The sequence below is a fragment of the Bufo bufo genome, chromosome 3 (assembly GCF_905171765.1).
Source record: "Bufo bufo chromosome 3, aBufBuf1.1, whole genome shotgun sequence".
In the NCBI taxonomy this organism is placed as follows: domain Eukaryota; kingdom Metazoa; phylum Chordata; class Amphibia; order Anura; family Bufonidae; genus Bufo; species Bufo bufo.
This window is the reverse complement of record NC_053391.1, coordinates 639,222,324-639,366,502: the sequence shown is the minus strand read 5'-3', so window position 1 is coordinate 639,366,502 and position 144,179 is coordinate 639,222,324. Positions and strand designations below refer to the sequence as shown.

At 44.6% G+C, this 144,179-nt stretch overlaps 2 protein-coding genes across 6 annotated transcripts in view; both read left to right on the top strand.

The window, feature by feature from the left end:
- The first annotated feature begins 48,273 nt into the window (after positions 1-48,273).
- On the top strand, positions 48,274-130,142 carry SPATA13 (spermatogenesis associated 13). 5 transcript variants are annotated; one of them, XM_040426194.1, is made up of 13 exons: positions 48,274-48,623; positions 50,929-52,682; positions 77,292-77,657; positions 82,617-82,761; positions 105,711-105,847; positions 108,089-108,268; positions 108,366-108,551; positions 109,017-109,196; positions 111,084-111,313; positions 116,509-116,638; positions 117,928-118,300; positions 126,674-126,748; positions 129,498-130,142. In XM_040426194.1, the coding sequence occupies exons 2-13, from the start codon at positions 51,090-51,092 to the stop codon at positions 129,677-129,679; spliced, it is 3,777 nt and encodes a 1,258-aa protein (XP_040282128.1). In that variant the 5' UTR covers positions 48,274-48,623; positions 50,929-51,089; the 3' UTR covers positions 129,680-130,142. The 5 variants fall into 5 exon arrangements, with proteins under 5 accessions (XP_040282128.1, XP_040282127.1, XP_040282129.1 ...); XM_040426193.1 differs by having other exon boundaries at positions 48,276-48,623; positions 111,081-111,313; XM_040426195.1 differs by lacking the exon at positions 77,292-77,657 and having other exon boundaries at positions 48,276-48,623; positions 111,081-111,313.
- Positions 130,143-142,875: 12,733 nt separating this feature from the next.
- The window catches only part of LOC120993989 (keratin, type II cytoskeletal cochleal-like), a 1,482-nt gene continuing 178 nt past the window's right edge, over positions 142,876-144,179 (top strand). Inside the window, exon 1 of the mRNA XM_040422450.1 lies at positions 142,876-144,179. This exon is cut by the window's right edge and continues 178 nt beyond it. Within this exon, the coding sequence (XP_040278384.1) occupies positions 142,876-144,179 (1,304 nt within the window).

Sequence of the window (144,179 nt, the reverse complement as noted above, 5' to 3'; positions counted from 1 at the left end):
TTCAGACCACTAACAAATATCGGTCCTTCCGTATTTGGTACTGCTGGGGTAGTATATTCTGGTGTACTGTGGTACTCGGTATTGCTGGGGCAGTATTTTGTACTGAATTGTGCTATTGGGTTCTGCTGGGTGCTGAGCTTTGGTAACTTTGTTATGCTACAAAATCAAATACCAAACAATATACTGCCTTTCGGCGGTATTGCTGGCCTAATCTATGTGTCAGCCCCACCTACTTGAGTTGACCCTGCCTTCTCGTGTTGGCCTACAACATGAGGCCATTTTACATTTTACGCTGATGTGCACACCCCTCTCTTCAGTGTTGCCCCAGACATCCATCTACCTCTTCCCTTATCCTGGCCCTGATAGGAAGTATTCAGACTTGGTGCAGTACCAGCTATAAATACAGCCCTGTTGTGTTACACAATACCAATAATTTGCTGGGGATTTTTCATTTCTATTTTTTTAAATACTAGTCCCACCTATTCACACTAGCATTAAAACCATCCAGCAGACTGTTCTGGCAGAGGAACAGCCTGTAGACTTCATTGGGGAATTTGGCCTGACTAAAAACGGTGCTTGCTGCATTTTTTTATTTGGCCAAATCCTGGCACTAGTATAGTCAGTGGGGCCTGGTGGGGCCCTTTCTGGCTATGCTGGATGCCATGAACTCTAGCAGGCTGTTCCTCTGCTGGATAGTTTTACTGCTAGTGTGAAACTAGCCTTAGGGCTTGTTCACACGAACGCAAGGGCCCCGTGCCCGTGCTGGGGTCCGCGATCCGACCGTTCCGCAAAAAGATAGAACAAGTTCTATCATTTTGCAAAACAGAAGCATGGAACGGAACACCACAAAAGCACTCCGTAGTGAATGGGTCCGCATCCGTGATGCAGAATGCACACGGCTGGTGACCTGTGTATTGCGGAACCGCCGTATGCGGCCTGCAGCACGGGCACGGAGCCCTTACTTTCGTGTGAACAAGCCCTTACATTTTCCTGGGCTACATATCATTGTGATGATGTCACTACTGTGTGTCTATTCATACTTTTATAAGTTGTGTTCCATTGTGATGATGTCATAGTAGCTTCTGTCTGTATTTTTAGGGTACGGCTACACTACAAGATTTGTTGCGCAACTCTTTGTCGCAGCAATTCCGCGCAACATTTAATATAATGATTGATAGTCAATAGTGTCCCACCGCGACCTGTGATATGCTTTGACTGCGATGTGACAAAGTATGATACCATTGACTATCATTACAAAAAATGGTCATGCAACATAGCTACACGTCACAGTGTAGTTGTGCTCTTTTTGTCGTGCTACTTATTGTCGCATGACAAATGTCATTGTGTAGCCCTGGCCTTAGACAGAGCTCTTTTGTGATGTCACAGTGACCTCTGTATTTATTTTATGTTGAGATGTCACAATATTGTTTGTATTTATTCCTTATCCTTGTTCCTTTGTGATGATGTCACAATAGTCTCTGTATTCATATCTTACTTGTGTTCTATTGTGAAGATGTCACAGTAGTGTTGTATTTATTTTGTGGGTATGTTTTATTGTGATGTCACACATTGTTGATATGTCTTTTCTATATGTGTGTTACTGTACTGATTTCACAATAGTGTTCTTCCTAGGCTGTGTTCCATTGAAGTGATGTCACAGTCATGTCTGTATTTATAGGCTGTGTTTTATTGTGATTTCACAACAGTTTTTTTTTCTCCTTGTATTCTAATGATGTCACAATGGTATTTGTATTTATTGAATGACGGTTCAAACATGATGATATACATGTATCCGATGTACAGCCGATTGTCGGGAAGGAAGTGTTCCTTTCCAACCGTTGGCTCCTCGCTCAGTGAAGGAGACTTCTGCATTTACATGCAGCGATCTCCTTCACTGTATGAGGACAAGGAATCGCTATTGAGATCCCTCGTCCCCATACAGCTGCATTGTTTCTGGGCAGCAGATCGCTGTTTAGACAGCATCATCTACTGCCCAGGAACGATAACTGATGTGCCTGCACTAACGACAGGATCCATCAGATGATCGGCGGCACATTTAGATGGGCAGATTCTTGGGAACAAGCATCCGCAGATCGTTCGTTCCCGATAATCTGCCGATTATCAGGCAGTGTAAATCCACCTTAAGTTGTAGTCACAGATCATAGCTCTGCCTTAATAGGCCTGAGGTCTATGCGTTAGTGAAATCCAGAAGCAGACGGGCGGGACGCAGCACAGTGATGTGCGCACGCCTGCCATCACGCGCCTGGACATAGGTGAGTATTTAGCTTCTTTTTTTTTTTTTTTTATGTACCAACTTTGGGGACATTACGGGGGGGGGGGGGCACAGGAGGACATATTATTATATGGCGGCTGACTGTGTGGGGGCAAATAACTATATGGCGGCTGTGTGGGGGAAAATTTCTATATTTGGGCTGGCTATGTGGGGACATATTACTATTTGGGGCTGGCTGTATGAGGACAAATTACTATATGGTGGTTGTGTGGGGGCAAATTACCATGTGGGGGAAATTACAATATGGGGGCAGTGTGGGGAAAAATAATATATGGGGGCAGTGTGGGGGAAAATACTATATGGGGGCAGTGTGGGGGAAAATACTATATGGGGGCAGTGTGGGGGAAAATACTATATGGGGGCAGGGGGGGGGAAAATACTATATGGGGGCAGTGTGGGGGAAATTATCTGGGAGTATGGGGAATTGGGCAGTGTGGGGGATGTTGCTACTGGGGATGTACTGTAGGGGCATTTCTATTACAGGGACATATTAGTGACATTATTTTTGGGGACACTATACAGGGATTATTACCTGGAGCACAATATAGAGTGTTTGTCACGACGGACGTGCACTCAGACTAACAGATAAACCACCAACCAGGCTCTAGGCGAGAGGCAGGGGAAGGGTCACCTCCTAGCTAATCCCTGACCTCTCTCCCTGCACTGCTCAGCCCACATGCAGACCTTGGTGGTAGGTATGATGTGTCCCCGTGCCTGGGCTGAAACACCCTAAATTCCCTGAGATGGTGAAGAGGGGAAATAGGAGCAGCCTGCTCGCACAGAACCTGGATGGGAGAGATGACACAAAACAATCAAACTTGAAACCACACTTATCTTTCTGAGCTGGAACAGACAACCTTCCTTCCTAGCTTCCAAGACCAAAGTGATTCCTATAATCCGCTCAGAGCACTGGGCTGGAGTGCTATTTAAACTAATGACCCCACCCAGTGCATCTGATGGGAGGCGGATCCAGCACGGCTCCAAAACAAAACACTAAACTCGTGCTGCTATTCTAGCCGACCTCCGCACATAGTCAGGGCGGGGCATGACAGTACCCCCCCCCCCCCTTCTACGGGTGACCTCCGGACACCCCGGACCAACCTTATCCGAATGAGACCTATGAAAAGCCCTCACCAGTCGGCTGGCGTTGACATCTAGAGCCGGAACCCACGTCCTCTCCTCAGGGCCGTATCCCCTCCAGTGCACCAGGTACTGAAGGGAACTCCGAAGAATTCTAGAGTCGAGAATCCTGGAGATCTCGAACTCCAAGTTTCCCTCGACTAGAAGAGGAGGAGGCAATGGCGATGGTTCCACCGGTTTCACATATTTTTTTAATAACGACCTGTGGAACACATCGTGGATCCTCCAAGTCTGCGGAAGATCCAGCCGAAACGCTACAGGATTGATCACCGCAGAAATTTTATACGGACCAATAAATCTTGGACCCAGTTTCCAAGATGGCACTCTTAATTTGATATTTTTAGTGGACAACCACACCAGATCACCCACACACAGGTCCGGACCAGTCACAACGTCTCCTGTCAGCCATTCGTTTATACCTCTCACCCATCCTCTCCAAATTCCCTTGAATCCTCCGCCAGATGGAGGATAAGGCAGAAGAGAATCTCTCCTCCTCTGCATCCCGGAGGAACCAGTCCCAGAAAAGGTACCAAACTGAGGATGGAAACCGTATGCGCCAAAAAATGGCGACTTACCCGTGGACTCCTGCCTACGGTTATTCAACGCAAATTCTGCTAAGGACAAGAATGAGGACCAGTCCTCCTGATTCTCAGCCACAAAGTACCTCAAGTAGGTCTCCAGGTTTTGATGAGTACGCTCCGTCTGACCATTTGACTGCGGATGAAAAGCCAAAGAGAATGAAAGTTGAATGCCAAGCCGAGAGCAGAACGCCCTCCAAAACCTGGAGACAAACTGCGTGCCCCTATCAGAGACCACATCCGAAGGAATACCATGCAATTTCACAATATTATCCACAAAAATCTGCGCAAGAGTCTTAGCGTTAGGCAGACTAGTTAGCGATATAAAGTGAGCCATTTCACTGAAACGGTCAACTACCACCAAAATCACTGTTCTCCCGGAGGAACTCGGCAGATTCGTAATAAAGTCCATAGGCAAATGCGTCCAAGGACGAGACGGAATAGACAATGGAAGAAGTGAACCAGCCGGTCGAGTATGAGCAACCTTTGACCGAGCGCAGGTTTCACAGGCGGTCACTTAATTCTCAATGCTCTTACGTAACCCTGGCCACCAGAACCTCCGGGACACCAGATCACAGGTGGACTTACCACCAGGATGTCCAGCAAGGACAGTATGGTGATGTTCCTTGAACACCTTGTATTGCAGGCCCTCAGGAACAAACAACCTCCTGAGGGACAAGAACCAGGAGCCTCCTCCTGGGCTCCCACACCTCCATCTCCAATTCAGGGTATAGAGCGGAGACCACCACCCCATCCGCTAAAATCCGCGCAGGATCCTCTGAATCACCTCCCCCAGGAAAGCTGCGAGACAAGGCATCTGCCTTGACGTTCTTGACCCCTGGGCGAAAGGTAACCACAAAATTGAACCTGGTAAAAAACAGTGACCATCTGGCCTGCCTAGGGTTCAGACGCTTGCAGATTGCAGGTAAGCCAAATTCTTATGGTCTGTATATACCGTAACGGGGTGAGACGCCCCCTCCAACCAGCGACGCCATTCCTCAAAGGCCAACTTGATAGCCAACAACTCTCTATCTCCAACATCATAATTCTTCTCGGCGACTGAGAGCTTCTTGGAGAAAAAGGCACACGGGACCCACTTGCCAGGGGATGAACCCTGTGACAACACCGCACCAACCCCCACCTTTGATGCATCAACCTCCACTACAAATGGCTGACACACATCCGGCTGCACCAGAATGGGAGCAGACGCAAAACGCTCCTTAATAGCCGAAAAGGCCTGCAATGCCTCATCCGACCAGACAGAGACGTCGGCGCCCTTCTTGGTCATATCAGTGAAAGGTTTTACTATGGTAGAGTAGTTCAAAATAAATTTGCTATAATAATTCGTAAACCCCAAGAACCGCATCAAGGCTTTCTGATTCTCTGGTCGGTCCCATTCCAGAACCGCCCGGACCTTCTCGGGGTCCATACGAAAACCAGAATCAGAAAGCAAGTATCCCAAGAACGGAAGCTCTTGCACCGCAAACAAACATTTCTCCAATTTAGCATATAATTTATTCTCCCGAAGGATCGTCAAAACCTGTCTCACATGATCCTGATGGGTCTTCAGTTAAGGAGAATAAATTAAAATATCATCCAGGTAAACTACTACGAACCTCCCCACCAAATGATGAAAAATGTCATTGACGAATCGCTGAAATACTGCTGGCGCGTTCGTCAACCCAAAAGGCATAACCAGGTTCTCAAAATGACCCTCGTGCGTGTTGAAGGCCATTTTCCACTCATCCCCCTCCTTGATTCTGATCAGATTGTAGGCCCCTCTCAAATCCAACTTGGAGAACACCTTGGCTCCCACAATCTGATCAAAAAGATCAGAGATCAAAGGCAGGGGATATGGATCCCGGACTGTAATACGGTTCAACTCCCGGAAATCCAAACACGGTTTCAGTGATCCATCCTTTTTCTTCACAAAGAACAAACCCACTGCCACTGGAGACTTAGATGGTCTAATATGACCTTTTGCCAAACTCTCGGCGATATACTTTTGCATGACCTCTCTTTCGGGTTGAGAAAGGTTGTAAAGCCGAGACTTTGGCAACTTAGCCCCTGGGATGAGATTAACTGGACAATCATAGTCACGATGAGGGGGCAATTCCTGAGCCCCACCCTCTGAAAAGACATCCGCAAAATCTGAGAGATATTGAGGTAAAGCCGTAATGGACACACCAGAGATAGATGTGCCAAAACAATTATCCAAACAAAACTCACTCCAACCGATGATTTGTCTCGCTTGCCAGTCTATAATTGGGTTATGTTTAGTCAACCATGGCAACCCCAAAACTATAGGAGCTGGCAAATCCTTCAAGACAAAACAAGAAATAATTTCAACATGTGAATCACCCACCCTTAAGTGAATACCATGAACAATGTGAGTAAGGCTCCTCTGAGAAAGAGGGGAAGAATCAATTGCAAAAACACGAATCTCGTTCTCTAAAGTGCAAGTACTTAGTCCTAGATTTTGAAGGAAAAGAAAGTCAATTAGGTTTACCCCAGCACCACAATCAAGGAACACCTCAACAAAAACATCTCTTGACTCCAGCGCCACCATAGCTGGAAGGAGAAAACGGGAACTGCAGGGAGCTTGCATACCTGCCTGCTCCACCACACCATTCATGCTACCAAGTGTCAGGGAAGTTTTTTTTTTCTTTTTCTCTACCACCTGCGGTTTAACATAAGGACAAGCAAAAACAAAATGACCACTCTTTCCACAATAGTAACATAGTTTGTGCAATTTCCTAAAGTCTCTACTATCAGAATGGCAAGAAATCTGACCCAATTGCATTGGTTCATCCGCTACCCCCACGTTACCTGTAACATCACGCGGGGAGGCAGTAGAGATGAAACCACTCACAGAAGGAATACCTTGTGCAGGGGGAGCCCTATACCTCTCTCTGATACGTCTGTCTAGCCGTACTGCTAAAGACATGGTGTTCTCCAAAGAGTCTGGGTATTCATGAAAAGCAAGGGCATCCTTCAATCTTTCAGATAACCCCTGACAAAACTGGCTATGTAACGCGGGATCATTCCACTCTGATTCAGTAGCCCATCTCCTAAATTCAACACAGTAAGCCTCTGCAGTATGTTCCCCCTGAAACAAATTACGTAATCGCGACTCTGCCATCAAGACCCGATCTGGGTCATCGTAGATTAATCCCAGAGCCTTAAAAAATTCCTCCACCGACCGGAGCGCCCGAGAACCAGGTGGCAGAGAAAAGGCCCAGGATTGCGCGTCCCCTTTAAGCAGAGAAATAATTATACATATCCTCTGACTCTCATCACCTGACGACGATGGATGCAGCCTAAAGTACAATTTGCAGGACTCTCTAAAACGGACAGTCATCCGTACCCCCTGAAAATCGATCAGGAAGAGCCACTTTAGGCTCCGCACAAACTTGACCTCCTCCTGATGCCAGAGCACTCTGACACCGTGCGACCGAACCACACAGCTCTGCAACCTCTAGGGATAGCCCCTGCATGCGGTCAACTAATGCTTCAATTGCCGTCATCACAAAACCGCTGAGTAATGACAGTCAAAGTTTTGGCGGATCAGACTTACAGATAAACCACCAACCAGGCTCTAGGCGAGAGGCAGGGGAAGGGTTACCTCCTAGCTAATCCCTGACCTCTCTCCCTGCACTGCTCAGCCCACATGCAGACCTTGGTGGTAGGTATGATGTGTCCCCGTGCCTGGGCTGAAACACCCTAAATTCCCTGAGATGGTGAAGAGGGGAAATAGGAGCAGCCTGCTCGCACAGAACCTGGATGGGAGAGATGACACAAAACAATCAAACTTGAAACCACACTTATCTTTCTGAGCTGGAACAGACAACCTTCCTTCCTAGCTTTCAAGACCAAAGTGATTCCTCTAATCCGCTCAGAGCACTGGGCTGGAGTGCTATTTAAACTAATGACCCCACCCAGTGCACCTGATGGGAGGCGGATCCAGCACGGCTCCAAAACAAAACACTAAACTCGTGCTGCTATTCTGGCCGACCTCCACACATAGTCAGGGCGGGGCATGACAGTGTTATTATTACTGGGGGCACTCTAGGGGGCATTATAATTGCTGTGGACACTATAGGGAAATTTGGGGCCATTTATCAAACGGGTGTAAAGTAGTACTGGCGTAGTTGCCCATAGCAACCAATCAGATTCCACCTTTCATTTTTGACACTCCTTTGGAAATCCAGTTCTACTTTACACCAGTTTGATAAATAACTGTCATGACGGGGAGTGGGGGAAACCCCCACCATGCGGTGTCAGAGGGTAAAGGGGATCAGCCTGGCCAAAAGGAGTAATAAGGGAGCAGGTCACCTCCTACCGCGTCCCTAATCCTCTCCCTGACTCCTCACTGTATGAGCGGACCCCGATGGTAGGATGACTCATACTCATGATTCCTAGAAACCCTAAGTCGCCCTGGTAATCCCTCACTAAGGAGCAGGGGAGAGACAACCTGTTCATCCCAGTAATGGAGGAACAGGAGTCTCTATCTGAGGCCAGGCTGCAAGGAGAGGGGAACACATACAGCATATGAAGATGGCAGGTAAGCGAGACCAGTAACACACTTACCTGCCACAGACACACTGACTGGAACCCGTGCACTAGTGCTGGTGTCCACACCAACATAAAAGGACACAGCACACACCACAAACCACACAGGAACCCAGGACACAATACCTGCAATAACGTGAGACACCACAAGAACATCTAACATCTATGACCACAAGGGTGGCCCTCACTGGACAGATGGAATATGAAGACCAGGAGGATAGCTCCAGCATACACCATGGCTGGAGTACCCACCAGCTTTAGGCATCTAGCAGAGGCTAAATAGCCCAAGCAGCCACACCCACACACACATAAACCCAGTGTTAACAAAACACTAGGAAGGGAGTTAACCCTTCCAACACCAGACAAGGGAAGGAAGCCACTTAAAGGGCAAGTGCACACACAAGCATACCAATGCACATGTTACCCCCGGCAACAGCATGCGTGGCAACCATGTCCCGGCAATCACGCAGAAGGCCGAGACACTGCCATCGCATGCTCTAACAGCAACACGTTGCCGCGGGCAACTGCAAGTGTAGCAACAGTGTCACAGCGCACACCATAGGCCGTGACAATAACCCCAATTATGTCTATTAGGGTCACTATTTTTTCAGCAGGATAGTACCTGGGGCATTGGGGAGCACAACGGGCACAGTATTAGGAGTGGCAGCAGGATGACATTGTCGGGACACCAAGATGGGGAGGTTGATGGAAAAATTTAGAAATCTAACGTGTCTGTATTACAAACTCTGAAAAGACGAGATGCGGCTGAAAGAATTTGTCATGGCGGTCTGGGTCAAACGGAGGAGAAGAGGAAAGAGAAGGTCTACATGACAGGAGATGTCCCTGGTATGTGGTGCTGTATTCTCCTCCAAGTCTTTTTTTATTATAATTATATGTATTTTAAATTTGGTTCCCAAAAATTAAATTTGGCTCTTAAATTTTTCAGTTTAGGAGCAAATTTGGGGTAATTTGGGGTATTTTTTATTTTTTTAGTCTAGAGCACTATGTGCTGCTGTATCCTAGATTAATGTGATGTCATATGGCCTAGGAAGAGACTGTGGTGCTCACGAAACACTGCAGACTCTTCATACAAAAAAAAAACAACTAAACTAAAATGGAGGGAGGGGCCCAAGTTGGGTAGACAGTCCCAGGCCTATCATGCACTTAATCTGCCCCTGTTCAGAAGGGAACCTGTGGGCGCTGGTCAGGTGCATAAGTGCTTGATGCTCCTACATGAATTAATGCTGAGAACATCAGATCTTTATGTATCTGGCTGGCCGCCAAGAGAAGGCCTTGGGTGGCCCCTGGCATCAGCCCACCAGTAGGATCTATGGCCAGTTCACTCCTGTTCATCCAGTTTAAAGGGGATTGGCCCATTGCTAGGATATACCATCAATGTCAATTAGGGGCAGGGCCTACCTCTGAGACTTGCTCCTATCTCCAGAACAGGGCCCCCAAAGGGAAGGAGAGCACACTGCGCATGTGCGATGTACTTTCCATTCACTGCTGTAGGGGTTCCGAAAATAGCCAAATAAGCACACTCGGCTATTTTCAGAAGTCCCCTATCGGTAGCAGCCACCTCAACGTTTATTGCTATGGGTCTGCTGGAAATAGCCAAACCAGATAAGCTATTTTCAGAACTCCCATAGCAGCGAATGGAGGGCTGCGGTGCATGTGCGGCCGCTCTCTGTTCACTTCAGAAGCCCTCTTCTGGAGATAGGAGCGGGTCCCAGATGTAGGACTTGCACCTAACACTGATGCCATATCCTAGCTAGATGCCATCAATATCCCAGAGGGGCCGACCCCTTTAACTTTGGGGAGGTGGACTGTCTTTATCAGTCACTTGTATGATTTTAACTTGCCAGACTGTATATTGTACTGTAAGCCCCAGATTACATGACTAATGTTAGTTTCTATCTAGGGAGGGGCGTGATGGAGGGGGTAAATGTTAATGGCTTTGTTGTGTTCTCTATTATAGGGACTCCTTTGACTTTTTTTTATGTCACAGAGATATACAGTGCTGTGGATTTGCTAGACCTATTCCACAGTAGCTGCCACAACATCTCACAATTTTACAGTTCTATATACGGTTATCTCCGATGTTGGCCACAGCAGGCGGGCGTCAGATATATAACACAGCCAGCGTCCACTGCGTATGTAGGACATACCTCTCTCCCCGGTTTTAATCATCATAATGCTGAAAAGCTTTGAATCCCAAATACTGGAAGTGCACTGGGGGCATGCTCACAGGCTACAATGATCCAGGCTCAATGTATGAGCTGCTCAGGGGCGTAGCTATAGGGGAAGCAGGGGAAGCGTTTGCTTTGGGGCCCACCCAGGAGGATGACTAAAAGATTTTTATTGTCAGGGCCCCCTCAACAGTATTATACCATGACATAATATACAGTGACAGTACAGTATATACAATGATACCATGACATAATATACAGTGACAGTATATACAGTGACATACAGTATATACGTGTAGGAGACGGACAGAGTGGCTGCCGGGCCTCATCTGAGAGAGCGATCTTCACTAGCCACAGGAGAGAGGGTTGCACAAGAAGTTGCTGGGGGGGGGGGCTTTTTAAAAATTTGCTGTGGGGCCTAGTCATTTCTAGTTATGCCACTGGAGCTGCTCCACGACTCCTCCCCTCTGCGGATGTCATTATACTCATGTGATAGAGGCCTTAGGCCTCATGCACACAGCCGTCGCCCAGCCGTGCCCGCAAACAGTGGGTCCGCAATATACAGGCCCGATGCACAGAACGGCCGGGCAACAGCCGTGTGCATGACGCCTGAAACACCCTAGCCCGCAGGTCCTCCGGCAGTGCGCTTCCAGTACACTGGCTGAAGCGGGTCCTGCGGTATTCAAAGTTCATTTTACAGCACTCCATTGTATTACCTCCTATCCTCTCCCACTGCCTAGAAAATTGCTGACAGCCTCCCTATTAACAAGGTGCTTTCCTAGCAGGTAGAAAGGTCTTTACTTATCAAGGTGCGTTCTGTTGATCTTTCGGTTGCGTTTTAGAGGGTATTTTCCTGAGTTAGGGCAGGGAGGGACATTATTATGTGTAGAAGTGGATTTGTACATGGTACCTTTCACCTTTTTGTTTTTATGAAGTATTTCTAAAGATGATGAGAGATGTTCTGCACTGGGAAAACCATAGCTAACTATACATTTACCTTATTTACCCCTGAGGATACAAGGGGTCCATCTAGTGCATCTAATTAGTTATAGATGGTGAGCAGCCTCATTTTTCATGATACAGAACAAGGCACACACTCTTGTTTTTACAGATTCCATATTTTTCAAGGGAAAAACCTCTGTGCGTCTCTGTATGCAATCTGAGGCCTACAGTACAGAAGTATAGTGTGCGGCCATAGAAGGTTATAGGTGCTCTGTTGTGGATCCAATAAGTCAGGTTTCTTGGTGCGGTTTTGAAAGCGAAAACCAGGAATGGATCATAAAAGGAGAGAAAGTATAAAGGACAGATATGATTTCTGCTCTTTTCTGAATTCACTCCTGTTTTTGGCTTCCAAAACTGCATCAGAAAACCTGACTATGAAGAACTTTTCAAACAATACATACAACAGACACTCTCTTAGGCCTCGTTCACATTTTCGTGTCAGTGTCAGGTCAGTAAAAAAAAACGTACGAGTTTCATCCATGAAGATGTCCGTGAAGGATCCGTTGTTGGTCCGTGTGTCCATTTTTACCATCCGTGTGTCATCCGTAATTCATGGAAGTTGCTCCGCTGAAAATTAATTTCAAAGGAATCTCCTATTAGTCTTCAGTGAAAAACGGACGAAACACAGGCACAACGCGAACGCCAACACAACCCCGTGAACAAACACATTTAAATCAATGGGTACGTGTGCTGTCATTGGAAAATGCGAACAGCACATGTCAGTGAAAAATGGAAATGTGAACGAGGCCTTAGGGTGGCTGGCTGCACATGTTGAGTTTTATGTGCGTTTTTCCTGCGCAGATTTTCATCCAGAAAACCTGCAGCATAATACAGCACCAGCAGAGTGAATGAGATTAGACATATCTCATGTACACTTTGCTAATTTTGTACGTGTGGAAATTGACCAGCATGTCAATTGTTTTTGCGATTCCGCACCTTTTGTAGAGGGTTTTCCCCATAGACTTTAATGGGGTTGTTAAACAGGAAATCCACAAAAAAAAACACCAACGCTGAGATAAATACTGCGGGTATATGTGTGTTTTTTATGCAGTTTTGGTGGGGTTTTCATGTGGATTTTCTGCACTGTGTGCAGGGAGCCTTATAAGTGCACTGTGAGTCAATAGAAATAGCAGGATTAGTTTATAGCGGTGTACCGCACTGCCGCCCCAGGGTAAATGCTTGTTGAATACGCTGGTAAACTTGAATATATAAAATATCGCTCCACAGCAGTAACTCACAGGCTTTCTTGATATGACTCCAAGTTCGCAGAGTCTCTGGTGTAACTGCGCATGCGGCTTTTAGTAACTCACCAGATCACTGACGAGCGCCGTATTGGGACCCTAGTAGGCGGCGGTGGTGGCTGTCCGCTGATAGCACTGGGCCATAGTTCCACAACACTGCTAGAAGCTTGAGCTTTCAATAGTTAGAGCAGTACCCTAACCATACCTCCCGACTTTATGGACGGTCAAAAGGGGACAATTATGGTTCATTGTGTGAAAGATCCATTTTTTGTCACGGACGTTCCCGCGACAGGTGGCAGGAGATCGGTGAGACTAGCAACACGAGTTTTGATCTGACATGTTTTCCATTTGGATCAAATGACGTCTGTGTTGTTGCTGGTGCTTGCCTCACCTTCTTTCCCCAGGTGTGGCCATTATGGTCATTTAACCTTCTCTATTTATAGTTGCTTCTCCCACAATGCTGTGCGGTTTGTAGCTTCTGTTTAGACCTTTGGATAGATTGTGGTTGGATCTCGGCTGAGTGCCTGTTGCTTCCATTGCTCCTTTGAAGTTAAGTCTTTCCTTTCCCTTTTGTTTGGGTTCTGTGTGTTGCATTTCCCTATTGTTTGTATTAGGCCTGAAAGAGACTCCTGTTCGTCCTTCCTTTTGGAGGAACAGGTCATCTCATCCCTCCCATTAGTACCAGAGTCCTATAGGGCTGGATAGGACTCTAGGTATTCCTGCGTATGAACTCACCTACCTTTGGGGTCTGTTCATACTGGTAGTCAGTCAGGATTTTGGTTAGGGTTTTCACTAGGAGGTGTCCATTTTCCTTCCCTAGTTCTCAGGCCTGATTTCCTGTTACCCCCTTCCCTCCTATGTCCGGTGTGGTGTTTACCTCCCACACCGAAGCGTGACATTTTTCCTGCATATTTATACACTTCAGGTTTATACACGTTCGGTCAAAACATTCAGGGCTTGAGCCCCGGATGTTTTGTCCAGTGTCCCCAATGTTAAGCTGGCCTGGTAGCTTTTTTTTTCATTTAGCTATTTCAGGGCCCTTTAATATTGATTGGACCTGGCCAACCCACCACAGATCATGCCCCCACCTCCCTTGTACTGGTTCCGCTGATCTGCTACTTGCGGACTGCGTGGGCATAAGTTCAGTCACTTCGGTGCGCAATCCCGTCCAGCGGCGCATGATCCCGCGAGACCCGTAATCTCTCACGGTGGATTTCGCGCACAGGACGGGTTTGCGCACCAAAGTGACTGAACTCATGCTCGCGCAGCCCGCAAGTAGCGCATCAGCGGAACAAGTACAAGCGGGGTGAGTGGATGATCTGTGGGGTTGCCCACGGTCCACTCCCTTCAATATTAAAGGGCCCAAGCAAAGATTTCTTGTGGTGAGAAAATAAAACAGATATTGAAAAGTTACCGAATGTTGTATTATATAATGACTGCAGTCTGCAGTACTGCACTTCATTTGCGTAAACCAGAACACCCCTTTAAGCATGCCTTTAATGTGCAATTTTAACACAGTGGGCTTGTGCCCCGGATGTTTTAAGACCCTAGCAACGCCCCTGATATAATGTAGCCCCCAGTTATGGACATGATGAGAATATCCTGTAAAATGAAAACAATTAATGGAAATGAGATGCTGAATCATAATTTATAATACTTTTCCGCACATGGCCATAAGGCATATAATGAGGCTTACATAAGAACTTCATGTTGTGCAGCTTTAAAGGAGAATCATCACATTAAGGGTCCATTCAAACATCCACACAACGTGGACCACAGACCCATTAAAGTAAATTTGTCCACAAAAAAATGGATGCAACACAGACGTCACATGGATGTCATCCATATTTTGCCGGTCCGCAAAATACATACGGCCGTGTGCATGAGGCCTAATATTTAGGGAGCGTCTGTGCAGGTCTGTGTGCCAGAACTGAAATCTACACCAGTAAAGGAGGTGGTGTGGATATCAGGTATAATCTATACCAGTTTACTGGCATAGAATATGATAACTTTGTGCCCAGTCTGGCTCTGCCCACTCCCAGGCCAGCCACTTTAAGCATAAGTGTTGCAAAACTTCGGAAAAAATTTCAAGACTTTAGGAGAGATTGATCATCTCCCTGCGCCACTTTTTTTGGTGTACAAAAGTCACAAACTATCCGTTTGCAATTCTTATTGTCACTTGCGACAAATTTTGACACTTTCCAAAAAGGCGGCATGGTGATGGCAGGGCCCATGGGTCCAGCACATTTATCTTCATTTGAGCCACTTTTCTGGTATAAACGAAGACAGATATTTTGGCGCACGGGCACCCTCTGCCATTGGCATTGACACAGCGTCCGTGTCATCACGGGACAGCAAGAGGGCGGTGGGCAAAAACTTCAGACCTAACACATATCAAGCACATCTAAAAAGGTACCATAGGACCCAGAGGTCAGAATAGCAATATACCCACCTATAAATGAGGCCTACAGCATATATATGCTACATATTCTTTGATACCTTATGTGTCTTCGTCGTGCCGTTCCTGAGATATATCACTTTTTACGTCTTCGGTGTACAGAAGAGCTTCCCAAGCCTTTCAGAGCCCCCTGGTGGCAGTTGAAGAATAGAGCTGAGCATGTGCGTCCACCTCAGTGAGCTGGACAGAGAATTTAGAAAAAGGGCAAACAGCAAGTGACGCTATACAGAAAGATTTCAGTGAACAATGAATAACTCACTGGCTATACCAAATTTTTTATTAAAGAGGTTGTCCCACAAAAAAAAAATCTACAGTTTTCAAACCAGCACCTGCATCTGAATACTTTTGTAATTGCATGTAATAAAAAAATGTATATAGCCACTGAGTTATTCAGTAAAATGTATCTGTATAGCGCCACCTGCTGTCTGTTTTTTTTCTTATTTCTCTGACCTGCTCACTGAGAAGGTCGCACATGCTCAGTTCTATCCCTCAACTGCTTCCTGAGTTGTGATAGGGAGAGCTGAGACACGCCCCCTGAGCTGCAGAAGAAGATCCATGCCTCCTGAGCTGTCAGCTTGATATAAATCCAAAGGGGATATCTCTGGATCCATGTGAGGTACAGGACTGGTTCTAGCTTTGTTAGAAGGAGACTATCATGCACTGATGTCTGATTTTCGTTTTTTACATTAGTCATGGGATATCTCATTTAAATGCCATTACAAAAGTGTTCAGATCCAGGTGCTGGTTTAAAAAATGTAGAATATTTTTCATGGGACAACCCCTTAAAGGATTTGAAACCTCTGTCTAGTATGTAAATGGTCTTCGTCTTTGTGTCGCTGCTTTTTCAGGCCAAAGTTCTTCCTTCACAAATTGGTCTCTTATGGTTTTCCCTCATCAGTAAGCCATAACAGCATCTCATCCATATGCCCTAGACAGCAAATGGAAATCTTTTCACACAATGACATTAACCTTTAAGATTTTTGACTGTAGAGATAAGTGGAGTACGACTCACTCTCTTGTCGGCAGCATCCTCCTTTTGAACTACTAGACTTCATCTATCTGTTGACGACATCCTCCCTTTTAATTATTTACTGTGGCTCCTAGGCATGAATTATTAATTATGGACTTAAAAGGGAATATGTCACCGGTTTTATGCTGTCCTATCTGAGTTACCTACTTGAATTAACCAAGCCGTCTCGCTAAAACCTGTATTGAACAGCTCCAACACATGCCAGAGAGTCCTTATAGTCATGAGCTCCCAGCTCACCATGTGTCCCTGACATCAGGGGCAGAGCGGGTGGGAACTCATCAATACGAGGACTCTCTTCGGTGAGCACTGTGTATTGAACTGAAAGGGGTTCTCTGACATGGGGACCCCCTGTTTATAGGGCTGGACATAAACAAAAAAAAGAAATGTCACCTAAATTTCGGATACAGCACCGAGCTTCATGCTCCAAAGCTTCCTATCCTTGCTAGACTGGAATAGTGATGTATTACCTGCATTCATGTTACCACCAGCAGCCAATCTATGGCCTCAGTGGTGGCCTGGGGCGAGCTGGCCATAGACCTTACAGGGAAACTTCCCAGTGGGCAGCCCAAACCTTCCTTTCTGCTGCTGCCCGGGTACATAATAAGCTCTCAGTGGTAATTAATGATGTATCAGGTACTCATGAACTCGGCCAGCGATTACCCATGTCCTCCTGAATTAATCTGCTGTGGCCCACATCTCACATCCCGAGCCCCCCGCTCCATATCCTAATCAGAGACAACTGGAGAGGACAGAAAATGGGAGTTATTGATGACCACCAAAGAGGGACAGCTTTTGGGGCAATATATTGTGCCACACTGTGGTATTCTGCTGGGATGGTATTTTGCACTATTGTACTGCTAACCTGTCGCCTTCTTGTGTTGGACGCGCCCACAACGTGGGACCACTTTTTGTTCCCAGTCCACCCCTGGTGGTGGCAGTGGTCACATGCTGAGGACAGCCGCGTCGACAAGGTCATGTAGCCTGCACATCATACTTCTGGTTCTGTGGGGAGGAGATGCAGTTAAGAAAGGAGTTCAGAGCTGGACCCAGAGTATTGGTGGAAGACCAGACTTTTTTTTATTTAGCTTTTGCTAACAGGGGCTTATATGGCTTAGCTATATGTATGTAATTTAATGATATGCATTTTCATTTGTACACACATGACATGAGCAAGGAGTGGAGGAACAGTCAGCAAGTGTTCAATTTACCTGCAGCGCCCCCACAGGGGAAGTGATACATTACAGCATGCTCTTTGAAATTAAACAGACATGCTAGGTCCTCCAGAACAAGAGACGCTCTGGGCAGCTGATCACTGTTTTGGCTTATAAATGAGGTTCCTATTCAGGGAAATCAAAATTCCTTAATTTGGCTTTGCTAAGCCAGATAACCCCTTTAACATTTTGGGTGTCTTCACAAGCAGCAGATAACTTCATGTGACTGAAAATCAGTTCTTTTCATCTGAATGTGGCTTGCAGAAAACTATGTGTTAGCCCCCAAAACAACCCCATTAAAGAGGTTGCCCAAGTTATATAACAACTCAGGCAACCCCTGTAAATGGCCTAAAATAGCAAATAAATAGATGTCACCTGTTTTCTCCGCTTTTTCTTCTAGCGCTGTGCTGTGGCTCTCCCGCTGCTGACGTCATCTTCTTGCTTGGCTACAGCGGTGACTGTCCATGCACAAGTCACCACTGCAGCCAATTGCTGGGACATCTCTGCTGAGGCCAGTGATTGGCTGCAGTGGTGACCTGTGTGCACAGAACGTCACCACTACAGCCAGAAAAACAAATAGCGGAGAATAGAGGAGAAAACAGGTTGGCTAGCTATTCATTTGTTATTTTTGGCAGTTTACAGGGGTTGCCCGAGTTTTTAAATAACTCAGACAACCCCTTTAAGATGAAAATTATGCAACACAATCATGAAATTCCTGCAACAAAATCTGCCGCGTGTGAAGGAACCCTTGAAGTGACAGGTGACAGTTTCATGCACTGCATGAGCAAAGCAATCTAATGATTTTTCTGCAAAAGAGCACAAAATGCATTAATGTGTCGATGTAATACTGTCCACACTGCACATACAATGTCCATAGGATGCTCAATGTGCAGTGATGCCCGGAGGGTTATTGACCATAGCAGGAATCAATGTTCTTTACACATCACGCTCTTCAGTTCATATTGACTTAACATGTTAGGAGAAGCCGAGAGGTCCGGCCGGATCTGTCTGATGCTCTGTTTTACTTTATTCTTCTGTCGCTTTCAATATAACTCCAGTCTAGAGACCCCCAGGTTACTGATACATGGAGATTCACCATTGAGTTTGGCTCTTAATGAACATTCAGGAAGCTGACATATATGCAAGGAATGGTAGGCTACTCACCGGTACCGGTACCAGTTTTCTATTCCTAACTAGTGAAATTCTGGTTCTACAGGACTTATAGGGATTTTCCAAGATTTTTTAACTGATGACCTATCCTCTAGATAGGTCATCAGTATGTGATCAGTGAGGGTCTGACACCGAGGATCCACGCCAATGAGTTGTTGGAGAAGACGCCGGCACTCGCAGTAGCGCTAAGGCCTTCTCTCAGCTCACCAAGCACGACTTCTGAGAGCCAACCGTACATTGTATTCACATTCACTGAGCTGCGCCTAGGCCATGTGACTGATGAGCGTGATGTCACTTGGTCTAGGCAAAGGTGCAAGAAGACCACGGAGCAACTGTGAGCACCGGTGCCTTCTTAAACAGCTGATCGGCAGAGGTCCCAGGTGTCAGACCCCTACTGATCAGATACTGATGACCTAAAAAATTTTTTTTAAAGAATTTCGGAAAAACCCTATAATAAAATCATTGACACCTTAAAGGGTTTGTCCAGATTTTTCTTTATTTGCCCCCCCCCCCCCCTCCCTGTAGGGAATGACCTGTAGGGAAACCCATACTCAGCTGCTTCCCGCCGCTCTGCTCCCGCTCCCTGGCTCTCTTCACTGCTCTTCTGCTCTTCATCTCTCAACTTCCGCACAGAAAGGGTCACAAGCCCTGAGGCAGCCAATAACTGGTTTCAGTGATGCTGTGCCCCCAAGCGGTAACTCCTGCTGGGTAACGTGCTGCTTAGGCCTCATGCACACGACCGTTTTTTTTTAAAGTCCACAAAAACGGGGTCCGAGGTCCGTTTTTTCGTCCGTGGGTCTTCTTTGATTTTTGGAGGATCCACGGACATGAAAAAAAAGTCGTTTTGGTGTCCGCCTGGCCGTGCGGACCCAAACGGATCCGTCCTGACTTACAATGCAAGTCAATGTGGACGGATCCGTTTGACGTTGACACAATATGGTGCAATTGCAAACGGATCCGTCCCCCATTGACTTTCAATGTAAAGTCAGGAGTCCCTATTATACCATCGGATCAGAGTTTTCTCCAATCCGATGTTATATTTTAACTTGAAGCGTCCCCATCACCATGGGAATGCCTCTATGTTAGAATATACTGTCGGATATGAGTTAGATCGTGAAACTCAGATCCGACAGTATATTCTAACACAGAGGCGTTCCCATGGTGATGGGGATGCTTCAAGTTAGAATATACTAAGAACTGTGTACATGACTGCCCCCTGCTGCCTGGCAGCACCCGATCTCTTACAGGGGGCTGTGATCCGCACAATTAACCCCTCAGGTGCCGCACCTGAAGGGGTTAATTGTGCGTATCATAGCCCCCTGTAAGAGATCAGGGGCTGCCAGGCAGCAGGGGGCAGACCCCCCTCGGCCCCCCCTCCCTCTATTGTATTATTTTCATTGGTGGCCAGTGTGCGGCCCCCCCTCCCTCCCTCTATTGTATTAATTTCATTGGTGGCCAGTGTGCGGCCCCCCCTCCCTCCCTCTATTGTATTATTTTCATTGGTGGCCAGTGTGCGGCCCCCCCCGGCCCCCCCTCTGTCCCTCTATTGTATTATTTTCATTGGTGGCACAGTGTGCGGCCCCCCCCCCCCGACCCCCGCTCCCTCCCTCTATTGTATTATTTTCATTGGTGGCACAGTGTGCGGCCTCCCCTCTACCCCCCCCCCCCCCCCCCATCATTGGTGGCAGCGGAAAGTTCTGATCGGAGTCCCAGTTTAATCGCTGGGGCTCCGATCGGTAACCATGGCAACCAGGACGCTACTGCAGTCCTGGTTGCCATGGTACATAGCAATATTAGAAGCATCATACTTACCTGCTGCGCTGTCTGTGACCGGCCGGGAGCTCCTCCTACTGGTAAGTGACAGGTCTGTACGGCGCATTGCTTAATGATCGGTCACTTACCAGTAGGAGGAGCTCCCGGCCAGTCACAGACAGCGCAGCAGGTAAGTATGATGCTTCTAATATTGCTAAGTAAGGGGAGGCCGCACACTGGCCACCAATGAAAATAATACAATAGAGGGAGGGAGGGGGGGCCGGGGGGGCCGCACACTGTGCCACCAATGAAAATAATACAATAGAGGGAGGGAGGGGGGGCCGCACACTGTGCCACCAATGAAAATAATACAATAGTGGGAGGGAGGGGGGCCGGGGGGGGGGGGGGGCCGCACTGGCCACCAATGAAATTAAAACTGGGGAGGGAGGTGGGTCTTCCTCCTGCTGCCTGGCAGCCCCTGATCTCTTATAGGGGGCTATGATATGCACAATTAACCCCTCAGGTGCAGCACCTGAGGGGTTAATTGTGCGGATCACAGCCCCCTGTAAGAGATCGGGTGCTGCCAGGCAGCAGGGGGCAGTCATGTACACAGTTCGTAGTATATTCTAACTAGAAGCGTCCCCATCACTATGGGAACGCCTCTGTGTTAGAATATACTGTCGGATATGAGTTTTCACGAAGTGAAAACTCAGCTCTGAAAAAGCTTTTATGCAGACGGATCTTCGGATCCGTCTGTATGAAAGTAGCCTACGGCCACGGATCACGGACGCAGATGCCAATCTTGTATGCATCCGTGTTCTTTCACGGACCCATTGACTTGAATGGGTCCGTGAACCGTTGTCCGTCAAAAAAATAGGACAGGTCCTATTTTTTGGACGGACAGGAAACACGGATCACAGATGCGGCTGCAAAACTGTGCATTTTCAGATTTTTCCACTGACCCATTGAAAGAAAAAAAACGGAAAACGGCACAACGGCCACGGATGCACACAACGGTCGTGTGCATGAGGCCTTAGAGACATATCAACACCGAGACCAGTCAATGGCTGCAACGACACACAGCGAAACCGTCCATCCAGAGGTTTGCAGACCCGTTGGAAGATCCGTGAAGAGAACAAAGGAGCAGGAAAGGAGCGGTGGGGAACAGGTAAGTATGGATTTTTCCAGAGATACTGCAGAAGGGGGGAGGGTCAATGAAAAATATAAGAAAAAAATAGCTGGACAACCCCTTTAAGGTGCTGATACACATAAGTGTACAGTTTGCCAAAATTACTGATTTTAACAGGACTAACTGACTATCTTATGTGTATGGGTGGGCAAGAACAAGAATCGGGCATGTTGAATTTCAGTGCCTGGTCCGCCACCAGAGCAGCAACTCACTCTCCTCTCCCCATTGAGAACACATGCATGCTTGGCCAAGCTGAGCAGGCAAGTGTATGGGCGGAGTCAGGAGGAATAGCTGTCAGTGAACTGAGCCTTCGGGTGACAGCTATTGAAGGTGTATGGCCAGCTTTAGGCTTAGGCTCCTTTTTTTATATCTCTATCTTCCTTTTTGGATCTGATCCCAGTTGGAAAGGCAAAAAAGCTGAAAGCAAACTGCTGCACCACGCCACGGCCGCGCCGTGTTTCCTTAGTGTTAACCCTTCACAAGCACTGGCTAGCCAAGAAAAGAAAATCATCCGTCGCCACCAGGTCTTCACTATGAAGATCCTAGCAAACAGCTCCCCAGAGCTCAGCTTCCTGCACACCTGTCACATGGGGTAGAAGAAGAAATCTGGGGTCTGCAGTGATACCTGAATTCTGGCACAATATCTGTAAGCTGGAATCAATGTAGTCCCTGTGCTATTAGTTCTTTGTTCTCTGCCTCTCCAATCTACACCACGTTTCCTCATTATCTGAGAAAAGGGTCACAAATTAAAAGATATTGGTCATGATATGATCATATTTTGGGACATATGGTTTATGTTCATTGCCCCTATTCATTTTCTTAAATGATAGTGAACTAAGTGCAGCTATTTTTAATTATTTTTTATTTTTATTTAAATTAAAGGGGGATTCCAGTTTTTATTTTGTTAGCTTTTTGGTTTATATAACAGGAAATCATACAATTTTCTAATATACATGTATTTAAAATGATGCACATATACCTTTCCTATATCAGGCAGCTGACCCCTATATGCAGTAGAATGGTATAGCCCATGTATCAGTCCTGTGTAACATATCCGTGTCCTAACTGAAACATGGTATCAGTCATGTAACACCCTACATATAATGTAAATTCTGACATTTACGTGACGTCAGGGGTTTAACTGCAATTGACTGGGCCCCTCAGCAGATTCTTCGCAACCCCTGCCCGAACTCATTTGCAACCCCCACTCCTGTGGCAGCTGCTCCGTCCATTTCCTTCAGTGTCAACATATATAATGTCATTGTATAACACTGCTGACAGGGCCCTGACGATAAAATCTTTTAGTCTTCAACCTGAGGGGGCCCCTTGTGGGTCTGGGCCCCAAAGCAGCCATTTCCCCTGCTTCCCCTATAACTACGCCCCTACGTGATGTACAGTACAGACCAAAAGTTTGGACACACCTTCTCATTCAAAGAGTTTTCTTTATTTTCATGACTATGAAGGCATCAAAACTATGAATTAACACATGTGGAATTATATACACAACAAACAAGTGTGAAACAACTGAAAATATGTCATATTCTAGGTTCTTCAAAGTAGCCACCTTTTGCTTTGATTACTGCTTTGCACACTCTTGGCATTCTCTTGATGAGCTTCAAGAGGTAGTCCCCTGTAATGATCTTCCAACAGTCTTGAAGGAGTTCCCAGAGATGCTTAGCACTTGTTGGCCCTTTTGCCTTCACTCTGCGGTCCAGCTCACCCCAAACCATCTCGATTGGGTTCAGGTCCGGTGACTGTGGAGGCCAGGTCATCTGGCGCAGTACCCCATCACTCTCCTTCATGGTCAAATAGCCCTTACTTTCAAAGTTTTCCCAATTTTTCGGCTGACTGACTGACCTTCATTTCTTAAAGTAATTAAAAAGTTTTTCTTTACTTAGCTGCTTTTTTCTTGCCATAATGCAAATTCTAACAGTCTATTCAGTAGGACTATCAGCTGTGTATCCACCTGATTGTCCCAACCCCATTTATAAGGCAAGAAATCCCACTTATTAAACCTGACAAGGCACACCTGTGAAGTGAAAACCATTTCAGGGGACTACCTCTTGAAGCTCATCAAGAGAATGCCAAGAGTGTGCAAAGCAGTAATCAAAGCAAAAGGTGGCTACTTTGAAGAACCTAGAATATGACATATTTTCAGTTGTTTCACACTTGTTTGTTATATATATAATTCCACATGTGTTAATTCATAGTTTTGATGCCTTCAGTGTGAATCTACAATTTTCATAGTCATGAAAATAAAGAAAACTCTTTAAGGTGTGTCCAAACTTTTGGTCTGTACTGTACATGTGCTGGGTCAGCACACAGGACACATCCATGTGATAAGTAAATAGGTTTAGTGTTGGAATAATTTTTATTGGGGTTATTACAGTAACTATATCACTGTGTGTATTTACATGGCTACCCGTCTCTAGGTGGTGGTTTAAGAAGGTTGCCTGTCTCTAGGTAATTTCTTACCTTTTGTCCTGTTGATGATATAAGTCAATTGGTGCTCGTTTAAAGGGTCTGTTACATGCCCCGATGCAAAATGAATGGGAGATAAATGATCATTAGGCCTCATGCACACTGCCGTTGTTTTGGTCCCCATCCGAGCCGCCATTTTGGCGGCTCGGATGTGGACCCATTCACTCACCGGCGATGCACAGGTAAGCCCTTACCTGTGCCTGTGTCGGGAGCCGGTCTGAAATCAAATGCGGTCACCGGGAGCAGGCAGTTCCGAGAACAGCCCGATGAAGGCCCCCGGCGGCTGTTCTCGGAACTGCCTGCTCCCGGTGACCGCATTTGATTTCAGACCGGCTCCCGGCACAGGTAAGGGCTTACCTGTGCATCGCCGGACGGGTGAGTCAAGATGGCAGCCCGCATGTGTTCGTTGGCGAACACTGCGAACTGACCATCACTGGCGGACAGCACTCCATGTGCTGTCCGCATCCGTTGCTTCGTTCCGTGGCCCCGCTTTGCGGACAAGAATAGGCATTTATATTAAAGGCTGTCCGTGTTTTGCGGATCCGCGATTTGCGGACCGCAAAACACACCACGGTCATGTGCATGAGGCCTTACTATGATCATTGCTCACCAATCCATTTTCAGTATTGTCAGCAACACATTCCTCTTTACAGGTAGCGATGCGCGGCCACCAATGATTTTAGGCAGCACATATGCTCTTTTGGTTGGGTGATCGGAGGCACCTTTACATGGGACAGTTATCGGAAACAAGCATTTGTACAAACATTCATTCCCAATAATTAGCCAAACCTTAGCGTCCATAAATCAGGCCAGCGCCCTTACCAATCAGACCAGTTTTGATATCTTTAAGACCTGTTGCCATTTACTGGAAGAGGAAACACATTGATTTAGATTAGTATTGATCTGATGGGCTAAAATTTGGACAGAAGTCTGTACATGTGAAGGCACCCTACAGCTAGTAAGAAAAGTTGGACAAACCATCCAAAACCAACGGGATTGGCCAACTATTTTATGTATGAGAGTCTGCTAACTGTCCCCCAATCAATACACATAAAATTTAAGGCGGCATTAAGCTTCAGCATCTCCCCTTCGGAATCAACATGCACATTCAGCCTAGCTGAGCATGAATGTTTTTCGACTATGACCAGGTAAAGAAAGTTAAGCCAGTACTCTCTGCTCTGCACTGATGAGGGGCAATCACCCTGAAACAGCTGTCTGCAGATGAGGTGCTGGCTTATTTAATATCCAAGTCATGTCTCAAGGCTTATTTTAAGAGCTGAACATTGACTTACAGGATAGCTGCTTTACATCTGGTGGCATTAGAGGCAGAGCTCGTTAAGAGCTCACTTGCATCCCTTCCCTCCCAGAATTCCAGAGGAGCATGTATGGCCTATAGGTCTCCTCACACTGACGAAGGTGCTCTCTCCCTAAGGAGAGTTAGTTCCCCCCTGACCAGGTAAAGTAAGGACATGAAATCTCACTTGTTTGTGACTACAAGCAGGAAATACGACTTGAAGGGTTGACACTGTTATTCTTCACCTGGACATCTGATGTGGTTTACTATACGATGTGAACCATCCAGTTCCAATGTTTATTCAATGCACCACATAAAAACCACCCAATTCCAAAGCGTTATTCTCCCACCCCCAACGACATCACAAGGTATGAACCTATAAACTACCGCCATCATTATAAATAAAGAGTCTTGCACAATGGACTCCACATGCTCTTCCATGTGCATGGTGTATTGACAAACAAATTGTCATTTTGAATACTTACAAAAATGAAATAAAAAGTTATTGAAAAAAAAAAATGCTGGCTATTCATAACACAGCGAATTCTAACATCCAGCATCCAAATATTCGGATAATCCGACACTGCTTTACTAGACAGAAGCTGCTGTTGATCTTAAATTTTGGAAAATTAAAAGCTCATGGGGACCAGTGGTTCTCATTGAAGAGATCCAGTTGGTGTATGGAGACTTATTGTTCAACCAATGCTCCATGGGAAAGAAGTATACAAATTAGCTCAGCCAAACCAGAGACTACTCCAAAAGGAAGGGCGACCGATCTGTGGACAGCTGTTTCGGGGTTCTTGCTCCTCATCAGTACATAGCAGGGTATGGGTTGGCTTCATGCCTTAGATCAGGGATCAGCAACTTTCAGCACTCCAGTTGCTCTGAAACTACAACTCCCAGCACGCACACAAATGTATTTTTCTTCCGTTTCCGTTCCGTTTTTTTTTTACAGGTCCGTATATGGAATCATCCCTTTCAATAGGGCTTGAAAAATGAAATGACTCCCAGTGCATTCCTTTCCGTATGTCTGCATGTCCGTTCCGCAAAAAAAAATAGAACATGTGCTATTCTTGTTCGTTTTGCGGACAAGGACAGGCATTGTTACAATGGATCTGCAAAAAAAACGGATGCAGTACCTACGTCACGCGGATGTCATGTTTTTTTTTTTTTTTTTTTTCTGATCAGTGTTTTGCGGACCGCAAAATACATACGGTCGTGTGCATGAGCCCTTACTCGGCTGTTCTTGTGACTCCCATAGAAATGACTCTGAATGAGGATTCTGGGAGTTGTAGTTTCAGGATAGCTGGAGCGCTGGAGGTTGCTGATCCCTGTCTTAGATACTGCTTGGTACTGGTACTTGATTGAAGAGACTGAGTGGGTGTAAGGAGACTTCTTTTTCGGGCAATGCTCCATGGGAGAGATGTAAAAGGGAGAAGCCACTAGGAGACTTCAAAATTAAAATTAAATAGGTTGTCTAGGATCAGAAAAAACATGTCTGCTTTCTTCCAAAAACAGCACCACACCTGTCTATGGACTGTGTCTGGTGACTGCTTGGCTAATTTGAAGTGAATGAGGCTGAACTGCAATACCGCACACAACCTGTTGACAGGTGTGGTGCTGTTTTTGGAAGTAGGCAGCCATTTTTTCTGATCCTGGAAAATCCCTTTAAATAAAAAAATAAATAAACAGAGTTACTTATCTTAGGAAAGTTCTGCCATTCCAGCGCCTAGAAAGTGATGATGTGCTGTTCCCATTCAGGTGACCGCTGCAGCCATTGACTGGCCTCAGTGGTGTCTGGTGTGCAAGAACAGCGTCGGGCTCTACTGTGATCTACTCAGGTGGTGGAAATCAGTGACAGAAACGTTTCATTCCCTGCGGCTACCCCACTTATCATCAGAATTGCTCCCGTTTGTCAAGGGGGTGATCCCCACGGATAGGATGGGGGGTAGGGCGTTAATGGGGGGGTTAATGACTGGAAGATATAGGGCAGGGGTCATCGGCATTCCAGCTGTTATGGAACTATAGCTCTCAGCATGCTCTATTCACTTCTGTGTTCGTTTTGTGGTGAGCTTAGTAAGTGTGCATGCTGGGAGTTGTAGTTCCACTACAGCGAGAATGCTGGAGGTTGTTGATCTGTGATGTAGGGGATGCTAATATGAGAGACAGAGCAGGAGGGGGTCACAAATGATTGCAGTATGCAGTGGTCAGACAACTGCTCACAGTGCAATTCCTCTAATGCCGGCCAAGGCGTTTCTCCTACAGACTGTGATGGCTCCTTGACACGCACCTGTCATCTGAGACATAATGTATTTACCATCTGATTAGCGTCTGCTCCTTATCTGGAACCTGCAGTTTCCTTCTTCTCACGCCAACGTGGGCACAGCATTCACACGCCGTATGCGAAGGGAGCAAAACCCTGAGCTGGGACATTGCACCCAAACAGCAGTCCCTGTGAAGGGGGTGACAGGCGCCTCCTACATCGCACCCTGACACGAAAAAAAGAGTGACAGCAAATGAAACACCTAGCACAGGTTACCATGGAAACACGGAGCAGAATCCCAGCATTTCACAGTACATAGCAAGAAGTTCCTCCTGCGAGAACAATACTGACAAATCCACACAATGCGCCATTAGCAACGTCTAAAGGGGACGGCTGCCAAACTGGAAACGGGGCATAGAAGACACTGGTATCAGAAATCATAGAACGTTATGACGGGGCGTGTAATAATACGCAATAAACGGATGATGCGGTGACTTAGGGGAGGCTAACATGGACTTTTTTGGAGATGGTTTTGGGGCAGATTGCCCTATAGGTTTTTCAGCCAAAGGCAGAAGTGGATCCAGCAGGAAGAAGAAGTTATGAGAGCTCATGTACACGACTGTTGATTTAGTCTGCATCCGATCCACATTTTTTGCGGGTTGGATGTGGACCCTTTCACTATAATGGGGCAGCAAAAGATGCGGACAGGACACGTGTGCTATCCGCATCTATGTGTCAGCTCCGCGGCACCTGAAAAAAAAATAGAACATGTCCTATTATAGTCCGCATTACGGACAAGGATAAGACTGTTCTATTATAGGCCAGACTTCCGTTCCGCAAAACCGTGTTTGTGAATTCGCTATATGAGGACCACAAAAACTGCTACGGCCATGTGCATGAGCCCGTGATTCCTTTTGTATCCACTTCTGGCTTTGGCTGAAAAAACCTGAAGGGGAAAACTCTGTGTGAACCTATCCTTACCTGGTTACATCTTACTTTCACACTTGCGTTTGGTGCGGATCCGTCATGGATAATACAACCGTCTGCATCCGTTCAGAACGGATCCGTTTGTATTATCTGTAACATAGCCAAGACGGATCCGTCTTGAACACCATTGAAAGTCAATGGAGGACGGATCCGTTTTCTATTGTGCCAGATTGTATCATAGAAAACGGATCCGTCCCCATTGACTTACATTGTGTGTCAGAACGGATCCGTTTGGCTCAGCAGCGTTTTGGTGTTCGCCTCCAGAGCGGAATGGAGACTGATCGGAGGCAAACTGATGCATTCTGAGCGTATCCTTTTCCATTCAGAATGCATTAGGGCAAAACTGATCCGTTTTGGACCGCTTGTAAGAGCCCTGAACGGATCTCACAAACGGAAAGCCAAAACGCCAGTGTGAAAGTAGCCTTAGGGAAATGTGTACCGGGTAGTGCAAATCATAGGCGGGAAAGTGCAAACTGCAGATTGTTTCTAGTCTTATAGCTATGGCTGTAGAAGACCACAATGTCAGCACTGTGTCAGGCAGCGGCCGCTCAGGGAGGATGAAGTCATCGAAAGCTGGCTTATTCTGAACACTCATTTGCATCCAACTTGCAGGGTTTGTCTTTAACTTAAAGGGGTTGTCTGGTTTCAGCAAGAATTCAGACAATGATGGCGGTTAGCTTGAAATAAAGAATTGATGTGTACTAAACTAAAAGAACCGCTCCAGTTCTTCTGGTTGGACTCTGTTGACCCGGCTGCAGCGGTGAAGTGACGTCACTTCGACAACATGTGACCACTGCAGCAAGGCCTCAACAGTGCACAGTGAGGCCAGTGATCGGCTGCAGTGGTCACATGGGATCTGCTAGATAAGTACTGCTTATTTCAGGCTAATCCTAAATTTTGTTCACTTTCTTGATGAAACTGGACAAGCCCTTTAATCCAGGCAGAGATGGAAGAGGTACGCTATACTTATTCTGTAAAGAAAACCAAAAGCACCAGAGGTTATATATATATATAAAATATACACAAAAATGGCAGCACAGCAAAACAGAAAAAAATAAGAAAGTCTTCAGGGAGCCAGCGGTTATTGGGGCGATCCACCCCAACTACTTACATAAAATGACAGAATTCCACGGCACATCCCAAAAAAGTGTAAGTTTATTTCACCAGAAAAAACAGCAACATTTCAATCCTCTCAGTGGGATCTTTCTCAAGCAGGTATGCTCGTCCTAAGGCGTTAAGTACCGGCCAGTTAGGACGAGCATTCTCGTCCTAGGTCGGCAACCTGTTAAGGCCGACCAATGATTGGGAAAATTATCAGGGAGGAGCATTTGTATTGACACTCATTCCTGATAATTGCCCTGTATAAAGGTGCCACGATCACCTAATGAAGAAACAAACACTTATTCACCGGGTGAAAGCATCGTTGATCTGGACACGTAAATCATTGTTTCTGGGGAAGCAGGTCATTCTTTGTAAACATCGACCTGCCACCCAGAAGCAATGATTCTGTATGGGGACAAGCGATCACTATAGTGATCGCTTGTACCCAAACAGCAGAAGTGATTGCTGTATGTAATACAGCTCTCACCTCCTCTATGCACCACCTTCTATGGTACGTTCCCGATAATTGCCTGATCAGTCATTCTGTGTAAATGAGCCTTAGGCTATTTTCACACTTGCGGCAGTGTGATCCGGCAAGCATTTTCGTCGTCGGAACTGCCCGCCGGATCCGCCAATCTGGATGTGACTGAAAGCATGTATGAGACGCATCCGGATGTGGATCCATCTCATAAATGCATTGCGAGAACGGATCCGTCTCTCCGCTTGTCATGCAGACAGACGGATCCGTCTTGTATCTTTTTTCACATTTTTATCCAGCATTCCAGTATTTTGAATGCCGCATCCGGCACTATGCCGCATCCTATGGAGAAAAATGCTGGATCCGGCATTCAGGCAAGTCGTCAGTTTTTTTCACCAGAGATAAAACCGTAGCATGCTACGGTTTTCTCTTTTGCCTGATCAGTCAAAATGACTGAACTGAAGACATCCTGATGCATCCTGAACGGATTACTCTCCATTCAGAATGCATGGGTATAAAACTGATCAGTTATTTTCCGGTATAGAGCCCCTGTGACGGAACTCTATGCCAGAAAAGAAAAACGCTAGTGTGAAAATTACCCTTAAAGAGGTTTTCCGCTTTGCATCAACATCCTTTAGAATAATCCTTTATAAAGGCAGCTGTAATTTCGTAATATCTTTTTTTAACCTTTATTGCTCCTATCTCCCGTTCTGGGCTGGGGTCACATCTCAACGCTGCTCTTTTGTATTTACTGCATACATCCCAACCATCCAGGATGTGGCAGGACAGTACCAGATTTCGGTGGCTGTCCTCAGGTTCCGGAATAGCTAAGGCATGTCCCGCTCTTAGCTGATTGTAATGGTGAACCACAGAGCCATCCGCTCCCCGCTTCGCTATTCAACTCAGCTGCTGGTGCTCCCCACTGCTAGTCTGTGTAGGAGGAGCGGTGCAGGCTGGGAGTCAGCCTCTGCTCCTCCTGCCTGCTGCTGGGGAGCACAGATCATCGGAAGAACTAGGTGAGTATTTACGGTTTTTCCTTTTTTTTGCCGCCCTGTGCTACTGTCACCGCCAGATCTCTGAGAAGTTCTGATAGATGTTCTTCAGTACCTCCTGCATGATGTTCTTTTGTTTTGCTTTCGCTTTGACATCTCTTCTCCCTCTCCCAGCTGTCATCTATTAGCAGTGATTGCCCCCCTTTATATTCCCTCCCATACTGCTTCACTTTGCGGTTTATACTACTTCCTGGATTGGGTTCACTGCTTGAAGTTGCTACTGCTGGTTCCTCAAGATAAGTCTATTTCTGTATTTGTGTTTTCCTGTTGGCTTGATTCTAGGTGACCCTGACTCCCTCCGTATTGAGTGCAGGGAGCCGGTGGTCGTGTCCCCTCACTATTATAGGGTTTGCAGGTGTCACTCAGTCTAAGGTACGTTGACATGCAACTTTCTATCATTGAGATCTTTGCATGGGCTGAGCAGTGAGGGAGAGCTCTAGGGCATTAATAGGGCTCACCCTTTTGTTCCTTAGTTTGGGATCAAGTCAGTCGCATCTTTAAGTTGTTACTTATTGTTTCCTGCAACACCATCCGTGACAGCTACACACACACCGCACATATTGTCCCTCTTTGTGCTTTTCAAAAGTTGGGAGGTATGTTCCATGTGATTTTATGTCCACCGCGGGGCAGTGACAGGGGAATTTCTATGTAACTAACTGGGTGGGAGGAGCTATAAACTAGCTGGGTGTTGTTAGGGTGCTGGAGCTGTGGCAGAGAAAGAAGTGCATCATGGGTTTGGTTGGATACAGGAACAGGAAGTGCTACATACAGGAGGGAAACAAACCAGAGGGATTGGTTTACGTGGTGAAAACAGGTCAGGAGAGTCCAAACTGAAAAAAAAAAAAACATGACACAGTGTATGTATTAAGGCTGAATTTCTGCACAGGCCAGGTCTGCTGTACTCATGCTTTCCAGGTCGTTTTAACATAAGTTTGCCTGAAGCAGTGCTGGATCTCCCACAGTTTAGGATGTCAGCGGAGCAGCAGGTTTAGTTACAGGCGTCATTGTTTGACAGAGGTTAATCTATTATCCTGAGCAGAACAGAAGGGTGTAACATGCGAAACACAGTGCCCATAAACCCTGACTGGTATGATCCCCGGCAACTGCCAGGAGCTAACAATGCAGCCTCCACAGAGAAAGCCTTTTACAAGAAGTGGATGTATTATTCATGGTGGAGAAGAGATAAGGGCTGCAGACTGTCCATAGTCAAGTGTTACAATATTCCACTTGGGGGCTGGGTGCCTTTCTGCCTTGGCTAGGGTGGGCTAAGGCAGTAAACTGTCTCTTTGCCCCTGGTGAAGGAAAACACTAGATATTCCATATCCCATCAGATGTCAATCATACTGATAGCACTTCATGTATTCTAATTTGGAGGCTGGTATTGGGGTAGGCAGTGTAGAGGGCTGCCTAAGGCGCCATTGAGATGGGGGGGGGGCACAATTTATGGATTTATATGTATATGTGATGTATGAATATTATACAGACACATGTAAGCCACTTGTATGAAAGGGAAGGGGGTGATACCAGAGGTCTTGCCTTGGGCACCAAGAGAGAATGTCCTACCTCTGGATGGTAGCCATGAAAGAACCAGGGGATACTACAAGTCCCACCATTCTTTATCCTCTTTCTTCTAGCTTGCAGGAATCTGTCCATAAATGTAAGGGCGAGTTTAACCTACAGGACCGAGCCATTTTTCACCTTAGAGCCGAATTTTGGAAATCTGACATGTCATTTTATGTGGTAATAACTTTGGAAAAGTTTTACTTATCCAACCAATTCTTGTGACATGTCGTATTTCATGTTACTGGTAAATTTTAGTCGATAAGTTTTAGTACCAAAAATTATAAAAAATTTGAAATTCTCTGCTTTTAAGACTGATGATGATACCTTATAACATAGTTATTACTTAACATTCCCCATACGTCTACTCTATGTTGGCATCATTCTGTAAATGTAATTTTTTTTTAAGACGTTAGAAGGCTTAGAGGTTTAGAAGCAAATTTAAAAAAAAATTAAGAAAATTTCCAAAACGCATTTTTTAAAAGACCAATTTAGTTTTGAAGTCACTCTGTGTGACCCCATTTTAGAAAATGCACCCCTCACATGTTTCTAAATGGATTTTAGATACTGTTAACACTTTAGATGTCCCATATGAAATTAAGGAAAATAGGAGGCATTTCAAAATGTCATTTTTTTTGCAAATTTTCCATTTTAAACCAATTTTTCAGCAACCAAACAAACCTCAATATTTATTACCCAGATTCTGCAGTATACAGAAACACCCCATATTTGGTCTTAAACTGCTGTGTGGCCACATCGCAGGGCTCAGAAGGAAAGGAGTGCCATTTGGCTTTTGGAGGGCATTTTTTGCTGGAATAATTTTCTGGACCCGTGCCAGTGGAAACACCCAAAACATGACCCCACTTGAAAACTAAACCCCTGAAAGAATATTTCAAAAGGGACAGTGAGCACTTAATTTTCACAAGGGGTAACAGGAAAAAATGCACCCTACTATTTGTTATCCATTTTCTCCTGAATATGGCAGCTCCCCATATGTGGTCATAAACTGCCGTATGGGCATACCGCAGGGCTCAGAAGAGAAGGAGAACCATATAGGTTTTGAAGGGCAGATTTTTGTGGAATTTTTTTTAATGCCTTGTCCCATTTGAAGAGACTCTGAGGTACCCCTAGACAGGAAACCACCAAAAAGTGGCGTTCACTCTGTGGCATAAGTAATGTGATCCTTTTATAGATCAGGTCGTTACGGACGAGGTCATTCGGACATGCAATCATCTGTAGTGTATATATTTTTTCATTTTTAACCAATTATAAATGTGCGGAAATATAGGAAAAATATATATATATTTTTTATTTATTTTTTAAGTTTTTTTTAAAACCCTTTCTGTACCCAGATCGACGGCTCCGAACCGCCCTCTTTGGTCCCAGTCGGTTTGCTGAGAGCGCTGGCTGCGTGTAACAGCCGCAATCTCAGCACTGTCACTGTGGAAGGCGCAGCACTATGAAGTGCCTTTTGCGCTGTGACATTAGAAGAATTTTGATATCTCTGACTTTTTAGTCTAACCAGACTGTCTATTACTCTGTAATTCCTCTAGCGCCGTTCTATGGAAACAGTAGGCTTAAAGAGCACACCAAATGCTTGAAATAACTTCTTTATTAACTTCAACTTTTCTTCATATATAAACACTGCCGCCTCTGCAGCAGATAGTCCATGTACAAAACACGTGTTGAAAAGATATCACAAAATGGCGGTATGCATAAGATGGTGGTTCAACTGTTCAATCTTATCATTCAACATAAAATGGTGGATATATTTCTCTCTTCAGTATCTGTACTCTCACTTTAAGTTATTTAAGCACTTTATGATCTCTCTGAGAGGTATATCGGAGGTCTAACTAAGGCCTAGTTCACACGAACGTATAGCCTTTATAGTTTTTTGCGGTCCGTTTTTCACGCATCCGTTGTTACGTTTTTGAGTTCCGTTGTGTTTCCGGGCATAAAATTTTCAATAGATGGTTCCGCAAGAACGGATACGGAAGACATACGGATGCATTTCCATATGTTTTCCGTTTTTTTTTGCGAACCCATTGACTTGAATGAAGCCACGGAACGTGATTTGCGGGCAATAATAGGACATGTTCTATCTTTTAACGGAACAGAAAAACGGAAATACGGAAACGGAATGCGTACGGAGTACATTCCGGTTTTTTTGCGGAACCATTGAAATGAATGGTTCCGTATACGTACCGTATACGGAACACAAAAAAACGGCCCGTACACATGTGAACTAGGCCTAATAGTTCTTCTTGCTGAATTTGGTCGCAATTTGCAGTATGCAGTTAGCAGTAACTATTTGCAGATTGGTTGAGTATGATCTGGTATGGTTGTATGCAATTTGGATTGCCATATGGAATTTGAATGGTTGCAATTGGTTGAACTGTAAGTAAACACACATATAACTGGTTCAGTATACAGTTCTAATCACTATATTAACAGTAGGAACATTATATAACTGTTCTAAATACCTATTTTGGCCTCTCTGCGTCCATAAAACACAGCTCTTAGTGGAGTGAATGTCTGTTCGGCTTCTCTCCTCTGGTGTAATGATTCTATCAGCTCCTGCTAGGGGAATTTCCCACACAGGCTGTGTGTGAGCCTGGCTGTGATAGGTCAAAACTCCTGCTGTTTGTGAGGCTGGCTGTGATTGGTCTAGACTCCTGCCCAGCAACAACAGTTTAACTCTATGCTTTCTGTTGTTTCTGCTGTGTCATTGAGCTTACCTCACATCCATATAATGAATCTTCTGTGAACACAATGTATATAACAGTTATATGACATCCAAACATGAAGTCACTGTAGATAACTCTGCTTTTGTCTTTAACACACAAACATAGGAAGTGTATTAAGGTTATTGGCAGGTCTAGCTGTATAAACATATAAGCTATATTAGCAACCATGGAAAGGTCTTAGCTGGCCAGCTACAGTGACCATGTACTTAGACATGGTGATAGTTTAGTGCCATGACGAGTAATTTCGTCATGCCACACTAAGTAGCAGTGCACCATAACAAATATACTCGTCATGTAGCGCCAAGGGGTTAAATCACCGCTTTCCATTCTTCTAATCAAGCAGAACAAAAAAATTGACTTGTTATTTTGATGATCAGTTGTGCTCAGTTTTGCATCAGTTTTTGTCAGTTCTGTCACACATGTCAGACGGAATTTTCCTGCTTTTCCTAAGGCTGGGGCTACACTGCGATTGTGACTGCAACACCCATCTTACGACCAAAGGTTACTTTGTAGCAGTGTGACTATTGAACACTTTGCAAGTTACCGAGACCACGACCCCATAATCACAAAAAGATTCATTATCGATGGATTTTTTTGTGATTCTGGGGTCGTGGCTACTTGCTAGTCATGCTGCAACCCCATTCAGTTCAATGGCTGCACTGCTAAACCGCGACCTTTGGTCGTGGGACAGGTTTTGCAATCACAGTTGTTGTGTAGCCCCAGCGTTAATCACAGAATAGTAACCAAATTACTGCAGGCAACAGAGCAGATCACTTAAAATACCATAGTGAACACGTAAAGTAGATGTTTTTACGCTTCCCATTTTCTACATTCTTATGGCTTTAAAAACTGCATTTACCAACGCGGCCTACATCGTTCAATCCACCTGCTATGCACATAGGTTGAGTAATAGCGATTTTGCTTTGTGACGGTCTACTTGGGGACCCATCACCTCTAAGACTGTGGTAGCGCATGTCTCCTTGTCCAAAAGTTAAACTGCAGGGACCAGATGAAACGCGCTGCGATAGAGCAGTGAGAAGCAAGTGAGCGTACTTTTTTGTTTACAGGGGGTTATCTCATCATTAATGTAAAAAATTAAAGTCAGACATCATACAGTACATGATTAAATTATTGGTCAATTGTTCGGGTCCTCTTGAACCAGTCTCGCCCCCTTTTACCCTAATAAAACTCAGAAACCAGAGTTGGATTAAATCAGACCCAGCAGCCGTTTTATTTAAAATACATAACATAAATAACAATAAGTTAACCCAGACCAGGGAGGTCCTAGAAGCCCCAAAATGTATTAACCACCAAATAACCTGGCAAATCCACCTTGCCTCCAGCCGTAGAACACCAGCTCGGAGACACCAACTGATGGACGCCTCTCTTAACCAACCAAGTGCCCAATCATGAGAGTCCAGCCCCCCCATTGAGGCCCTCCCAGTGGCGTTGCTAGGGCTGGTGTCACCCGGTGCAGTAGAAAATGGTGTCACCCCCGCCCCCCGAAGCAATAATTTTTTTGCCATATATGGGGGCTATGGGGGTGCTACTGCCGCAGGGGAGCATCCGTTAGCTCAGCAGACCTCCCCCTAAAGCTTAGAGCCCAAGCAACCCCTTTTCCCGCTGCTGGTGCCGCTGACGTCCCTTCACTGAGCCTGCTGGGGGGGGGGGGGGGGGTTGGGTAGTAAACAGACCGCTGACGTGGGGGGGGGGCGACTAAGCAGACTGACTGTTTGGGGCTGGGAGTGCTAGCAGACAGATCGCCGATGGGGGCGGGGGGTATGGTGCTAGCAGTCAGATCGCTTACCGGGCAGTGGCAGATCCAGAGCCTGGTCTCGGGAGGGGCACTTCCAGATTATTTTCTGTGCACCGCCACAAAACACTGGTGTTTATAGAACAGACTACACAATGTAGAGGTATACTGTACATTGTGTGGCACAGTGTAGAGGTATACTGTATATTGTGTGGCACAGTGTAGAGGTATACTGTATATTGTGTGGCACAATGTAGAGGTATACTGTATATTGTGTGGCACAGTTTAGCGGTATATTGTGTGGCACAGTGTAGGCTATATGTGTATAACAAACATATTTCACATGAAAACTTACAATTACTTGGCTTGGCCCTTGGGGATCTCGGACACCACTTCAACACTTTGGCTGGGGGGCTCGGCGGAGCTGATGTGTTTTATCCTAATGAGAAAGATTTCATAATAAGGATTTGGAGAAGGGGCAGAGGGATAGCAGAGCAGGGAGAGGCTGAAGGTGCTACTAGGGGGTCATACCATGGGGGAGTAATAAAGCCCACCACCAGTAGAAATAATTATCCTTATAATGTGACAGTGCAAAAAATACCCCCTTGTAATGCCCCCAGTTGAGCTAATGTCCCCATAATGTGCCAGTATAAAATACCCCTATATAGTGCACCCAGTAAATGCCCCCATAGTGCTCCTCTTCCTCCTAGTGCCCCCATAATGTACCAGTATAAAATGCCCCAAATATAGTGCCCCAGTAGATGCCCTCAGTGTCCCCCATAATTTGCAAGTATAAAATACCCCTTCTTAATGCCCCCCATAGATGACCCCATAGTACTCCTCTCCCCCCTTCCCCATAGTACCCACCATTATATGTCCCAGTATAAAATGCTACTGTACAGTGCCCCCCATATAAAATACCCTTCTTTGTGGCCTCAGTAGATGCCCCTATAGTGCCCACCAATAATGTGCCAGTAATAAGTGCCCCCAATGTGCCAGTAATAAGTGCCCCCAATAAGTGCCCCCATAGATGCTCCCCAATAATGTGCCAGTAAAATGTGCCCCCAATCATGTGCCAGTAACAAGAGCACCCCCCCCCATAATGTTCCAGTAATAAGAGCACCCCCCCATCATGTGCTAGTAAAAGTATTGTACATATAAAAAAAAACAAAAAAAAAACATTAATACTTACCTCCATGTCAGCGATGCGATGCAGGCCTCTTCCGGCGTTTGTCCCGCGCTGTAAGGCTCAGGCGGCGCAATGACGTCATCGTGCCGCCTGCAACGGCCTCTGATAGGCTGCCGGCACTAGGCCAGCAGCCTATCAGAGGAACAGGGAAGGGACACGCCTCTCCCTCCCCTGCCCCGCAGCCGCAGCATCCATCTGTATTGCTGTCCTGAAGACTGCGATACAGATGACTATGGAGATGAGCACTTCCACAATGGAAGCGCTCATCTCCCTGTGCCCTGCCGCCATCAGACTGGTGTCACCCCATCACTTGGGTCACCCGATGCGGCCCGCACCTGCCGCGCCCCCCTCGCAACGCCACTGGGCCCTCCCTTTTTCAAGTACCAACCCATACCACCAGCTTTGAGGACCTCCCCCCGCCTCGACTTCCACGACATAAAATACGCCCAAACCACTAACCCTAAAGACCAGCCACCCGGTCGTAACACCCTAATTGCCGACCTCGCCTAAAACAATCCCCCATAACCAGGGAGAGAGGGTGGGTGCTTGTCTCAAATGTACATTCCTAAAAATGGCGCCCGTCCCACCAACTGCCCTCCCTTATAAAGCCATAACCCCTCCCCTGATAACACACCCCTCTCACCACTATAATTAACCCCTTGGTTCCCCGTCTCCTCGCCAAAATTTTATCTTGTGGGCCTCCCCTAAAGCTAAAGCCCCAGTACGGCCCATTCTTGACAATCTCTTTCTTAGGCTACTGTCACATTAGCGTTTTCAATTCCGCTATTGAGATCCGTCATAGAATCTCAAAACCGGAGGAAAACGCTTCTGTTTTTTCCCCTTTTATTGTCAATGGGGACAAAACTGAACTGAATGAAACTGAATGCACCAGAATGTATTCTGTTCTGTTTGGTTGCGTCCCCATCGCGGACAGAATAACGCTGCAAGTGTACGTTTTTCTGTTCGTGATGTGGTGCGGAGCAAGACAGATCAATGTAAGTCGATGGGGACGGATCCGTTTTCTCGTACACAATAGAAAACTGATCCGTCCCCCATTGACTTTCAATTGTGTTCATGACGGATCCGTCTTCGCTATTTTAAAGATAATACAACCGGATCCGCTCATAACGGATGCAGATGATTGTATTATCATGATTGAAGGGTTTTTGCTGATCTATGATGGATCCAGCAAAAACTCTGGTGTGAAAGTAGCCTAACAAAGCTAGAACCAGCCCTGTACCTCACATGGATCCAGAGATCTCCCCATTCATGGCTCTGCTAGATTTATATCAAGCTGACATCTCAGGGAAAGTGTCCTTACTGCTGCAGCTCATTGGGCATTTCCTTTCTGCTGCAGTTCTCTCCCTATCATAGCACAGGAGACAGTTGAAGGATGAAACAGATATATTTTTGGCTATAGTTAATTTTTAATTACTTTTTTTGAAAGTACAGGAACACAAAAAGTTTATTTGATCGTTTTTTTGTTCAGGAGAGCAGAGGCAATTGTTACAGACGAAGCCCTCAGAGAGCTTGTTTGATGAGTTTCCGACTGAACAGCCTGCAATGTATAATAATTCATGCAGGCAGCAGAAGTCAGATGGATAACATTTTTTTAAAAAAAAGCATTTGCAGAAATGATTTTTAGCAAAAAATAACATTTCAGTTACGTCTCATGCACACGACAGTGTTTTTTCACTGTCAGTGATTTGGCTTCAGTGGACCGTGTTCGATTTTGCTTCAGTTGTTTCCTTGTGTCTTCCTTTTTTTTTGTCTGACAGGGGAAAAAAAACGAAGGTTAATGAAAAGTGTAATTTTATTGCACCAAGGTCTTGTAGAAAAAAAACGGACACGGACGCGGATGACATACCAGTTGTGCATCAGTTTTTTTTGACGGACCCATTGACTTGAATGGGTCCGTCCTCCATTTTCCACTGACAAGAATAGGACAGGTTATATTTTCTTGACGGACTGGAATCACGGATCACGGACGCGGAGAAAAAACTATCAGTTTTTTTTCACAGCTCCATAGAAATGAATGGGACCTCCGCTAAACTGTGAAAAATGACGGAACGGACGCAGATGCACACAACGGTCGTGTGCATGAGGCCTAAACAAAAAACACCCAAAGGTGTCTGTAAACTTCAATCTTCTATTTCTATGGCCAAACCCCCTACAAGCAATCATATCTCCCCATATTGTCACTAAGAAGAGATCAATAGTGGTGGACCACCAGTGGAGGCTCAGCATATAAAACAGTTTTAAAAACTGCAGCTGTTCCCAGCCTGTCACTCAAGCTTTGCTGCCATTCACAGAGTAGTACCTCACATCAATGTGACCTACAACAGGTTGCAGGGCAGCTGAGCCATGCATTTCAAGAGCCTCTGTCGGCATGATCAACCCCAATAAACCAGGCATACTGCCTGGTAGAGTTGATCATACTGAGTAAAACTATATCTTTCTTTTCTATAAAGGGTTAATAATGACTGAAGTATATGAATTTTTATATTTATGTAAATTTCCTAGTTGGAGCACCGTTGGGCTGGCCATAGAGCTAGGAGCACTGATATCGCAATGCCCCCTGTGTTCTCTGTATCCCCCCCTCCCAAAATTCTTCAATGGAAGGAGTTTGAAACAACCAGGGCTCTTCCTAGAACTGGCCACCTCACCAAGCTCAGTAATTGGAGGAAAAGCCTTGGTAAGAGAGGTGACAAAGAAGGTCAGGGTCACTCTGGCTCCAAAGATCATGTGTGCAGATGGGAGAACCTTTCAGAAGGTCAACCATCACTATAGCATTTCAACAATCTGGGCTCTATGGCAGAGTGGCCAGAAAGAAGCTTCTCCTCAGTAAAATACACATGAGAGTTTGCAACAACAACAATACAATAAAACACCCAAGGCACTCTGAGACTATGAGAAACAAGATCTTCTGGTCTGATGAAACCAAGATTAAACTTTCTGGCCTCAATTCTAAGTGTCATGTTTGTGGGAAACCAGGCTCTGCTCATCACCTGTCCAATACCATCCCTACAGTGAAGGGTGGTGGTGGCAGCATCATGCTGTGGGCTGTTTTTCAGTGACTAGGACAGGGAGACTGGTCAGGGTTGAGGGAAAGCTGGATGGAACAAAGTACTGAGATATTCATGAAAACCTGATCCAGAGTGCTCTGGACCTCAGACTGGGTGGAAGGTTCACTTGACAACAAGACGAATGACCCTAAGCACACAACCAAGACAACACAGGAGTGGATTTGAGACAACTCCGTGAATGTCCTTGAGTGGTCCAGCCAGAGCCCTGACTTTAATCCAATCGAACATCTCCGGAGAGACCAGAAAATGGCTGGCCACCGATAGTCCCCATCCAACCTGACTGAGTTTGAGATTATCTGCAGAGAAGATCCCCAAATCCAGGTGTGACATCATCCCCAAGAAGATTGGAGGCTGTAATCACTGCCAAAGGGGCTGAAGTAAAGGGTCTGAATACTTATGTCAATGCAAGATTTTACCTTTTCCTTTTCAATAAATTAGCAAAGATGTCTAACATTCCGCTTCTTCATTATGGGGCATTAAGGCTAGGTCTACACGACGACATTTGTTGCGCGACAGATAGGGCGCAACATTTTGTTGCACCAATGTCGCGCGACAATTTTTATAATGGCAGTCTATGGTGTCGCACTGCAACATGCGACATGATGCGACTGCGACGCAACAGTCGCAGAAAAATCCATCGAGATGGACAAATGTTGCACCCTATTTGTCGTGTAGACCTAGCCTTAGTGCAGATTGATGAGGAAAAAACATTTGATTTTTTTTTTTTAGCACAAGGCCATAACATAGCAAAATGTGAACAAAGTGAAAGGGTCTGAGGACTTTCCGAATGCATTGTAAATCGTGAAATATAAATGAATGCTTTCTCTATAAGTGGTATTTGCATTATGAATCGTCTGTTTAGTCTTTTTATATCCCCATTTTTCCATCAAGGCCGCGAAAAGCAAATTACAGACTGAGTCACTAGCAGCTTTTGCCTACAGCCACTTATCTGAAGTCAGGCTACTTATTTTTAGCGTCTGCTATGTCACCGGCTGTGCCTCGCTCATACTTAAACTTTCCAAAACTTCCTTAGTCAGTTTAGGCTACTTTCACACTAGCGATAATATGTTCCGGTAGTGAGATCCGTCATAGGGTCTCAATACCAGGAAAAAAGCGCTTCCATTTAGTCCCCATTTATTGTCAATAGGGAAAAAAACGTAACTGAACAGAACAGAGTGCTCCAAAATGCATTCAGTTCCGTTCTCATACCGGAGAGCAAACCGCAGCATGCAGCAGTTTCCTTTCCATCCTGGGATGCGGAGCAAAACCGATGAGTCATGAACTCCATTGAAAGTCAATGGAGGACGGATCCGTTTTCTGTTGTGTCAGAGAAAATGGATCCGTCCCCATTGACTTGCATTGTGGGTTTTGCCCTGCATCCAAGGACGGAAAGCAAACCGATGCATGCTGCGGTTTGCTCTCCGGTATGAGAACAGAACAGAATGCATTATGTTAAAGATAATACTCCCGGATCTGTTCATAACGGACGCAGACGGTTGTATTATCAGTAACGGAAGAGTTTTTGCTGAAGCCTGCCGGATCCCACAAAAACACTGGTGTGGAAGTAACCTTAGCCAGATTATTTATCTTTATTTAATTTTTTTTAAACCACTGGAAAGCGTACAAGGGTATTGTATTCTGCAGAATGTCGCCATTCAAGTCTTCACTGTAACTGTTTAGGGAAAAACCGTATATAAGCAGACAATGGTCCTTTATTCCACAGGTAAAATGGATGAGTGTTATTCAATAAATAATAGACTGTGCTGAAATTCAGCTATACAGTTGTCCACCGGCATTTATAAGGTTAATTTCATGACTACTCATTTTATTGAATCTCACAGCTCAGACCTATCGATCTGCACATTATATACAGCTCGTTTCCATGGTTACGACCACCCTACAATCCATCAGTGGTGGTCGTGCTTGCACACTATAGGAAAACGCACCGGCCTACGCGTGCTCCCACGGTTCGGGCACGACCACTACTGCTGGATTGCAGGGTGATCATAAGCCCTGGAAACGAGCAGTGTATTAGGGGATGAAAAATGAATCCAGACAGCAAAGGAGGCAATATGGACAATCACAATGCATTAGTAGGTGCCTTGTATTCACTTTCTCTACATGATGAAGGCCATTTGCCCTTTAAAAGCTTCTTGATACATTAGTTAATCTAGGCCACGGGGTGCAATAAATACTGGGAAAAAACTGCCAAAAAGACAGAAAAAAATGCAGGTGGCAAATGAAGCATATGATTATTCTGATCAAAATAAAGAATTGCCAACGCAAATTCATTCGTAACACCTCATTCACACGTCAGTGTTCGGTCAGTGATTTCCATCAGTGATTTTGAGCCAAAACCAGGTGCGGCTCTGAACACAGAGCAGGTGCAGATCTTTCCCTTATATCTGATGTCTGTGGAGGCTCCAGTCCTGGTTTTGGGTCACATTCACTGATGGAAATCACTGACGTGTGAATGAAGCTAAGGCCTCATGCACACGACCTGTATTATGTCTTCTATAGCCATGGCGGATCCGTCATGAACTCCATTGAAAGTCAATGGGAGACGGATCCATTTTCTATTGTGCCAGATTGTGTCAGAGAAAACGGATCCGTCCCCATTGACTTACATTGTGTGTCAGGACGGATCCGTCTTGCAGCGATTTTCTGTCCACGATGGGGACGCAACCATTATGGGGCATTCTGTTTCGTTCAGTTCAGTTTTGCCCCCATTGACAATGACGGATCTCAATAGCGGAATTGAAAACGCTAGTGTGAAAGTAGCCTTAAGGGCCTTTAGGCTTCCATCATGCACAGCTCTTTCTTGTGGGGGGTTTTTCCACTGCATTTGGCATTTTTTAATTTTTAGATTTGCTCTTCTGTGTTTTGGCCCCACTCCTCGTTTTGGCCCCACTCCTGGTTTTGGCTAATGCAAAATACTGACCGCTTGAGATTGGCCTATTCTTCAGAGATTATACCAGCGGACTGCACAAACAGTAACTTCCTTCATATAATATTATTGTTATTATAATTGGAAGCACTCACTTGACAAGTGGGAGAACTGGAAGAGCTGGGGAGGAGGGTTACATTCTCCGGAGGACTTGTCAGCATTATAAACTAAAGGCGTTATCCCACTAATTTATAACAGTTTTTCACTCACGTATTGTTTGCCTTCCCAGGATGCATTGTAATTAGCTCTTGTTAACGCCTTACTCCCCTGCATAGAAAATAACCTCTTACACAGTGGCGTACATAGAGAAGGGCCCCATAGCAAGGATCAAACCAGGCCCCCCTCACAGGACAGAAGGGTTTCCCCTTTCAGCGACCCTTGGGCCATTTTTTCCACTGGCTCATTTGCTAAAAGTTGTTTCTTTAGTTTAGGCCTCATGCACACGACCGTTGTTTTGGTCCGCATCTGAGCTGCAGTTTTTGCGGCTCGGGTGCGGACCCATTAACTTCAATAGGGCCGCAAAAGATGCAGACAGCACTCAGTGTGCTGTCCGCATCCGTTGCTCTGTTCCATAGGCCGGCAAAAAAAATATAACCTGTCTTATTCTTGTCCGTTTTGTGGACAAGAATAGACATTTCTACAATGGGCAAATTGCAGAAGGCACATGGGCGGCTTCCGTTTATTGCGGATGCGCGGTTTGCGGGCCACAAAAAACGGAACGGTCGTGTGCATGAGGCCTTAGAGGATAGAGTCCTGACCACGTTTTCACCCCCAGTAGAAGAGGAGATGATCTCTACTAAGACTGGGCCCCCTCTTGCCCTGGGTCCAATAGCAGTCGCATGGTCTGCCGCTATGGTAGTTACGCCCCCTGCTCTTACATATAGGCCAGAGATACGTACAGTGTGTAATGCCCCCACTATTTCCTACTCCACATTCTATAGAGAGATATATAGCTATATACGTATGTCCATGAATTTTGAAGTAGTGATGAATGAATAAGGGCTCATGTACTCGACCATATGTATTTTGTGGTCCGCAAAAAACGGATTCGCAAAAAATACATACTTATGACGGCCGTGTGCATTCCGTATTTTGTGGAACAGAACAGCTGGCCCCTGATAGTACAGTGCTATCCTTATCCGTAATACGGACAATAACAGGACATGTTCTATTTTTTTGCATAACGGAAATACGGAAACGGAATGCACACGGAGTAACTTTGTTTTTTTTTTGCATTAAAATGAATGGTTCCGCATATGGTCCACAAAAAAAACTTAACGGACACAGAAAGAAAATACATTTGTGCGCATGAGCCCTAAATGAAAGGTGTCTGGACCTCTTCTCTAGGAGATCACTGCACCAGCACTAAGAGGAGGAAGGGAGTAGCTACTGAGCATGTCAGTCCACCTCTGAACGCAGGAGAAGGTGGACCAGAAGGTCCGCAACCTCTGGCACGACAGCTGTGGGGAAACTACAATTCCCAGCATGCATACTTGCATAGCTGTTCTTAAAGGGGTTGTCTCATGACAATGGGGGCATATCGCTAGGATATGCCCCCATTGTCTTATAGGTGCGAGTCCCACTGCTGGGATCCACACCTATATCGAGAACAAAACCCTGAAAGTGAAGGAGGGCGCACTGCGCAGCCGCCCTTCATTCATTTTCTAGAAGTGAATGGGAGCGGCGGCCAGTCACACGCAGTGCGCTCCCATTCACTTCTATGGGGAGCCGGCTTGGTGGTGGCCGGACCGGAGTCCTCCAGCCACCACCTTACGGGGCTCTGTTCTCGATATACAGTACAGACCAAAAGTTTGGACACACCTTCTCATTCAAAGAGTCTTCTTTATTTTCATGACTATAAAGGCATCAAAACTATGAATTAACACATGTGGAATTATATATATAACAAACAAGTGTGAAACAACTGAAAATATGTCATATTCTAGGTTCTTCAAAGTAGCCACCTTTTGCTTTGATTACTGCTTTGCACACTCTTGGCATTCTCTTGATGAGCTTCAAGAGGTAGTCCCCTGAAATGGTCTTCCAACAGTCTTGAAGGAGTTCCCAGAGATGCTTAGCACTTGTTGGCCCTTTTGCCTTCACTCTGCGGTCCAGCTCATCCCAAACCATCTCGATTGGGTTCAGGTCCGGTGACTGTGGAAGCCAGGTCATCTGGCGCAGCACCCCATCTCTCTCCTTCATGGTCAAATAGCCCTTACTTTCAAAGTTTTCCCAATTTTTCGGCTGACTGACTGACCTTAATTTCTTAAAGTAATGATGGCCACTCGTTTTTCTTTACTTAGCTGCTTTTTTCTTGCCATAATACAAATTCTAACAGTCTATTCAGTAGGACTATCAGCTGTGTATCCACCTGACTTCTCCTCAATGCAACTGATGGTCCCAACCTCATTTATAAGGCAAGAAATCCCACTTATTAAACCTGACAGGGCACACCTGTGAAGTAAAAACCATTTCAGGGGACTACCTCTTGAAGCTCATCAAGACAATGCCAAGAGTGTGCAAAGCAGTAATCAAAGCAAAAGGTGGCTACTTTGAAGAACCTAGAATATGACATATTTTCAGTTGTTTCACACTTGTTTGTTATGTATATAATTCCACATGTGTTAATTCATAGTTTTGATGCCTTCAGTGTGAATCTACATTTTTCATAGTCATGAAAATAAAGAAAACTCTTTGAATGAGAAGGTGTGTCCAAACTTTTGGTCTGTACTGTAGGTGCGGGTCCCACACCTATAAGACAATGGGGGCATATCCTAGCAATATGCCCCCATGTCTATGATGAGACAACCATAGAAGTGAACTGAGCATGCTAGGAGCTGTAGTTCCGGAGGTCGCTGACCCTTGTACTACAGGGAAGTAACTAGTAGCCGCAGAGGTAACAGTTGCCCTACGCCATGGTGCCTGAGGGTACGGCCACACGTTCAGGTTTTCTGATGAAGCTTTGGAAACCAAAACCAGGAGTGAATTCTAAAAAAGGAGAAGCCATACCTGTCCTTTAGCTCCGTTCCACTCTGCATCACATTATATATATATATATATATATATATATATATATATATATATTAGATACACTTCTAATAGGCAGGAAAGCCCAGACATGATACATGCTGCATCTTGATGAACACACAGTAGCAGGAGCAGCCAAGCGCTCCCAATGGCTGTGGGGCATTTAACTGTCTCCTATGTAATCTGCTCTAATAACCTATAAAAGTGTATGACACCACACACAGCCATATTAATAATAATCCCTGTGACATGAAAGACATGCCTGGCAGCACACACAGTAAATCACAGCACTGTCATTTCTAACACATGGGAGTAATGGAGGCAAGGCTCTAATCCTATCTCCCCTCCTTCCTGCCATTCAATGCAAGCCATCAGAATGCTGCTGATTAAATGTGCTAATAAGTCAAAGCTGCTCCCCCAGCAGGACACCTCAGCCAGAGCCTGCACCAGGGACCAGGCTGGTGTGGGAAGAGTTGGGAACAAGCCTCCCCCATCTCCTAACAGCTTCTCCTCCCTCTGCCTCCAAGTCTACACCCTCCTCCTCCTCCTCCCCAAATGCACTCCCTGCTGCCAGCTGCACAATTCCACTGTTTTAGCCTGGCTCTCAGCTGAAGCCTGCACATCACACTGGCTCCCTTGGACTTTTCTTGGACTCCTTCAAGCAGCTATGGGCTCCTTGACTTCTGCAAATCCATAAGGAATGCATATAGACCACCCTTTTCTACAAATGACATGTACTGGAGAGAAAGGCAAGACAGAGGAGCTGCCTCCTTCAGCAGTGGGGACCACCAGACAGACTGCCTCTAGGTCTAGGCACCTTGCATCAGTCACAGGTAGGTTTCCTCCTTCCAGCACCTACTCCCCTTCCCCTGCTGATCAGCTTCTCCTGTGCTTTTATCAGGAATCTGGAATTTTACATCTGGTGGATTAATAATTTACTTTGTGACTATATGTAGGTAATGTTGGGTGCAGCCACGATGCAAAGGGTTATTTATTTATTTATTTATTTATTTGCATTTTCTTATAAATGCATATAATCTGGATTCATTCGGGTGAATTGGTGGAATAAAAGAGATCACGGAGAGGCTGAGGAAGTGATCTGAGTGCTGCGACCTCCCATGGGGAGGTGTAAGATGTGAGCTGGCAGTGCACCTGTTACCTGGAGGGGTAGACCCAGCCTGCTCTGCACTGACTTACTGCAGCCTTCACCAAGGTATAGCTGTCTGATCCCTGGGGTACTACAAATGCCAGCATGTAGACTAAAGATGACCATACACATTAGATAGGAGATGGTTGAATAATCTTGATCTTGTTTGCCATACACCTTTTACTCCATATTGGGTGTTACAGTAGATCGCACTGCCAAGGAAACCAGACGATGGATGAAAGATCTTTCTGGGAACGTTCATCCCAAGAGACCTCTATCTGAAGAAAATATTAAACATACACAGCCGACTTCTTTTTTTAGCGATGATAGTCTGCTAAAATGATCATTAAAATTCACGCAATGAACCATCTTTTTGGTTGAAATCGTCCATCTTGACCAACTTTAGACTAATACGTATGGCCGCCTGTAGATGCATCGCCATAGGTTGGCTAGTAACAGGTAGTTATAATAGCGTGGTTTTTACGGTTACATTAGAGATGAGCGAATTTTCATATTTTGAAAATTCATTCACGCTTCGTTTACTGGTAAAAAGTGAATTGCGTTATGGATTCCGTTACCATCTGCATAACGGAAACAGGACGGATCCGTTTTGCAGCCCATAGACTTCATGACGGAATGAATAAAGGAATAGAATTGTGTTATGGTCCGTGGTAACGGAATCCATAACGCAATTCACCTTTTTACCAGTGAACGAATTTCATAACCTGAAATTCGCTCGTCTCTAGTTACGTTGTATCCCAGTAATCCTAATATTGAAAGCTGTGGTGGAAGGCTCTACATTGTCTACAAATTTTGGATAGTCTTCCGAGGAGATGATGGTGGATCACTCTGAGACATCAAGTCTAGCCTGGGAAAGCTTATTATCTAGACCAGTCAAGTGTGTGTGGCCAGTAGCCCCCCTGCTGGTTCTTCACAGCTTTTTTTTGTGTGTGTTGTCGTTGCTAAGGGGGGCTTCATTTCCTGTTTGTCTTGTCCAAGCCTTGAAAGTTCACATGGATTTCCCTACCTGACCATTATTAAACTGTAAATGATGTATACTTCGAAGGGGTGGGCAGCATTTCTTCTTGTACCACCAAAGTGCCCTGCCACCTTGTGCTTCTTAGTGTAGCCTTGGCCTTTGTATATTTCATGAAGAGTGGATTTATGGCTTATAATGTCCTACTGTATGCAGAAGTAGCAGGCTGACCGCACTAGCAGCTGATTCTGGATTAGGTGTATCGCCCAGCAACCAGTCATTAATGAGTAACCGGTTTGTACATAAATCAAGTGGTGTGCCTTTCCACCCCTGCCCCCCTCCAGTGTCATCATCTGTCACGCTAGTTTGCTCTGGCATGATTTTGGTATTTTTGAATAACCAAGCAAATATCCATTTGAGGTCTGCAAGTTTACTTTACCTTTTTATTAAGGACGGTATCAAAATTCACTGTAAAATATTGGCCAGCGTAGACAGCTTCAGTAGGTTTGCAAACAAAGGGCTTGTTCATGTGGTGGAGATGATGGAAGTCTTGTATTTTGAGTACTCACACAGTTTTTCCAGTTGCAGTGTATGTCTCAGAGTCCACCCTATCTAAAATTATCATGACAGCCTTAATATTTCCTTATGTATGGTATGATGGCATTTCCTCCAAGACTGCAAATAGCCTTCTGCAGGCCCAGCTCTACAGTCCTGTTATGTCTTGGTAAGATTGACAGCTTTGTTTCTCCATCAGAATTGCCCCACAGTTTTCACATGGTTCCACACTTGCCACTTCACAATGGGATGAAAGCCCATGTTCTGAGTTCTCATTCATTAGGAGGTTACTGCTCCGCTGTCTTTCTGCTCTGCTGCAGCTTTCCCTTTCCAAGATCTCATGTGATGGGGGGTCTTAATAAAGCAGGACGCAGTCCCCTGCCCCCCATGCCACTTCCACTTGGGTAGAATTGTGTAAAGTGAAGATTTTCCTTAATGCTGGCTTTGTTTTGTTTTTAAGGGCGAGCAGAGGGCTGCCGTTGGGAACCTCCATGCAAACAATAGAAGCGGGAAAGCAAGACACAAAAGACCTTGAGCAGATGACACTTTTGCATTTTGAGACAAGCTTATATTATAACGTCGTGCCTGAGCACCGTAGATTGAATTCATCCTGATGCTCACATGGTTGAGAGTATGACGTCACCCTCCAAGGGCTGTGGGAACAGTTCTGTAGTAACCTCTCAAGGTATAGACAAAAGTGTCTCAAGAACTCTCTCAGATGGCAGCTGTCACAATGGGACATGCAGCAATAAAGGGGACTCCCAGGATGATCAGGACTCCTTCAAGCCCTCAAACTTCTTCACTAGCTCAAAACAACGGCTGAGTCCTAATAATGAAAGGCCCCGTTCCATGATAGGTGTGGGAAACTCCTCAACCTGGAATGCATTGTCCTCTCTGAGGAAGATGGGTTCTTTCAAAAAACTCAAGTCATCGGTTTTGCAAGGAATTCAAGCAAAAGAAAACTCTAACATCATAAGCGAATGCAGAGGTGACATCCAGAAGTGCTTGTCTTCTGAGTGTTTGAGTTCTCAGACCACTTGTAGGTTGCCTAGCTCAAAATCATCGCCTGATCATTGTAATTTGGTGGATGGTCGCCAGTCTGATGGATCCGACATGGAGGAGCCTGATAACTCCTTCTTGCGAAGCACTCATAGATCCCGCAGCATTAGACGTGCCTACGGAGCTGGCCGAATCAACTTATTAGATGGTGACAAAACGCGTGTAGCCCATAGTCCTCTAAGTTTGTCTCCTGTTGGAAAGGAACACCATGTGTGTGAGATCATAGTGAAGGACCTGGAAAGCAACAAAGTCATCTACAGACGAAGTAAAAGCACAGACAACCTCAACTTTCTCAAAAAGAGCTCATTCAAAAGGAAATCTACTTCAAATCTAGCGGATGTAAAATCCAGTAGTGAAAAGGAGATCCTACAAAAAAGTAGTCTAAACACCTCTGAGGATGCTGATAATCTTGGTGGGACTCCTGAAAGAAGATCAAAGCGATGGAGAAGTCCAATCAGGGCAAAAGACTTTGATAGAGTATTAAAGATAATGAGCAATGTTACAGATGGACATTGGAAAAGAGACGGTAGCAAGTGCAGCTCTCCAACTCCTGAAGAACCCCCCAGGAGTAGGCCAAACAGTCGGCTGCATGATGACTATTCCAGGAGAGTTTCTACCAGTGCTGACATCGAAAAGAAGAGGTGTATATATAATCCATATTCCCCATCTTCTGAGACGAGGATGCCACAGAACACCAGTAGAACCCACATGAACGATCTTGAAACACACGTGCTGCCTACCAATTTAACTTTGTACTCTTCAGGAGGCCTTTCCGAAACATGTAGTCCATCTCCTACTAGCAGTAGCTTAAGCCAGTTGGCCAGTGATGTATTTTATTCAGACACTGAGGAACTTAAATCGATCCCTCATTCTGCTTCAGATTTAGGAATTCCTGGAACACCCATGAGACCGACCGCTCCCAAGCCACAGAGCCCCAGTACTTCCATCGTGGGTACTAACCGCAACAGCAATTTATCATTGAGCTCTATGGAAAGTGATGAAAGGGCTGAATTATGTGCCATAAAAGTGGACAGAAGTCCTCAGTCCTTTAAGGACACCATTAAGATTACTTATTATGATGATGGTACCGAGGATAGTGGAGTCAGCAGCCACTCTCAGCTGAGCCTCAACGTGGTTAATGAAGAAAAGCATGAGGTAAGAACCTTATATCGTAGTGATGGCCATTTCAGGCATTGCGAGTGACAAGGTGAATCCTCGTTTATAAAAACTTAAATAGACTTAAAGTGGATGTATGGCTGATGGCAACCACTGGGTCGTGTTCTAAGGGCTCATGCACAAGGCCGTTGCCCGCATACGGCGGGTCCGCAATACACGGGGCACCAGCCGTGTGCACCCCGAATCACGGATGCAGACCCATTCACTTGAATAGGTCAGCAAATCCGGAGATGCGGTGCGGAAGCACGGATCAGAACCCCACGGAAGCACTACAGAGTGCTTCCGTGGTGTTTCTGGCCGTGCCTTCGCACCGCAAAAAAGTAGGATGCGGATTGTGGACCCAAGTCAAATGAATGGGTCCGCGATCTGCATGCGGCTGCCCCACAGCGGTGCCCATGCATTGTGGTCCGCAATTTGCGGTCCGCAGCACGGGCCCGGACGGCACACGGCCGTGGGCATCAGCCCTAACTTGTAGTCTGATCGCTATTGGCAACAACTCCACAATTTTTTATATCTGAAACCCATTGAATCCCTTCTTTATTTTAGCATGAATAAGGTGGTGGGCAGGGGTGTACACAGATCTCACAGGGCCCCATAACAAAACTTACTATGGGCCCCTGGTCCTACCCAGTTTTTCAATATTCGTGAATGCGTCAATCATTCCTAGGCAGTGCAGAATGCAAGCTGCAATGTCCCAGATTTCTGATGAATTTACATTTGTAAGAAATTTTAATTAAAAAAAGCAATAAGAAACGTTGCCCTCCATCTCGCCCACGTAATCCGAATTCCACGGTGGAAAAAGAGGAACAGGTGCTTCACAACTATGGGGTTCCTTATACTTACAACATACAAGTGAGATACATTGATAATCCTGCCTTTCTTCTATTACAAAGCTGTTTGCCTTCAGCCACCACTAGGGGGAGCTCAGTGCATAGGAATTTATATACTTTACCATTGATCTCTTTGCACTGAGCTCCATCTAGTGGTCACATGATGCAAAAAACTTTGGGGGAGATTTATCAAACTGGTGTAAAGTAGAACTGGCTTAGTTGCCCATAGCAACCAGATTCCACTTTTTCATTTTCCAAAGGAGCTATAATAAATAAAAGTGGAATCTGATTGGTTGCTATGGGCAACTAAGCAAGTTCTATGTTACACCAGTTTGAAAAATCTCCCCCATTGTTTTCTTGCCCGGAGAAAAGGAAGAAGTTCAGCTTCAGGCACCATTTTTGCCTGATCCTTTTGTTCTCCTGGGAGATAAGCCGTCATCAGACGTCTCTGGCAGTGACTTCCTTCTCTCTTCCCATTGAATACACCTGCACGTGGGAGACGGGAGACATAGGCCTGTCTCACACTGCCGGCAGTAGTTTCCGGATCCGGCATTGCTGGATGTTATCAGAATGTTCACCGACCCTATTGGATCTGGCGGAGATCCGGCCGCTACCCCGGCATTATTCGGCCAGACAAATACTGCTGCGTGCCAACAGCTATTAAGTGTATGGCCGCCCTTGCTTGCTGACTGATCTCAGCCCCACCTTCCCTGATGAGTAAGGCTAGGGCTACACGATGACATGGGTTGCGCGACACATAGGGCACAACTACACTGCAACATGTTGCGCGACATTGGTGTCGCACGACTATTTTTATAATGATGGTATCTTGGATGGATTTTTTTTGCTCCTGTCGTGTCGCAGCATGTTGCATATTGCAGTGCAACACCATAGACTATCATTATAAAAAATTGTCGCGTGACATTGGTGTGACAAAATGTTGCGTGACACATGTCGTCATGTAGCCCTAAGACCAGGATCCTTCCAGGGAAATCTATAGGCTGATTACGGAAGTTTTAGTCTTTCATTTTGTGCTGACTTCCTCTAAGCTTGACGTGATTTGAGTTCTTCGCTCTACAAAGAAGCGTGTCCAGATCCTTATCTAATCCCTTGTAATAGGCTTGACTCTAAACATATACGATTGTGTAGTCAAAGCTCAGATTGTTTCCTGCGCGTTCTGTTTGATTTACGGCTTTGTTTATAATCACGTAGGGATGACAAGTCCACGAAACGCAGACGCGCCTTATTTCTGCAGTTTTTACCCGGGCAGCTGCTGCATATGTTTACTTTTGGTTGCGTCATTTAGAATACATTACGTGAGACAAAGCCGGTGCAGCACATGGTTTTATATCATCCTGTAGCTGCGGCACCACCTAGTGGACAAAGAATACTACTACATGAAACGATTGTACATAGAGCTCACTTTTTTAACTTTAAAAGGGAGATATAACTATTTAATGATGGAATGTCTTTTAATAATTTTCAGTAGTTAGCATCCAGGTATGGGAGGGAAAGCATGAGCGAGAAGGAAAAAAAATAATTATAATCATTGAAGCCCACTTTCGCATAGCCGTATAAGGCCCAAGCCACTTTGGTAAAACCAGGCCCTCTCCTCCATTAGGTTATATGATTATCTATGCTGGGTATAGTAAGAACCGTGAAAAGGGGGTTCTAGGCTCTGAGACCGGACTAATGTATAGGGCAAACCTACTAAAAAGCTGTCCCCTTTCCTGACATGTCTGTTTTAGTAACTACATGCGTTCCCCGTGTAATAACCATTCTGGAGCCTCTATTCTTATTAGTTAATGTTGTGCCATTCTCTATTATTCCTGCTAGAAGTAATGAATCGTTTACTAACCGTTTGTAGTGAAGGGCCAGGTGGCTGTTACCAGTTAGGGGGGTGTCCCTGCACAGACTACCAGTATACAATCAGTACTGCCAACCGCCTGCCACCCCCGGTAACACCCGTCTGAAGCTTTATTACAAACTGATAGTAAGGGTGCATACACACGACCGCGTGTATTTTGCGGTCCGCAAATAAAACAGATGACATTTGCGTGATGTCCGTGTTGCATCCGTTTTTTTTTTTTTCTCTTTTTGCGTACCCATCGTAACAATGCAATGCAAAATGGACAAGAATAGGACATGTTCTAATTTTTTTGCAGAACGGACATACGAACGTGGACAGCACAGGGACCAAAATTAAGGTTGTGTGCATGGGGCCTAATTCAGTCATAACTTCTAGAAGGAATAATAAAGGAATAGCGCCACATAGAGTGATAACAACAGATGCTCCAGAATTATTACATGGGGAAGGCAAGAAGTTACTAAAACACACAGGAGAGGTGACAGGTCCTCTTTAATCCACTTCTGGAGCCAACTGGATTTGGCCGTGTAACCTTCATAGACGTTGGTTAAAAAAAGGAACACTTTGCTTGGCTTTCCTTAAGACTTCAGTAGAGGTGGCCGTGAACAGACCCCATCACCCCTTTAAAGTATGTGAAGAATGTGGCGGCTAGCAATAGGCAAAGCTCCCTTAGGGCTCATACACACGACCGTTGGGAGTTTTGAGGTCCGCAAAACACGGATACCGGCCATGTGCATTTTGCGGAACGGAACAGCTGGCCCCTAATAGAACAGTCCTATCATTGTCCGTAATGAGGACCATAATAGGACATGTTTTTCTTTTTTTGCAGAACAGCTATACAGACATGGAAAACACATGGAGTAATTTCCGTTTTTTTTTTTGTTTTGTTTTTTTGCAGCCCCATTGAATTGAATTGTTCCGCATATGGGCCACAAAAAAAGGAACGGACACTGGGGGGAAGTTTGTGTGCATGAGCCCTTAGGATTGGATGGAGAGAGTTGTGCCTGAGCTGCCACTTCTCCAGTTACATCACCCCCGAGACAGGGACCAGCCTTAACCCCTTTAGTGGCCACCAATACAGCGGTCATTAACAGGCCGGGCCACCGCCTTTTCACAGGGGCCCAGTGTAAGCGCTGCACAGGTCTCCTGGCAGAGAGCCGTGCTCCTGCTCTAACAGCCCAGACTGGCAGGAGTGCCGATCTGGGCTGTTTAACCTCTGTCTCATCTGCAATCTCATGCAAATGCAGGGTGCCGGTGTGTGTATAGGTAGGCAGGGACCTGGTGTAGGCCCCAAGCCTGCCTTGACTGTTCTCCAGCAGGCTGCACCTCTCTGGTGTAGCCTGCTGGTCAATGTCAGTATAGCACTGACATTAAAATGCAATGCGCTATAGAAAGAGCACATTGTATTTTAGAAGCAATCAAAAGATTGTCTATTATAGTCCCCTTGTGGGACGAAGTAGTTTAAAAAAAAAACTTTTTTTCCCTGTCAAATGTTTTTCAATGAAGAAAAAAAAAAATAATAATAATTTTTTCCCCACATGTTTGGCATTGCCGCATCTGTAACAGCCCACACTACACAAATTATCCCCTATGGTGAAAACCGTAATAAAAAAAATAAAAATAAAAATTTTATTAAAGATGAGCCAATTTCAGGTTATGAAATTCGTTCACGCTTCGTTTGCTGATAAAAGGTGAATTGCGCTATGGATTCCGTTACCACGGACCATAACGCAATTCTATGATGGAATGCCATTAGAGGCATTCCGTTATTCAATCCATCATAATAGAAGTCTATAAGCTGCAAAACGGATCCGTCCCGTTTCCATTATGCAGGGCAGTCCTCTGTGAGCCCGCAGCGTCCTCTTCCTAGGCCAGTGACGTCACCATACATCGGTCACGTGGCCTAGGTGCAGCTCAGCCCCATTGAAGTGAATGGGGCTGAGCAGCAATACCATGCACAGCCACTATACTTTGTACGGCGCTGTGCTTGATGAGCTGCCGGGAGTCCCCAGAGCAGCTGATAGTGGAGGTGCTGGGACCCCTGCCGATCTCATAAGGGGGGAGGTCATCATGATCAGTACCCAGATAACCCCTTTAAGCCAGGTCCACACAGGACAAGACACTCATATGAGCGGATTTTCGTTGAAATTTTGATGTTCAGTGTATATCTATTCAGGTGAATAGTCGCTGTGTGCACGTGCTTCTAGCTGGGGCCACCACAGAAGTCCGACTGTGTGAGATGTGTACTAAAGAAGTAGAGAATGAAGCTGATCATTAGTGGTGAGGACCATCTCGGAACCTGGTAGACTTCTGCTTCTGTGTAAATGGGAAGTACATCTTCATTTCCACTACTTGTCAGGTTATTTTAAGCTGGGTTCACATCAACTTTTGCCCTACAGTTAACGTAAACCTTGGAGGGGGGGAGGGGGGAATGCAAAAGTGAAGTACACTAATGCTTTTCTATCTTGCAGAGTCCATAAATAAGGGGAATAATTGAAGGATAAAAGAATAACGTGAGTCCAGACCTTGAGATGAAGTTTAATGGCAGCTTCACTTTGCATAAACATTTCTCCAGAACAGTTTACAGGCTTGGCCTTGGTTCCAGCAGGCTTTAGCATGAAACTGGCAGGCAAACTCCACTCTGCTATATCTGTTTCTCTATGACTCTGCTGCACTGACAGGCTGGCTGTATAATTCAGCTTCTTCTGTATGCTGCACTTCACTTTGTAGTCTGACTCTAGGTTATGCCAGGAAACTTTCCTCCTGGCTCCTGAGGCTTCAAACCTTGGCCTCCATGGCCATCAGAGCTTAGGGTGCTCTGACTGGTGTGGGCACGTCTAGCAGATACGTGCCCCTGCACACCTTTCCCCCTAGCAGGGGCTAAGCTAGACTAACTAACTGGTCCCCACCCTTCCTGCAGGAAGTAGGACTCTCCCACCTCTCTCCAGAGGGGGTGTTAGAATGGAATGGAAGTTTCCATTCTATCCAAGTATAGCTGTGCCATGTTTGCTGCCACCTGCTGGTGAACCAGGCACATTACATGAACAGTTACATAACATTAGAAATGCACAGTGTGGAGGACCTAGAATAAATGCTTAAGATGACATGAGGTTAGACCAATAAAGACAGTAGCAAGGTGCAGAAGTGGTAACGCCACTTTGGGATGTTACACATGTATGTACAGTGGAGGAAATAATTATTTGACCCCTCACTGATTTTGTAAGTTTGTCCAATGACAAAGAAATGAAAAGTCTCAGAACAGTATCATTTCAATGGTAGGTTTATTGTAACAGTGGCAGATAGCACATCAAAAGGAAAATCTAAAAAATAACTTTAAATAAAAGATAGCAACTGATTTGCATTTCATTGAGTGAAATAAGTATTTGAACCCTCTAACAAAAAAAGACTTAATACTTGGTGGAAAAACCCTTGTTTGCAAGCACAGAGGTCAAACGTTTCTTGTAATTGATGACCAAGTTTGCGCACATTTTAGGAGGAATGTTGGTCCACTCCTCTTTGCAGATCATCTCTAAATCCCTAAGGTTTCGAGGCTGTCTCTGTGCAACTCTGAGCTTGAGCTCCCTCCATAGGTTTTCGATTGGATTAAGGTCCGGAGACTGACTAGGCCACTCCATGACCTTAATGTGCTTCTTTTTGAGCCACTCCTTTGTTGCCTTTGCTGTATTTTTTGGGTCATTGTTGTGCTGGAACACCCATCCACGACCCATTTTCAGTTTCCTGGCAGAGGGAAGGAGGTTGTCGCTCAGGATTTCACGATACATGGCTCCGTCCATTTTCCCGTTTATGCGAATAAGTTGTCCTGTGCCCTTAGCAGAAAAACACCCCCAAAGCAAAATGTTTCCACCCCCATGCTTGACGGTGGGGACGGTGTTTTGGGGGTCATAGGCAGCATTTTTCTTCCTCCAAACACAGCGAGTTGAGTTAATGCCAAAGAGCTCTATTTTGGTCTCATCAGACCACAGCACCTTCTCCCAGTCACTCTCTGAATCATTCAGGTGTTCATTGGCAAACTTCAGACGGGCCTGCACATGTGCCTTCCTGAGCAGGGGGACCTTGCGAGCCCTGCAGGATTTTAATCCATTGCGGTGTAATGTGTTTCCAATGGTTTTCTTGGTGACTGTGGTCCCTGCTAATTTGAGGTCATTAACTAACTCCTCCCGTGTAGTTCTAGGATGCTTTTTCACCTTTCTCAGAACCATTGACACCCCACGAGGTGAGATCTTGCGTGGAGCCCCAGAGCGAGGTCGATTGATGGTCATTTTGTGCTCCTTCCATTTTCGAACAATCGCACCAACAGTTGTCACCTTCTCTCCCAGCTTCTTGCTAATGGTTTTGTAGCCCATTCCAGCCTTGTGCAGGTCTACAATTTTGTCTCTGACATCCTTGGACAGCTCTTTGGTCTTTCCCATGTTGGAGAGTTTGGAGTCTGCTTGATTGATTGATTCTGTGGACAGGTGTCTTTTATACAGGTGACTAGTTAAGACAGGTGTCCTTAATGAGGGTGACTAATTGAGTAGAAGTGTCTAACCACTCTGTGGGAGCCAGAACTCTTAATGGTTGGTAGGGGTTCAAATACTTATTTCACTCAATGAAATGCAAATCAGTTGCTATCTTTTATTTAAAGTTATTTTTTCGATTTTCCTTTTGATGTGCTATCTGCCACTGTTACAATAAACCTACCTATCTTTGTCATTGGACAAACTTACAAAATCAGTGAGGGGTCAAATAATTATTTCCTCCACTGTATGTATGTGCATATATTTTTTATTTTATATATATATATATATATATATATATATATATATATATATATATATATCTAAATTATTTTATTTTTTTAATACAATGCAAGTCTAAGGAACGGTGGTGCCAGGCAGTAGAACCCCCACTAAAAGTGGTGGCATCCTAGTGATATGTGTAACACCCCAGAGTGGTGTTGCCACTTTTGCACCTTGCTACTATCTTTTATGATCTAACCTCTGTTACCTATATAATTATTTCCAGGTCCCTCAACACTGTGCCTTTATAATAATGTTATGTAACTGTTCATGTAATGTGCCATGTCACCAGCAGGTGGCAGCAAACACGGCAGAGCTATAGTTAGATAGAATGGAACTTGCCATTCCACACCCCCCCCCCCCCCCCCCCCCTTTGGTCAGAAGTGGGCCAGTCCTGCTTGCTACCAGAAGGAGGTGGGGCAGTTCTAGTTTGGGCTGGTTGAGACTCCATGTTTGAGCTGCCAGGATTCTAACCTATTCCTTGGCTGAAGATAAGTCAAACTACAAAGTAAAGTGCAGCATAAAGAAGAAGCCAAGTTATCAAGTCAGCTTGTCAGTACAGCATAATGAGAGAAGGATAGAGCAGAGGTGAGTTTGTAGGAGCACCGTGACACATGAAGAGACATTTTAGGCCGCAATATACCACACAGAATTTCCTACACCTGGGACGCGACATAGAGGGCACTGGGGCGCAGCCGCCCATTGCATATGCCATGACTTACTGTGATGGAAATGCCCCTTTAAACTAAACAGATAATGTTTATTATGTATGTAAATTCTACATGTATTAGAATGCTTTCACCCCAAAAAATTATCATCCGTTCACACAGTGTTTTTTCACGCTGATTCTGGAGCATTTCTGCCCCAAAATCTGCTCCACAAATGCGTCAAAACAGCCTCCAATTCATTTCAGTGGTAAGCAGCACTTATGTGGGGAAAAAAAAAAGCAGCATGCTATTGGGGCTTTTTTTTTATATATATATATATATATATATATATATATATATAATATATATATTTTTTTTTTTTTTTTTGTAATGCATCCGTGTGAAAAGCCACAAGCTGAAAAAAATTTTGTTGAAGTAAACACCCATTAGTTTAAAAAAAAAAAAATACATGCAAGGATTCTGTGCTGAATTATTATTTTTTTTTAGCAGATTTTAAAATTCCATTTTGTGAACGTACCCTTACAGATCTCATACTGACCTTCAGTTACAGCTTGTATTATACACGTAATTCAGAGCTGTGTTCAAAATTCTGCAGGCTTCAGAGCTGAAATTTCCCAACAACCCTTGCTATACAGCAGTGTTGCAATAACCAGCTTTGTCCTCTACATAATGGACGACCCTGTGTAGTTTCAGCAATGGAGCTACTTGTGGAAAGCAGATTGCCGAGGGGAGGGGGGGGGGGGAAGATGGTGACCTATCCTGAGGGTAGGATACCTCTTTAAGGGTCAACCTACACTTCAACTTATCTGATTGACATTTTGATGCTTAAGTTCCTGTTCTGCATGTGGAAGTCGTCCATACGTTGCTGAGCTTTCAGCGCATTGTTAGAGAAGATCTAGTGAAGCACGTCTGTCTGAGCTGGAAGGAAGGAAGTCTTCTTGCACACTAAAGACTAGTTGCAAAACTGAGAACGATGAGAACATTCACTTCACACATTTGTTCTTTGGGCGGAATTTCATAAGTTGTGTCACGTCCTTCATGATCTGCGCTGCATTTCTACTATACCTCTGCATAGGGGCCATCTACCAGACTCCTGTAATCCAGGTGATGACGGACCAACATCTGGCACCTGGGAGAAGGAAGGTCCCACCACATTTGGTGAGTTGAGGTTAGAATAATCAACAGAATCTGAGTTGTCTAGAGATGATGGTGGGGAGAGCTCGCCACCAGATCTTCTGATTGATACATGGGGCCACTGAGGTTTCCAGTGGTAGGGCAAGCTTACAGAGATTTTGCAACACCCATAAACTGCGTTGAGTAGGGAGTGAACCATTGATATTTTGGTATAAAAAAGGCGCAATGACTTGTACCACGTTTTCTTAGGGCACAGATGAGAGTATATGAATGCAAAAACTGTCTTCTAAAAAAATTATTATTGAAAGCCACATGGAAAAGCAAATTTAATACACTCACGTCTATATTCCTGCTGCCATGGCAAAATGTGGGTAGCAAAAGAACCAGCTGCAAGTAGGGTTGAACGTGCCCCCTTCCATACATGGTGGTAAGCCTTACATGATCTGTGTCGTGGGTACGTTCTATATATTTCTCTATGGATTTCTTTTCTGGGCTGCGCTCTCAGTACGGTATGCACTTGGGTAGATTTTACATATAAACAGAAGTGGGGGGGGCTTACAAAAGTTTCTGATTTGCTAGAATCAGAATTTTTAGGGGAAAATTTGTAATGAATTTGTTTAGACTCCCCTCTAATAAAGAGGTATATTGTGCTTGGTTATTATAGGGGTATTCTGATTTTATGTGACTCGGTCTTAATCACTGTGCCATATACAACGATGATGTAATGAGTAGAGATGAGTGAATTTCTTTTTTTTTAATTCGTTCACGCTTCGTTTGGTGGTAAAAGCAGAATTGCGTTATGGAGATTTTAACTCTGTTCCTGATCCTGAGTTGGATCGTTTTTCTACCTCTTCTGGGCAAGGTCGGACTGGATCTCCTTTGAGTTCTGTTTGCCAGGAGCTGGCGCTGGTTGATATCTGGCACCACCTCTATGGAAATGAGATAATTTTCTCTTGTTTTAGCCAGTCTTATGGGTGAATGTCCCGTATTGATCTGGCTTTTGCAAGTCGTGATTTGAGTCATCAAATTGTGAAAATGAAGTACGAACCTCATGGAATCTCAGATCACTCTCCAGTCCTGATTTCGTTCAGAGAGGTGGACTCTCCAGTCCCAGGCAGAACCTTTAAATTGAATTCGCACTGGTTTGATGTGATAGGGGAGCAAGGTCGGATAGACCAGGATATACAGGAATTCTGGGGCTTCAATGTAGGCTCGAAACATATCCATTATGTGTGGGATGCATTGAAGGCCCATATAAGGGGCATATATTTTACTAAAATTAACCGGTATAGACTTGAACTTCGTCAAAGGGAACAACAGTTGACAGAGACAATTAGGAGATTACAGGGTGTATTGGTTGCCCACCATAATGAGCAAAACATAACCCAGTTAAAAGAGGCCAATGCACAGTTCAAGATACTCTTATATAGCAAAGCTCAACATAAGCTTCTCTTCCAGGGTCAAAATCGCTTCTGTGAATCGGGCAAAACAGGTAAGTTCTTGGCACGGTTGTTTGCTAATCGGAGAGAGGCTACTAGTATAAGTGAGATTAGGAATTCAAAAGGTAATAGGATGAGGTCCCCAGAGATGATTAGGGAGGAATTTGTGAAATACTACTCTTCGCTTTATCAGTCTAACATTACGCTTAGTCGGGATGATATGGAGCAATACTTACAACAACTAGTGCTTCCCCAGTTAGATCTACAGGATAGGGAAATGTTGGATCGGCCTATTTGTTTGGAGGAGTTGCGATCGATACTTCCATTACTGAAATATAATTCATCCCCTGGTCCTGATGGTTTGCCATTTGAACTGTATAGGTACCATGCTAAATCGCTCCTTCAATTTTTTTTTGCGGGTCTTGAATTAATCCTGTGTATCTGGCTCTTTGCCTCCATCATTCAGAGAGGTAGTGATTACCTTCGTGTTGAAAAAGGATAAAGATAGATGCGATAAGGGATCATATAGAACCATATCGCTCTTAAATACAGATTACAAGATCTTTGCAAAAATATTGGCTAATCGGTTGATGAAGGGTCATAGCCTCTTTGGTACATTTCAATCAGACGGGATTCATTCCGGGCCGACAAATACAGATGAGTCTCTATAGGGTGTATTTGAATTTTTCTGTTGGGGTAGTATAGACCACTCCATCCTGTCCTTAGATGCCGCAAAGGCGTTTGACAGGATGGAGTGGTCTTTTTTTTGTGGTCTACTATGTCTCATTTTGGATTGGGGACTGTATTCATAGAAATGACCCAAATGTTATATGAACAGCCGTCAGCAAGTATTAACATTAACGGCATTGGTTCTTCCCCAATTATGATGCTGCGAGGGATGAGACAGGGATGCCCTCTTTCTCCCCTTCTTTTTGCTCTATTAATTGAACCATTGGCCTGTAAGATCCGTTCAGATAACAGCATAGACGGCTTTGGGGTGGCAGGAGTGAGCGATAAAATAAGCCTCTACACCGATTGTTTGTTTTTGGACCAGGGATGGAAAATCCTCCCTTATGTGATGGCAGTAATAGAGGACTTTACTGTTAAAGAAAACATGCAATGCAACAGCTCACTGCAAACCAAATAAAGTACAAAATTGCATCATAATTGCAAGTGCTATACTAATAAGTTAGAGATGCTTGGCAAATCGTTTTGTACAAAATTATTTGAGCCCGTCTGCCGCACGTCAAGGCGATCTCTAGTTAGACGGGTTCCTAACACTAAATATACTTGTTATGTGCCATAGCGACTATCATAAAATTCAGAAAGTGCACATAACAGGTAAAATTTAGTGTTAGGAACCCGTCTAACTAGAGATCGCCTTGACGTGCGGCAGACGGGCTCAAATAATTTTGTACAAAACGATTTGCCAAGCATCTCTAATTTATTAGTATAGCATTTGCAATTATGATGCAATTTTGTACTTTATTTGGTTTGCAGTGAGCTGTTGCATTGCATGTTTTGTTTAACAGTCTTGTTCTCAGCCATAGCAACGTGCCCCTGCGCTTTGGGATGTGCTGACTGACCCCCTTTTTCTTAATAGAGGACTTTGGTAGATTTTCGGGCTATCTGATTAATTGGTCCAAGTCATCGCTCCTCCCGCTTAACCGCAAGGCCGTAGATGAGGGGAGTGGAGTACGGGTCCTTGCTCCCAATGAAACCCTGGACTATTTACTATTTAAGGGTTAAGATTGGGGTTCCCATAAAGAGGTTTTATGAGCTTAATTTAGTCCCGGTTTTGAATAAAGTTAATATGCGCTTGGCAGAAATTGATATTGGCACAGACTGATCGATTAGCGTTGGTTAAGATGATTATCTTGCCTATTGTGATGTACCTGATGTGTGCCTCCGCAGTTTGGATCGATGATATCTTTTTTTTATAGATTGGAGACTTATTAACGATCTAATATGGGGAAGAAAGATATCTATGGTTGTCGGAATCAGATGGTGGGCTATCATTCCCTTTCTTTCAGGGGTATTATTTATGTGCACAGGTTCAGCGTTGTTGTAATTTTAAAGATAGTTTATTAGCACAATATTTGTCGCAGGTTTTGGAAAAACCAATAGAGAATATTAGTCTGGTTATTTGGGGGTGAGGAAGTCCCTATTGATCCCTTGGTCCCTACAAATGCGATTAAGCTTAAAAGGATTTTGAAAGTCTCCTACTCTTTTGCTTTCACCCCTTTGTGGGAGAACAGGAATCTGATAGAATTCTTCAAAATCACAGATTTTGTTTATTGGCTACATAGGGGGGTGGTTAATGTGTGTCATCTTTTCGTATGTGGACACTTTAAATCTTTTTCGAACTTTAATTTCACTAATAGTACATTATTAGATGTGTTTATGTATTCACATTTAAAACACGCATATGAGGCCTCTAGGAACAAAGGTTATATTTGTCCACGGGAGAATGTATTTTTTTATTATTGTTATGCCCAGATAGATGAGAGGGTTAAGATAGCTAGCCTATATAGTAAACTTCGAACAGCATTAGCAACTGTAACTTTATATAAAAGCTCAAGTAAATGGGAGCAAGAATTGCATTGCTCACCATTGCAATGGTCTAGTATATATAGGAACGTAAGAAAGGCTACAATTTCTAATGCCCGTAGATTAATCCAATTTAAGATCCTCCACCGTTTGTACTATACGCCAAAAACCCAAGCAAAATTTCCCCAAAATAAAGGCCAAGACTGTTCCTGCCCTAAATGTGGATATGTGAACGCGGATTTCAGGCATTTACTTTGGGAATGTAGTAAAATAAAAAGGTATTGGGAACAAGTTTTTGTAGCCCTACAAAAGGAATCCTCCTCGAGGTATAGCCCTGGGATGGTGACAGTGCTGCTGGGAGATTATGCGTTAGATATGGAAGTCCCGGTCCGGGTCAGACAGATCTGGATGAGGGGTTTGATGGTGGCAAAAGTTATTTTAGTTAGATATTGGGGTTTTGTCTCCCCACCTTCGTTAAATGAATGGATTCTGTACCTTCAACAAATTAAAGTTTGAGGATATGGAAAGGAAACGGAGAGCGGCACGTAGGACTGTTTAGACATAGCTACTAGTGAAACTGTCGGTTTTTATTAGAGTTGTAGTGACGACAGACAATTGGGGGGGAAGGGATGGGTGCTTATAGTCTTATTGTGTGTATTGATTGTGAATTTACAGTCCTATTTATAATTTTTGTAGGATTCTGTGATATGTTATAGGATAGTTGACTATTGTTTTATAGTGGCTACCCTGTATTGGCTGTTTTTTCTATTATGATACGTGTTTTGTATTATGAAGAAAACAAAATAAAATGGAATTAATAATAAAAAAAAAATAATAATTGCGTTATGGATTTCGTTACCACGGAATGCATAACAGAATTCTTTTAGAGGCATTCCGTTATTCATTCCATCATAATAGAAGTCTATGGGCTGCAAAACAGATCCGTCCAGTTTCCGTTATACAGGGGAGTCCTCTCCTGCATAACGGAAACGGGACGGATCCGTTATGCAGCCCATAGACTTCTATTATGACGGAATGTATAGCGGAATGCCTCTAAAGGCATTCAGTCATAGAATTGCGTTATGGTCCGTGGTAACGGAATCCATAACGCATTCTGCTTTTGCCACCAAACGAAGTGTGAACAAATTTTATAACATGAAATTCACTTATCTCTAGTAATGAATATAATTTTTATTTTATTTTATTTTTTTACTTATACATTTCCATAAATGGACAAATTGAGGTTTGGTGAGGCCGCAGCGCTCCAGTGAGTGCAGAGGCCTCTTCCTGGGCCAGTGACGTCACATGGCCTAGGCAAAGCTCGGTCCCATTCAAATCAATGGGGCTGTGCTGTGATACCAAACACAGCCACTATCCAAAGGACGGCACTGTGCTTGGTAAGCTGCGAAGAGGCCACAGCGCTCAATTAAGTCATATCCCCCCCCCCCTCCTCCCCACGATACGATCAGATACTGATAACCTGTCCTGAAGATAGATCATCAGTATAAAACACTCTGAAAATAGTTTTTCACAAATTCAATGCAACAGACTCGCCAACACACAATATGCAGCGAGCCACAGGTAGATGGAGTGGGATGCCCTTTCAATCAGCATGATGAGGGCCAGGCCAGAGGAGGGAGATCAGTGCCTCTAGGCGTAGGGGCAACACCCCCATTGCTCATTAGATAAAATAAAAGTTAATATTTCACTAAAACTGAGGCACATGGAAAGAAGGGACAAGGGCTTAGCTTCAGCTGATATTAGCACATGTCTAAAGTCATCTAGTTTAAGAACAATATTCCTGATGACAGAAGCCCTTTAAAGTTTATCGATTCATTTTTTTGTATTAGTGGTCAGGTGCCGTGTTCCTATGTATATCTGGCCTTTGCAGTAATATTGGAAAGGTGACACCATTTATAAGTGGAACCTGTTGCTCAAGTGTGAAACTGTATTTCGGTGCCGCTCCCAGACACTATAATGCATTATGACTGGTTAAGTAGTATGTATTACTGCAGGGTAAAGAGTCTTGTACACGCTAGCTAAATCTAGAGGAAAAAATCTCCTGCATGTCCAATAGCATTAGTACTGGGTGATCAGTCTCGCCTGGCTATGACCTTGGGGGAAAAGTAGGATACGATATATAATACAAAGCTGTGTGCGGGCACTTTGTCTCCATGAAGAGGTCCAGGTGTGAAAGGGATAAAATGTCAAAATTACGTCTGAAATCAAATGTTAATCATATAGAGCTATAAAACCAGTGACTAATGCATGTAATAAAGTAACACAAAAAATGGCAGTGATTTGTTAGTTCAAAGTCCAGTCTGACGGCGCTGGCCATCGTGCCGATGCCTATTCTGATCAGAAGTGTGTGCAAAATGTCCCAATACCCTGTTCATACTGTGCGTTTCTAGTATAATCTGCCAGATCTAATAAATGAAATAGAAAAAGAGGTCCAGCTTCTCCAAAAAGTGACCATCTTTATTTTCTTAGTGGCGATTTAAAATCCATTATCCAATAACAGCGTCTACACGTTTCGGACCTTTTTGGTCAGGTCCTTTCAGGCGAGCGCAGCCACAATTACCCTTTCTAATCTGCCAGATCTGGGACAGATGATTTTATGAGTTATACACAGTTTTTTTTTTGGACAATTTATCCTGGGTGGTACTACCCACGGGTGCACCTGGACCTGTCACTGGCCTATCTCATCGAACAGGTATCTTCACATGAGCAAATTTATTTATTTTTCCCCACGGACCATTAGTCCGTGCCAAGTAAATTGCAGCATGTTCTATATTTGTCTGTTTCCCCCCCAAAAAAAATAAATGAATGGTCCTGCAGGATAAAGGATGGAGTCCATGTGCTGTCTATTTTTACTGTCTGAAACACAGAAAAGTTTTACGTTGGCCGTTTGAAAGAGCTTATAGGTTCTGGCCAAAAAGAGGTGTGTCAAGTTTACCAAAACTGCACTGTATGAGCTATGCTTCAGCGGGTTCTCTAGTCTGGAAAACCAATTTTCAGATATATTATTAAGGAATAGAGAAGAGATCAGTCAAAGTGGAGAGCGACTACAAAGAGTGCTTTACATGGACAGCTGATTAGTTTAGTTGGGAACTGTTTAATACCTAAAGGAGTCATCTGGGGTTATGATATTGATGGCCTATTCTCATAGTGATCTAGAGGGTTCCTAGGGCCCACCAGTAAAATTCATTCTGGGGGTCCACTGTAGAGCTACTGCAAATAACACCTATTAGGTAGCCGCAAAGTAGGCCGCTCAAGATGATTATGGGTGTCCCCAGGGGCAGATTGGGAACCTAAAGTAGCCCTGGAAAAAATACTTAAAAGTGGCCCCATGTTGTAGGAGGGTCTAAATGGACAGGAGGCGGGCAACAAAAGTAGAGGGGGGGGGGGGGGGTCAGCAATCCCATAACTCAAAATGCCACAGTGCCACACAATATACTGCCACAAAAGCTGTCCTTCTGGGTTGGACTTCAATAGAGGCTATATTCTGTCCTCCCCAGTTGTCTCTGATTTACGATATGGAGAAGGGGGCTTAGGAGGTGAGATGCAGGACATAGTGGAATTCTAAAAGCATTAATTACCACTAAAGGTTTATTGTGTGTACCCAACCAGTGGCAGTGATGGAGGCTTGGGCGGCCCCCTGGGCATCGGCCCACCAGGAAATTTCCTTGCAAAGTCTAGGGCCAATCCACCCCTGGGTGTCCCTGCAGTGATTTCAAGAAGGCAGGTCATGGAGAAAGAGGATGGTGGCTGGCCTGCCTCTGTGCCTAGAAGTCATCTCTGCCAGTCTGTGCCTACAGAGCCAAATAGTACCTCTCAGTGTCCTACTGTGGCCACATAGAGCCAAAGTAGTGCCTATTGGCTCCAGTGAAAGTCTCCTGTCAGAGCAGCTACCCCTTACCTCGGTTTTGGGATGGGACAAGCTGAATTTGCTGGGATTGTCACCAAACATTCGTGACCGTCTCAGCCTGTTTAGGACTGTTGGCAACAGTAGGGGCTCTTTTGGCTTCTTTAGGGCCTGGGTGCTACTCTTACACAATATGCTGCAAAATCAGAACGTTCAAAGATAAAACTAAGACAAAACTCTATCAAAGATCTACAATATGACACAAATGTTCAATGTGCAATCAATATTAATAAGTAGTAAAGAAGTGTGTAAAAACCCAAGGGTTAATGATGGTGTGTTGGTACAATGTCTAGTTGGCACTACAGGGCAGACTCTAGTGCCAAGTGAGGCAAGTGACTATAATTTGTATAATGCTTTGACTGGCATCATTGGCACAAAGTTGTATCTGCTGCTGCCATCTGCTGGGGAGCCGCTGTATATTGCTTAGCTGACACGGAATAGTTCTATAGCCATAGGTAGAATTCAGACTGTAGAACTGACCAGACACATTAGATGAGGGCTGCCCGGACCCATCGATTTCATGCTCTTCTGGAACATAAATATTCTTTACCTTTTCTCCCCTAGCCCGCTATGGGGTTGTCATACTCTCATCAACCGACATTTCTCTAAGGCCTCATGCACACGGCCGTTGTTTTGGTCCGCATCCGAGCCGCAGTTTTGGCGGCTCGGATGTGGACCCATTCACTTGAATGGGGCTGCAAAAGATGCGGACAGCACAAAAAAAATATAACCTGTCCTATTCTTGTCCGCGTTTTGCGGACAAGAATAGGCAGTTATATTAATGGCTGTCCGTGCCATTCCGTAAATTGTGGAACGTACACAGACGCCATCCGTGTTTTACGGATCCGCAATTTGCGGACCGCAAAACGCACAACGGTCGTGTGCATGAGGCCTAAGGCTAACTATGCATATTACATTTAAAGGGGTTGTATGGGATTAGGAAAAAAACTTGGCTACGTTCTTCTAAACACAGTTGCACACCTGTCCACTGGTTGTACAGAGCCTTGAAAAAGTATTCCCACCCCTTGAACTTTACACGTTACACCCACAAATGTAAATGTATTTTATCTTGATAGGCCAACACAAAGTAGCAAGTGTGTGCATGGTTTTCAAAATTTTTTAGAAGTTAAAATCTGAAAAACCATATATCCTTTTCTTTTCCCTTCACACATACTTGCTACTTTTGTGTTTTGGTTTGTCATCTAAAATCCCAATAAAATGCATTTTAGGTTTGTGGGTGTAAAAAAAAAAAGTGTTTCTGGACAGATATGGCACGGTTTCTGAGAAGTATTGCCGCTCAGTTTCTTGGCGTGCCATATTTTAAAGGGAACCTGTCATCAACTTTATGCTGATCTCACTGAGGGCAGTATAAAGTACTGACAGAAATGCTGATGTCAGCGGTGTGTCACTCATCTGCTAAATGTAAGTGGTTGCCGAGAACCAGGATCACAATCATTACAGCCTGGGCCTGGAAAAGAGTCCAATCTACCTGAGAAGAGTCCTGGTTATTCCTAACCTCCTGCTCTCCCGTCCATCTGCTGATGATTGGCAGTTCTCTCCTAGAGAGAAAGGGAGAAAACTAGGTAGAAGACGGTCAGTCATCAGCAGGTGGGCAGGAGAGCAGGGACTCATGTATAACCAGGACATTTATTTTTTATTTTTTGCGGACTGCAAAACGCATACAGTCATGTGAACTTGGGCTACTTTCACACTCTCGTTTAGTGCGGATCCGCCATGGATCTGCACAGCCTGATCCGTTCAGATAATACAACCGCATGCATCTGTTCAGAACGGATCCGTTTGTATTATCTGTAACATAGCCAAAACGGATCCGTCTTGAACACCATTGAAAGTCAACGGGGGACAGATCAGTTTTCTATTGTGCCAGATTGTGTCAGTGAAAACGGATCCGTCCCCATTGACTTACATTGTGTGTCAGGACGGATCCGTTTGCCTCTGCATTGTCAGACTGACACCAAAACGCTGCAAGCAGCCTCCAGAGTGGAACGGAGACTGAACGGAGGCGAACGGAGGCAAACTGATGCATTCTGAGCGGATCCTTTTCCATTCAGAATGCATTAGGGCAAAACTGATCCGTTTTGGACCGCTTGTGAGAGCCCTGAACGGATCTTACAAACGGAAAGCCAAAACGCCAGTGTGAAAGTAGCCTTACCTAAACATGGCGTCAGCTGTGAGCCGTCAGGCAAGCCTCACAAGTATCATGTAAACTGACTTTCTGTTAACTGGGTTACACCCCTATGCGAAGCGCCAAAAGCCAAAGTGTATAACAAAGAAATATTTTGGGTATAATAGAATAATTAAAAGCTGATTAGCTGTAAATAAGGTTGGCCATTCCCCCTATTCAGGGTGACCAAAAGGAAGAGAGTGAGTGGACGATAGACACACCACTATAGCATACCTATAGTCACAATATGTGGAAATAATCACATATATTAGCAATATGACTGTGTATTGAAGTAGTCAAAGACAATAATCAACTCTCTTCACGGGGGGTGGCCAGCTGGATAAACTCAAGACACCAGCATGGACCAATAACCCCCCAGCCAGGAGCGCCTGTAGTCTTCAAAACTGATCGTTGCCCAGTAGGAAGGAAAAGGCTTCACCTCAGTATTGTTGTTGAAGGCTTTGGCTTCTGGTGACCCTATATATAGGGCTGTGAACATGCTAGTAAAGTGTCTTTTGGCGCCAAAAGGGGAACACATGGGGCGCTGAAGGTAACTGTCCGCCATTAAGTCTATTCTGTTCACTCCCTTTTACACACTGATCTCTTTTAGTGTGGACACCCCTTCCAGCTGCCTACCCTTGATACACCATTTTTTCCCGGCTTCTGTTTTCTCCTGTTCTCCATCCACTGGCGCCTCTAGTTATATCCTATCTCTTGGAGTCACCCACTAGATTGGATTAACCCTCGCTTTTTTTCTTTCTCTTTATACCCGTATTTCTGTTAACTGGCCAGGTATCTCGCAGGTGACTAGTAATCTATTGTGGAGCAGAACGTGCGCAGTATATACAGTATTACTACCTGCAGCAGCACCTCATGTCTGTCAGTGTCTGTGCAGGAGCAGATGTGGTGTTTTTTTTTGTTTGTTTTGTTTTTTGCACTAAACTTTATTAACAACATGACAACATCACCTAGAGACAGGCGGGCGGCAGTAATGTAGATACTGCAATAACCACAATACAAATCATGATTCCACCTCTAGTTCCATCTAGTTATCACAGGAATGTGTCCTGTGCGCTGCCCCAACACATGTATATCATGTAACACTGCTGCTTACTGAGTGTTTCAGTTAGGCCTCTTTCACACGACCGTTTTTTGTTTTTCTTCCCCGTTTACGGGCTGTTTTTTGTGTTCCGTATACGGTCCGTATATGGAACCATTCATTTCAGTGGTTCCGCAAAAAAAATGGAATGTATTCCGTTTCCGAATTTCCGTTTTTCCGTTCCGTTGAAAGATAGAACATGTCCTATTATTGCCCGCAAATCACGTTACGTGGCTCCATTCATGTCAACGGGTCCGCAAAAAAAAAAATGGAACACGTATGGAAATGCATCCGTATGTCTTCTATATCCGTTCCGTTTTTGCGGAACCATCTATTGAAAATTTTATGCCCAGCCCAATTTTTTCTATGTAATTACTGTATAGTGTATATGCATACGGAAAAACGGAACAACGGATCCATGAAAAACGGACCACAGAGCACTGAAAAAGCCATACGGTCGTGTGAACTCTGCTTTAGACAATGGATACATTACACAGGACTGATCCAAGGCCATTCTACTGCATATAGGGGTCAGCCGTTTGATATAAGAAACGTATGCATGCAGAATTTGAACTACATGTATATTAGAAAATTGTATGATTTCCTATTATATAAACATTTAAAAAATAAAAAATGTCCTATTTTATATAAACAAATTAAAAATAAATAAATAATTGAATACTCTAAGTTTCAAGTAGCTTTTTAGATAACATCCTGCAGAAAACTTTTGTAATCTGTTATTGCAGTCTAAACTGTAACTGATTCTCCAACATGTCTCCTTCTGCACATGGCATGGTAAAATTCTCCTTTTGGGTTGGCATTTTAGGAGTTAAGCATAGCTTAGGTAAAGGAGCCGCACTGTGACAGGTACAAGGTCCTCCTGCAAACATAGTGAGCAAATAGCAAGGAGATCAGGAGAAAACCGGCGGCGCTATACAGAGTCGTTGTCTGAAGGAATTACTTGGTGTTACCGGATCGGGGGCCGGGATGCCGACCGTCAGTTGTCTCCTGTTTCAGTGCATCTGTGGCCCCCCTTTGTTACAGAAACAGGTATTCTGATCCATTTGTCTTCTTGTATTTCTAGATTTGTTTGTTACTCTTAGGTATTTATTGTAAAACACATTGGCATACTGCTGTAGTACTAGTTGTGGCTGCAGTATGTGTGATGTACAGTATAGGCCTACAAATATGTATAAAATCGAGGGACCATCACTGCCCTAGGATTTGAATATATTTATGGAGCTCTTGCTGAGAAAATGTTGGTTATATCAAAGGTAAATTCAGATGGAAATTTTGTGCTGAACTGGTCATATTGCATGATGCAATGGTGACCTACAGGGGTTGTCACGTCAGCAACTGGTCTTTATCCTGTAGAGAAAGTTAATACAAGGCACTTACTAATGTATTGTGATTGTCCATATTGCCTCCTTTGCTGGCTGGATTCATTTTTTTCCATCATATTACACACTGTTTGTTTCAAGGGGTTACGACCACCTTGCAGTCCAGCAGCGGTGGTCGTGCTTGCACACAATAGGAAAAAGGTGCTGGGACTGCAAGAGTGCACATAGGCACGCATGTGCAGCAACGGTGGTCGGAACCCCTGGATATGAGCAGTGTATAATGTGATGGGGAAATTAATCCAGCCAGCAAAGGAAGCAATATGGGCGATCACAATACACTAGTAAGTGCCTTGTATTAACTTTCTCTACATGATAAATGCCACTTGCTGGTGAGACAGTCCCTTTAAAAGTCAAACCCAAAAAAATGACCAGACTTCATTTGTGTGATTTACGATTATCTGGTATTTTAGGATGATCACTGAACTGCAGCGATTCCTGGTAAAATGACGGTGCCGTTCATCCGGTGTGTAAACAATATGGCTGCCAAGGCTTTCTCTCCTAGCTTTCCCAGACTCTTCTGCTACGTGCAGCTGTATAAAAGATAGATTCCTTGGTATCAGGGGAAGCTGATGACCACACATACTAGTGGGCGTACACGCAGGGAGGTAGCCCATGTGCTGCTATAGGCCCCTTGGTGAGAAGGAGCCCGGTCTTGGTGGGTCTTATCCTCTTTGCTGTTGGGTGTAGAGAACCTGGGCAGGACTACCCTCCCCAGAGGAACATCATGGTTGACAAGCTGGAGGTTGTGCATTTGGCTGAAGGGTAATGGGATAGTGGTGGAGGCAGAAACAAATTCTACGACCTACAGTCCTGGTGGCAAAACTTGAAGCCATAATGGGGACCAGTTTGATCTCTGCAATGGGTTCCCTCTCTTCTGTATATGTCACTGTATTGGATGGAAATGAGAAGCCCGTTTACATGGGCATTGCCTCTGTGGAAAAGATCATCTACTTGCTCATTGATCGCATCTTTTATGTGGACATAAAAATAATTGTTGGCAGGAAAAAATTATGCTTTTCAGGTACCCCAATCAAAGTTTTTTTTGTCTGTGGGCCCTTGTCACACCACTACGCTCTTCCCCTTGCACCCCCTCCCCCAGCAACATTGCACCGCCAAGCTCTGCCAGCCTACTAAGCCTCACTCTCAGCTTAAAAGTGCAGCCTGGGCACTAATACTACTGCTTTACAGCTGTGAAAGGCCCCCTTGGCCTGCTTGTGGCCCTAAGAATTTGCTTGGTTTGTGCGGTGGTAAAGTCAGCCCCTGTTTGCAGCAAATCCCCCTCATGTAAACTGCTTTGTCCCCATATAGTACGATGATTGCACCATTTAAATGTACTAAATGAGTGCCGATTGACATGCTGTTCCATCTATGGTCGTTGGTGGGAAGAGCGTCTTCCAATGGAAATGTCCCTTTTAAGGATTACAATCTGAGGCAAAGAAATATAATTTCTCAAAAGTGTAATTCGGGGATCGTGGTATACTTTTTCTACATAAGTGTTTGAGCAACAGCAGCAGTAATGACAGTACTAATGGCAGTGGCTGAAGTAATGGTAGCAGAAGTACCAATGGCAGTGTCGGCGGCGGCAGTAGCAGCATCAGTAATAGTAGCAGCAGCACATAACTAGGGTATTGTCAAATCCCCCCTCCAATCTACCATCTTCCCAACTTGCCCTATCTCCAAGAAAGCACTTGAGCCATAGGTGGATTCAATTGGCCACAGCAGCCATTTTATTAACAAAACATAAATATAAATAACAAATAACATTCCTAATGGGCAGGGTCCTTGGAGCACCAAAAACCTGGCGGAAATCTGCCCCGTCCCTCAGCTAAATTGCCTCTAGCCGATTGCCGCCAGCTCAGAAGCAGAACTGTGCAAACATGGACAACAACCGGGGCAGATTCCCGCCATCTCACCGCTCCGATTCCAAAGCCTGAGGAGTCCAGAGCCCTCTTGGCTCCCTCCCCATCATTACACCAACTCCAAGGACTAACCCCCCCCAACCGCCAAGACCGCCATGACAAAAGAACTGACCGGCCAACCTCTAGCAACCACCTACTTGGCCCCTCCACCCTCAAAAGTAACCCCCCCCCCCATTCCAAACTGCGAGCTATACACAAGGGGGGGGGGGGGGGGGGGGGTTGGATGCTGCTACCGTTGCTGTGCCTAAACAAAATGGCTCTTTCTCGCCTTCCACCCCCAACCCTTTTAAACCGACCTCACCCCTCCCACCAGCTACACCCATCCCAAAGCTAAAATTAACCCCATGCCTGCAAGGTTCCCCCACCTCCAAACCCAGTCATGCCGGCCTCCCCCCAGGCTTGCAGCCCTGGTCCAGCTTGGATTTTGTATTCAACCATTTGAATTATGTAAATTATGATTGTTAACCATATTGCTCCTTCTGTGGAACTAAACATAATAAATTTTCAGCTGTTGTAAATCTGCTCCATTGGTTGGACTACCCCCCCCCCCCCCCCCATCATTCTTGCTTTGAAAAATAAAAAGTCTTTGGTTGTTCATGGTTAACACTGTTTTATTTCTAAGACGTTCTGCTGCAACAGTCATAAGTTGGACTATTGATCCCTCCATATCCGGACTCAAACCCTTGTCATTGTCATTTTCTGGTAACTTTTTTTGTTAATGGAACTAACATTCACCAGTTTACTTCACTTGCATTGTTCACATTTTAAAAAAGGTCACAACAGAAGATTCCAGGACCAAATCTCCATCTCCAGATGAGGAAAAGGCAGAGTCTCAAAAAGTGTCATCTCAGAAATGGGCCACTGGAAAAAGCCGATGTAGGCCAAGACCTCTTTCGGACTATGGTCAAATGGCCATTCGCAGTTTCTCCATCCCAGAAGACTCTGTTACTATGGATTGCCAAAATGCTGATGGTGGGAACGGTACATTTCCCTCCCGTTCTGTTAGCGAGGAAACAAAAGATCACAAACGTAGCTCGGAGTTCAAAGGAAACGTTAAAAGAAGACCCATTTCTGTAATAGGTGGTGTCAACCTGTATGGGACAAGCGAGGATGAGGAGAATGGAGATATGCTTCAAAAAGTAAGCCTTGGAGCATGACCTCACTGCAGAATGAAAGACCTTCCGAATCTTCTCTTGAATGGTGTCCTAACCGTCATCTTGGTCTGATTCCTTTCCTTCAGAATAAAACATGCATGCTCTTGGACTAACTGCAGATTCATGATTTCCTCACTAATTGTGTTCACTTTTTAGGACAATCTTCAGACCTCAGTAAAATGTACAATCTGGTGTGTTGATTGGGGCTATGGAGAATCTGCATGCAGTAGAGCATTAATCATTCACTACTAGATCTGTTTACTAATCACTTAATAATAATGAGCTGCTGTGTCCTCATCTGACCCCATCACTGCGTCTGTCTAGTGTGCTGAGAAGAAGTATCGCTTACCATCATATCTGTGGTCTGAATAATGGATTATAGGAGTAGTATTTCAATTCTCTCAGCCCTACAACTACATGTATGACAAAGCAAAAAGTTAAATCCACAATTCGGAAAAAACTGATAAATAGATCTCTACTGTGTAATCTGAAAATAACCTGTTTAAATCATGTTTTTAAACTTTTTTTTTTTATTATTATTATTATTATTTTTATATAAATTGTCCATGTATTATTATAATAATAATCATATATAAAAAAAAAAAAAAATTCCTGTCCTTTAAGAGTAGCCACGAGGGCCATGGACAGGAGGGGACCTTTTTGACTTTTATATGGGAGACTGTTCTAGGCATGCTCTGTGACCTGTGCAGAGGTCAGGAGGGAGTAGATAAGCTGTGATATTGCCCACTGTTAATGGTGGATCTTGTGTCCTCTATACAGAGGTGTTACTTGTCTTTGTAATCCTGCCTGTGATGATAAGGATAATGGCTACTGAAAAGTTACCTGTTCAGAACAGAAAATCATGACCTGTCATTAGTGGCCAGTGTGAAAATTGCAGGTTTATATACATTTAAAAAAATTATAGCTAGTGACATGGGAAAAAGAAATCTTACCAAAACAGTGTAACAAAAAAACATGATTTAAACAATAGGTAATTTTCCGAGGACATATTCCCTTTGGAGTGTATTCCGTTTTTTTTTTTTTTTCCACCACCGCAGCCCGTACCAGTGGAAAATCAATCATTGCTCCTTGCTGCTCCGTGGCTTCTGTGCTGTCTTCATTGGTCTTCTGGTCCACACCTGTCAACTTCAGCATGGACAATGTTGCATGCGCCACTGCAGCCAATAACTGACCCAGCTGCCATTTTGGAAGCCGTCTCTGCTGAGGCCGGTCATTGGCTGCAGTGAAGCACATGACCCTGTCAATCCACAATTTTACAGACTGGGACCAGAAGACCAGTGAAGAGCGGCAGAGGGGAGGTGAGGATGGATTTTGCCACAGGTACAGATGGCTGGGGGTGCAGATTTTAATTTTTTTTAAATTGTAAAAAGTCGACAACCCCTTTTAAGATCTGTCATTCAGCATAAGTGACTTTCCAAATCCCAAAAACGACCATTTACCATTGGTCAGGATCTGTCACACCCTTTTGTGTCACAGAAGGCAGCGGTGGCCATTAGAAAATTGCTCTAAATCGGCCAAAATCTCTGGTTTATTGTCCTATAGTAGAGAAGACTTTTCCCCTTAGGCCCCTTGCAGACGAGCGTGTCCGGATGCGTCCCGGTGCATTACGGCAAACCCGCGCCAGTAGGTACGCAATTGCAGTCAGTTTTGATTGCGTTCCGTTGTTCAGTTTTTATCGCGTGGGTGCAATGTGTTTTGCACGCTCGTGATAAACTAACTGTGGTACCCAGACCCGAACTGCTTCACAGAAGTTCAGGTTTGGGTTCAAGGTTGTGTAGATTGTATTATTTCCCCTTATAACATGGTTATAAGGGGAAATAATAGCATCCTGAATACAGAATGCATAGTAAAATAGAGCTGGAGGGGTTAAAAAATGTTTTAACTCACCTTAATCCACTTGTTCGTGTACTCCGTATGCATTCCGTTTCCGTATTTCCGTTTTTCCGTTCCGTTTAAAGATAGAACATGTCCTATTATTGCCCGCAAATTACGTTCCGTTTCTCCATTCAAGTCAATAGGTCCGCAAAAAAAACGGAAAACATACGGAAATGCATCTGTATGTCTTCCGTTTTTTCCGGAACCATCTATTGAAAATGTTATGCCCAGCCCAATTTTATCTATGTAATTACTGTATACTGTATATGCCACACGGAAAAACGGAACAGAAACGGAAATAAAAAACGGAACAACGGATCCGTAAAAAACGGACCGCAAAACACTGAAAAAGCCATACGGTCGTGTGCAGGAGGCCTTTTTCTGTATTTTGCGGTCCGTTTTTTGCGGATCCGTTGTTCCATTTTTTTGTTTCCATTTCGTATTTCCGCAAAAAACACCGCATGATTTCCGGATGCGATCCGTTTTTTTTTGCGGATTGCAAACGGAAACCTAAAATTTGTAATCATTACTGTAATGTTTGTAAACAGTGAACACATGGGCAAAGTGGGCATGGATCCGCAAAAAACGGATCACATATAGATGGAACATTGTTTGCGGATAATAATAGGACAAGTTCTATCTTTTAGCGGAACGGATATGTGGAAACGCAATGCATACGGCGTACATTCCTTTTTTTTTTTTTTGGGGAACCATTGAAATGAATGAGGACCGCAAATGGAAACTGCAAAAACGGCATGGAAACGGGAAAAAAAAAATACGTTCGTGTGCAAGAGGCCTTAAGGATGACCAAACCCGAACTGCAGCGTTCGGACCTGAACCTGGACTTTTTCACTGTAGTCCGGGTTCGGGTGATTTATGAATTTCTTTATTATTTTCCGATATAACAGTTATATCGGAAAATAACATAATACTTAAGACTGGATGCAAAGGGGACACCCTTAGAGGCATTCCATTTTGCGTTCTGTCATAATAGACGTCTATGGGCAGCATAATGCCTCTAAGGCCTAGTTCACACGAACGCAATTTATAGTTCACAAATCGCGGGCCGCAATACACAGCCACAGTTCCGTGTGCATTCCGCATCACGGATGCGGACCCATTCACTTCAATGGGTCCGCAAATCCGGAATCGCGGAATGGCCGCACGGGATGGGACTCCTCGGAAGCACTACGGAGTGCTTCCATGGTGTTGCATCCCGTACTTCCGTTCCGCAAAAAGATAGAACATGTCCTATCTTTTAGCGGAACGGGCGGATCGCGGACCCATTAAAGTGAATGGGTCCGCGATCCGATGCGGCTGACCTACGGCCGGCGATCGTGCAATGCGGCCTGCTATTTGCGGGCCGCAGCACAGGCACTGGTCACACACGTTCGTGTGAACTCGGCCTAAGGGTGCATTCACACGACCAAAAGTACTTTGCAGTCCGCAAATTGCGGATCCGCAAAACACAGATACCGGCCATGTGCGGACAAGAATGGCCACCGGCCATGGTTGTGGACAAGAATAGGACATGCTCTATATTTTTTGCGGGCCCGCGGAACGGAACAACGGATGCAGACAGCACATGAATGAATGAGTCCGCACCCGTTCCACAAAATTGCGGAATGGATGCGGGTCCATTCACACATCCGCAAAATGGGTCCGCATCCGTTCCCCCATTTTGCAGAACAGGTGCGGACCCATGTGAATAGCTCCATTCATTAACATTAGCAGCGTATTCCGTTACACTAAATCCGGACTATATATGCATTGCAAATACGCTTGTCTGAAAGCGGCCTTACTCTCCGATTATATAACTTCACATAGAGACTGAAGAATGCTTTACTCAACTGATCCTACAATTTCTTCTAATCGCATGCAACCTTCACATTTAAGGAAAGTCAATAACCAATACGATGTTTCTCGGTAAATTGACATTTTTGTTTGCGTGAGTATAGATTGCATTTTTCTGTATATCCTTTTTTCTGTATGAAATATGTTACGGTACTTTCACACTTGCGTTAAACTTTTCCGGTATTGAGTTCCATCCTAGGGGCTCAATACCGGAAAAAAACGGATCGGTTTTATCCTAATGCATTCTAAATGGAGAGCAATCCGTTCAGTATGCATCAGGATGTCTTCGGTTCAGTCACTGTACGGTTTTTGGAAGGAGAAAATACCGCAGCATGCTGCAGTATTTTCTCCGTCCAAAATTCCGGAACACTTGCCAGAATACCGGATCCGACATTATTTTCCATTGAAATGCATTAATGCTGGATCCGGTCCCAAGTGTTCTGGAAAAACGGATCCGGTTTTGCGGTCTGCGCTTGAGCAGACCTTTAAAAATGTGAAAAAGATAAATACCAGATCGGTTTTTCCAGATGACAACCGGAGAGTCGGATCCGGTATTGCAATGCATTTGTGAGACGGATCCGCATTTGGATCAGTCTACAAACGGTATCTGTTTGCACACAGATTGCGAACAGAACTGCCTGCCGGAATCCAACAACGCAAGTGTGAAAGTACCCCAAGTACAGAGGTAAGTTTGATCTGGTGGATGCTAGATATTCCTACACCTGGCGGTTGGGGAACCGTGCACTTTCAGCAACAACAACAAAAATACAGCTCGTCTTTCACTTTTCACAGCCCTGTCCTGTGTAACATATGAGGGCACAGGTCACTTTCTTCCTCAAGTTCAGTATACTCTTCTCCTGCTGTTGTCATTGCCTAGAGGCATATTTCAAGTTCTATTAAAACGTTTTTAACTTAATAAGGTTAAAATAACAAAAATATTCTTTTTCTAATCCCCTTCAGTCTCTGGCCAGTCATGACATACTGTCTTGACAGCTGTGACGTGTCTGCTTTCATGACTCTGCTGCAACCAGTGATCTGCTGCTGTAGTTTATGTATTGGGACTATAAAAAAATAAAAAAGTAAAAAATCATGTTTTATGGTACATGTAAGGTGTTGTGGAGATGCTGGTGGGGTTTGTAGATTTTAATGTTCCTATTAACTAGATATATTTTGCTGTTTTTGTCCCATTTGTAGCCGATCCCTCGGCCTCCTGTACCATCACACAAAGTGCCTCCGTACAAGGCGGTCTCTGCTCGCTTACGGCCCTTTGCCCTCTCACAAAGCACACCGATCGGCCTTGATCGCGTTGGACGCAAGAGGACTATACGAGCTTCTAATAGTAAGTTATTTTTTTTATTACTTCTTCTTCCGCTTTAGTTGCTTTTTGAAGATAACTTCCACTTCGTCTGAAGCTCTATTGAATAAAAGCTGAAGTTCTAGAGTAATTTGGTGTTACCGTGGGCACCTTTTGGGTTCTGCTTGACACCACCATGCTCCTAATCACCTTCCTTAGGAGTTCTTCCCCTCGTATCTCACTTTGATGAATTAAGTAGATTTCTACTTACTTGTTTTAAAGGGTGCTCATGCCAGAGAGGCAAATCACACGGGGCACGGTAGGGTCCAGTAGCAAGGTGCCAATAGGAGTGGTAATGGCACTCTGGGTAATTACACATACATATTAAGAAATACTATTTAACGAAGGCCTGTCAGATCTTCCAACTGTTTAAGGCAGCATTCACAAAACATGGGCACCAGCCGTGTGAACTCCACATCGCGGTGCAGACTCATTGACTTTAATGGGTCCGCAATCCGCAAGATGTGGCTGAATATAGGACATGTGCCATCTTTGGAGGCATGGACTTGGAAGCCCACACATGGCCGGTGCCTGTGTTTTGTGGATCAGCGGTTTGAGGTCTGCAACACGGGCACGAAAGACCCATGGTTGCGTGAATGCGGCCTTAGTAGATGCTTGTATTCCACTTGAAATAACCACTCTGGATCATCATTTTCCAGAGCTCTGCCTTTCCTCTGTTATTCCTCTGTGAAGTTTATGAATTCATTGATAACTGGGTGTTACCATTCCCCTTGTGAAAGAGGTGAGTCCTTACAGAGTCTGGCACTGTCAGCACTGATTGGACAAGGTCAAAACATGTAGGGACGCTCCCAAACTAGTAACACCCAGACGTCAATTTACTCATAAATTTCTAGGAGGAATAACAGGAATGGTACAACGTACCTAAGAAACAATGCTCCAAAATGGTTCTGTTATATAGGGGATACAATTCCAGACACGTCAGGAGAGCCAACCGATCCTCTGGAAGCAATTCACAACTATATTAAAAGGAGGAATCGGGATGGTTTGCTTTTGTAAACTGGTTAACTGTTTGCAGTCCATCAGTCAATGCTCCGCTCCTGGTGCACGTTCACTGCAGATTCAGTATTGGGCAATGTGGCTGCTTCCTGGTCGGTACTGAGTAATCTCTATATCGGCCGTTGCTTTGTGGTTGCACATTTTGTTGTCAGATTTTCTTTCACTTTCAGACCTTTTTGGATTGTAAGTTAAAGGGCCGGTCTCTTAACCCCTTGTTGAATTCAGAAACCCCCAGTGATCTGCTCCCATCACTGGGGGAAGCCGTGATCAGCCATCCATTTCCCATGTCTGTAATGTATTACACTGTAGTGCTGAGTCTGTGGGCGCAGGAGCTCCTCGTTGTGAGCAACTCTCCACGCTGCCTCATAGAGGGGTCTCCTGAGCGGGGTAAACCCCTCTATGATGTCCATCTGGTTCTACTGCAGTCTATTGTGGTAATTATTCTATATATCTTCCAATTTGGTATCTTTTTATGTACCGTTCTGAAGAAAACTGTGAGTAACTGCACATAGATTTATTAAATTCATCTGCTCAATGCCAAGAAGCAGCTGCAAAAGCAAACAAGATTTTAGGGTGTGCAGTGACCAGAAACGGGTACGCTGACGCAACTTGTGCAGTGGGCAGGTACGGGTTGATAATAGTCTGTATTTGTCGTGACTCCAATTGTAGTGTGCGCAGAGTATTATCACAGGGCCCTTCTAAGGTGTTATAACGCACGTCCCAGATTAGGAATGCCAGAGTGGTGTAATGGCCTATAATGTCTCTGTAGGATAGTGGTAATAGTGTCAACGGTGTCTCCTACCTGGGTACGGCTGGACTCCTGGCTCACTTACAATAAATTTGCGTGTAGTGATATTAGGAGTAATAGAGGAATTTTGCAGCAGAAATGATGTCCAGACCTTTAGATGAAGTTCAAACGTTTCTTTCCTAAAGATAACTTGTATCCAAGCAGTATACAGCTTTGGTCTCTGGTCCCAGCAGGTTTTAGTAATCATTGGCAGGAATAAATACTTCTGCACTTTAACCCCTTAAGGACCTAGGACGTACCGGTACGCCCTATTTCCCGAGTCCTTAAGGACCTAGGACGTACCGGTACGTCCTGACTTAAAATCGGAACTCCGGCGCCGCAGGGGTTAATCGGAACGGGATTTCGGCTGAAATCATTCAGCCGGCATCCCGTAACAATGCAGGGGGGGGTCATTTGACCCCCCCGTATCGGCGATCGCAGAAAACCGCAGGTCAATTCAGACCTGCGGTTTTCTGCGTTTCCGGTCCATTCGGGTGTCCTGTGACCCGATGAACCGGAAAAAGACTGCGATCGGTGGCGTAATTATACACCACCTATCGCAGTCCGAGGATTTGGAGAGGCGGTGCTGGCCCTGGTGCTGAATGCCGCTGTCCAGGGTGCTGATTGGTGCAGGGGAGAGAGGCGCGAGATTCAAACTTCCTGCGCTCCTCTCTCCCCTCCTCTTCCTGTCCAGCACCCTGACCGTGCAGCATCGTCCAGCACCAGCTCCTGTGTCCCCCTAATCGGAATCCATCACCCTCCTGCACCCATCGCCACCCAGGTAGGTTAGGGTCAGTGAGGGAGAGGCACCGTTAGGCAGGGAAAGAAGGGAAAAGTAAGTTAGAAAAAAAAAAAAAAAAGTACTTTTATTCCAAACTTCCAAACTTCCATCTAACCCTAACCCAGACCCCTCCTGCCACTTCCCCCCCCACCCACCCCCCACCAGCCACTTCCCCCACCCCCCACCAGCACCCCCCACCCCCCACTCACCACCACTTTTTTTTTTCTGCGTGCGCTGACTGGCCGGCACTTTTTAGCGTCCGTCCACTGTTAGCGCATCGCCCGCCCCACCACCCCACCGACCTCTGATCAGCGTTGTACCGCTGATCAGCAAGTTTTAACTTTTTTTTTTTCTAACACTTGCCCATTTTTTTGCCTGGACTTTTTAGTACGCGAACACCTGTTGCCCCCACACACACGCACATATAATAAAGTTTGCCACACACGCACACCTACACGCACACACACCCATGGCCCACCGGATGTTCTCGGCCGAGGAGGCATACGCCCAGATTGCCTCCGACTCTGAGAGCCCCAGTGAGGATGAGGATGACCCCACATTCCTTTTGTCATCCGCATCCTCCTCATCATCATCTGATGACGATGAGCCACCAAGGCGGCGGAGACGCCGCCAGGCGGAGCCAGGGGCCCCACATGCTAGGGATCCTGTGGCCCACCCTAGTACGAGCCGCCCTGGGGTTCGTACTGGTTTCCCGGCCCACCAAATAAGTCCACCGGAGCCCCCTGCCGATGAACTTAGCTGGTGTCCCCCAGTGGACTTTGAGCCTGAGATTCCGGATTTTGCTGGCAATCCTGGAATCCAGATTCCCACAGTGGGGTTTACTGAAATAGACTATTTTAGTTTTTTTTTCAGTAACTCACTGGTGAATTTGATGGTGGAGCAGACGAATCTGTATGCCCAACAGTTCGTCGCTCAAAACCCAGGCTCAGTTTTGGCTAGACCCGGTGGCTGGACGCCGGTCAGTGCAGCCGAAATGAGGACATTTTGGGGCCTCGTGCTGCATATGGGTCTAGTCCAAAAACCCAGTGTCAGGCAATACTGGAGTGGGGACGTCCTATACCAGACCCCACTGTACAGTATGGTCATGATACGTCACCGGTTTGAGGCCATCTGGAAATGTCTGCATTATTCCGATAATGCAGCATGTCCCCCCCGAAGTGATCCTGCCTATGACCGGCTGTATAAGATACGGCCGGTCATCGATCACTTTGGGGCCACATTTCAGCAGGCCTACGTACCTGGAAGGGAGGTCGCGGTTGATGAGTCTCTCGTTGCGTTCAAGGGGAGACTCAGTTTCCGCCAATACATTCCCACAAAGCGGGCGAGGCATGGCGTGAAGCTATACAAAATTTGTGAGAGTGCCTCAGGGTACACTTACAAATTTCGTGTGTACGAGGGGCGAGATTCCCGTATTGAACCCCCAGAATGTCCCCCCACTCTGGGTGTTAGCGGGAAACTCGTGTGGGACCTTATGTACCCACTGCTGGATAATGGTTACCACTTGTACGTGGATAACTTTTATACCAGCATTCCCTTGTTCAGGTCCCTTGCCGCCAGATCCACGTTCGCTTGTGGGACCGTGCGGAAAAATCAACGCGGCCTCCCTGCCCACCCCCTCCAGGTACCTATCCCCAGGGGTGAGACCCGTGCACTTACCAGTGGAAACCTGTTGCTGGTCAGGTATAAGGACAAGAGGGATGTCCTTATGCTGTCCACAATCCACGGTAACGGCACCACCCCTGTCCCTGTGCGAGGTACCGCGGCAACGGTCCTCAAGCCCGATTGTATCGTCGACTACAATCGGTATATGGGAGGAGTTGATCTCTCTGATCAAGTCCTCACGCCATATAACGCCATGCGCAAAACCCGGGCATGGTACAAAAAAGTTGCGGTCTACTTGGTACAGGTTGCCATGTACAACTCTTTTGTACTATCCCGAAGCGCTGGCAGCACAGGGACATTCCTCCAGTTCTATGAGGCAGTCCTCAAAGACCTGATCTTTTCGGACCGGGAAAGAGCAGGCCGGAGTACCTCGGGAATTGGAGGCGCCCGGATCGTCCCTGGCCAACACTTTCCAGGTGTGGTCCCCCATACTGGAAAGAAGGGACGAACCCAAAAAAAGTGCAGAGTGTGTCACAAGAGGGGGATACGGAAGGACACCACTACTCAATGTGACACTTGCCCCGATCATCCGGGCCTCTGCATTATCAATTGCTTCAGGGAGTATCACACTTCCATGGAGTACTAAATTTTTATAATCCTCAACAGTCCACTAGAGAACATAAAACACTATGGCTCTCAGACTTTGGAGACACGGAAACAATTTTTCTTTCCCCAAAATATTAGTTTTAGAGCAGGCATCCTCAAACTGCGGCCCTCCAGATGTTGTAAAACTATAACTCCCAGCATGCCCAGACAACCTACAGCCATCAGCAGGGCATGGTGGGAATTGTAGTTTTACAATATCTGGAGGGCCGCAGTTTTAGGATGCCTGCTTAGTGTCTCCAAAGTCTGAGAGCCATACATATTGGGCATCGTCGCGTGCGTAAAAGTCGTCGCTATAAAAATAACTTTTGACCAAACGCCTCGGATGAACGGTGTTAAAAATATAAAATAAAAACTGTGCCAAAACACCAATTTTTGGGCAAAATTTCAATTTGAATCCATTTTGCCGGTAATAAAGCAAGGGTTAACAGCCAAACAAAACTAAATATTTATTGCCCCGATTCTGTAGTTTGCAGAAACACCCCATATGTGGTCGTAAATGGTTATATAGCCGCACGGCAGGGCATAGAACGAAGGGAACTCCATATGGTTTCTGGAAGGCAGATTTTGATGGACAGTTTTTTTTTTGACACCATGTCCCATTAGAAGCCCCCCCTGATGTAGCCTAGACTAGAAACTCCAAAAAAGTGACCCCATCTAAGAAACTACACCCCTCAAGGTATTCAAAAGTTACTTTACAAACTATGTTAACCCTTTAGGTGTTCCACAAAACCAAATAGTGAATGTAGAAACAATTTTAGAATTACATTTTTTTGTTACATTGCCTCAAAAAAGACTAATATAGAGCAACCAAAAATCAAATTTACCCCAAAAATAGTCCCAAAACAACAACCACCTTATCCCGTAGTTTCCTAGATGGGGTCACTTTTATGGAGTTTCTACTCTAGGGGTGCATCAGGGGGCTTGAAAGGGTACATGGTGTCAATAAACCAGTCCAGCAAAATCTGCCTTCCAAAAATGACGTTCCCCTTCTTCTATGTCCTGCCGTTTAGCCAAATAGTAGTTTACGACCACATATGGGGTGTTTTTGCAAACTACAGAATCAGGGCAACCCATTTTGAGTGTTGTTTGGCAGTTAACCCTTGTTTTACTCCTGGAAAAAATTGATTATATTGGAAAATTTTCCAAAAAATAGAAATTTCAAAATTGTTTCTCCATCTGCCATTAACTCTTGTGGAACACCTAAAGGGTTAACAAAGTTTGTAAACCCAGTTTTGAATACCTTGAGGGGTGTACTTTCTTAGATGGAGTCACTTTTTTGAAATTTCTATTCTAGGGGTGCAACAGGGGGCTTCAAATGGGACATGGTATAAACAAAACCAGTCCTGCCAAATCTGCCTTCCAAAACCCATATGGTGTTCCCCTCCTTCTATGTGCTACCGTTCGGCCAAACAGTAGTTTACAACCACATATGGGGTGTTTATGAAAACTACAGAATCAGGGCAACCCATTTTGAGTGTTGTTTGGCAGTTAACCCTTGTTTTACTCCTGGAAAAAATTGATTATATTGGAAAATTTTCCAAAAAATAGAAATTTCAAAATTGTTTCTCCATCTGCCATTAACTCTTGTGGAACACCTAAAGGGTTAACAAAGTTTGTAAACCCAGTTTTGAATACCTTGAGGGGTGTACTTTCTTAGATGGAGTCACTTTTTTGAAATTTCTATTCTAGGGGTGCAACAGGGGGCTTCAAATGGGACATGGTATAAACAAAACCAGTCCTGCCAAATCTGCCTTCCAAAACCCATATGGTGTTCCCCTCCTTCTATGTGCTACCGTTCGGCCAAACAGTAGTTTACGACCACATATGGGGTGTTTTTGCAAACTACAGAATCAGGGCAACCCATTTTGAGTGTTGTTTGGCAGTTAACCCTTGTTTTACTCCTGGAAAAAATTGATTATATTGGAAAATTTTCCAAAAAATATAAATTTCAAAATTGTTTCTCCATCTGCCATTAACTCTTGTGGAACACCTAAAGGGTTAACAAAGTTTGAAAAAACAGTTTTGAATACCTTGAGGGGTGTAGTTTCTAGAATGGGGAGGTTTTTTTGGGAGGTTTCTATTATCTAAGCCTCACAATATGACTTCAAACCTGAACTGGTCCATAAAAAGTGGGATTTTGAAGATTTCTGAAAATTTCAAAATTTGCTTCTAAACTTCTAAGCCTTGTAACATCCCCAAAAAATAAAATATCATTCCCAAAACAATTCAAGCATGAAGTAGACATATGGGGAATGTAAAGTCATCACAATTTTTGGGGGTATTACTATGTATTACAGAGGTAGAGAAACTGAAAATTTGAAATTTGCTAATTTTTCAAAATTTACGGTAAAAATTGTATTTTTTTATGCAAAAAAATTTACTTTTTTGACCCAATTTTAGCAGTGTCATGAAGTACAATATGTGACGAAAAAACAATCTCAGAACGGCCTGGGTAAGTCAAAGCGTTTTAAAGTTATGAGCACTTAAAGTGACACTGGTCAGATTTGCAAAAAATGGCCTGGTCCTTAAGGTGAAAATGAGCCTGGTCCTTAAGGTGAAAATGAGCCCGGTCCTTAAGGGGTTAAATGTGAGCTTGCAGGATAGGGCGTCTGCTTGGTAGCTCTGTAACTGTGGCAGGAATTAATCTTCTGCGCTTTTCTGTCACTCTGCTGTATGGGCACAGACTAGCTGAGGAGGATATGGCTTCTCCTAGGTCTCTGGACTTAACTCACAGATGGATTCTCAGGGGGTGTTTTCTTCCTGGAACTCTGGAGGTTGTAGTTTTCTGCTTTCTTTCATCCAGCTGAGGCTGCAGGTTCTCAGACTGGGAATGTGATCAAGTCTCAGCCAAGACCAGATCCTTGCTGTCTTTCCTATGCATGGGATCTCCTTAAACACACACACACACCCTACCCCTAGCAGGGGGTGGGCTACACTCGCTCTAACTTCCTTCTCCACCCATGCTGCAGGATGTGGGAACAGTCCACACCTCCACAGAGGGGGAGCTAAGCTGGAATAACCCATTCCAGCCTAGATATACTAAACTAGGACTAGTACCTGGCCAATGCATTGCTGCCACCTGCTGGTGAACATGGAAAATTACAGGAACTATTGTATTTAACATGGTTTTGTATGCACATTTGTGAAGACATAATATAAATTACATCAGATGACAATGTAAAGGCTCTTAGAAGATCGTAGCGGGGTAGAGTCGTGTAGAAACACAACTCTGGGGTGTTACAGGTGTATAAAAAGAGGTAAAAACCTGTAGACCCAATGCAATATCGCCCCTTTCTATATAGCACTCATAAAGCTGGCCCTACACTTGTGACAACCAGCAGCTATCTCTCCTGATCCTCCCATACTTATGCACGTTCTGCTTGGCTAGATCGTAGTGGGGAGAAAGCTTCTGCAAGACATCTCTGGCAGCAGCCTACTTCCCGAAGAGCGAAAGGATCGGGCCATTGAAATCCAACATGCCCAATACTTTTCTCCCCAACATTTTGAGGATGCCATACACATTAGATTGTCAACCAGTCTTGCCAAAATCCTCGGATATGCCCAACATAAAATTGTGTATGACAAGCTTTAGGCCACATCTTGAATATGGGAGTCCGCTTTAGGCTATGAAGGATCTAAGAGAACTAGAAAGGGTTCAGAGATGGGCGACCAGATTATTAAATGGGATGGGAGGTCTCGTAAATGAGAGGCTTCAAAAATCGGACTAATTCAACTCAACTTGTAAAAAAGACATCTTTGAAGTGATCTTGCGTATATGTATAAATGCATGTGCCGTCTCATGATTTATTACTTCCAAGGACTTTACAAAGGACCAGGGGACATTCTTTGCATGTGGAGACCTCCGTACAGGAAAGGATTCTTTACAGTTAGGGTACAACCACATGGTGCAATTGTTCTGCAGGTAGGACCCACAGTATCTCATTTCTCAATCAAAGTCAATAGGTTTCTGTGACTGATTGGAGCTTAAAGGAAATGTGTTACCAAAAATATTAGCTGCCAGTGAAAACCAGTTAGACACAATGGTCTGGTGGGGACCTCAATGACTTCTATGGGAGAGTTTTCTAGGCCGCTCTGTGATCTGTGCAGAGGTCATTGTACAAGGAAAGAAGAGATGAGCTCTGACAATCACCTATTGTGAATGGTGGATCCTGTCTTATCTATACACAGAGGTGATATCATTACAGGCAGGATTGCCTGCAGTACATTGATCTGTACAGACGGAGAAGTGGCGCCCATTATTAGGTTTAGTGACTAGTGCGAAAAGTGCAGGATTTTATGGGTTTTGTTTAGCTATAGATATTCACATGTAAAATTAAAGATAACGTGATTTTTTAAAATATGTTAAACATAAAAATGTGATTTTTAGACAATAGAGCAATAGGAATTTTTCTGATGACACATTCCCTTTAAACACAAGTAGACACCTGCCGCAGCTTTTTGGTGCGGTTGGGGCTTTAAACCGCAGGCTGTGAACTGCAGCGATGCCTCCGATTGAAAACAATGGGAGTCGGACACCGGCGGCCCCGACAGAACTTTGGAGTGGTGTCCGTGTCAAAACTCTGCCGGCAAATTTCACCGTGAGAATGGGCCCAAGGGGAAGCTGCACATGAAGTGGATTTTTATACAGAAAATCTGCATGAAAACCTCACCTAAATTCTCACTATATATCGCAGATTTTCTGTTTAACAGTCCCATTGGAGTCTATGGGGGAACTCCTATATATAAAGTGCGGAATGGCACAAACAACTAACATGCTGCGGATTTTAAAATCCAGGCGGCAGGTCAATTTCCACACGTATAAAACAAGCAAAGTGTACATGACATATGACCTTCACTTTGCCAGTACTTTATTACCTTGCATTTTTTTCATGAAAATCTGTGTGGAGAAAAAGGCAAATAATCTGCAAGGTGTGGGCTTCTACCGCAAGCCCAGGAGGAGCAGAGGATGGGAGTAGTAGTGGCAATCCTCACACTATTGCTCCCTAGGGCCAGGGCGGTGTTAGGAGGGTGAACTCTTTCTCCCGTCGGACACACCCTGTTGTTGGGGCGCCTATGATGGGTTTCATGCATGTGGGGATCTGCAATTGTATATAATTATGTAATGTAGTTTTATTGTTCTAGCCGGGTGTACCAGTAAGAGGAGGTATGATTGGCAAAGGTTGACAGGAACAGGGTTAACCCCGTTGTTCCTCCCCTCTTGGTAGGAGTGGGCTGGTCCTGCTGCCTGCCAGTGTAGACAGAGAGGAGAGGAAGCACACTGCAGAGCTCCTGCTCCAGAGAACAATATAGGATTCTCCAGAGAGAAGAAAGCAATTGAGAGACAAGACAGTAGAGTGAACAGTTAAAAACTGCATTACTGACACTGCTGTAAGGTGAGGGACCTACTGGTCAGACACCTATCACCCAAGGCTACTTCTAGGCCACTTACTATTCAAGTCTAGACCTGAGAGTGGACGTCTACACCCACAAGTGCTAAGTTGCAGCCACCCAACCTGCCTCCATGTTCCTTACTGGCACCAGAAACTGCACTTTGAATCCACTGCTGTTGAATGTACCTGAAATTATACTTTGCATTTAGTAAAAGGAGACTGTTATGCGGTCATTTCTGGCCTCATTCTTCAAACTACCTTTCCACTGCACCGATCCCCAGGGAGCAACAGCCTGAGGGAGTACATTGTGACACAACATCTTATGAGGGCCACTACCACTCCCATCCTCTGCATCGGCTGCTCAGGGTCTTGCTGCACTTCCTGGCTGACTACAATGCTTATTCTTGCAGATTCTTGACCTTCTTGGTCCTTTCTTTCTATTTCTGGAGTACTGCATGGTGAGGTCTTTCTCTCAATGGATAATCCTCAGAGAAGGTGATTGTAACTTTTGGTCCAGTCCTGGCCGGTGTGGAACTTTTCTCTCACTTCTTCTTCGAACACACTACAACTCTAGACTGACCAAGCTAGGGGCAGACCTAAGCCACAGCTAACTTCCTGCAGGAGCTAAGTCAGGATCATTAAAGGGGTTGTCTCATCATGGACAATGGGGGCATATCGCTAGGATAGGGACCCGCACCTATATCGAGAACGGAGCCCTGCAAGGTGGTGGCTGGAGGACTCCAGTCCGGCCACCACCAAGCCGACTCCCCATAGAAGTGAATGGGAGCGTACCGCGCATGCGCCACCCGCGCTCCCATTCATTTCTATGGGGCGGACGGAAATAGCCGAGCCAGCGCACGGCTATTTTCACTGGCCCCATAGAAAATGAATAGAGGGCGGCTGTGCATGCGCAGTGCGCCCTCCTTCACTTGCGTGGCTCGATATAGGTGCGGGTCACAGCGGTGGGACCCACACCTATAAGACAATGGGGGCATATCCTAGCGATATGCCCCCATTGTCCATTATCAGACAACCCCTTTAACCCCAACTAATCCATACAAAGATATGTTGGGTACATTACAGAACAAAACTATTTGCAAATACCTATTTCCTGGGTACTGGACTTCAAGTCCAAGCCGGTCTCTGTTTGTCCTACTTGAAGGAAATGGTAAAAGTGATGCCACATGGATTTGCTTTAAGAATCTGAACTAAATTGAGACTTTGCTGCCCAATTCGGTGAAACTGGAGGATAGAGAGGGACAATTCTGCAAGTAGCGGGTCATCTAAATGAATGGGAACCAGGAACTATTTGGGGGATGGGTGCACAGTTTTTCGAGTCTACATCCATATAGGCAACTATACGCTACATACCTATATTGATCTCTATGCCCACAGCTTGCCTCAGACGCAGAAACATGGAAACTGTGACCACTTCCATCCTGTCGGTGCAGCTTACAACAGACACCAATTTTTATTTTTTTTACAGACTTTGAGCAAAACACAAACTTGTTCTTCAGTTGCCCACTTGCCAAATGCAGAAAGTGGCGTGTCCTTTAAAAAGGGGCTGTCCCCTCCTGACATGTCTGTTTTAGTAACTACTTGCATTCCCCTTTTAGTAACAATTTGGAGCATCTATTCTCAGGTCTCTATGTTGTGCAATTCCTTTATTATTCCTGCTAGAAGTTATAAATGAGTTAGTAGCAGTTTGCAGTGAAGTTCCCAATAAGTGTTACCATTTTGGGGCGCGTCCCAGCACAGTCTGACACTATCTAATCAGTGCTGCCAGTCGCAGACTGTGCGGGGACACGCCCCAAAATGGTAACGCTTATCTGGAACCTAACTGCGAGCGGCTAGTAATTGATTCGTAAACTTCTAGCAGGAATAATAAAGGAATGAAACCTCATTCAGGAGTAGATGCTTATCATGAGGAATGCAGGTAGTTACTGAAAGAGAGGTGACGGGTCCTCTATTATTCCTACTTGTTTATAAATGAATCCCCGAACTCCGTTACCAGCTGGGGGGTGGGGGGGGGGGGGGTCCAGGGGAACAACCCCCAACTGGGAGCACCCATCATTTGTAAACTTCTTCTAGTTGGTATAATAGAGGGATGGCACAGCATAGAAGTAGAAGAATAGGTGCTGCAGAATTTTTACTACACAGGGAATTAGGGAACCTCCCTTTTAAATCCTGAAAAAACCCTTTTTAATCCTAATGAAACTTTAAACCCTTTCTTGAAGTAGAGGTGGATGTTGCTGGGAGTTGTTCTCTGGCTCCTGATGTTTGTCTGGTTGGCAGCAGAGCCGGCTGGCAGACTGCATCCGTATTGATGTTTTTGCTTCCTCCCTCCAGGGTACCCCGCGGTGTCGTCATTGAAGCAGCCACATAATGTGGATCTGTCAGTCCCCTCCTAGCGTCTGGCCTGAGCTGCAGGCGTGGAGGATGGAGGCAGTGAACAAGCTCTTTCCACAGCCGGCGCACAGCCGCAGCCTCTCCTGTTGACACAGCATCTCTCTCTCTCTCCTTTTTTCACGTAGCTGCCGGATTTGCTTTAGTAAAAGCCGAGCCTCATTTATTTATTTTTTTATATATTTATTTATTTTTTCTTCTTCTTCTTTTTCATTAAAATCATGGTGGCCAGAGGAGAAATGACACGCTTCTGGAGTCTGGAAAGTCTTCACATGGGTAGGTGTGCGGCTGTTGGCATCTGTCTTCGTTTTGGGAAGTAGTAGATGAGAGGGGATTTATTTGGGATGTGATGTGCCGCAGTCTGCGGATTAGGATTTGTGCTCTGGGTGACTGCAGCGAGCTTTACTGGGAGGGAAGGATCCATTTCTGCGCTAATTCAGGATTTTATTTCCACGCTCTGGTACGGTTGGGGGGGTGGGGGTCTGTACACTTTTAACTCTTTCACTGATGTGTTATCGGAAATCTGAAGAGGTGCGTGTACTGTATATGGAAATCGTGGAGCGCTCAGGAACGCGGGAAGAATCAATACCTATCAATTACCCCAAGAAGGGGCAGTATAGTTGCGTTTCACTACGGTTTCCCCAACCTTGCTCTATCTCTTAATGACTATATGAGGAAATTGCTTATATAACAATTCCCTAGTAGTCTGATTTAAAGGGGGTTGGCCACTTTCTGGCAATTGTTGACCAATGTGTACCTAAGATGATTATATGATACTTATTAATATAACCATTGATATTCTGTGCCATTTAAAAAAATTCTGAAGCCATGCCTCCTTCTTGGCCAAGTCTTTTTGTGCTGTCCACGTAGAGGTCCTGTCCATAAGATGGCTGCTAACGGAGGGTCATGTGACCAGACATCACTTTACCTCCTCTTTTCGAACACGCTGCTCCTGCACTGAACAGTTTGACCGGAGGAGACTGAGTGAAGTCTCTGGTCACATGACCCTCCATTAGCGGCCACCTTATGGACAGGACCTCTGTGTGGACAGCGCGAAAGACTTGACCGACAAGAGGGCATAGCTTATGGAATATAGAAAATGACACAAAATATCAACAAAGTCTATATTAGTAAGTGCCTTTATAGTCATCTTATATATACATTGATCATCAGTAGCCAGAAAGTGGACAACCCCTTTAACTTTTTTTTTTTCCTACAGCTGCGGTGAGCTGGACCGGGGTATGCACTCTGACACCCAATTATGCAATGGCTGGGTCAGGTGTAGTTGATAGTTTATAGTTTTGTTTGTGACGCCATTTGCAGCATGCGCAGGGTACTGTCACAGGGCCCTTTAAGGTGTTGTAACTCACGTACCAGGTTAGGAATGCCAGAGTGGTGTAATCTCTCTGTGTGGTAGTGGTAATGGTGTCAATGGTGTCTCCTACCTGGGCACGGCTGGACTCCTGGATCCTGGCTCACTTGCAATAAAATGAGTGTTGTGCTAGCAGGAGTAATAGAGGGATTTGCAGCGGTAATTGAGATCCAGACCTTGGGTAAAGTTCAAACTTGTCTTTACTGGTAGTGGCTTTCATCCAAGCAAGATACAGCATTAGTCTTTGGTCCCAGCAGGTATTGGCAATGTGTGGCAGGAATATATCTGCTCTATCTTGTGCCTGGAGCTTTTGCAGGAAAAGGACGTCTGCTTGTTAGCTCTGTAATGTGGCAGGAATTTGGCTTCTGCACTGACTATCTTCTGCTGTATTGGGGACTGACTAGCTGAGGAGGAATATGGCTTCTCCTGGGTCTCTGGACTTTGTCTCACAGCTTCACAGGGTATGCTTCTTCCTGGAGTTCTGGAGTTGTCTGCTTGCTTTCTTCCAGCTGAGGCTGAAGGACTCAGGCTTGGGATGATGATCAATGTCTCAGCCGAGATGAGATCCTGGCTTTGGATCCCTATATCTGGGAGCTCCTACACGCACAGCCTTCCCCTAGCCGGGGTGGCTGGCACACTAACTCAACTTCCTTCTCTCCCCATGAGGCAGGATATGGGAGTAATCCACTCTGCTCACAGAGGGGGGAGCTGAACTGGAATGAACTATTCCAGTTCAGAAACACTAAACTGACACTAAGGCTACGTCTACACGGCGTCATTTGTCGCGCGACAATTAGGGCACAACTACACTGCAACATTTGTAGCGCTACATTTTGTTGCACCAATGTCGCGCAACAATTTTTATAATGGCAGTCTATGGTGTCGCACTGCAACATGCAACAAGCTGCGACTGCGACGCAACAGTCGCAGAAAAATCCATCTCGAATGGATTTTCTGCGACTGTTGCGTCGCAGCATGTTGCAGTGCGACACCATAGACTGACATTATAAAAATTGTCGCGCGACATTAGTGCAACAAAATGTCGCGCGACAAAGTGTAGACCTAGTCTGCGAACACATTGCTGCCACCTGCTGGTGAACATGGAGATTGACAACAATATACACTGCTCAAAATAAAGGGAACACAAAAATAATACATCCTAGATCTGAATTAATTAAATATTCAATAAAACAATTTATGTATACCACTATTACTAGTTGCTGTAAGTGGCATATAATTACACCCAAATAATGCAGAAAAATATTTGTAAACTGGGATTCAATAAAACGTAACCTTTACTAGGTCAATTAAAATAAATGTCACACTGGGTGAGAGACGACATAAACAACACTTACAACAGTAAATTCCTCCACTGCATCAATTCATATTCATATTCCATTGGAAATAATAAAAAAAAAAAGAGAAAAAGATGGGTGGATCTCACCTCGTCTGGGCGGGGTCCGACTGTGGAGGATGGTCCTGGCAATGGTCTTACCTTGGACCTGTGTGACCAGGTGCTAGTGTGGTGTTGGCACGATGTTATATCCTGCACGGCCCTATTGTGGCTTTCCTGCCTGCCTAGGGGGATAGGGACTCGTAACAAGCCTGCCTACCACAATGGAGCACCCGCCCCGACAGGGGCGACCCCACACCGAGCCTTTCCCTCAGTATGGGTCTTATTCCTATCAAGCCCTAACTACAACGCCCTACATGCCATGTTTCTGTCACTTCTGGACATCATCAGGGGACTTCATATGTATATTCCAGGGCAATCAGAATCAAGGTGGTATTAGCCTCGTATTCTTAGGACAAGATGATGGATAGGTCTTGTCCATCCTCCACAGTCGGACCCCGCCCAGACGAGGTGAGATCCACCCATCTTTTTCTCTTTTTTTTTTTATTATTTCCAATGGAATATGAATATGAATTGATGCAGTGGAGGAATTTACTGTTGTAATTAAATATTCTTCTGAAATACTTTGTTCTTTACATAGTTGAATGTGCTGACAACAAAATCACACAAAAATAAAAAAATGGAAATCAAATTCTTCAACCCATGGAGGTCTGGATTTGGAGTCACACTCAAAATTAAAGTGGAAAAACACACTACAGGCTGATCCAACTTTGATGTAATGTCCTTAAAACAAGTCAAAATGAGGCTCAGTAGTGTGTGTGGCCTCCACGTGCCTGTATGACCTCCCTACAACGCCTGTGCATGCTCCTGATGAGGTGGCAGACGGTCTCCTGAGGGATCTCCTCCCAGACCTGGACTAAAGCATCTGCCAACTCCTGGACAGTCTGTGGTGCAACGTGACGTTGGTGGATAGAGCGAGACATGATGTCCCAGATGTGCTCAATTGGATTCAGGTCTGGGCAATGGGCGGGTCAGTCCATAGCATCAATGCCTTCGTCTTGCAGGAACTGCTGACACACTTCAGCCACATGAGGTCTAGCATTGTCTTGCATTAGGAGGAACCCAGGGCCAACCGCACCAGCATATGGTCTCACAAGGGTCTGAGGATCTCATCTCGGTACCTAATGGCAGTCAGGCTACCTCTGGCGAGCACATGGAGGGCTGTGCGGCCCTCCAAAGAAATGCCACCCCACACCATTACTGACCCAATGCCAAACCGGTCATGCTGGAGGATGTTGCAGGCAGCAGAACGTTCTCCACGGCGTCTCCAGACTCTGTCACGTCTGTCACATGTGCTCAGTGTGAACCTGCTTTCATCTGTGAAGAGCACAGGGCGCCAGTGGCGAATTTGCCAATCTTGGTGTTTTCTGGCAAATGCCAAACGTCCTGCACGTGTTGGGCTGTAAGCACAACCCCCACCTGTGGACGTCGGGCCCTCATATCACCCTAATGGAGTCTGTTTCTGACCATTTGAGCAGACACATGCACATTTGTGGCCTGCTGGAGGTCATTTTGCAGGGCTCTGGCAGTGCTCCTCCTGTTCCTCCTTGCAGAAAGGCGGAGCTAGCGGTCCTGCTGCTGGGTTGTTGCCCTCCCAGGGCCTCCTCCACTTCTCCTGATGTACTGGCCTGTCTCCTGGTAGCGCCTCCATGCTCTGGACACTACGCTGACAGACACAGCAAACCTTCTTGCCACAGCTCGCATTGATGTGCCATCCTGGATAAGCTGCACTACCTGAGCCACTTGTGTGGGTTGTAGACTCCGTCTCATGCTACCACTAGAGTGAAAGCACCGCCAGCATTCAAAAGTAACCAAAACATCAGCCAGGAAGCATTGGAACTGAGAAGTGGTCTGTGTTCACTACCTGCAGAACCACTCCTTTATTGGGGGTGTCTTGCTAATTGCCTATAATTTCCACCTGTTGTCTATCCCATTTGCACAACCGCATGTGAAATTGATTGTCACTCAGTGTTGCTTCCTAAGTGGACAGTTTGATTTCACAGAAGTGTGATTGACTTGGAGTTACATTGTGTTGTTTAAGTGTTCCCTTTATTTTTTTGAGCAGTGTACATTTACAAGGCTTAGAATGCACATATGTGAGGAAATTATGTGAAAATCACGAGATGACAAGGCAATTGCTCTTAACAGGTTGTAGCGGGGTAAAAGAGTTTCGTAACACAACTCTGGGGTGTTACACAGACACCATAGTCTTCCAACAATGTCCCTGCAAGCCCTTCGGAAAACGAAAGGCTACTGCTTACTGCAGCCTGTAGTCTGTCAATAGACTTGCAAGGACGGGATCGGTGGCAGGACAAGTGCTGGGAATGAAATTCTTTGCGGCTTTGGCTACTTTCACACCTGCGTTAGGTGCGGATCCGTCTGGTATCTGCACAGATGGATCCGCACCTATAATGCAAACGCTTGTATCCGTTCAGAACTGATCCGTTTGCATTATTCTTTTTTTTTAAAAAGTCTAAGTCAAAACGGATCCATCCTGACTTACATTGAAAGTCAATGGGGGACGGATCAGTTTTCAACTGCACCATTTGTGTCAGTGAAAACGGATTCGTCCCCATTGACTTACATTGTAAGTCAGGACAGATCCGTTTGGCTCCGCATCGCCAGGCGGACTCCAAAACGCTGCAAGCGGAATGGAGGTGGAACGGAGCCAAACTGATGCATTCTGAACGGATGCTTATACATTCAGGATGCATTGGGGCTGAACTGATCTCACAAACGGAAACCAAAACGCCAGTGTGAAAGTAGCCTTTGTCTGTAATTATTGCTCTCTAATAATATTATAGTAAAGGGGTTTTACAGGAATTAAATATTGATTCCTTATCCTTAGGATAGGTCATCAATATCTGATCGATGGGGGTCTGAGACCTTGCACCACGACCAATCAGCTCTTTCAAAGATCTGTTGCGCTCGGACCAGCAGCCTCTTCATAGTATACTAAGTACAGCGCTGTACATGGTATAGTGGCTGCGCTTGGTATTGCAACCCAGGCCCATTCACTTGAATAGGACTGAGCTCTACAAAGCCCAGGTCGAGGAAGAGGCTGAAGCACCTGCCCACGCACTGTGGCCCCTTCTAACTGCTGATCCTTGGGGGTGCCGGGAATGAAATCACCCCCCCCCCCACCAATCAGATATTGATAACGTATTCTGATTATAGGTCATCAATACTGAAGTCCCAGAAACCCTCTTTAAGTAACTGTTGTTTATGCAAGTGACTAAAGTGCTCTTAACAGCAGCGAGTCCTTTAATGACCATTGTCCAGAATTTTAAAAAGACCCTACTTTTTTTTTTTTTTTTCTCCCCGAAACAGCGCCCTCTTGATCAATGCCGGTTTCTGGTATTGCAGCTCATTCCAGTGAACACTTGACCACTGCAATACCAGTAAAAACCTGAGGAGAAGGGTGGCGCTGTTTTGAATGGAAAAAGCTATTTGTTTGTTTTGTTTTTTTAGAAGAAAAATCTATAAAACCCCTTTTAAAGTAAACGATGAGGAGTACGTGTGAGATGTTTGTGATATAATTTCATACCCATAAAGAAATGAATAAATCGGTGACTGAGCAGTGCCCTGTATCCTGACACATGTGCAGTATATTATAGTATAATCCACAATCGGGGGTCCGCCACGCTGTGTATTACATATCTCCGCTGATGGTTACCGGATTCCGCAGGTGGAACTGAAGTGGGACAAATGGTTTTCACAGCATCGCCTCTGAGTGTGAGGGCGTCGTTAGCGGCTGCAAGCTTTTCACACCTCAGAGCTGACATCTCAGCCACGTGTGGCTCCTGCGGAGAATAGTCTGCACGCTTCAGCTGCTAGGGGTCCGTGGGGTGCACAAGAAATGGTGAGCGATTCTAAAACTTCTGCAGAGACCAATTGGCCCTACTGGAGGCCGATTAAGGCGGCCCGTCCATTACTGGGAGTTAATTATGTTACAGGAAAGTGAGGTATTTGTCACCTCATGCCTCAGAAATGTCATTAACCCCCCTAATGAGTTAATAGGCTATAGTAGATAATTGCCCCCCAGCGTGTAAACCGCTCAGGTCTCTGACAACAGGGAATATACATAAAGGTCTATGGTGGATGACCGGAAAGAAATGGGAAGTTGGGGGTTGTGGTTACATATGTATGTACTACTTCTTGGCCAAGTTGAGATGAAGCAGACAAAACGGCTGTATCTAACCAATAGAAGCCTAAAGTTGGTGCTATCCGTAGAAAGCTGTCGGACCAGGGCCGTAGCTATAGTCGTGGCAGCCATGGCACTTGCTATGGGGGCAGCTCCTGTCAGGTGCAAAATCCTTGTACTTTTTTTGTGGGAATAACAATATGGCAGCTTTTTGCTATAATGTGAGTTTTCAGATGTATGGTGCTATCCTACATATCCTTATTGCTGTACTAGGTGGTGGTGGGGGAGGGGGGGGGGGGTCCCATCTTATTTTGCTATGGGGCCCTATGAATTATAGTTGCGTCCTTGTGTCGGCCCCTGTATATACCTTCTGACCCCCTCATACACGTGCACACCCGGACGAGGATGCGTATGTTCGCAATAGGGAGAAGGACACCTCTGGAAGTGGCTTAAAGGGGTCACCCGAGACTAATGCAGACCTCCCAGAGTGGTGATCATACTGGTCCCCGCCACTGGCTTTGGCGTCTAAAGCTCCCAGGCCGGCTCTTTCACTCCCTGCTGCCCTAAGATCAACAGGGGCAACATGTGACCCGTTGTTATGTCGCAAGCGGAGCAGGTCACTGCTGCAGCCAGTGATTGGCTGCAGCGGTCACTGTCACTTTTGTCTACATGATGAATGCCATTTATTGAAGTGAGACAACCCCTTTAATAGGATCATATCGCAGTTCAGTGTTGCTAGTAATGGGGGTTGGGTTGGTCATGATAACCCGTCACTTGCAGTACAGGTCGGTGCCCTCACCCGGCAGTAGATTATGTCGCCACCCAGGACTAGACAGCGTGTCTCTCCAGCTACGGTTTGGCTGGCGGGAAAGGTACAAGTCTCCTCCTCCATTACAGGACTACTTTCCTCGCTCTGTGATGAGACCTGAGGCTGCAGTCGTCCTGTGCAGGATGCTCACCCCCATCATCCTCGCTGCTCTCTCTAATGGACTGTTACTTTCTGTTTAGTATAGTAATCCTCGTGCTATCTGCGATGTTGCACAAAGTCGTTTATCGCTTCGTTCTGTATGTTTTTACGGTGCAATTAATGATGTCGCCCTAAAACAGGAGCCTTCTCGCCCATTATTATTATGTACTCCGGGGGTCAGTGACCATTTTTTATCAAAAAGTCAACTTTATGTATTAAAATGGTGTCTGTGAAAAAGTGACCTTCTCGCCCATGGAGACCGGTATCGGTTTCATTTGTTACATTGTATCTTAGAACTTGATGAAACAATATCATATCCCACATTTTCGGTACTTCTGCGTGCACAGATCCGGATTTCTGTGACATAATGGGCACGTATTAGTCTATCGCAGACTTTGATCATCACATCTATGTGTCATCACTGGCGGCATGAAAGAGCGGGGTCCTCCAGTATCACAAGGCGGTAATGAGAGGCTGATGCTGCAGATGGCACCTCTATAGTCACATGAAAGAAAGCACCAGGGTAGACAATGACGCGTTTCAGTCAGTTTTCTGCAGATATTGGAACACTTGGCACAACTTTTTGGGGGTTTTGCGCCTCACTCGGCACGTGTCTGGGTCGCACATGTCTGTATTGCAGCCTTGTTCTACTGAACCAAAATTAAATCCCCATAAAACCTTATTCGAGGCCCGATCATACACATTAGGCTACATGCACACGAGCGTATGTGTTTTGCGGTCCGCAAATTGCGTATCCGCAAAAAAAAAACACGTTTGCTGATCCATTGTAACAATGCCTAAAACGGACAAGAATAGGACATGTTCTATATTATTATTATTTTTTGCGGGGCTACGGAACGGACATACTGATGCGGACAGCACACGGTGTTCTGTCCGCATTTTCTGCGGACCCATTGAAATTAAAGGGTCTGCATCCTATCTGGAAAAAAAAAAAACAGAACGGACACTGAAACAAACGACGTTCGTGTGCATGTAGCCTTAGAGTGAGGTCAATGGCTCGTGTCTTCTGATCTGGTGAATATATAATGTGTATAGGGGGCAGCTCGACCCCGGGGTGAATAGTGAGCCAGCCTTACGTATCTGAGCCACCCTCCCCCTCCTCCTCCATAACCATTAACATGCATGTTTTGCTGAGCTGAGTGCGATTCAGAATATTGAATAGTGGGAGTTGTGGTTGTATCTCTGAATTTGGCATTTGATTTCCTGCACGAAAAATAAAATCTGATCTGACCATATTCAAACGTGAGCCATAGCTGCCCTGGTCATGTCTGCCCTTAACGGAGAAGGGATATAATTAAGAGAAGTCTGTGCCGTTTTGGACCTGACCCCACATCTCCTGCCTGGAAGTAGTGTTCTTGGAATTGGCCGAAACTCACAGGCCTCAATGCAAAATCTCTAGCAGGGCCCCACCTCCCATGTGTCCTTTATATCACTGGTGTCTTCTTGTATAACAAAGGGCTCTTTGGGCCCCTTCAGGCACCATGACCCTGGTGCAACAGCTAGCTCTGCACCCCCCTATAGTGAACTGGATATGGCCTAAAGCTATCCCATGTCTGGACAGTCTCAAGCTGGCTATACAAATTAGAGTAACGTTGGCCGAACCTGTTGGCCGTTGGGATCGGCCAACCATCTAATGTGTATGGGGCTTCCCCTGATGGCAGATGGCAGGGCTGTGAAGAATAAGGTAGATGAATTTCAACATGTCCTTTAGCTCTCATAGGAGTTGAGGGAGCCAGATGTGTCCCTCGGCATATTCTCCTCACCCACATTGAGAATGCATGCTTAGCTGAACAGAAATTGGAAGAGGGGTCTTGTCCCCTATTCAAAACAAATGTACACTTGGCTTAGCTGAGCATGCATGTGTATGAGGGGGGGAAGCGGAGAGACGGCGGTTAACAAGAATGGGCTAATGTGTCTGGGCCCGATTTAATCCTAGAGATCCAAGTAGTTTGGTACAGATATGCACACAGTCCACAGGATACATGTCTTCATGGAAGGCGATTGTTGGGTGGGGTGGGGGATTTACAAGGCTAATGATCTACTATTATTAATCTATAATGAGGTTACAGTCAGCATTAGACTCTCCCATTGTGTTCTGAGAGTTGATTTCATCTACTTTGTAACTGGCATACAATAGAGGTTCATCTGCTGAGGTCTCATATCTGCACTTTGCAGTCTAAAGGTTCTTTGACTACAGATGGTCACTTTGATCGCTTCCTCTGCTCAGAAGTGTGCTGATCACTGGTGTAATACGTCTATACAGATAGAGGACTTGTACCTGGATACACTGCCTAGTTGGGATTCTTGCCATGGTGGTCACCCATTTATCCTTTGGGTTTTCTGTAGTCTCTACAGATGGAGGAGCAGAGTCCACAACATTGACTGATGACAACGGCAGCGAAGAGGAGTACAGCTTTGATGACCGCTACCAGGCCAATCCAAGATACCTGCAGCCAGGAGGAGAGCAGTTAGCCATCAATGAGGTATGTATTGTGATAGGAGGTTGGAATGAAAGGGAGATGTTCTTGAGACCCCTTAAGCACCAAGGTCTGGACACCACTGCTTCCATGGCTATACCCCAGCTTTGTATTTTGATGACTACTTAGTTGTTTTTTTTATATGTAATTGTTTGGCTTTGTACTAACTTGCATTTATGGAACATTGATATCATGGTTTTGTACAAAATGCATTTGCCAAGCATCTCACTTTATAAATAAGCGTAGCATTAGCACTATAATATTTTTTGAGACTATGGCATTATTGTACTTTATCTGGTTTGCAGGGTGCTGCTTTCAATCCCCCCCCCCCCCCCCCCCTTTTTCCTCCCTGTTTCCAGCCATGGCAGCGTGCACCTGCGCTTTGGGAGGTGCTGACTAACCCCCTTTTCTTTGCAGGTAGTACAGAACCGTCATATTGCATCTGTATACGTCTGTGGCCCCCATACGTTACCTCTGTATGTCTACCTTACTGAGAAAATAAATAAATGGCAAGCCCACTTGAATTCCATAGTGCAGAACCATTTTACCCTAGAAGCCCCGGGGAGAACATCCCTGCAATGTGCTGCCACACACAGCTCTGTAAGGTGGGGTCTGGGGTGGTCACGACTCTTGACATTGTGTGCTACCGTACAGCCTCTGTTGTGTGCATGAAGCCTATATGAGTTTCCAAGTCAGTGGCCATTGTCTTTATTGTGCACAAATATAAATCGAGTACTGGACCAGCGGTCTGGATATCATTTTGTATGGGGTTTGGCCATCAGGTATGGGATAATCTGCAGCCCTATTGATTTTCCTTGAAACATATGTGCCACATACAGACTCATTGCATCTTCTTTTTGGATGACTTGTATCTATCAAATGATTATTGGTCTGGCATGTTGATTGAAGTGTGGTTATGGGGTGTAGGCTAAGCTACTTTCACACTGGCGTTTTGTGCGGCTCCGTCATGGATCTGCACAGACGGATCCGTTCAGATAATACAACCGTCTGCATCCGTTCAGAACGGTTCCGTTTGTATTATCTGTAACATAGCCAAGACGGATCCTTCTTGAACACCATTGAAAGTCAATGGAGGACGGATCTGTTTTCTATTGTGCAAGATTGTGTCATAGAAAACGGATCCGTCCCCATTGACTTACATTGTGTGCCAGGCCGTTTTGGCTCAGTTTCATCAGACAGACACCAAAACGCTGCAGGCAGCGTTTTGGTGTCCGCCTCCAAAGCGGAATGGAGACGGATCGGAGGCAAACTGATGCATTCTGAGGGGATCCTTTTCCATTCAGAATGCATTAGGGCAAAACTGATCCGTTTTGGACCGCCTGTGTGAGAGCCCTGAACGGATCTCACAAACGGAAAGCCAAAACGCTAGTGTGAAAGTAGACTTGCCTGTATGGTCATTTTTCTGACCAGACAATGAAGACCTTCCATTCTGGGACTTTCAAATGTTGTGTCCATCTTTATTTAGTACATTAAAGGGGTTGTCCCATTACGAGAGCTTATCTCTCATCCACAGGAAAGATGATTTGTCTGGTCAGTGGGGATACGACTTCTGGGACCCCCACCAGTCATGAGGACTGTGGCCCCTGCCAGTCATGGGTACGGGGGCCTGTACACTCTGGTAGAATGGAGCAAAAAACGCACATGCATGTCTGCCTCTCTATGTTAGAGAGAATCGAGAACAAGTTCCATAGAGCTGAATGGGGCAGCAGCGTTCATGTGTGATTGCTGCTTCTTCAAACAGAGGAGCACGGGCATCCCCTTCTCATGACCCAGTGTTTAGACCTTCACCAACACTTCTTCCCTATTCTGTGGTTAGGAAATAAGTTGTTGTAATGGGGCAACCCCTTTAAAAGAGTTTATTCTTATCCTATAAAGTGCTGTACTGCTAGTATATGCCATCGCTCTACGATCATGGGGGACTGACTTCTGTGACCTTCCCCAATCCCGAGAATAAAAGGGCTGCAGCAGAGATTTAGCACTTCGCCCCTTTTTCTACACAGTAGCACCCTGGCCACCCGATTGTGCAAGGGACTGCAGCTTAGCCCAATTTTAAGTGAATAGGACCATCTGTAGCTCCCTGCACAACCGTCTGACAGGAGTGCTTCACTTTTGGTATCAGTTGGACCTCCATTTATAAAAGGAAGGGATATCCTGGCGATACGCCATCATTTTATGAGATGGGAACGCTCCTTTTTAAATACCTACTCTCGATGTATCTTGTTTCAGTTGATAAGTGATGGTAGCACCGTTTATGCAGAAGCTTTATGGGATCATGTCACCATGGATGATCAGGAGCTGGCCTTCAAGGCCGGAGATGTCATACGAGTCCTTGAAGCTTCAAATAAGGACTGGTGGTGGGGGCGAATCGGAGATGCTGAAGCCTGGTTTCCAGCAAGTTTTGTTAGGGTAAGGCATCACTAGACCACCTGAACAGAATACAATGTCCGACCTCAACACCATGTATCTAATTAATAAAGATTATTATTAATCCATATGTTCCTAGTTACGGGTAAATCAAGAAGATGTTTCTGAGAACTCTGGAAGCCTTCAAGATGAGGATCATGATCCTGATATTGCTAAATTTCGTCACAAGAGCCCTGAAAACAAGGATCAAATGCGAACAAATGTAATTCAAGAGATAATGAACACAGAGCGGGTCTACATCAAACATCTGAAGGACATCTGCGAGGTATACTGTGGGCTCCCCATCCATACATCATGGATTAGCCTATATACAGATTTATCTACGCTGCTTCCATTATTTCTAAGGTTCTAGTAGAGGAGAAAATTGTGTATTGATCTTACCAGGGTGATACAAAGTAAAACTGCTGTAACCAAGGAATGTTTGAATTACGCCAAGTCCTTCACTGCGCCTCTTGTCTGCATGGTACCTCAGTACCAAATTAATTGAGTTTATATGCCAGGCTCTAGACCAGGCATGCACAACCTGCGGCCCTCCAGCTGTTGCAAAACTACAACTCCCGTCATTCCCGGACAGCCTACAGCTATCAGCCTACAGAATGGCATGGTGGGAGTTGTAGTTTTACAACAGCTGGAGGGCCACAGGTTGAGCTTCCCTGCTCTAGACCATGAACACCGTAACTGCTGCATTTTATAAAACCTGATTATGTGATTTATGATTTTCTGATTTCAGGGCTACATCAAGCAATGTCGAAAGCACACAAGCATGTTCACTGAAGCACAACTAAAAACCATCTTTGGAAACATTGAAGACGTCTATAAGTTCCAGAAAACCTTCTACAAGAACTTGGAGAAGCAATACAACAAGGAAGACCCTCATTTGAGTGAAATTGGGGCCTGCTTCCTTGAAAATGTGAGTTGGTTGGGCATATTTTTTAAATTTTTGTCAATTCCCATTCAATAGAATGCCGAAACTTCCCAATGTGTGAAGACCAACCAGTTGTCCAGTGTGAACCCAGCCTGAAAGTTTTTGCAGATAAAGGTTATTCATTGTTTAGTGAAAAGTTGGACTTCCAATCTACTTTCTGCATCCACTCCTCTGTGCAGGCCTCAGTTAAAAGGAGCTTTAAAGGGATTGTCCAGTATAAGAAATATTTTTTCTCTTTTTCTCCCAAAAACAGCACCACCCCTTTCCATGGGTTGTGTTTAGTATTGCAGCTCATCTCTATTGGAGTCAATGGGACAGAGCTGTAATACTGCACTCAACCTGTGTTGAGGGGTGGTGCTCTTTTTAGAAGCAAGCAGCCATGTTTTTCTAATCGTGGACAACCCCTTTAACATTTCACTTCCAAGGAATACAAATCTGTCCTGGTCATGGGATGGACACACAGGTGCACAGCTCTTTACAGTTACAGAGAGGAGCGCATCTGTGTGTCCATCACATCGCCGGGACAGAGTTTTGAGCAAGTAATGCAGAAGCCGATATTGAAAAGGGATTTTCCAGGCTACAGATATGGATGACCTATCCTTAGGATAGGTCATCAATATCAGATTGGTGGGGGTCTAGCAACCCCCACCGATAAGCTGTTTCGGGCACCCGCTATACAGCATGCGGATTGTAAGCAGAAGGCTCAGTACATTGTGTAGTTTCCTGCGCCAGAGTACTGCAATGCAGCTCCCATTCACGTAAATGGGGGCTGAGCTGAAGACCCTTGGACTAGCCCCTACATTGTGTATGGTGCTGTACTTTCTACACAGTATAGTTTCCAGGCTCAGTGTCGGCCTAAAACAGCTGATCAGTGGGGGTGCTGGGTATTGGACCCTCACAGATATGATATTGATGACCTGTTCTCTGGATGGGCCATCAGCATCTGTAGCCCAGACAACCCCTTTAATGGCCTTGGCAACTGATCCCACAATTGGATCCCAATCCTATGAACAGGCAGTAGACGACAACATGGCATTGTTCTCTAGTTAATGGAATGGACCATGTTACATAAGCAACTGTCTGGCAACATTATTTGGGCACCTTATGGCAGTGGTATTTGAGCGGTGTATGACTGTATTATTTGGGGTCTATATCATTAATCATATGGTGGCATGTCAGTAGAAGGAACTGCACAGGGCATCGCTAGAGATGAGCGAATTTCCGCTTATGAAATTAGTTTGCGAATCGTTTACTGGTAAAATAAAAATTGTGTCATGGATTCCGTTACCGCGGACGATAACGCAATTCTATGACTGAATGCCTTTAGAGGCATTCCGTTATTCATTCCGTCATAATAGAAGTCTATGGGCTGCAAAAGGGATCCGTCCCGGTTCGGTTATGCAGGAGAGGACTCCCCTGCATAACGGAAACGGAACGGATCAGTTTTGCAGCCCATAAACTTCTTTTATGACGGAATGAAAAACGGAATGCCTCTAAAGGCATTCAGTCATAGAATTGCGTTATGGTCCGTGGAATCCATAACGCAATTCTGCTTTTACCACCAAACTAAGTGTGAACGAATTTCAAAATATGAAATTCGCTCATCTTTAGGCATCGCCCATCCTAATGCCAGCGCTGCATATCATTTTCATTTCATACATTTTTGGTATTTCAATTTGTCAGAAAAAAAAATATTTTTATATATATTTTTTTGTTTTACAAACCAAAAAATTATTTATTTTTATAATTAATAACTATAATTTTCATTATTATAGTATTGCCAAAGTCATGCCCATTTTTATACTGCCACTTACACAAAAGATAATGGAATATATTGCGATGTTGTTGTTTTTTTGCATGCTCATGCAGCAGGATGGATTTTCAATCTACTCTGAGTACTGTAACAACCACCCCAACGCCTGCCTGGAGCTTTCCAACCTGATGAAGCACAGTAGATATCGGCACTTCTTTGAGGCCTGCCGGCTGCTACAACAGATGATCGATATTGCTATTGATGGCTTCCTGCTGACTCCAGTCCAGAAGATCTGCAAGTATCCTCTGCAGCTAGCCGAGCTGCTCAAGTACACAACCCAGGACCACAGGTGGGAGCTTGACTGCTAAATGACTCTTACAGGGGATAATTTAATTAAATGAGATCATTTTTTTTTTTTTTATTATTTTTTTTTTTATATATATATATAACTCAAAAGTCTAAAAATATTGTTAAAAATGTTTAATTTATCTTTACACTCTGATAATGATCGAATCGCTGAAATACTGAATCATCATCTTCAAAATCTCATTGGTTGATGGCACAGTACAGTAGTTGCAATTGCATTTGTACAAAAAAAAAAAAAACATAGTTTATGAATATTTTCAGAATCTTCAAATTCTGCCTCTATTAGACCCCCACTTATTGGGAGACCACCTGTTCTGCGAGGTGAGGTGGGACATTGGATGCCCCATTCAGGCCTCCTGCACACAAACGCCCCGTGTCCGTGCTGCGGGCCGCAATGCACAAACACCGACCGTGGGGCAGCCACAGCGGGTCGCGGCCCCATTCACTTTAATGCAGGGATGGCCAACCTGCGGCTCTCCAGCTGTTGCAAAACTACAACTCCCAGCATGCCTAGACTGCCTACAGCTATCAGCCTACACCAGGGCATGGTGGGAATCGTAGTTTTACAACAGCTGGAGAGCCGCAGGTTGTCCATCCCTGCTTTAATGGGTCCGCGATCCACCCATTCCGCAAAAAGATAGGACATGTTCTATATTTTGGAGAACAGAAGTACGGGATGAAACCTCACGGAAGCACTCCGTAGGGTTCCGTTCTTCCGTTCCGCATCTCCGGATTTGCAGACCCATTGAAGTGAATGGGTCCGCATCCATGATGTGGAATGCCCACGGAGCAGCGCCCGTGTATTGCGGATCCGCAAATGTGATCCGCAATATGGCAACGGGCAGCACACATTCGTGTGCAGGAGGCCTCGGGCAGTAATGGAAACATCCAAGCATATATGTGGCTGGTTCATCCAGAAGAGGTTTGGGGTAATTCATTTTGCCCAATAGGTTGGACCTCCACCTATCTGACATTGATGGCATATCCTGTGAATATGCCATCAATCTTGGTGGTCGAAAAAATGTTCTAAGTGCATATTAAGCATAAAAGGGTTGTCTGGGATTTTCATACTGATGGTCTACCCTCAGGATAGGTCATCAATATGCATAGAAGCTTTAATCCAACAATTTAACTATTATCCCTGATCAACTCATTACACCTGATGTGGTATAGTTTTTTAGTTTTTTTTTGCCTACAGAGATGCAGCCTGCTGAAGCCTGCCTAGCCAGATACCGCTGCTTTCATTGCTGGAGCCCATTGACTATAATGGGATCTGGCGGGGATCCAGACAGTTTCCGGTGAAGCACTGAATTTCGGCCAGACAAAACGATGCATGCACCAGTTTTTGTCCAGCTGAAACCCAGAGCTCATGCCAGAAACTAGACAAATCCCCAGTGCATCCCATTATAGTCAATGGGCCCTGCGGGGCACAGCTCTAGCCGGCTAGACCGGATCCGGTGAACTCTGCCAGAACAGTCTGCCAGATACCTTACCGCAGGTGTGCAAGTAACCCAAGTCAACCAACAGTTGGTATAGAGCTAGAGAAAAGTGTTTATCCATGCACCAGATTTACCGTCCAGCCTGAGCCACTGTGATAAATCGGGGGCAGGTCTATATTTTGGCCATGTGTAGGATTAGTAAATCTGCCCTAGTGTGTGCGTTATATATGTATATATGTTTGTGTGTATAGGACCACAGCTGCCCCATTATACATGACCGTACTTTTTAGTGTACAATGAGGTTTAGGCTCCATCCTATATGTATGTATGACACACATTGCATGTTTTATGTGTAAGGGTCCATTCACACATCCGTATGTGTTTTGCGGACCGCACAACGCCGGCACTATAATAGAAAATGCCTAATCTTGTCCCCAATTGTGGACAAGAATAGGACATGTTATATTTTTTTCGGGAACGGAATTGCGGACCCGGAAGTGCAGATCTGCATTTCCGGATCCGGGCAGCACATAGTGTGGCCCCATAGAAATGAATGGGTCCGCAATTCCGTTCCGACGTGTGAATGGAGCCTATGGTTTATAATTTTATTTATTTTTTTAATCAGAAATGTGTGAAAAACAACCGATAAGAACAAGGGAGTATCTGACTGCAAGACTTTTAGTTAAAATTCTAAGGAAAGAAATCTATATGTCTGCAGCACACAGGCTTTGTTGTCTATCTCCTCTGGAACAATCCTCAAGTCCTTTCTCAGCCTGAACCACAAGCTCTCAGTGTTCGCTCTTGAATTGACACATTCATCTCTTGGCTTTTAACGCTGTTTTGATGTCTCTCATGGTTGTCGTTCTCTTGCCACCAAATGATATTCTTAATTTCTCTCCCTCTTATCGCTCCATACTTCTTGGTGTATCGTGTGACCGCGGACCCCCCCTCTATCTGGGGTAACGAATGGTCCTCTCAGGAGCACAATGGGAGTAGTGTTGGGCTGTGCTGGAGCTCATCAGGGGAAAGTGGAGAAGGTCCACAGTGTGATGGCTGAAAAATAGAGTAATCTATTCTTCCTAGGCCGGCAGAGAATGTCGCTTCCCTGACCCTAATCTTTAAGAATTTCTGTATGGGAAAATGTGAATAAATTGGATATTCACACCCGTGGTGTAAATACCAGCTAGGACACAGATTTCCAGTCTTTGTTGTGGCATGTACGTGTCCTTCATAACTTGCAGTCTTCAGATCCTGACTGCCCAATTGTCTATTCTTCTTCTTGCTAATATTTAAAGTTGTCATCTAGAAGCTTTGTTATATTCTTTGTCCAAACAGATACTAAGCTTAACCCCTTGAAGACACTTAAGGACAGCTTTGTACTTAAAGGGGTTGTCCCATGACGAAGACTTAGTCTCTATCTATAGGATATGGGACAAGTGTCTGATTGGCAGGGTCCCAACCTCTGGAGTCCTTGGCTGATCATCAGAATGGGGGTCCCTGTATTTCCATGTTTGAATGGAGTGGTGGTTACATGCAGCCTCTCCATTCCATAGGAACGTCAAGTATAACAAGTTGTCTTTCTCTGGCAATCTTTGACAGACCCATATAGTCCAGAGGAGGTGCAGCGTCCACACGTGGCCTCCGCATCATTCAAACAGGGAAGCACAATGCAGGGGAGGAAGGCGTAAGGCAGAGTGGATGACGATGGTGGTAGTACTCACGGTTGCTACTCATGCTCCCCTTCAGCCCGCTCGTGCAGTGATGGGAGGGATGCACCCTTTTGTTTACTTGGGGAGGATTCCTGGCCAGGGTGACCTTGATGTCAGATGAGCAGCAGGGTGCAAGGCAGGAGGACATGCCCTGGCAGAGAGGGAGGCAATGATCAAGTCTGCTTGGAGGTAACAAATTGACAGAGAAATGGTAGCTAGGGCGGCAGCTATCTATTATTTTAGTAATCAAGTATTCTACCGATTAATCAAACAATTAATCGAGTACTCTAATCAGAAAAAAAAAATTAAAAGAACGTTTTCTATAAAAACTCATCAGCCCCCCTACAATCAGTCTCCCCCCCCCCCCCAGTGCTATCGATTCCCCCTCCAATGCAATTAGTTCCTCCAGCAGTGCCACCAGTTCCCCCTCCAATGTCACCAGCTCCCCCCACTGCCATCAGTTCCACCACTCCCCCTCCTAGCCATCAGTGCCCAGCCGCAGCGCCAGTGAACTAAAATACTTTCCTGTAGGGGTGCTGCCGACACGCCAGAGATCTTCCATCCTCTGCACTGGGTCACACAGCATCAGGTCATATCGTGTGCTTGCGTGCACTGTGTCCTGACCATGTGTGTGTATGTCAGGATCCAGTGCAGCACTGTGCGGGTGACCACGGAGCGTGAGTAGTAGCAAGCTCTTCACTCTCGCTCCGTGGTCACATGGCACAAACGAATCATCGATGCAAAAAATTTGCATTGATGATTTTTCTTTTTTGTTGAGTTACCCGATTAATTCGAGTAATGGTTTCAGCCCTAATGTTAGCAGGTGCAAACCTGCATAATGGGTATAGTTCTGAGGTGTAACCAGGTAGTTTTTCAAAGACTGTGTATAGAGTGAATGGCTCTCCCCTGGGTCCTTTTCCAGATGAGCACTGCAATGTTCCAAAATCAGCCAATGGCATGCAATTATTCTCCTTTCTCGATCAATAGCACTGCAGTAGTCAAACAGATGGCCAGTCTGTCTCTGAAGTATGTCTGGAAGATTGACCATTCAACCCCAGACAATGCAGTGAAGTCTACAGCCTAACATGTGTGTTACCTTCACTGGTTTCCTGTCCACACACTTAAAAATGTCCTCTCTATTGTCGGTAAAAATTCCATTGTGCTCTCCTTCTGAGGTTTTCTCTTAGTGCAGTTGCTTTTCTGGCTGCTTTTCACTCACAGGGTTGGTGTTTGCTTGTCCAAGGATGCCCCTCTCTCCACATCTTCTGCTACACTGTATTTACTTCTAGTATACTCTCTTTCCACTTCTACCCTGGCTTACTGACCAGCTACTACCAAGGGGTGGGACCAGCCCACACCCGGCAACATTCATGGTGACTTACTAACATTGTAGGTGGTAGATTTGGGGCATGCAAGCCCTGGGACTGCCCCCATATGGGCAGTGCTTGCATAGGCCCCACCTATTTTCGGCCCAGGATGCGTCTTATCACCCAACCTGTGCAGAAACAGATATAAGAAAGAAAAGGACATCATATCTACTGTTAATATATAAAATGTTGTGTTGTGTATAAACTTTTTTTTTTTTTTTTGGGGTCATTCTTAATACACGATAGGTTCTGTTCACACTATGTGTCATGGCTTCTCTTCAGAATGTAGCCACAACAGATGGATCTCAGCAATATATGTTAGTGTGATCTGTTGGGGTTCCAGTATTCTGTATGAAAAGTGAAACGTTGCAAATTATGCTGTTGTTGCTGTTAGAAAGTAGCAAAATCCTGATGGAACAGAATCTTAACCCCAAAGGACATACATCACCTATTCAATTTTAAGCCCAAAAATTCACAAGACTCTATTTTCCAAGTTCTTGGAGTCAGAGTGTAGGACATGATGAATTTCTCCCAAAGTTTCTACAACTAATCTGAAACTAGGAGCTCTGCTGGTGAACACCTTCCATTCGTTTCCAGTAATCGCCCTCCCTGTGTTATGCATTGTGTATTGACTTGTCAAACATCAGCTTGTTTCTCTTGCAGGGATTACAACAGAATAAAAGAAGCCTATGAAGCCATGAAAAATGTGGCCTGCTTAATTAATGAACGGAAAAGACGGCTGGAGAGCATTGACAAGATTGCCTGCTGGCAGGTCTCCATAGTTGGGTGGGAGGTGAGTTCTTGGCAGCGTACAGGATTCAGTAAAAAAAAGAATTCTAGTACCAGGAAACTGATATCTCTAAAATAATGGTTTTGGAGGTTATGCAAACCTCTGACTGGAAATTCCCAGTTATTTAGTATCCTCAGAAAGCGAGAGAATAATAAAAAAATAAAAAAACGCCAGTAAGTCCTTATATTATCTTTTTCTGATAAGAAGTTATATCATGTCATGTCTTAGTGACAATATGACTGCCAGAAGAACTTATCTAAGGATCACCATCCCGATTCCATGAACGTTTTCACATAGCGTTGTTTCACTCAATAACAACTTTGCTGTTTGGGTGTCTGGGAAGCTGGCTGACAAGCAAAGTGAAGATTTAAAGAAGCCCTGTCGCCTCTCCTGAAATGTCTGTTTAATTACTTGCATTAATAACTCTGGAGCATGAAAATCCAGCTGGGTGTTATCAATTGGGTGTGTTTCCCTGCACACTCTCATACTATCCAATCAGTGCTGCCAGAGTCATAAGAACTGATGCTCTAGCATTGTTATAACATGAGGAATGCAAGTAATTACTAAAACAGACCTGTCGGAGGTGAGAGGTCTTCTTTAATAGCAGCCATGATGCTTATCACTCAGATTTTCTAGAAAAAGATATTGTCCTCTATTTTGCCTAGTTTTATGTTCTCCTGTATATTTCAAGAATATTCCCCCAAGCTGATTTCAGAATTTAAGTTATTTCTCAAAGAGCAGAGCTCTCCTCTGCATTGCATTCTTGGATTTTTTCCTACATTAGTTTATGGTTCAGTCCTGATGGGAAGACTCTCAGAATGCAGATCATCAGAACAAGCCCTGTATAGACTTTGAGCAAGCTGGGGAAGGTGGCAGATTTCAGCTCTGGACTAAAATCATGACCTTACATATATTATCCTGAAGTTGCTCAACTTTTATGTAGAAGAAGTCTAAATGTGAACTGTATAATTTATGTTAAAAGGTTTCAAATCATTTTAGGTGTCTGTAAGGATATGGCTACCTACATAGAAATCCATGTAGGTAGGTACATCCTTTTGAGACTAGAGCATGAATCTGGCTAATTACAGGCGCCTCTGCCCCATGTCCCAAAGTGTGAGCATCATGTTTGTTCTAAGCCTACCTGTATGTACTAACAGTTTAGAACCTTATCGGTGGGTGCTGAGAATGGAAGGTCTATCGGGCAGACTAGATGGGCCAAATGGTTCTTATCTGCCGACACATTCTATGTTTCTATGTCTACAAATATTACATTTTTATTTTTATTTTTTTAGGGACAAGACATTTTAGCCAGAAGTTCTGAGCTGATCCATTCAGGGGAACTAACAAAGCTCTTCAAACAAAGCAAGAGCCAGCAGAGGACTTTTTTCCTCTTTGACCACCAGCTGGTCTTCTGCAAGAAGGACTTGTTGCGCAGAGACATCTTGTATTATAAAGGAAGTATAGACATGGACGAAATGGAATTCACTGACGTAGAAGATGGAAAGGACAGGGACTTCAATCTTAACATTAAGAACGCTTTTAAGATGGTGAATAGGCAAACTGATGAAGTGCATTTATTTTGTGCCAAGAAACCGGAGGACAAGCAGAGATGGCTGCAAGCATTCTTAGATGAACGAAAGAGAGTCCAGGAAGACAAAGATATGGGTAGGTTTGATTATGCCTTCTGTTCTCCAAGTGCTACAAAAAAAAAGTGTTCTCCAAGATACTAAGTTTGGTAATCATAACATGTTGTAGTGAAATATAGGACATGTGATAACATCCATAGTATCATACAGTATTACCCTCTATAGGAATTCTCACATAATAGTAGAGGTAACAGAACACATGTCCACCACATATCGTGGGATAGGTACTCCTTATCTGTAACCCAGAAGATAAAACCAAAGAGCTATTGAATACAAACACAAAGAAATCCTGACTAGTCAAATAATCAGTCATGTTGTCATAGGTATAAGTAGTAATTATGTGGTACAATTAGCATTACAAATCCACCGGTCCCAAACGTGATAGAACGATGGGTAAGTAAAGTTTCCTGAGGCAATAATCTTTTTGTAAATGTAAGTAGTGTTAATAACGGATATAACTTCATCCATAAGAGGGATTTGCAGCTGTTTCCAGTATCTGCAGAACACTATCTTAGAAATGAAAATGATTTTGCAAAGTAATGGCTTAATCTGAGCTGGGAATTGTAAGTCTAAAAAGAGCAAGGCCATATGAGGAGCCAATGAGATCTCTTTACATATTAATTTGGATATCTGACGCCAAAATAGTTGAGCTATTAGGGAGAATTTAAAAATGTGGAATAGGTTCCCTATACATCCGCATCCCCTCCAGCACCTTGGGGAGGAAGAAGGATACATGGCATGTAACGGTTTTGAAGTGACATAACACCTCAGGAAAGTCTTCACAGTCGCCTCGAAGTGAGAGCTACATTTCAGATTGGTTCAGATTTAAATGTAAAGGTTTTGACCAGTCTTCCGCCGGAAAAGTACGTTCTAAATCCTATTCCCATTGCAAAAAAAGGCATTGGGCTTGTTAATGACCTGTGGTTCACTAGCAAATATTTCAGACCTTTTTAACCCAGTTGAACAATATAATGAACATCCTAGTTTCACATGGTTTAATCTCATTTACTTGGTTGGATCGAAATTTTCTAATTTGAAGGTACTTATAAAAGTCCCGTTTGTCTAGATGGAAAGTATTTCTTAAGGTGGAGAAAGTACTAGAAGGGAATTTCCATCAAACATTTTGCAAGGTTCTCCATACATTGGATGCAGAGTTTAAGGGGTTGTGAAAGGATGGATGAAGAGTTTGGCAAACCCCCCAGACCCCCCAACTTGGTCAGACCTGTAAAGGGAAGATTACTTGCCTGCTTCCCGACGATGGATCTTTGCTCCTTCTCCTGGCCTGACATGCTCTGCTGCACTCCCTCGCTAAAAACTTCCAGTTTGACACCACCTGCAGCCCAATCGCTGGCTGCAGCGGTGACCTGATCCCGTTGAGTCATGTGACCATTTGTCATGACATAAAGGGGAGTTGGTCAACCCCCCCAGAGATTGGCTGCAGGTGATGTCAAACTGGTTGTTTTCAGTGAGGGAGTGCAGGGGAGGAGAAGGAGCGAGAATCCATTACTGGGGAGCAGGTAAGTAAGCTTCCCTTTACAGGTCTAGCCAAGTGGGGTGGGGGTGGGGGTTTGCCAAACCGCCCCCTCATTCTTGCACACCCCCTTTAAATTCAAATGGGGAATGATTAACCTGAGTAAAGTTAGTAGGAAAGCGTTTCGGCAATAGTTCCAAAGATGTATTAGAATCAGTGATATTGGACCGTTGGAGACAGAGGCCTTAGATATAGGTAATAAGGAAGAAAGTAATGACAGATCCCACAAAGCTGCAATCATAACATGTCGTAAAGTACATGGGGACACAACTGTATACAATGTTTCTGCTAATTTATGTGCCACCAGCCAGTCAATTTCAAGACTTGGGTCGCCAAATAATATAAATGAAGATTTGGCACACCATGGTCTCCCGTCAATCTATTTCTAGTTTAACCACTTCAATTTTACCCTAGGCTTGTGATTAGCCCATATAAATTTTGACATAATCTGGTGGGCGGAGGAAAAAAAACACTTTCGGTAATAGGATTGGTAATGTTCTAAAAAAAAAAAAATGTAATGGCTTCGGCAAAAGAAGCATTTTAAAAGTAGCTACTCTGTCAAACCATGATACCTCTAGTCTTTTGGAGGAGGGAAGTCGGAGATGATTCATAAGTCGTATACTGAGATTTATAAGAGTGAAATAACAAATTTGAATACCTTATAATTGGGGGTATTTCTGCTGTAGATGGTAAAGAAGTTCCACGGAAAGGTTTTTCGGAAGAATCTGTGATTTCTGTATATAGAATTTATAATAGGATATTTAAGCCAAATGATTGAATAAATCCTAAAGTACATTCCAAAGACTTTACTGGAGAAGAGAAGGTCAATGTTGCATCATCTGTGTATAAGGCAATAAGATGTGTATGGTCGCCAATGGTAATACCTTGTATAAACACGTGGTCCCTCAATTTCTGTGCTAAAGATTCCATGAACAAAATGAAGATAAGGAGGGGGGGGGGGGGGGGACCTTCAGCATGTTCCAGTCTTGAGATTAAATTGATCTGATAGAGTGCCACTGGTGAATACTCTGACCAAAATTGTGAATATAAGCCTATAATAACATTTCAGATGTTACCTGAAAGGCCAGATGTATTTAGGACTGCACACACATATGGCTAATTAATGCAATCAAACATCTTTATGGCATCAAGAGATAGCAAAAGTGAAGGAACCTGTGCATTTTTCAAAATTATTTATTATATTCATGACTCGTCTAGAATTATCCCTTCACAAAGCCTACCTGGTAGGAAAGGGGCAAGTCTTAAATCAATTAATTCAGTATAAATTTTGATGTCAATGTTGACTAGAGAGATTGGTCTGAAATGTCAGGGGTTTTGAGCAAGGGTATAATAAGGCTGTCTGATTCTCTCTAGGGAATGACTTGTCATCGATCGCCTTCTGGTACACGTGGCAAAGATAGGGCGAGAGAATATCTTGAAATGTTTTATAGTATTCATTGGACAGCCCATCTGGACCAGGGGAGGGATTTAATAATCTCCGAGATTGAGTGAGGGGTAGTGAGATCAATTGGTCATCTGTTAGAATGGACAAACTGATTTGTTGTAGAAAGGATTGAACCTCTTAATCATTAGCTTTGTGATTTAGTGTGTTTAGAACAAGATGCAAGAAGATTTCCAACTGGGAATAATAATAGTTAGCCCTGGTTCTTTTTAAATGCCATTCATAACTATGTAAAAGACAGGATCGGAAATGGCTTGTGTAAAAATGGGGGGAACCAAACGCCCCCCCCCCCCCCCCCCCAAACACTTGGCCGGACCTGTAAAGGGAAGATTACTGACCTGCTTCCCAATGGTAGTTCCCTGCTATTTTTCCTCCAGGCCTGCAATGTTCTGCTGGGCTCCCTTGATGTCAACCATCTGGTTTGACAATGCTGCAGCCAATCACTGGCCGCGGTGAAGAATAGATCGCCTTAAGGTGAGCTTAAAATACAAATGTGATAGCACTCTACATCCAGCAATTTGCCTCCATGCTGGATGAGGCATTGGTGTACATTTTGGCCAAAGCGTAGTAAGCCACTCACCACGTCAAGGTCGCCTCTATTTGAGTGGTCCCTAACACTAGTTCCTACCTGTTTATGGGCCATGACAGCCACACAAAGGTGAGCTTAAACATCCTAGTTTTTCTAAGTCTGTGAGCATCTTTTTCAGTACATGGGTCTCCTGTGCACAGAATATATTGCCTTTTAATACACAAGCTTCAGTCTATATATTTTTCCACTTTTGGGGGCTACTTAGCCCTTTAACATTCATACAAGCGATTTGAAGTGCATTCTAAAAATGAATATGAATATCTGACGCTGGAACATACCTCACATAGTAAAAACTACCACATACATTAAGAGCTAGTGATACAAAATCATTATCTGACTGCACACCATGACCAAAAACCCGAAAAACTATGAAAAGTTGATGACAAATGTCAGGTACAAACAGCAAAAGCTGATGATCAAGAACGGTTGAGATGCCAAAAGTATATCTGGCATGAAAGAAGAAAGGAATAGTGTCAGAAGTCTGTACCTCGCAGGAAGAAGAGAATACCTGAGCGCCCAGATGATTTACGAGGTGGTACCAATGTCCAATCTGCAGGAACATGGAGTGGTGGTCATTGCTGAGATGATGACTTCTCAGGCGGACGAGATTCCATGGGGGGGGGGTGAAGAGTTTCATGCTGTCTTCTGCAGATGTAATGACATACAGCTTACGTTCTCTGGAAATGAATAGATGGACGAGAATGTAGATAATCTTGTGTTGGCGGAGAGTAGCTATTATTGGAGCCAGATGACAGCTGCAGGGTTGCTGCCAAAAGATTGGTGTAAAAAGAGACCAGTCGATGTGGAAGTGGGTTTAGCTTTTTGGCCTTAGATATCAAGTCCTCTTTCATGCTGTAAAAATGAATGTGTGCCAGGATGTCCTTGGTATATCCTCTGCTAGGTGTTTTGGCCTAGGCACTGTATGCACACTTGTCTATTATCAGGTCTCGTGCAAAGCAGTCCAGGAGGACCGTTTTTTAATGAGTGACTGGAGATATGGCGTAAGGTCAGCTTGTATCCCCCTGAATTTGACGTTTCAGCGTGATCTATTCTCCAGATCGGCAAGTTTTAGCTTTCAATTGTTGCATGTCTTATTCTAGGTCATCAATAAGATCGTTGTGCGACTTCACACATCTTAGATATGTGTTGAACTGTCTCCCATCTCTTGAACAGAGGTATTAAGTGGTTTTATCGCTTGTATTATGTCTGCATGCAGAGACCTGCCTAAGGCCGGCAGCATAGTTTTCATAGGCTCCTCTGTGATAGCTTTGTATGAAGATGGCATGTCCACAAGATTAATATACACCTCCAATATCTCAGATGTACCTGAATCAGGTGGAGACCAACGTGGTCTCTGTTGTGTTGGGCTATGCACGGAAGGAGGAGTAGACGTGGTGACACTTGTAGGAGAGACCAGGCTGCTGGCGTGTGCTGTGTCCTCTGCAGCGTTCCATGAAAGTGGTTAGTATGTGCCTGTATCTTTCCCCTCAGAGGAGTCCATCACCAATGTCTGAGGAGCTTCTTCTTGGTAGCAGTAGACATTCAGTGAGGTCTCACGTACATGTCGATTCCAAGAACTGAGCCTCAGACTCTGAGCATTTGTCCACGCCCTCTTGTATTCGGCCCAGCGGCTGTGTAAAGTAAAAGCCTGTGATTTTCCCCTTGCTTTTTTGGGGTCACTTTCCTCCGTGGCATCATACTCTGAGTCTGAAGGGTTGGAGCAGTTTTGAAGCATGGGTGCTGGGTATAGTCGTTGTAAATAGTAGTGAGGAGCAGGAGCTGAGATCTCAAGCGACCACATATCTTGGAGGCCAAGCCATGCTCCCATCCTAAACCTTTTTCAAAAGAAGGAGCATAGATAAGTGCCCTCCCCACGCCCAAAGTTTATAGAGTAATGTCTAAGTTTCGGGGTCTTTCTAGTTTGCCATGCAAGCATTCCCTTCCCTGGATCTAGATGTACTACATTTAGCCCACTTAGAAGGGGAAGAGGGTGAGAAACCTGATGACTACACCTCTTCAACCTTCAGGAGGGACACCCGTTAGGCAGCTGCACCCTGAGAAACCCTGTGACAAACTTTTGTAAAGTAAAAATCACAGGGAACTCCACAACTACCCAGCCCGATGCTCGACTGTATAAAAGTACCTCAGCCAGAAGGCTAAGCTAAAACAAGAGATGTGTGTGCTTGAAAAAAATGAAGAAATAAGTGCATGTGCAAATGCCCACTAGTAATCGGGTCAAAAAATTTTTTTGGGGGTGCCCAGTTGATCATCACCTCTCCAGATGTAATTTACACGACTGTTTGCAGTGTTGTGAGAGTATGTGGAAAGTATAGTATTTTGTACTATACCATTAAAAATTTAAGGTTGTCCAGGTGTTTATTATTGATAACCTATCTTCAGAATAGGCCATCGATACCAGATCAATTGGTGCCCTGCTGACGGCACCTCCGCCATTCGGCTCCTGTTAGCTCCACTGACTCCTTGCAGCTTTCCAAGCACAGTGCCAGTGATTGGGGTTCTGCTGCAGTACCAAGTAGAATCCAATCGCCTAAATCGAACTGAACTGCGCCTAGGCCATGGCCACAGGCCTAGGAAGAGACTGCTGTACATTGTATAGCGGCTGTGCTTGGTATCACAGCTCAGTCCCATTCACTTCAATGGGGCTGTGCTGCGCCTAGGTCATGTGACCGATGACTGTGACATCACATAGCCTAGGCAAAGCTGCGAGAAGACCGCGGCACTACTGCAAGCTCCAGTGCCTTTTTCAAACAGTTGATCACTGATCAAATACTGATGATAGGTCATAAGTTAAAAAAAAAATCCCAGAAAAACCTTTGAAATTACTTGCCATGGACATCAGACAGTTTATATAATTGGGGAGATTGTGGAGAGCCCTCCAACTATAAATAGAGAGGGCCTCCCTCATGTCTTGCCGTGAGGCTTCCACCTACGTTGATCCGCCCCTGAATCTTCTGAGAAGTGTTAGTTGCTGTGATGGTTGCTGTTTATATCTGGCAGTGTGTGAGTGATTCCCAAAGCATTGGACGTGTCTGAGTGAACATCAGTGGTCCCGTCAGAAAAGACCACGTAATCATGTATAAGCTCTTGATCATCTCGGCATGGAAAACATTGCTTGGAATTGCTGGACTTTCACAAGTGTGATAAGGCTGAGTCATATTTTGGCAATATTGCGGCTTGGGGGGGATTCCCTTCCTGTAATGCTCCCAATAGCCGGAATTTTTCTGGATGAAGCAACTATAAGGTCTGAATCTCCTCCCCCCCTGAAATCTCTATATAAACTGACATTCACTACAAGAAGGCATCATTTTGCCTGGATTCCGCACATTCCTTTTGAGAAAATGCCAGCAAGTATGAAGCCGCACTTTTCTATTCCTTCTATTCTCGTCACGACAGGTAATTTATATTCTACTACTCGCGTTCTTTGGAGGCTTTTTTGTTGTATCTGGTATTCGGATCTTTATTTAACAGTAGGCTTATAAAGGGATTCTCTGGGACTTAAAGGGGTTTTCCAGTACTTTTATGTTCACGACGTAACCAGATGATATGACATGAATATCTTAACAACTGGGGTCTGACATGCCTCATTCTCCACCGATCAGTGGTTCTTCTGTCGTGACAGAACTACACAACTGTTCATTGTGTAGTGGATGGAGCTGGTTACTGCTGCACTGCCTCCATTTACTACAGTGGGAGCAATGCTGCAGTAACCAGCTCCGTCCACCACACTATGGATGGAGCTGGGTAGTTCTAGAGCTTCTGCAGATTGGCCAAGATCCGACACCTTGCAATCCTGCCAATCAGATATTGATGGCTAATGCTGAAGACAGGCCATCAGTATAAAAGGAGTGGACAACCCCTTTAAGAACAGATGACCCATCTTTAGTATTTGTAATCTATATCAGATGTTTCGCAGTATCCTGTCAATCAGCTGGGAATGACTTATCAGGTTATGCCAGGTGTAGTGCAGGACACTTGGGTTCTCTTGTTTTTGAATCCTTGTCATACAGCATCCTTTTGACCTAGACATAATGCAGAATATCCGTTTTACCAGGAGTCTTCCTTTAAGGCCTCCTGCACATGACTATATGTTTTTGGGTCCGCAAACTGCGGATGTACAAAATACCAATGTGGTGGATGTGCATCCTGCAATTTTTGCGGGACTCGCTATAAAAAAAAAAAAAAAATAATAATATTCTTGCCTGCAAAACAGACAAGAATAGGACAGGTTCTATAATTTGCAGCCTGCCCGCACTGATGCGGATCGCACACTGATGACATCCATATGCTGTCCTTTTAGAAAGGAATGGGTCCATGTGCATTTTCGGATTGGACACGGACCAAAAATATAGAAATGTGCATGAGGCCTAAGTCATGACTTTAACAAATCTGTCCCAAATCTCCCTCCATATTGGTTGAAACGGGCAAATAAGATGGTGTTACTGGAGATTGTTGATGTTGAGAAGGCCACATACGATGTCGCACCTATCCGATGATGGATAATGAGCTCTATGAGGGCAGATGTTCCAAGTTTTGGGGGAAGGGGAGGGGGCCTGACTCACTACAGTCCTGGAACAATGGTCTTGCGTTGAAGCTAAACGCTGAATAGTCGACCCAAACCAAGTGAACAGGTGTAAACTAGTCAAAAAGAGACTGCACATAACTAATATACAGTATATACACTTCTATGTGTGCTACCAGGATGGCACCTAGCACTTAATGATGGATATCTCGTATCTTGATATTTTCAGATCTCTTATGGGTTTTGTCTTTTTTTTTTTTTTTTTATTAGGTATGGAAATATCAGAAGACCAAAAGAAACAAGCCATGAACAATGCGAAGAAGTCAAGGCAGGGGAAGATGAAAGGTGGGTGTTTTCTCTGGTTTAGACAAATGGTAAACCGGTAAACGGAGGGTGTTGCTGCGGTATTGTGGTATCATCATAGTCGTGCAGTCTGAACTGTTACATACATTGTTCTCGGCTTTCAGATATTTCAGGCTGTTGTGTTATCCATCGAAATTTGACAAAAACCCAGAAATGTCCCTACCAGTAAATTTTATATTCCATCATGCTATATGCGTGTGATATTGGGAGCTCTATGGTTAATAAGTCCTACTTTTATATAGTTATTTTTTTTTTCCCACTCTGGGTATAGTGCTTCTTTAACCCCTTGAAGGTCTTTCCTTCCCCCATTTACTATTGAGTTGACCCTCTAATATATAGCGTTTCACATACATGACATGCCACAAATGCAGCAGACCTTGATAAAATGTGACACTACCACTAGACAAAAGTAAATCAATATATGCTTGGAGACTGCTCCTAATTATTTCAGCGCTGCCAGAGAGCGCTTCCCAGCATAGCTTCCCTGAGGCCTGAGGCTGGATCCAACCCCAGCATTGTGACATTCAGCAGTCAATTTTTATAATTGCCTTACCCAGCACTGAGGTTGTCCGTGTGTATACGGGGTAACGCACAGGCCACTGACAACCTCTATATTCTGATGTTACGATCAGTTCTCCATGAACTAATGATGAGCAGGACATGGACGGGCTTCCTCCTGCCATTACCATATTTTTTAAGGTGCCCATGCAAGCCCCTTGAGCGACATGGGCCAAACCTGTAGATTTCTATGGGATTGGTGAACCATCTAATGCGTATGGAGGCTTGCAGATTCCTGACATACAGTACAGACCAAAAGTTTGGACACACCTTCTCATTCAAAGAGTTTTCTTTATTTTCAGGACTATGAAAATTGTAGATTCACACTGAAGGCATCAAAACTATGAATTAACACATGTGGAATTATATACATAACAAACAAGTGTGAAACAACTGAAAATATGTCATATTCTAGGTTCTTCAAAGTAGCCACCTTTTGCTTTGATTACTGCTTTGCACACTCTTGGCATTCTCTTGATGAGCTTCAAGAGGAAGTCCCCTGAAATGGTTTTCACTTCACAGGTGTGCCTTGTCAGGTTTAATAAGTGGGATTTCTTGCCTTATAAAGGGGGTTGGGACCATCAGTTGCATTGAGGAGAAGTCAGGTGGATACACAGCTGATAGTCCTACTGAATAGACTGTTAGAATTTGTATTATGGCAAGAAAAAAGCAGCTAAGTAAAGAAAAATGAGTGGCCATCATTACTTTAAGAAATGAAGGTCAGTCAGTCAGCCGAAAAATTGGGAAAACTTTGAAAGTAAGGGCTATTTGACCATGAAGGAGAGTGATGGGGTGCTGCGCCAGATGACCTGGCCTCCACAGTCACCGGACCTGAACCCAATTGAGATGGTTTGGGGTGAGCTGGACCGCAGAGTGAAGGCAAAAGGGCCAACAAGTGCTAAGCATCTCTGGGAACTCCTTCAAGACTGTTGGAAGACCATTTCAGGGGACTACCTCTTGAAGCTCATCAAGAGAATGCCAAGAGTGTGCAAAGCAGTAATCAAAGCAAAAGGTGGCTACTTTGAAGAACCTAGAATATGACATATTTTCAGTTGTTTCACACTTCTTTGTTATGTATATACTTCCACATGTGTTAATTCATAGTTTTGATGCCTTCATAGTAAAGAAAATAAAGAAAACTCTTTGAATGAGAAGGTGTGTCCAAACTTTTGGTCTGTACTGTATGTTGGGGGAAAGAAGGAACAGGCAAATTGGGCCTCGGTACCCAATCTTTTGTTCTTACTGGAATTAAAGGGGTTGTGCCAAGTTTAAAAGCTGACCCCTATTTAAAGGATAGGGGATAACTATCTGGAGGGGGTCCTACCACTGGGACCCCCTCCAATCTCAAACGTAGGTCCCATTCCCCCATCCGAATGGGAGTAGCAGGTCAAGTATGTGTGCTTCTGCTCCATTCATTCTCTATAGGACTGCCGGAGATAGACGATAGCTATGTATGGTCCGATAGAGAAGTAACGGCAGCAAGCATGCTAGACCTACCCATCTACTCCGATGGACCCCCATTCTCTGGATCGGCAGGGGACCAGTGGCTAGATTGTGTCTGGTTACATCTTTATTGACAAAGGGAATGGTATCAACCAGTTGTCAGTTTATTCATAGATATTCAGGTGGAATATCAGAGACATATTTCTAATTAAATAAGCTTCTGATTTTTATTTTATTTTAATGTATGTACATGAGAAAAACAAGTATGAAAAGAGTTGTCACAATCCGTATGGGGCACATGTATTAAAGGAAAACCATGATTTTTACCTTGGTTGCAAGGATAGCTATTTTTAAATTTCAGGGACTACTGTTTCTCCATGTGGAGAGTGCCAGGACTGGTGCAAAGACTTGTAGGCCAGGCAATGCTTCTTGGGAAAAAGGAAATTCAGGTTAGCTCTCTTCCAAGAGAAAGAAAGCCCTCTGTAGTGCCACCTAGTGGATATGGTTACCCTATAGTCAATGTGCTTTTTAATGTATTTTTATTTGAAACTAACACGTTTATGTAATTAATACCTGCATATAACATTGAAAAAAATTCAGTTTTGTTAGAGTCTGAACTTTTTGGGAAATTCGATTTTGTCCATCATTAGTAAGGATGTATTATTCAGTGGTGAGGGTTATTTGTCTAAGTTTAGTTTAGTACTGACTTCCCATCTGTCTTCTGCCACAGGTGTCACTTACAATGGATTTCCTGCAGTCCCTTCTCATCAAAACTTGCACCCGATCCACCAGCGCCACATCACGGTGCCCACCAGCATTCCACAACAGCAGGTGTTTTCCCTGGCCGAGCCTAAGAGAAAGACTTCTCCGTTCTGGAACACAATCACTAAGCTCACACCCTTCAAGAAATGAGGACCTCTGATATGAAGTAGAACTACTGTATTTATGTGAAGGACACTTGCAGTATTTCGAGACAGAAAGTTTTGCGGTCAATTGTACTTCTCAATAACTTAAAGGGAATCTGTCACCTGGTTTGACCATATTAAGCTCTCACCATTGCCATGTTTAATAAAATACCTGATCTCCTGCAGTGGTTTTCTATTTTATCAAACATGGCAATGGTGAGAGCTTAATATGGTCAAACCAGATGACAGATTCCCTTTAACTAGTGTTTTCCTAGAGGATGGTAAAAAAACAAACAAAAAACACAATAATGTGAAATTGGTGATCAGATACTGTGGGGGGTATTACCATCCACAAGTACATGCTGTTGATGAATTATTTTATTTATTCCTAAAATGGTTTGATTTTATGGAACGTTTTTATATATGTAAATATATGTAATTTTTTTTAAATTAGTCTGGTTCTAATGAGACATGGAGCTCTTTTAAGCTTCTTTCAGACGGTTTTCCAAAAAAACAGGAAATAATCATGGCTTTTGGATGGTGGTGTTGCATTCAAAAAATTCCAGCAACTGTCAGAATTCCAATAAAATCCAGGTGTTTTTTTTTTTTTTATGTTAAGAGGGCATCCATCATGAAAAAAGCTTCGTACGCGTTTCTAACCTGTACAGTTCTGATTTCATAGCAGAATAAGAACTGTACACATTCAAAACGTGCAAGTGGCCATGACATATGTCCTCTTTTAACATGAAAAAAAATTGTCTGAATTTTAACGGAATTAAGAATTTTTTTGGAATATGTACATTTACCTACTATCATGGTGATTATGGCCTATGGAGTGGTGAGCTAACTGATGTTTTTTGCACACTAGATGGTAGTGCTGACCGGTGGCCATTTTCTTCTAATCAAGGAAGTGATGTTAATGAAGGAATCCATAAAATTCTAAGCTTAATGTGTAGTGCCCACATAGGACAGTAGGGCTTTGGCTACATGGAGACTAGCGAGACTTTCTCATTTTTGAGAAACAGTCAAGGCCCACAGGACCAACTCAAAATATTCCTCTGGTGTGTGTCTGAAATTGCAAAGGGTCACCACAAAACGGTTCCGAGCTCAGGCTTTATATAAGTTGGTTTGTTTCATATTAGAATTTCGGACATTTGGAAAAATCACATGGTCATATTGCTTGATATGTTCTTAGCACCAGACCCCCATGACTATAATGGTATCTGGCGTGGATCCGTCCGGTTTTCAGCTGCACAAAAACTGTTGCATGCAATGGTTTTTGTCCAGTTGGGATTTCACCGGAAAGTGGCCATATCCCCTCAGATCCCATTATAGTCAATAGGTTCTGACAGTGACTGGCAGTATACAGCTAGGCTGGATCTGGTGAACTGCGGCAGGCTGTTCTCTGCCGAAAGAGCCTGCCAGATCGGTTTAACCCAAGTGTGAACCTACCCTTAATTATCTGTCCAAAATGTAGAACATCATCGATGGGTAGGTGTCTCAAAGCCAGTGAGGAATATGCCGGCCTTTGGACCCCCTACTCCTGTTTGATCTTTCATTTTTCTTGGCATTGCAAAGATCTTCAAAGAAGCAGCCAAAATTTAGAATTATGGTTATTTAAAAAAACAAGTTAATATCTCTAAAAAGTAATGAAAAAAAACAAGCATTCACAAATGTAGGATCCTTCTGACTTACTTAGAGGCTCAGTCCCATAAACAGAGAACAATTTCTCAATTGGAGTCCTTTTTTTTTTTTTTTGCCTTCCTCTAATCCTGTGTCCAGATATTGCTGTCCACCCCCAAGTGTTCGTTTGATTCCTTCTCTAAAACTCTGGCTAATGGGTCCCATACTGGTGGTCACATATGAGCAGTACCTCAGTCCCACTGTCCAAATCTTTTTGTACACGGGCAGTAGAGAGGTTCCTGTTTTTAAGTACATGCCAGCTGATAAGACTGGGTACATTGATGGACGTTCTGAAAGAAGAATTAAAAGAACACCAGGGGGCACCATAACAAGTATGTCACAGCAATATCTAGACGCAGGACTTTTGTTAAAATGATTTCTGTAGATTATTAACTTTGGGCATTTACACACCTTTTTAAGTTGAAAATTTGAGGCCTTTACTTTAATTATATTCCAGTCAACATAGTATATAAGGCCGAAAAAAGACATTTGTCCATCCAGTTCGGCCTGTTATCCTGCAAGTTGATCCAGAGGAAGGCAAAAAAAAAACTTCTACATACTCTGTAGAAAAGGTCATAGAGGGGTAACCTACTTCTAAGAATATTTGCACAGCCACAGTCAGTGAAGAGTTGTGCATTTTTGGCAATGTTTATAAAGACAATATCCAGTGCACCAACTTACTAAACTAGTCACTGATCCTGAGGACTATGGCTCCAGGGAGGGGAGGATATTTTAGAGTTCTATTGACTTTAGATACATCTGTAGACAAGACTCTGGCTTCCATTTTCATAGTTGCCAACAGTCCCGAGGTTTCAGACCATACCTGTAAATTCGGGCTGTCCCAGGCCCCCAAAACAGGCAGGCTTAGGTAAGCCAAACCCATAAATGGATGATCCCTCTGTGTTTGCGGGTTTTCCCGGGGTGGCACATATTTGTCCCAAAATTACTAACTGTAAAAGTTGGTATGGCTGTGGCAAGAATACATACGTGACTATAATTATTCATCTGTCTAATTGACATTTAATGGGTCCATTCCATTTTGGGAGACGGGAAAACTAACAGCAGTGTGAACAGAGCCGTATATATACATTGACTCCACTATATCTCCCAGCAGCCATTGTTCATGAGATCCAGAAGAATGAGGAGGGCTGTAATTTAAATGGTTCACCATGCACTGTTGTTTTCTTGGTGTATTAAAACTCTCAGCATCTTGCCATCACGTTATACATTGACGGATGAAGCGAACAGCCTGTTGATGCTTTTCGTCATCCTATTAGTTGTAGACCAGAAGATTCGTACTGGTCGCACCTGAAGACGGAGGGAACCACAGCTGAGTGACTGGATTGGGATACTCGTAAACATGAGATGTGAATAAGCCAGATATAGAATATACAGTAGATATTAACACACTATCGGGATTGCATAAAGCCAAAAGGGCCCATACACCTGCCTGTTTGACTGAGCATGCATGTGTTTTCAAAGGTGAGAGGAGAAAGCCACTGCCAGGCACCTCTGGTGGCAGGTTATATCGAGCTAGAACAAAACAATCAGGTGTTGAAATTCAACGTTCCTGATCCTTCTTTCCCTTGTCGGAAAAGAGTCAGGAGGTCCTTATACAATTAGTTGGCCCACTCGACAGAAATCGGCAGATTCATCTATCGTGAACTGTTTATGGGGTCCTTAAAAGGACACTTCCATCAGAAAGAACGTTTTTTATTTATTTTTTTTCGCAGTTTTTTTCTTTCATTTCGGCAGTACTATGCCATTGAAACGAAAACAAAAAATGTTCTTCTGTAGCGGTCAGCACAGAGAGCTAAAACTCCTATATAGATAAGTAATAGTTGGTTCACTGCTGCTTATAGGGGAAAAGGTTATCTGAAGAGTAATCCTCATTATAAGGGTCCATTCACACGTCCGTTTTTTCTTTCCTGATCTGTTCCGTTTTATGCGGAACAGATCTGGACCAGTTCTGTACCCATTCATTTTCAATGGGTCCTGGAAAAAATCGGACAGCACAATGTGTGCTGTCTGTTTCCGTTGTTCCGTTCCGCATGTCCGAAAAAATATAAAACTTGTCCTATTCTTTTCCGCAAAAATCGGATCCTGGTACAATACAAAGTCAATGGATCCGCAAAAAACGGAAGACATTCGTACGTCATTACATATGTCATCCGTTTTATGCGGATTCCGTTCCTGGAAATTAAATTTTTATTTTATAAACTTTTATTCACTTTTTTTTTTTCAAATTTTTTTCAAAGAAATCCAAACAACTTTATTTGCTTATTGAAATTTATACATGTTTCCGTTTTTTGCGGATCCGCAAAAAACGGATGACATACGGATGACCTACGGAAACATTTTCAGGAACATCGGGCTATAGAAAAATACTGACGTGTGAATGTAGCCTAACAGTAGTTGTAGAATTGGGATAACAGTATGACAGGTCTATGGTTATCTCGATAGATAAAAATGCCCACAGAAGAGTTCTGCACTGAATAGTGTAATGTATGACGCTCTAATTGTATCACTCATCCCACTTCCCTCTATGGTCACAGTGATGGTCTGACTAAGACAGTTAAGTGAGACTGTTTGCATGCTAATAATCCAAACAAAGAGGAAGTTAAAGAACTAGGACAGAAAGTAGTATCATTGGGAGTGATTTAATTTTTTTTATATCCAGTAAAAAAAAAAAATTTGAATATTCGAATATAGGCTTTTAATGTGTGATAAAAATTTTTGATGGTAGGGTCCCTTTAAGGGTTCAGGTAGACAACTCTTCCAAAAATGTTCTATTGGTGTCTTCATTTTTGGGTAGTTTGTGTTAATGTCCATGACGTCAGTTCTTATGGCTGGGTGGCTAAAGTTAATTCGGCCCCTGGACTCCTGGGGTGGTCTATATGTCTCGTTAACTCGATTCTTGAAAAACCACAAGAATGAAATGTGGATGTATTCATCATTTTTTAAATTGCACCCAAAAATGATTTGTGATCATCCACCTTATAGTATTCATCTTGCATACATTTTTGCCATCATCTTCACCATTAATCCCATTTCTCACTGCAGTTAATGCAGGTGTATTTCAGTGTTACTATTACATCCACAACACCCAGACCTCCCATGGTGCTTCTGTACTAGGTCACTATGATGGTCTAAGTTTAGTTCAGCTGGACCACGGAGTGTGTCCTTCATGTGAACATTAAAATGCCCTTGGATCACGGTCATGTGAAAGCGACTTTACGCCTATAAACATGTAGATAACAGGAGATTCTTACTAAAGTTACAAATATTTTAACAAATGATCTTCCTTGAAGAAACAAATGGCTGCCTTGTTGAAATCACTGTATAAATCTCCAGACATTGCTTTTGAAGTGAATGTATCACTGATCGCTAGACGTCTTATTTATTTTGTATAGCTAACCGTACAGTTTTATTATTCTGTTGTGTCTATTTTTCATAATGAAAAAGCTGTTTCCCCAAACCAATGACGCGAGGAGGAGATTTATAATGACTTGCGGAAGGACTTTCTTGTTCGCTTCCAGGATTTCGTTCACATGTGTTAGCACTGGAATGTGTTATTTTCAGTTCAGTGTTAAGATGAAAACATGAACCAATTTTTAACTCGTTTGTAATGAACTGTAGTTTTTGTGACTTTCATGATGGACTTTATTTTACTGTTACATTTCGCTGGATCTTTCGAGTTCTGGTTGGAATATTTCTTAAACATGTTAAAAATGGCTTGTTATTTCAGCAAGCAACCTGAAAGTCCTTGTGATGTGTGATTTTTATTTTTTCTATCTTTTGCCTATATGCTGCTTATACTTTATGCCAGAGTTTACGCGATTTCAGAACAAGATTGGAGAGAAAAAAAGTGATATTTCTTTCGGTATTGGCCAATATGCCCTTTTTTTCCCTCAGAAAGAGAGTCCATCGGTCCTCTGGTATTGCAGAGCACCCTCTTCCAAGTGCATAGAGGCTATATCCGAGGCGTCACAGCTTTGACCAGTCACTGGCGTGAGCAGCACTTGTGACCCTGGCCTATGCCAGACGTTTACAAGCTTGGACTTGAGCATGGCAAACACAACAGCGGATCAAAGGAGCCTGAAACAAGTGGCAAGGAGTAGCCAAGTATGCTTCCCACCACAGGTCTGGTGGGGAGGGTAGGAGCCAAAATTTGTTAAAAAGCTGGAGAACCCCTTTAAGATGGTCGTACACTTTCAATTGATGTCTGTCAAACTCTTCTTCAGCTAACAGCTATTTCGATACTCTGGAAAATGAGAACATGGGAAATTCAACACACTGGTGGGAGGGTGGAGATGTATCAAAACCAGTGTAAAGGAAAACCGGCTTAGTTGCCCATTGCAAGAAATCAGATTAACCTTTCATTTTCCTAAGGGGGTCTGAATAATGAAAGGTGGAATCGGATAGGTAGCTTTTGGCAACAAAATCAGTTTTCCTCTACAACAGTTTGATAAATCTTCCCCTGACCCCTTCCTAGATGACATCTGTCGGGGGAAAGTCTGGAGACTCCGATACACATTAGATGGTCTGCTGACCCTGCCAAAATTGGCAGGTTTGTTGGAATCTGGGTTTGTGCGTATTGCCAGAAATATGCTGGGTAGGCAATGGTGTGAATTATAAATTACACATGGGTTCAGACAGCCATACACAGGGGTACTGGCTGTTTATACGATTGCCACCTGCCTGCAGTGACCGGGATTGGAGATGACTGATCTCCCGATCATTTACCACCTCTGAGTAAGGCTACTTTCACACTAGCGTTCGGGTGTCCGCTCGTGCGCACCGTTTGAAGGGGCTCACGAGCGGCCCCGAACGCATCCGTCTGGCCCTGATGCATTCTCAGTGGAGGCGGATCCACTGAGAATGCATCCGTCTGCCAGCGTTCAGCCTCCGCTCCGCTCAGTGAGCGGACACCTGAACGCTGCTTGCAGCGTTCAGGTGTCCGCCTGGCCGTGCGGAGGCAAACGGATCCGTCCAGACTTACAATGTAAGTCAATGGGGACGGATCCGCTTGAAGATGACACCATATGGCTCAATCTTCAAGCGGATCCGTTCCCCATTGACTTACAATGTAAAGTCTGAACGGATCCGCTCAGGCTACTTTCATACTTAAAAAATTTTCTAAGTTTTAATGCAGACGGATCCGTTCTGAACGGATGCGAACGTCTGCATTAACGGAGCGGATCCGTCTGATGAAACATCAGACGGATCCGCTCCGAACGCTAGTGTGAAAGTAGCCTTAGACGAAGGGAAAGGGCTCCCTCTGTCCTCTAATGGCCCCCAACCCGCCTGGCAATATCATTGGCTGTCATAGAAGCCTAGAGCCTTTTGCCATTGTAATCTTTCTTCCCCTCCCTGTGGAAGGGCTTAAAGCAAGTCTGTCATTTCAAAAATCGGTTTTAAAGTACACATAGAATATGTGCCCCAAAATATAACCATGCCTTTCTTGTGAAAATCCAGTCCTCTGTTCTTGAGAACTACTATGCAAATAAGGTTTTATGGTGCACCATAGTTGGAGATCTTTGATTGGGAGTCCCTCAGATTTTCAGAGCTAGTAGCCATAATGCAGAGAAAGGTGCACTGACCAGAGCGATCCCATCCATGCTTCTTCAAAACGCTTATTTGCATAAAAATGAAAATTTCTCAGGATTAGCCCTCTGAGTGCATGAGCGCACGGAGTCATTAGTTGCTATGATGCCATGCGCTTCGTGCCACCGCTGCTGTGCAGTAATACTCTTATGATCTATACGAGTGTATTACTGTACGGCGGCACGAAGCGCATGGCATCATAGCAACTAATGACTCCGTACGCTTGTGCACTCGGCAGGATGGGTTTTAAATCCACATATGTGTGAATCTGGCCTTAAAGGGATTCTGTCACCTCTTTTTACCCTATAGAGATGCGGACGTGCACGGCTAGATCGCCGCTAGCATGTCCGCAATATACCTGTCCCATATCTCTTGAGTGTTTTTATTGAGTCTAAAAAATGATCTTATATATATGTAAATCAGCCTGGTAAGGAGCCCAAGGGGCTGCACTAACCGTTCTGGAGCCCAGCACCGCCTGTATCCAGGAATCTCCTCCTTGCTCACGAAGTCAGATCGCCGTAATCTCGCGATGTGCAGTTCCTTCAGCACAGGGAAGGAACACTATTGGCAATTGCCCAGAGCCCCCATCGTCTAAGGGGCCCCCTCCTTCAGTGCTGCTGTTGCACTTTAAACTGCAGTGTCTGGGCCAGCTAATTAACCATGTAGGAGCGAGGGAGCCGGGACTCAGGAGCTCCTCCTGTCTTTTAAGCCGGCCGCTGCGCCGCTATACTGTGAGGAGGTGGCGCATGGTACTTGCAAAGTGTAGGGGGCGCTGTCTGTTTACCAGCTCTCTTGAGCTTCATTTTTTTCTCTACTGCTCTCTGTCACTGATGCTGCTGTGGTGCTGATGGTGGGCCTTAGGCTCCATTCACACGCCTGTAATTTTGTTCCGCATTTTGCGGAACGTAATTGCGGACCCATTCATTTCTATGGGGCTGCACGATGTGCGGGATGGCTCCGGAAATGCGGACCCGCACTTCCGCGTGCGCATTTCCGTTCCCGAAAAAAATAGGGCATGTCCTATTATTGTCCACAATTGCGGACAAGAATAGGCATATTCTATTAGTGCCGGCGATGTGCGGTCCGCAAAATGCGGAACGCACATTGCAGGTGTCCGTGTTTTGTGGATCCGCAAAACACACTATGGACGTGTGAATGGAGCCTTAACAGGCCTCCCCAGGGCAATAACAACATGGCACAAACTCTCAGAGGTCATGGAAGAGGGGACCCACTGCCTGGTGCAGTAGAAAGCAGAAGATTCCTGGTGCCCCTCCCCCACACAGCACCACAGTCTATCTGCAGCACTTGTCTGAGTTCTCCCAGACCTGGATAACAGCAAAGTTATGTGGAGAGACTGACATCCCCAAGTAGGTATATATGTACTAAATAAGTGTACAGTATGTGTAACTGTATATATGCTGTGTGTAGGTGTGCCCATCTATCTGCCTGCCAGGCTGTATCTATCTATCTCTGTCTGTCAATCTATCTACCATATTTTTCGCTTTATAAGACTCACAGGAACAGTGAGGCATACTGTAGTGCAGGGCGGGCGTTAGGGACAGTGAGGCATGCTGTAGTGCGGGGCGGGCGGCAGGAACAGTGAGGCATGCTGTAGTGCGGGGCGGGTGGCAGGAACAGTGAGGCATGCTGTAGTGCGGGGCGGGTGGCAGGAACAGTGAGGCATGCTGTAGTGTGAGGCTGGGCAGGCGGCAGCAGTGAGGCATGCTGTAGTGCGGGGTGGGCGGCAGGGACAGTGAGGCATGCTGTAGTGCGGGGCGGGCGGCAGGAACAGTGAGGCATGCTGTAGTGCGGGGCGGGCGGCAGGAACAGTGAGGCATGCTGTAGTGTGAGGCTGGGCAGGCGGCAGCAGTGAGGCATGCTGTAGTGCGGGGTGGGCAGCAGGGACAGTGAGGCATGCTGTAGTGCAGGGTGGGTGGCAGGGGCGGCGAGGCATGCTGCAGTGTGAAACAGGGTGGGCGGCAGCAGTGAGGTATGCTGTAGTGCGGGGCGGCAGCAGTGAGGTATGCTGTAGTGCGGGGCAGGCGGCAGTGAGGTATGCTGTAGTGCAGTGCAGGGCGGGCGTTGGCGGAAGTGAAGCATTCAGTGAAACTGAATGCCACCAGCCTGCAGCCGGGGTCCATTCCTGAGGAGAAGAGAGGGGAGGATGACCTGCGATGCATCCAACGTTGAAGTGGGGAACGGAGTGAAGCTTGAGGAGGATGGTACTTGGAGACTTTAGGATTAATTAATGACTACAAGAATACTTACATGGAATGTTCGGGGTCTAGGAGAGAAGGTAGAAAGACAGGTGGTATTAGATTTGATAAGGAGACATCTGCCAGCTATCATTTTGTTTGGTTGAAACTCATTTCTCACAGGAGAGGTGGGCTACACAGGTTTACAATGCCACATATACTACCTATTCCAGAGGAGTCCCAGTATTGATTCACAAACAGATTAATTTCCTATGTTTGGCATCCTCTATGGATAAACAGGGGAGATATGTTTTTCTTCATGGTAGGCTTGATGGAAAGCTATGTATCTTGGCGTTTATCTACACTCACCTAAAGAATTATTAGGAACACCTGTTCTATTTCTCATTAATGCAATTATCTAGTCAACCAATCACATGGCAGTTGCTTCAATGCACTTAGGGGGGTGGTCCTGGTCAAGACAATCTCCTGAACTCCAAACTGAATGTCAGAATGGGAAAGAAAGGTGATTTAAGCAATTTTGAGCATGGCATGGTTGTTGGTGCCAGACGGGCCGGTCTGAGTATTTCACAATCTGCTCAGTTACTGGGATTTTCACGCACAACCATTTCTAGGGTTTACAAAGAATGGTGTGAAAAGGGAAAAACATCCAGTATGCGGCAGTCCTGTGGGCAAAAATGCCTTGTGGATGCTAGAGGTCAGAGGAGAATGGGCCGACTGATTCAAGCTGATAGAAGAGCAACGTTGACTGAAATAACCACTCGTTACAACCGAGGTATGCAGCAAAGCATTTGTGAAGCCACAACACGCACAACCTTGAGGCGGATGGGCTACAACAGCAGAAGACCCCACCGGGTACCACCCATCTCCACTACAAATAGGAAAAAGAGGCTACAATTTGCACGAGCTCACCAAAATTGGACTGTTGAAGACTGGAAAAATGTTGCCTGGTCTGATGAGTCTCAATTTCTGTTGAGACATTCAAATGGTAGAGTCCGAATTTGGCGTAAACAGAATGAGAACATGTATCCATCCTCTGATGGCTACTTCCAGCAGGATAATGCACCATGTCACAAAGCTCGAATCATTTCAAATTGGTTTCTTGAACATGACAATGAGTTCACTGTACTAAAATGGCCCCCACAGTCACCAGATCTCAACCCAATAGAGCATCTTTGGGATGTGGTGGAAGGGGAGCTTCATGCCCTGGATGTGCATCCCTCAAATCTCCTTCAACTGCAAGATGCTATCCTATCAATATGGGCCAACATTTCTAAAGAATGCTATCAGCACCTTGTTGAATCAATGCCACGTAGAATTAAGGCAGTTCTGAAGGCAAAAGGGGGTCCAACACCGTATTAGTATGGTGTTCCTAATAATTCTTTAGGTGAGTGTATATCCCCCCTCCGTTTTCTAGGCAGGTATTGAACTGTTTGATGGCCTTTGTGGATCAGTGACCTGATTGTTTGGTGATAGTCAATGGGCATTTCAATTGTGTGATGAATCCAGAGGTAGATAGGATCTCTGCTGGAGGGAATGGGTGTTCCCCGGTCCAGGGGTTCCCCCTGGCTCGTTTTTGCCAAGAGGTGGGCCTCGTGGATGTCTGGGAATTTCTATTTAGAGAAAAAAGAGCTTTTTCCTGTGTTAGTAAATCTGGAAGCTCTATGTCTAGAATTGACCTGACCTTGATAAATAAAGGCTATTTAAACTGTGTTTAACGTATGAAATACGAGGCCAGATCCGTTTCAGACCGTTCCCTTCTTAATAGAGTTAGCAATGGCAGGGAATGATCCTAGAGTGAAACCCCCATTTAGATTGAATCCCCACTGGCTACTACTAAGAGATATGAATATATGAATATATCTTGTATAAGCAGAGAAATACGGAGAAAAAATGGATTGGAATTTGGGGAGACTGGAATGCCTCTCCGCTCCTCACCCGTCACCACTACTCCTCGGTCTTAGAACGGAGGAGTTGTGGTGAAGGAAGACGCATCGCGGGAGGGGGGGGGGGTTAAAGGAAAATATCTTGACAAATGTTAATAATGATATGTTATATAATGTTTATTGTTGGACGATTAATAAAGTGTTTATAAAAAAAAAAAGGTGTTGGCCCATCTTATAAAATGAGGTCATATCTTGCCCCCAATGTCTGAATGTCTGAGACCCACATCTATCTCTGGAGTGGAGCCCACTGGGTGAAGGAGAGCGGACCGTCCATGCACTCTTGCCCTTCATTCATTTCTATGAGACTGCCGAAGGTAGCTGAGTGCTAGCTCACCTGTTTCCGACAGCCCCATTGAAGTGAATGGGTGGGGGCCACACTTGTGCAGTGCGCTTCCTATTCATTTCTATGGGACTTACGAAAATATCTGAGTGTGTTGCTTTGCTACTCTCGGCAGTCCCATAGAAATGAATACGGCCATGTAAATTCGGTTCTTTCACCTTCACTTTGTGGGCTCCATTCTAGAGATAGTGAATATAACATTAGTTCATATATTAAATGGTTGCAGAGTGCTGTGCATTGTGTTTGGTTTTGTATTTTCAGCCATGATGATGTGCACCTGTGTGTTCATTTCATTTCATGGGATGTGCTGACTGCTGACTAATTTGTATGTATTATGCAGAGAGGATTCATTATAGGGTAGGGTCCTATGAGGTCACCTTGCCATGGTAGAAACAAATGATTTTAATCAAAATATATTCACTAAGTACATCATAGTCTTTTATATAGTGAATATAGTATTAGTTCATATAGTCAATTTTTGCAGAGTGCTGTTGTATTGTCTTTGGTTTGGTAAGATATGTCACCAATGTCCGATGGGTCAAATCTTCATGTTTTGCATCCAAAATAAGTTATATACCACTTTGACAAAAAATATTGATTTTCCTATGCATGTGGTTAAGAAACTGCATTCAAATGCATAAAATGTCTATTGCACCAACATTTCATGTGGATTTCAAGCACATTACATGAGTGAACCTACCTTAATACCATGTTTTCTGTGGGCTCTATTTGGCTTTTTTCCAGGTGACCGCATGGTCATCCAATAACTACAATGGGTCAGTCATGCAGCCTCCTAAGAAAGACCTTTCCAAGCACCACTGCCACTTAGAAGTGATTGGTTTGGATTACTGCAGTTGGACCTTGATGCATGTTTTAGTGATAATGTCACCAAAGTCTACCCGGTGACGACCCTTTTTATGAAATATGGAATTAATATTGTAAAATAATACAAAATATATATTACACTGCGTACTAAAGTAACAGCACATGAATGCTTGCAAACGGTTTGTCTACACAGCAAAGTAAAATTTTGGTTGCCTTATAAAATGAAAGATATCTAATTCCAGTCCTGTTCATTGTGTAGCATCATTTCATGTGCAGCAACCTTTTGATGATACATGCCAGTTAACATTGCTTCAGAGACAGCATTATTGTCTTATTAAGAAATGTTAGCAACTAATAAAAACGAGGGAGCTTTGAAAATAGAGGTGGGTGATTGGTTCCACCTTTTTTCATAGGAAATAAAACAATGTCACAAAGCTAGAGTCATAGGTAGTAATGACATGGTCTATATTACAGACTACACCCACTTAAGGGGTATATAAGGGATGGAACAATATCCAGTTAAATAACACAGCTTGCCTAAACATCACTTAGAAGGTTGTACATTGAATCCTCAGCAAGACGAACCATCATGTCTCATCAATCCATACTCGCCTCATCCGGACTCAAGCACTTCAGCTCCTGTTCTGTAGCTTTACCTAAGCATTCCAGCGCTCACAACATCTTATCCCATTCTTCGAAGCATACAAGTCATGGACACAAGGCTCGTTGCTTTAGCAGTGCAAGTGCCCATAATATTGGTTCCAAGGGTCATAAGGTCTCAGTTGGAAGTTTTCATTCAAGGAAGAGCGGACATGGATCTGGGTTTGGCATTGGTAGCATGGGTCATGGATTTGGAGGACTATGTGGTAGAGGAGGAATCACCAATGTTACAGTCAACCAGGGTCTTCTGGCTCCTCTGAACTTGGAGATTGACCCAAACATACAGAGAGTGAGGACTGAAGAGAAAAATCAGATTAAGGGGCTCAACAACCAGTTTGCTTCCTTCATTGACAAGGTGAGATTTCTGGAGCAGCAAAACAAGATGCTGGAGACCAAGTGGGCCCTTCTACAAGAACAGAAAACTGCCAGGTGTCAGATTGAACCTCTGTTTGAGGCTTTTATCAGTAACCTCAGGAGACAGCTGGAGAACCTGGAATGTGAGAGGACTCGTCTTGATGCAGAAAGGAATAGCATGGAAGGAACAGTGGAAGAACTGAAGAGAAGCTATGAGGAGGAAGTGAACAGACGTACGTCTGCCGAGAATGAATTTGTATCTCTGAAGAGGGATGTTGATGCAGCTTTCATGAACAAAGCCGAACTGCAAGCTAAGGCAGACTCTCTGACCGATGAGATCAACTTCTTGAGGACATTATATGATGCGGAGATCAGTCAGCTCCAGGCTCAGATCTCAGACACCTCCGTGGTCGTCTCCATGGACAACAGCCGGGACCTGGACATGGACAGTATCATTGCTGAAGTCAGAGCTCAGTATGAGGACATTGCTAACAGAAGCAGAGCTGAGGCTGAGGCCATGTACCAGTCACGGTTTGAGGACTTGCGCACGGCAGCTGGAAGAAATGGAAATGATCTGCAGAACAGCAAGAATGAGATTGCAGAACTCAACAGAACTATTCAGAGGCTTAAAGGAGAAATCGAATGTGCTAAATCCCAGCGCGCTGCCCTGGAATCTGCTATAGCAGAGGCTGAGGAACGTGGTGAAGCTGCTGTAAGAGATGCCAAGAATAAACTTGCTGAACTGGAAGCTGCTCTACAGAAGGCCAAGCAGGACATGGCTCGCCAACTGAGAGACTACCAGGAGCTGATGAATGTCAAACTGGCTCTGGATATTGAGATTGCCACCTATAGGAAGATGCTGGAGGGAGAAGAGCACAG

Coding starts and splice junctions, on each gene's coding strand:
- SPATA13 (XM_040426193.1), top strand. CDS start 51,090: ATGGTTGAGAGTATGACGTCACCCTCCAAGGGCTGTGGGAACAGTTCT. Junction 77,658..82,616: donor ATGGAGATATGCTTCAAAAA/GTAAGCCTTGGA, acceptor TCCCATTTGTAG/CCGATCCCTCGGCCTCCTGT. Junction 105,848..108,088: donor AGCAGTTAGCCATCAATGAG/GTATGTATTGTG, acceptor ATCTTGTTTCAG/TTGATAAGTGATGGTAGCAC.